Below are 144,179 nucleotides of genomic sequence, written 5' to 3' on the forward strand. Positions count from 1 at the left end.
GTCATCTTTTGTACTTAAGTTTTATTGTATAAGCTTGCTTGTTTGGTTTCCGCTGAAAAATAAACCGGCAAATTTCACCATTTTCCTATCATTAGTATGGAATCCAAAACGCGTTTCTTCGATGCGCTTTACCATCCCACGGCTGTATATATCCCCTTATGGCCCTTACAAAATTAATGCATTTCATTTGACTCTTGTGGATAGTTTCAATTTAAATTTACGATCCATTAGATTTTCCATAATCCCACCAGGACTGGACCTGCATCAGAACATTGGGTTTAAGGAAAGGGGGAAAAAATGGTTTTAATGCTTCAGTCAGGGACATTTGTTGAGAATGTAATGTAAAGGATTTACTCGTGTTATTTTCGCATAAGATTATATTGTATAAATAAATCATTCGTTATAACGCAGGAGTGTTTTTGTTGCTCGAAAGAAATACTTGTTGGAAGTGTTATATCGGTTATTCTCGAAAGTTAAAATTAAGTAATTGAGAATCGAACGCGCATGAAAGCTGCTTCTTCTATCTCACCTTCTCCAGATCTCAACTTACAACTGCGAGAAATAAACATTGAATAATCTGAGCATTCTAAACTTTTAATATTCCAGGCAATAAATAATTTTTCTGCCGTTCCGCTATCCATTCATATTTATGTTTGGCAAATAGAAACTTAAATTCTAACTCCTAGCAAAAATCAGTTGCATCTAAACCTTTGCATATAATTTCGTATTTTGTGCATATTTATTTAAGTAGTTTTATTTAATTATGTTCTCTCTCTAATTAATTCCAAAATTAACAAAACAAAAATGATATAAAAACGAAAAAAATATTCTCCATGGCGCTGAAATCACAAAATTTTCAATTTACCAAAAAGTTACACCGAGCTAAATACATAAATTGCCGATCTTGATAATTCTTGCTTATAGGAACTATTGTAGAACCGGTGGGTGTTGTTGACATTGCAATATATAAATTCGTGATCTACCACAAAACCAAGGGAGTCTTTTTTTTTTACTGTAAAAGTTAACTATAGAAGAGGAAAGGAAACTATAAAATTTCGTAATTTTTCGTTATAAGATGAAGCTAGCAGTTGATTTTAAGAAAACTCCTTGAAAACTACCGTATTGAAACAAATCTCTTTTTTTAAGGAAAATTACACCAAGAGTAAGACGGATCCAAAAGGGGGTCATAATCCCCTTTAACGAGACCGAAGGAATCATAAAATTGCGTTTCTAGAACTTTAAATTAAGAACATCTCCTGGGCAGTGCCTCGACCTGGAAGCTCCTTCCTAATGTACCCAAAGTTTAAAATGCGTTTTATGGATTTCGATTTTGCAAAATTTCCAGAGCAGAGCCACTTACTCGCCCTTTCTCTCTTAACTTGGTCAAATATAACCAAAACAATATTTTTTGGAACTTCGATTTCAAACAGTCACCCACCCATTTTCAGCCTAACGTCGCCAAAGATGGCCTTTTTGGAGGGATAATTTCGACCCCCTTCCCATTTATAAACAGAAGACAACATAAAGTTGCTATTTTAGAGTCTCAATCGATGTAAAAAAAAAAAATTCGGAAAGAACAGCCTAACCTTCTCTTTTTCTTGAACCCCGACCCTTCCTGACGCGATCAAAGATAGCCTAAATTGTGTGTTTAACACCAAAACTTCGAAAATTTTCCCAGGGCGATTCCCAAAATCTCTATCTCATCCTACGTCTCTGAAAATAGCTTAGTTTGGTTTTTTAAAACTTCAAGTTCAGAAGAATGCTAATGAAGGGGCCCCAAATGTCCAACCAATATCCTAATGCCATCACAGGTGTCTCTAAAATTCGTTTCTAGATATTTCTGAGGAAAGCCTGTGAAGCCTTTTTTTCTCAATGCTGAAGAGCCTAAAATGAACATCAGTTTCAAGAAAGTTTTCGGGGGGGGGGGACTACTCTTTGACCACTTTCTCATAATGCTATCAAACAACCCTTAAGTCGCATTTTTAAGATGTCATTTTATAAAATATTCCATGATAGACGGGAGAGCCATCTGACTCCTCAACATTTTTGGGGACATTTGACCACTCCCTAACGCCGTTCAAGATGCCCTACAATTGTGTCTTTGAAACCTCGGTATCGAAAAATTTCCGAAGAGGGCCCACGAACTTTCCCTGTTCTCGTAACATGATCAAAGATAATCTAAAATTGATTTCAATTTTGAAAATATTTCGGGAGGAAAATCTAGTATTTGTTAGGTTTAGTCTCTAAACTTTCCGGACAGCACTCCCAAACCTTCCCCATTCTCTTAACGCATCCAAAGATAGCCTGAAATTGCGTTTTTAACAATTCAATTTCGGAAAATTTCCTTGAAAAACCCCAACCACTTAACGTCACCAAAGAAAGCCCAAAAGTGACTTTCATTTTGAAAAAAAAGAATTCTGGACGGAGCCCCAAATCTTTTTTCTATTAGCTTTACTAAAAGCTGCCTAAGTTACGAGTTTTGAATTAACTTTTGGAAATTTTTGGTGGAGTCATCAAATACATATCATAATCATTTTTTTTTCTTTTGCAAGAAAATAAGGAAATATATTAATTTTATTTCTTTTTAATGAAGTTCTTATTTTCATTTTAAATAATTTTGACTGTTTCTCAACCATAGGGCGGCAAATTGAAGAACCGCCCAAGGCGGCAGAAAGTGTAGCTACGCCACTGACGTGAAGTAAACCGGCCGGAGCAGCGGAATTTTGTTTAAAAACCGGGACTGTCCTGGTCAAACTGAGACGTCTGGCAAGCCTATCTGAGAACAACAGTACAATATCTGATCCCAGGATTAACAGAAAAATTTCTACTGTTGTTTTGAGGCGACGATATTAAAGCAGAGAAGTTTTGATCAATAATTCAGAGAATGGGAATCCGTCTCATCATTTAAATTTTAAACGGCGGGTAAAGATTTTGGGATTGATACCTTATGGCAGTCGACATACTTCAATGTGGGTTTAAGCGGATAAAGATTACGTTCAAATATAATGTTTATGTCGCATTTCTTGTCTAGTAGAATATTACAAGACATGATGCACCAACTAATAATTTTACCATCATTAAGCAGGCTTGGTAGGTCAAACACTAAGACACAACTTTTGCAGTTAACAAAATTGTCTTTTATTACGTATTTAATACTTTTGTAACTATCCACTGCGAGTTGTTTAATCACTAGACCATTAGACTACAAACTAGTATTTCTCCTTGTAGCAGGAAACAACAGATAGTGCAGGACATTCGTCTAAGTGTAAGACAGAACATGGCCCCACTAGATGGCCCTACCGCTTTCGGCTTTGGCAATTTATGACTTTTCTGTGTTGAACCGATGCAAATTATAACCTTCTATGCATCCACCAATTAATGTCAACGTTTCAAAGTTTGTTTATTTCTGATTGAACGTCACCCATTTTGACCGCAAGAGGTGCTGAACGGAACTCCTGTATCCACAAATCAATGGAAACAGGGGTTCCCTGTAGCGCCCTCTTTGTTGCCATGAGTTTCAGCGATTGTCACGGCCTATAAGAATTAAGTGAAGCTATGGACAGACAGATCCTGTCCGGTAGCATAAAGAGGCCAGGTTGGAGTATCTACAATTTTAAAGCAAAAACGATGGGCACGGAGACAGTCATGCCCAGTTAAAAGTCTAAAAGTTGCAAATGCAACCGTACGAGGTGAGTCAGGAATAAGTTGTGGTTCAGAGAAGAATAGATTTCAGGATAGCACTTGCAATGCCATGTCATGGAAAAAGCTCTTGGAAATCCTCGCGAAACTTAAGAGGTCCCTGTTTCGCTAGGTAATCCGTCTTTCGATTTCAACGATACCACAGGAGGAAGGAATCCACTGGAAGATGACTTTCGTATGAAATTTTGCAAGCAAAACTATGCATCTAAGAACACAAGAGTGCTTAACTTCATCATTAGAAGAAATAGCTTGGAGGGCAGATGTAAAGAAATGTTTCCCTTTTCACTTCCTTTTACAAAAAAGGAAGTATTGTATTCGCGAAAAAATTTTCACTCAAAAATCAGCCTTAATTTCAATTTTTCTCACCCCCGAATGAACGTTGATTTTTTTTTTTCGACCCGACCACACGTGGATGTATGCCTAGGAACCTATAGACACCCGAAGTATCCATTTTGACGACCCTCGAGTTAGTTACAACGAGTTTTCTAGTGACGTCCGTAAGTACGTGTGTATGTGTGCATGTATCTCACATAACTCAGCGGTATGTCCTAGAAAGTTGAAATTTGATACGTAGACTCCTAGGGGGGCCTAGTTGTGCACCTTCCCTTTTAGTTGCATTCGGATGTTCCTAAGGGAGTCTTTTGCCCCTTTTTGGGGGGAAATCACCGTTAATTTCGATGTAAACTCAAGTGGTGTTATAATTTGTCAGTCATTTGGCGATATAGCGCCAGTCTTTTGATCGCCAAGTTTTGTTGCCGACTTGGCGATTTTTTTTTTTTTTTTTTTTTTTTTCAAAAATTCATTGAAAAACTTATAAAGCAAACCTTTTTTTAGAAAAAAAAAATGGAGATTAAATGTTAGTCTCTTTCATACAGGGGTGAATTCCTAAATGTTCCATTACTGGAATGCCAATCAGAATTAATTGAACCCCTGAGTCATAAACAATTTGATATGATAGGGGAACTAATTTTTAAAAAAAAAGCAGTACAGGAGCAGCATCCGAGAACCAAATCAGCCTGCTCTGATGATACTCAAATATTTATTGTTGACTGCACAGGATATTGATGGAGTTAATATATTTTCCTGAAATATTTGAAAATTTTATTATAATACTTTCTTTATGAATCAAACAACGTAAAGTAAATGAGCGTTGTTTTAAGAAAAACCTATAAAACCCGTGAGACTGCAGACAAAAATGAATGATTCCTGATAAAAATTTTATATTCAAATAACGTTGTTTAAAGAACGTCTCAAATTTTATTTTCCTAGTTTTTTAACTCCCTGGAAGAAAATGAAAATAAACATGTTTTTATTGCAACGTTTCAGATGCAGTAAAGATTCAACGTAGCTTAAGTCTCAGATTTAAGTTCTGGTTTATTTTCTTATTTTCGGATGATTCACTTTTAGAGTACGTTTAAAAATACATTCAGAAATCCCTTCTCCGAGATCAAAACATTTATTGCAAATAAAATGACGACCCGATTAGATGTTTTCAGAAAAGTAAAACACTGCTTAAGGAAGACTTACGTAAAAGTATATTTCTAGAAGTATATTCAGTTTCGAAGAAATACGATTTTGCATAACAAAGAAGAAAATAAAGTACAATAGTGCAAAGATTACATTAAAATGCTTTTGTTCTATTCCGGAATTACATTTTGCTGATAAGTCATTCAAGGAAAAAAAACATACAAAAAAAAGTTCTGCTATAGCATTTTGTTAAACTCTAAATTGTTTTTTATGTTTTTATTTTTCAAAAGTTCAAACTTTTTTATAGTTCTTAACGCTTACTTAAAAAAAGTCTAAGTGCTATTTTTTACTGAAGTTAAAAACGAATTATTTGATTTTCCTTCATTGAAAAGCAAGATTTTACTAAAAAATCCCGGTAGCAGAAACAGCGCGACGCTGTGACGTTCGCCGCAGATTCTTGAGAAAGTCTGCAGACTATTTCTTGTCGAAAAAGAAAAAATCTGAAATAAGAAATAAAAAAAAACTTTTAGCTCATGAAGATTGGCATCATATTTTCAAGGATATAATGCGCAGGTTGAATGCTTCTATGTATTTGTATTAGCATTGCATTTTTAAGCATTTCTCGGTGTCGATTTAGATTTTACGATTGATCGATTCGACTGTTTATTTGCCGACCATTTTTTGTTTTTTAATCTGTGTCACAGACTGCTGAAAAAGTTTCTGCTACCGGGCTAACGATAAGGAAAAAGTTTGCCAACAAATAACTATTAGCTGAAAATCTACATTTATAGTTATACTGTAAAAGAAAAAAAAATCCGAAACGTTTCTGATTGTTTTTGGGTAACGTTACGGGATTTCAGGAGTTTTACATCGGTTTCCTGTGAAAAACAAAATTTTTGCGAAAAAGTTTGCTGAATCTCAATAAGTTCTATGAATGTCGATATTACACTGTGGTGAAAAATATCTTTATCTACCAGTGTAAAGATATTTATAAGATTTCTTTAGTAGGTATTTTTGATTCAGCTTAGTTACGACCTCTCCGGATTGACTGAGCCCCAATCAAATGCAAAATAGCCTCCAGACATTGTATCTTCGAAGTAATGGCTTGCAATACTGTCTTAGGTTCACCTCTATTTGCTTTATGAGCTTTCGTGGTAAATTAGGAAGGTGCCGAGCTAATACTAGATACATATACAAATTTTTGTTTATGATTCCACGGTCAATCAAGAGCATAATTGACTTTGATTGGGAAGGTTTCTGAATTTTCAGAAAAATTCCAGGTTATGAAGGTTACTAACTTCATGCGGTAAACATTCCTGGTTTTTGCCCGATATGTTACTGACAGAAATTAGGCACAATAGGCGCCTTTTATTTTCCAGGAGCATTTTGTATTTTTTACAGTGCATATGAAAAATTTAGCACGCATGATTTATTTTTCTTTCTTTAATTGTTAAAGCATGAAAATTTGTGAAAAATCGTTTCCTATCATATTTGTTGCAACTAAAAACAGATTTTGAAAATATTATGTTTATACAGCTATAAAACAATATAGGAGAAAGGGGAGCACGGGTGAACAGTTTTTTCCTTTCTTAATTTCACGAAAAATATTATTAGTTTTACAGACGAAATGTGTCCCTGTGATTGAATAGTTTCTTTTTTATGCCTTGGATTTTTTTCAAAATATTTCTTTACTTTATTGATTTTTTTTAATGCCTTCAATTGTTCGCAGGTACTCCAATACAGGGGCGCATGTGAACAAGTCTGGGGCACATATGGACAGGATAGAAAAATGCAGGGCAATTATCATATTTCAGCGAAAAACTATTTAACATGATACGTCGTGTACGTATATACCAATTACGTTAAAAATATTTGTAACCTATGATGTGTCAGTTTAAATTGAACGAAAACGAACGTCAGTTTAATTTGAACGATTGCCAATAAGAAAAAAAATCCGAACTGTATAACCTTACTATCCACGCTTAGAGTTTGGTACCATGTTCTTGATCATGTACTTGGTCGACAATTTAAAAAAAATTATAAGACTAAACAATGCAAAAAATATTTTATTTAAAGTTTATCCTTGTCATATAGTGCGTTTAAGCTTCATACCGAATATGATGATAAATTTTGAAACTATTTTAAACTTCAGTTTTAGCAGGGTTGTTTGGTTTAAACCACGGCTTAAACCAAGTCGTTTAAAAAAAATGTGGTTTATCCAAAATGTGTTTTTTTTTTTTTAACTTCATTGTTTTCCCCCAAATGTTTTTTCTAATGAATTTTACATATTATTGCAAAGAGTAAAATCTAATTGATGCAAGGTAACTAGCAAAGCATTATAGATAAGTTACAGACTTAAAAAATTAAAAAACTTATATTTTTTAAGGTAATGTAAGTTTACTTAACAGTTTTTCTTTTTTTTTTTTTTCCTTTTTTAAATCAATGCGGTTTTCCTATTAGGTACATAAATATACAAGGGAGACCAACTAAGTTTTTCTAAAATTACATGGAGAAAAAATCCAAGTAGCTCTTTTTTTATTTATTCAATTATTATTATTTTTCAGTCTTTTGCATTTCAAAAAAGCCCGAAAAGCATATTTCAACCAAAACTTCCTTCACTACCTAATTTTCTTAATTACTTCAGATTTATTGAGATTATGTACCATTGAAGCGATGCATAGTGAATACAAATTTTAAAGCTAGAATATTTAAATGACAAGAGAAAAAAAAACTCGATCTAATAAGTCCAAGAACACTTAGAGTAGGCATAAAATTCTGCTTATACCTGCATTTTTTTTTTTGCATCTCCGATAGACGATGCAGTCGGAGCAAGAAAAGAAAATATATAAAATTATGAAAACAGAAAATACAGTAGTGGTAAAAAAAAATTGCATCACCCGCGCCGCAAAGGAGAGGAATATCATCCCAACTGCATTCAACACACAATCAAGTGTCCCGTATCCCAGATGATTTGAGGATGTATTTCTAATCAAGGTTAGTAGGCTTCACTTTTTGCAAGGAACAATAAACGCTCAGGTGTATATTGACATTTTGGAGGAGAAATTGCTTCCTACTATCCGGGATCACTTTACTTCAGTTCCAATCATCATTTTCCAGGATGATTCTGCTTCGTGTCATAGGGCAAAACTGGTAAGTAACAATTTAAAAATCTTTATCCAGCCATTTGACTTAAATTGACATGGGGTTAAGTAATTTTTTTTCTCTCTAAACTCACGCGCAGGTTCAGAAATAAAAAATGAGCACGGTTCAGCAGTTTGCCTTGGCCCGGAAACAGCCCTGATCTACGTAAACAATTATCGGATTCCTGCTGTTAAATGATTATTTCATAAGTTTTGCAGAATTTTACATACATTCATCGTTAATCGGTAGACCAAAACTTCTCACCTAATCTCTTTGTTGCGAAAATGCGAGGTTGATGCAATTTTTTTACCAGCACTGTATTCGTGTAACTCAGTGATCTTATTGAAAAAAAAAAATTATGCCAAATTTTCACCTTTGAAAGAACTTTTTCAACCCAATATAATAAAAGAAGTCTCATGTATGAACGGTGGAAGAATCAATAAACATTAATTTTTATGAGTCTTCATTAATAAAATATGCTTACAGAGTATTTTCATACTGAGCCTTTTAATTAATTGTGTCATTTTTTTTTTTTCATTTTATTCCTAAATGCATTAAACCAGGAGAAATAGTGTCTATAACAGAAAACATAATGATTTTCATAAAATTCAACTTGTCCTCTTTCTATAGTTGTTGTTACTGATACATTAGGTAAATAAATTACATGATTTTTTTTTTTTTAATCTTTGAACAAAATACCTTCTATTTTTAAGAATGCATGTTTTAACTTTACTTTAAATTTTTTATTTATCGTAGATAGCTATGACTATGAGGAAATTCATTTACAAGAATTTATTTTTGGGTTTTGTAGTTGTTAATAATGTCTGAACTATCACATTAAATTAATTCTTTGATTATTTATACCAAGGCCCATTTACGTATTTTATTTTTTATGATAGTTAAAGGTTTTCTAACAATATTCTCCTATAGAACTCTATGCGTATGATGAAATGAAATTACAAGGTTTTACTCTTGATTATTTAATTACGAAGAAATTAGGTACAAATATGAATATTAAGCATTCCTTAACAGTTAATTGGTAAAATCTTCATGATTTGCTTAAAATAAAATTGTTCTTCCTACAACTAGTGAAAAAAAAACAAATAAACCCGATATAAACCAAAAAAAACCTGGTTTAAAAAAAATGTTTTTTTTTTGGTTTTTACGAAAAAAGTTTTTTTTACCAACCCTGGTTTTTAGTTAAAGAAAAATATTTTGCTTCTTTTTTTCTAAAAATATTATGTAACACTACATTTTTGGCCAAATGTTTAGTAACAAAATAATTTAAAAAATAATAAAATTAATAAATAATAATTATGTAATAATAATTAACAATAAATTTGCAAACTGATTGTAGCAAAATAATAATAATAAATCTTTACGCCCTTTTTAACACTTATAATAACCTTACACTAGTATTTAGAGAGTACATTGAAACTTAACACATGCCCCTACATTTTATACTCACAAAGTGCCCCGTCATTTATTTTCGAAATAATTTCAAAAAATAAATAATTCTCAATTTAATTAAATTTAAACATTGTCATAAATTTACTTGAATGCTCGTATGATGGTAGATATAATGGTTTGCAGTAATTTGGTTTAGCATATTAGTCTGAAACATGTTTACACGTGAAGAAGAGAGCTTTAAAATTACATACAACACCTACTAAAACAAAGAAGTTGTAAATGCAAAAACATAAACTGGTTCATTGCTCTAAAAGTTTGGATAAGAAGTAGGACTGGTACTGCCACTACTTGAGAATTTTTCGAGATTTTTTGCTTGACATTATCCTAGAAAAACCTACCATCTTCACATGTGCCTCTTGCTCACATGTGCCCCTCTTTCCCATACTTGAACTTAAACGTGTCTTTTAGGACTTAGAGCTGTAAACTAGATAAATTGTGGTGGTTTAGTGCCAGTGCTTTTTCAATGATTTCTCTCTTCGTGTGTTATTTCAGTTTCGTTTTCTATATGTCTACATGAAGTAATTTTGCAGTAAGTCAATACAGTTTTGAAAATTATTTTAAAACATAAGCTCAATCTCAACTGTCTTTACAATGGTAAATATGATGAATACGAGTCATAAATGAAGCAAAGAATTCACACAAAAATATGACTTTGTTCAAGGTTCACAAAAATTCGATTCAATAGTGGACTGTAATGAATGAATTCAGAAGAATTCGCACAAAGAATCTCAAAACACAACTCAAGAAGTTTCACACTCGGACAAGAACAAAGCACCACACTCGCACACAGAACACCACAATCAATTCGAAAATCAATCAAAGTCGAAGTATTTTTAGACTGTTGCCACAACCTTATAAAGTAAATTATGTAAATTAAATTAGGGACAAAAACCATGGAGGAAAAAGTTTTAGCCCCATATAAAGAATGAATTTCACGGACTTCACGGTAATTATATAGAGAAAAAATGATAATCAGCCTTGAAGCCCGTGAAATTTATTCTTTATATGGGGCTAAAACTTTTTCCTCCATGGTTTTTGTCCCTAATTTAATTTACATAATTTACTTTATAAGGTTGTGGCAACAGTCTAAAAATACTTCGACTTTGATTGATTTTCGAATTGAATGATGTATTTTTTTAACGTACTTGTTATGTTGTGGCAGCAATAAGTTTTGGACACGCTCTCTACCCACGTTAAGTAAACACATTTGGATATTCAGCGTCAACAGAAAAAATGCAAAAATATTATTCCGCATTAAATATACAGTTTTGGCTCGTTGAATTACTTTATTCACATTAAGATTTAAAATGTCATAGATAAATTAGTTCCATTGACTGAAATGCAATACTATGTAGCTGAAGTAACCTTAGCTTAAACATAACGTTATTGAAAGGGTTTTACACTTACCACTTAACCATGCGATTGCGTAATAATGAGAGTTTAACTAGCAGCATTTGAGAGAGCATTGTGAAACATGTTTCTGGATGCATTATATAATTTGCCCTTGTGTCCCTGCTTTCGAAATATAAGGTCCTTTTGTCTTCCAAAATTTATGAAAAGTTGCCAAATTTAGCGAGTTCCGGTGTGTAGTGAGAGATATCTTTCACACGCTGTGCAGATGGATGATCCACCGTATGCATGTGAAATAGTCGGAGAGATATTGGTTTCTTCAAATTATCGCCAAGTCTTCAAATTTGGCACTTTTCTTAAAATTTCGGCTGATTTTAAGATTTTATATCTCGTAAACTGAGAGACAAGGGTTAATACTTTTTGTGTCAAAACAATGTCTCCATATGCTCTTTCGATTGCTATCAATTTCAACTTTCTTCATTATTACACTATTCGTCTGATTCCCTGATAAGAAAAAAAGGTTTTACTAGATAAGTCATAATAGTGGCATGATAAAGTTAAGAACATAATTCATTTTTCAAAACAAAAATACCTGCTCTTGATCGAGTTTTAACTTTATAAGCAAACAAAAGACGCCACATTTAGTCGATAGCTTTCATTCCTGCAGACTGACGGGACTGAGAAGTTTGTCTGGGTTGAGTTTGTACATCAAGAAAAGTTTCTTCACTTACCTATAAAAAAATTCATTGTAAAATAGGATGTCTTGTATAAAAAAAACATATAGATTACTTAAATCAGACATAAATAGATCAAAGTGCTGTATACTTTGGAAATATAAAATACTAGGTCTATAGGAATGAACGAGCTGATGCTGCATCACAAGACTTCCTTTTACTTCCAATCTAATGCTATTTTCTCACTGTTGACAGTTTTAATGTGATTCAATAGTTTACTCTCTAAATATCACCAACAGTGGCCAAATAGAAACCAGATTTTTAAAAAAAATCGCCAAATCTGTCGCCAAGTTGGCGACAAAACTTGACGACCAAAAGACTGGCGATATATCGCCAAGTGTCCACCAAATTATAACACCACTTGAGTTTACATCGAAATTAACAAAGATTTCCCCCTAGAAAGGGACAAAAGACCCCTTTAGAAACACCCGAATGCAACCAAGGGGAGGTGCACAACTAGACCCCACTAGGAGTCTACGTACCAAATTTCAACTTTCTAAGACATCCCGTTCTTGAGTTATGCGACATACATCCACCCATCCGCACAAACGTACATACAGACGTCACGAGAAAATTCGTTGTAGTTAATTCTGGAATCGTTACTATGGATATTTCGCGTGTCTATACGTTCTTGGGCGGGCACTTATCCACGTGTGGTCGAGTTGAAAAAAAAACTCAATATTCATTCGGGGGTAAGTAAAATGGAAATTAAGGTCGATTTTTAACTGAAAATTTTTTCGCGCAAACAATACTTCCTTTCTTGTAAAAGGAAATAAAAAACCTCTTATACTGTCTGACCACGGATTGTATGGAAAGACAAACATCCGTTTTACAGCCGGAAATGGACAAATCTATAATTTTTAGCAATGTCAGCTTTTGCAGAAGCAGAGTCTCATTCAAATAAGCGGAATACACGCATCTGATTTTTACTTCCCCCCCCCCCCCATTCAGATAGATTCGTCTAATCTGGACGTCTGGAAATTCCATACAATCCGTGGTTGGACAGTACCAGGATCTTGTAATGAAACAATCTTTGGTAGTGTAATTTTTGTTTTCAATATAATGTAAAATAGAAGATGTTATTCTAGATAAAATGAAAATCTGGAATAAAAAGGGGATAATTTCATTCTTTGTGCTACAGAAAAATCAAGATATTTTATTTAAAAACGAAAACATATCTGCTTTTTCCGGTTGATTTGGCATTATTTTCGTTCAAGAAAATATTATGTGGTGATTGCGACTTAGTGATTACCAGATTTTAAGTTTCATGGATGAGTGAGACCAAAAAAACTGACCTAAAGTGAGTTTACATTTAGTGAGCCCTAAAAAACTTCGCATTTTTAGGTCTTCATTTTCTTTTAAAAACCATTCTGCTATTATTTATTTGAAGAAAAGTATTCTTTGTTTGCTAAAAAAACGTAAAAGATAAATTATAAACATTTTTGTATAATTGTTCAGAATTTTATGTGAAGTGGATGTATAATTTGTCTTAATGGCAAGTAAACAAGAATGTTGGTTTTTCTTTTAAAATATTTTAAGGGCAATACGATTTCATGATATTGAAAGTTGTATTTCTATGGATCTAATATTTTTTATGATTATTATTAAGCTTTGATTAATTATGTATGGAATAAAATTCTTTAATAATTTATATTTTGATTTCGAGTTCTAGTTAACTTAATATTTTGAAAAAAACGAAATTCTGTTTTGTGACATTTTACGCACTTAAAGTATAGTTAAACTACAAAAAATCTTAATGTACATTTTTGACTTCCCTAAAATAACTATTTTTATTTGTTAGCGTGCTTAAAGCAGGAGACGCAGATTCAATTATGAAGTACTCAGCCTTAATAGACAACTCTGCTTTGAGAATCAAAATGAAAAAAAAAACTTTTAGTGCAAGGAAAATTTTACAGGGAAAGATTAAATTAGTCAATGCATTGGAAATTCTTCAATGTTATGAAAGCGTTAGAGTAAATTTACAATATACGCACAGGATCTTTTAGTTTTTTGATTCAAGCTTGTGAAAAAGTCGCTAGGAATATTTTAATGAATTAAATGCGCATCCTATGACTTTTTACCGTGTAGAAACAAGTTAAAATCAAATTAAAAGCAGATTCATTAAAAAAAAGCGTAGCTCAAATTATGTCAGTGCTTACATCTGCATTCTACCAATTGCTCAGGAAACTTTGCAGGGAGATCCAAGATTGCAACCCATTGTAAAATATTTTGTTCAAAAAATACTTCAAATACAAATTATTTAACGTGTTGGTAATATTCCAACGTGTTTAAAAACCTTAAAACTAAAATACTCATCGTCAAAACAGGATACCGTCCAAACGCTGCGAATTTAACATCGAACTCACCTCTATCCCATTATTTAATACTAAGATGGTTGCAAAAATATTATCTCTACTGAATTTTTTTTTTTCCCAACAAGCAGACAGTTTTTTTTTTTTTTTTTTTTCAAATATATATATATATAGACTTTAAGAGCAAATCCTACGCAATCATCGACTTTTAAGATTTTTTTTTAAAGAATTCTTACTCGACATTAGAATTTCAGATTGGAGAGGCTTGTTGCTTCCTTCAAAAACATTCACGGAAAATGCTTTTTTCAAATGCATAGTTTGTATGTCGATGGTGAAATATTCAAATCGTTTTATCCTACGATTGCGAGTCCTATCTAGCAAATAAATTAAGTTTTTATTTTTGCCTTTTATGCAAACATGAGATATTCCACAAGAATTCTGCTGGAAAATAAACATACTACCATCATTCATTTTGGTAGTTCTTCAAAGAATAACATGAATAGACTCCCACGATGATAGAAATCCGTTTTTGTGAGCACTTTATGTTACAATACAATCATAACAATAGTCTATCATGCAGTTTCAATGCTTATGGCTAAATCTTCTGTAGATTGTCCCTAAATTCAAAGAATGTTTCAATTTGAAAGAGGAATTGAACGTAAATATTTCTTTAAAAATCATATGACAATAAATAGTATTCCAAAAAGAAAGAAAAAAAAAAGCAAGCAAACAAAAAGCGATGGAATCGGAAAACTATCAAATATATATATATATATATTTATTTTGAAAATAGAAATGCAAGTTTACAGCAAATTCCAATTTTCTCATTAATATAGTTAGACTTGCAAGTCAACATTTTTCGTTAAAGATTTCAAGGGAAAATTGCAGGTGTGTGTTTTGCACTTCGGAACTCATCCTTCAATGCCAAGAAATAAAATTGATTTTTAAAATCTATTTGTAAATAGCATTCCAATCTATAGGTTGAGGTTCTAAGGATGTTACAAAAGCTCATTTTTAGAGGGGGGGGGGGGCACTTTTAACCTTTGGGAATTGATCCGCATATGTCACTTCGACAGCAGATATGTTAAATGCTGGGGTGGTTATGGCGTCTGTAGAATGTCGCTGTCGCAAGCTGTGTCTAGTTCTCGAGGAAGACAGGGACGCCTGATAGCAGATAATTGCTTGAAACAGTGACGAACCTAGCATGGATAACAAACGGGGCGGTAACTTGTGGTGTCACCCCCCCCTCAATCTATAGGCGCAAAAGAAGAAAAAAAAATATGCAAGCATAAAAACATGATATTCATGCAATTTTCAGAAACAATTACATTTGTGTTCCAACGGAAGTTTAAGTGGGCTAATGTACAAAAAATAATAATAATAAAAATGGGGAGTCTGTGGGTTTACCCCAGGAAAATTTTCAAATTTGTAATCTTAAAACTGCATTTTAGGTGCATATTTCTCATAAACTTGCGATTACATTCAGGGTGTCAAACTTCACCCCCCAGACGGGTGACCCCCGGAGCGAACCACCCCTCCACGTAGTGACGCCACTGCTAGAAGATTGTTAGAAAATCTGTATTTTCATTAACATGCATTCTTATAAACTAATTGCATCAAAAGTAAACAGCTTACGTGGTTTAGTGAGATACATCAATTAATTCACAGCTTATCTTCAACATAATAACTGAACGTTACTGAAGACTATTTATCGTTTTTCTGAAATGCGGCAATGTAATTCTTGCACAAAAAAAAAGGGCTGACGTATCGTTCAGCAGTAATCCTCGTCTTAGGTTGATCCTGATAGCCTTTGAGAGTGCTTTAAAGAGGAAAAACAAGCAGGATTTATAAACTAGAAGTTATTACTGATTTTTATACGTGGTATCCTAGATAGTTACAGCAACAAGTGTTATATCTTTGTTTCCACAGAACACTCAAAAGTCATTGATTCCAAAGCAGAACAAGGAGGTAATGCATGATGAATAATTAAGCAATAATCATAAACGAAGCTATCCTGTTATATTCTATGCAATAGTCCCCAAAGTGGAAATAACAACAGTGCAAAAAGAGGCAAAGCTACACCAATCTGTAGCATTGCAAGCTGAAATGTCTTTAGCTATGTTCCTACTGGCGTTTGATGTCCATCATAAGCTAGTGTTCAATAAATTCATATTTCCGTTTAGTGGATAATGAACTTTCTTAGAAGAGAAAGTGCTAACTTTCTATGTTAAGCATAAAAGGTTGGCGTCTCGACTGCCGATTCGGTTGCTATTTCCTTCATGGTGTACTATACCATTTAAACACTTAGCTGCAAATTTTCTGTAGATTTACTCAAGTTTCGTCAGCACGGAGTTAAAGTTGATGTCATATTCACCATAAGTTGATGCGAAAATGTAAAAATTCTAGGTCAAATATTTGAAACAAATTCAAAAATGCTCTAGTTGAGTGAACATTAAAAGTGCAACAGAGCTTAAAAGTTGACCTTTAACTTGTTGAACAGATGCAGTTGAACGCGGAATGCCCCCCAAACGATATATTTTACTGAAACGGCGGACGTTTCGGAACGACAGAACACAAACTAGGCCCTATTGGGACCTAAAGTTGTTTCAGGGTGTGAAATTCTTGCAATGTACCTGCTGCCGATTCTAAATTTGCGTTCACTATGCTTATGCTATTAAAAATAGCATTTTTCCGGGTCTGAATAAAAAATCCTGCTTGAATACAGATTTTTATTAAAAGATTATTTACATGACATCAGCTTTCTAAATTTAGAATCGGCAGCATGAATTTTGTAATTATTGCTTTAGGAACTAAATCTTCCTTCACAGTACTAGTCAATTTTTTTTTTTTTTTTTTTTTTTTTTGGGAGTATATCCAAATAGTTTTCCTTGTTAAACTTATATATATATATATATAATACACTACAAAATATTAGTTTGTTCGCTATAAAAACATAGGAAGTGTCTGTTAAAATATTATTCATATCAATTGGGGTCAACATTGTAAAAAACTGAAAGAAATCTTCCAAGTCTTTGACAGAAGCCTTCAAAGCAATTTACTTCTCCCCCATTCTGAAGATGAATTCAGAGAAAAAAGAAAAAATATTTTTATGTATCGTAGGCAAAATATTTCAGTTTCTAAAGGTTTATTTCCAAAGAAAAAACATTCTTATTCATATTGGTATCAGGAGGTATTTCAAAGTGTCACGCAGGATAAAGTAGATTGTGCGAGGTAATATTGCGGAAGAAATTCATATGAAATGACGGCCGTAACAATCCGGAATTGTCATAGGATGCTTACGTCCATGATCCATTTTACTGTCAAAATGTCTAAAACGCCTGAAGGAATCATATGCATTGAAATCCTTCCGAGATCCAAATAGCGATTTCAACAAGGAATATCTTATGAACTATTTAAATTTGTATAGGATAATAACTAAATCAAAGTGCTGAATGTCAAAACATATCGTCGTAGAATTTTTTATTGTAGTTATGCAATAACGATTGCAATAAACAAAAAAATTACTAATCACAAAAAGACAAATTTCACCGAAGAGTTAAACATCATTCTTTTAACAACATTCATATTATTTTCTGAAACATAGAATTTAAAGTTGTTCAAAGTTATGAACGATGTATCGTGGAGTAAAAGCTACTAATAAGTAACTACAATTCTTTTTTTCAGTACTGCTTCAATACTCAATTTTTTTTTTTTTTTTTTTTTTTTTTCATGTTCTTGAGGAAATATGAAGACTTGATTTAACTGTTTTAAACTCCCTTTTCCAAATTTTTTTTCATTAGAAACATTTATGCCTTCTTTCGAACAAAAATTTCAACAAATGTGAAACCTTCTAATATTTCCAAATTTGCGGTTACCAAGCTGTAGTTGACAATATAATTTGGGGAGGATTGCCCAAAGCAGGTAGACCTTCGTATGTCTCCCCATGGCGTGTAAGCGACAATGCAGAAGTAAGTCGTGTTTACATGACCCCCCCCCCCCCCCAATTTTAATCAGTCGCAGCGAAGCAGCAGTGAAGCGGCAAGGTGTAACCTGGCTTAAATTCAAAAAAAATTATACATTTTTTTTAATGAAGTTTTGTAACTTATGATTAGTCAGCTTATTTTTTTAAATTTTGAATAGTATTTCAATATTCTGACACTATCCACTTAAAAACTACGATAGTCATTCCGTTTGTTTCTTTTTTAAATTCAAGGTTATAATTATTGAAATAAAAAACGTGACTTCGGGAAAAGCAGGTATAGGATTTAATCATATATTTATTTAAAATTTCTTCACACGAGTGTTGACTTAGATTTTCTATTTTAATAGGATAAGTATAATTTTAAAAAGTTATTTTTTAGGATTGCAATTAATTAGTTTATTAATTTAATCAGCTATTTCTTTATGTTTTATAAACAAATGTGCTGACTTTAAATTGGATTAGTTCAATATATATATATATATATATATATATATATATATATATATATATATATATATATATATATATATATATATATATATATATATATATATATATATATATATATATATATAATGGCAGGTAGCTAGTCAATTACTTCAATCATTTATACCTTCATATTTGCTTGGCAAATGTACCAAATCACAATTAGTTAAGCTTACACGCTTTGGGCTTCCTGGTAAGGCAAAGCGGGTTTTTCAAATGTTTGTAAAGTTTGACAATAAATAAATGTTGGGCTTGAAATAATAATACAAAAATCACTTTTTTTTTAAAGTCCAAGAACCCTGCTAGGAAATAAAACAGAAATTGTTACGATAAAAATCCAAAAACTAAAATTTTCGAACGTTCTTCGAAAACCTACCCGCTTTGGGTCACCCTCCCCTACGCTTGTACCAATTTGTTGTGAGCAATGAAATTTATCGAAAGTTTTGAACGGGAAAAATAATGGGGTCGTTTCCGAAATTTTCAAAAGTATTTTTTTTTCTAAAAGAGCAGGCTTAAAAACATAGGATTTGAACATTTTAAAATAATTTGACAAAGCTTAATATTTTCCAGCAATTAATTTAATCAATGCGCAGATTCAATTTCGTTTTTTACTCTTCTGCCCATGACATCACAAGTGACAAAATGCCATTCACTGATATCATTAGCGCAGAGCGCAGTAATTAATTTGCTTCTTTACTCACATGAACTGACAATGATTTGGTTGATAGCAAGAGTAGAGCGCAATATAAAATTCGCTTCTTAATTATAATTTTATGGAAAGACGGTAGACATCAAGCGTAAGCATTCAGCGCGCCAGTTGAGTACGCGCCAAAGTTCATTGCTTGTGACGTCATAGAGACCACGCCTGATTTGAAAAATTGGACATTCAAAAATATTAATTAAAAATTAAACGTTTTGAAAGTAAAAGATTTTCCTCGCTCCGTGATTGGTTTTTTTTTTTGCTTATTCTATCCACGCTTATTCTATCCACTTCAGTGACTAAAAGTAGTACTTTTGACTAATGGAAACAACCCCACTCGAGGTTCACATGGTTAATACTTGAAAATTATGCAGTGTTACATTTAATTTTACGTATTGCTTTTGCGCCGACTTCAAAAATTAAGTTTAAAAATTGTAACAATGATATTTAAAAAGGTAAAATAAAGTTTTTTTTACATCTTAGTGCAATTTACAACTACAGTAGCCTCTTTTATCCGGACTTACCGGGACCAAAGACAACCCGGTTTATACGCAAAACACATTCTGAAATAAGCAGACTTATCTTTCATTACAACAAGGAACAGTGTTTTTTTAACAAAACTACATAGTATCGTTTCTTGCAATTACATCACCATTTATAGTTCAGTTGCAGTGATGTCGGACTGACGTTCTAAGTACGCCACGTTTTTTCTTAGATTAGAACTAAATTATTGTACGTTCTACGCAGGTGTTGTAAGCTTTACCTAAATAAAAACTAAACACTTGTTCCATTTATAGTTCCGTCCATTCTTGCTTTCATAATCTAAAATTATTATTTTCATTAGTATAACTTTTTGTAACGCTATAAACTTGACCTGGATAAGCTGGAGATCCGGATGAACAAAGGCCGGATAAAGGAGGTTCTTCTGTATGTTTGTATCGTAGTTCAGCTCTATAATTATGCTTCTAAATCCTAAAATATTATTTTTTTTGAGCAATTATGATGGCTAATTGTTTTTACTTGACCGTTTTTGACGTTCCGGTTCCTTTTTCAGATTGTACCGGGGCGTCTGCAGGCGCGCCTCCTCTGATCCTGACCACTGTCCTGCGGAATCCGGTGGCGTGCACGTTCTACACACAAGCGCGCTCATACACATTCTCACACACACACACACACACGCGTGACTTTACACACATACACACTGACACACACACCTTTCTTTACACACATACACTCACGCCTTTGTGCATACACGCAGGTCTACGTACACAAACAAGCCTAGCCTACACATGCACGCACGCACGCACGCACGCCTACACACACGTAACCACCCAGGAAAAGGGGCAGACTTGAAGGGAAAGGAGCCGTTTCTAGAAACAATAACTCCAATGAGTAGGGCCCTGCCGAAACTCGTGATTGCGAAAGACATAATTTGAATTCAAAATTTCAGAATTCAAATTAGTTTTTCTTTTTTTGTGAGGGAGGGGGTGACGCTTTAAACTACCACACCCGCCCGGTGACATCCATGCCAGGAACGCCGATGAAAATTGAACAAAATAAAGGATTAAAAACTAGAAAGTGGCCGGAATTGCTTAGCCTAGACGTATCACACTTTTCAGCTCTTGTAGAAAAGCGATAACTTTTGAATGAATTATTCTATGCCATTCCTCATTACCTTCTGACATAAATTTGACGACTACGACTGTTATATTTCATTTAAAATAAATCACTCAATACTGCACAAAAGAATAAAAAGCTATGTTTAGAACTAAACGCGCCCTCTTTCCGAGCCTACTATATCAACATTGATTTTCTAACTTCAGTATTCAGTAACTTCAGTAAGATCAGTATTTTCTCAGGTAGCAAAATAAGTTAGAGATACATTTCTAACATTTCACACTTAAAACAGCAAAGTATACCTCGCTTTGTTTGTTAAAAAAAAAAAATGACATCGAATTTATACGAAATTCAGCTTTTCAATTTATTAGGATTTAGTTTGCAATAAATTCAGCCGTGAATGGGTCTTCTATTCGAAACACTCTTAATTAAGCTATTTTGTCTGATATTTAAGCACAACTTTTAGGAGAGGCAAATTGGAGGACAAATTTTCAAAAAAATATTTTTTTAAACATTTGATTTCAATTCGAATATGTAAAAAATTGAAAAGCATACAAAACAAGTAACGGCACCTTTTAAACACTACAAAAACTGCTAATAAATTGAACTATTTTATATAAAAAAAATTTTAGTCCTTTGCAAAGGTAAACAAATTATTAAATGCTAACAAAATAAACAAGTTTTATCAAAAATAAAATCGATTGCAGCTCTCTTATTTACTTAAAAAATACATTGGCACATTTTTTTTTTTGTTCTTGTTTTTTCTTCTTTTTTTATTATTATTCTTTTTCTTTCTTTTTTTGAAATTTTCTTTTAGCCTCCAAAACTTGAGAAAGGGAATAAAAATAAATAAATTTTAGGCATGAAAAAATGCACCTAAATAAACATTTTTTATAAAAAAATTAAATCGCTTGCAACTTTTTCTTTCGAGTAAAATGTATAGCTGAAGGAGGTAAAACTATGATCAACCCACTAACATAGGGTATAATCCTGTCCAATGAGGTATCTGCCTTTTCCGCAAATTGTAATGTACATACACGTAACATAAAAATACACTTAGAGGATGCTGAAACTTGCACAATTCTCGCAATACGGTATTACACAATTTCTTTAGAAAATGCATACTGAAATACAAAAGAAACGAATCTTACACAATTTAATCTTCTCGTAGCTATTCAGGCTTGCTAATCGTATTTGGAATAAAAATTTCTATGGCGAAAGTTTTCCGACGTCAACTCTGCCCTACCTCAAGCTTTTATCACTAAAATGTACTTGAAATCGATGTGAACGTGGTACACTTCACTTGTACGTGATAACAAGTTTGAGCAAATTTGCGCATCGTTAAAAACATATTACGTGCTCCTCAAAAGACATGAATGTTTTTTGAGGATTTTATAAACTGTGCAGACGATTACAACATGATCATAAATTTCAGCCCATTTAAAAATAACTTTTTAATAATTTTTGTTGACATGGGAAAACGCAAAAAGGAATGAAAATTACTAAACGAAGAATTACAAGCATAGCATATACTAACACCCTGGCTGCGAAATGCATTTTTTCTACTTTTTTTCCCCCCCCCCCCCAACCCCGTTTTTTTTTTTTTTTTTTTTTTTTTTTTTTTTTTTTTGCGATGTCATTAAAACTCTTGAACCTCTAAAGTATTATGGTGCAAACCACAAATTCACACGACAATTTGTTGGTTTTCTATGAATTTTTTAAATGTGTCAAGGACTTTTCGGACACCCTGTATTATTAACGTAGTTTGTAGCTTCCCTTCCACTCAAGGTTACTTGAATACACAAAGTTGCAAAATGTGAAAAATTGACAAAACTGATTGTACTTGCGTTTCTTTTCTCTAAAAAAGAGTAGAAAACCGATTTTATTATCTTACCTTTCCGGGAAAGCAAGATAATGCTTTTCAACTTTCTTTTACATACGAGCTGATGTGTGCATCACATGACTTCCTTTTACTCCAATTTAATGTCATTTCCCCATTATTGGCAATTTTCATGTGATTTAATTGTTTACTCTCTAAATATCACCAACAGTGGCCAAATTGAAACCAAATTTAAAATTTAAAAAAAAAATTGCCAAATTTGTCACCAAGTTGGCGACAAAACTTGGCGACCAAAAGACTGTCGATAGTGTCCGACAAAGTATAACACTACTTGAGTTTAAATCGAAATTAACAATGATTTCCCCCCAAAAAGGGGTAAAAGACCCCCTTAAGAACATCCGAATGCAACCAAAAGGGAAGTTGCACAACTAGGCCCCACTAGGAGTCTTCGTACCAAATTTCAGCTTTCTAGGACATACCGTTTTTGAGTTATGCGAGATACATACGCACATACGTACGTACATACAGACGTCATGAGAAAATTCGTTGTAATGAACTCCGGGGTCGTCAAAATGGATGTTTCGGGTGTCTGTAGGTTCCTAGGCATATATCCACATGTGGTCGAGTCGTAAAAAAAAAACTCAACATTCATTCGGGGGTGAGAAAAATGGAAATTAAGGCCGATTTTTGAGTGAAAATTTTTTCGCGAATACAATACTTACTTCCTTTTTACTTCCTTTTACAAAAAAAGGAAGTATTGTATTCGCGAAAAAAATTTCACTCAAAAATCGGCCTTAATTTCCATTTTTCTCACCCCCGAATGAATGTTAGGGGGTTTTTTTCGACTCGACCACACGTGGATATATGCCTAGGAACCTACAGACACCCGAAATACCCATTTTGAAGATCACCCGAGTTAATTACAACTAGTTTTCTCGTGGCGTCTGTATGTACGTATGTATGTGTGTATGTATCTCGCATAACTCAAAAACATTATGTCCCAGAAAGTTTAAATTTGGTACATGGACTCCTAGTGGGGTCTAGTTGTGCACCTTCCCTTTTGGTTGCATTCGGATGTTCCTTAGGGGGTCTTTTACCTCTTTTTGGGTGGAAATCATTGTCAATTTTGATGTAAACTCAAGTGTGTTATAATTTGGCAGGCTTCGCGATATATCGACAGTTTTTTGGTCGCCAAGTTTCGTCGCCAACTTGGCGACATTTTATTTACTTATTTATTTTTTAAATCTGGTTTCTATTTGGCCACTGTTGGTTATATTTAGAGAGTAAACTATTGAATCACACTAAAATTGCCAATAATGGGTAAATGAAGTTAAACTGGAGTAAAAGGAAGTCATGTGATGCGCACATCAGCTCGTTTTTTTACGTCAATTATACTAAAAAATTTCAAGTGGCGCAAAGTAAAACAGCATGACTCTAAATAACTCTGAATGACAGTACAAAAATATCAGTGAACTAAATGCGTTACAAGAATCCGTCATTTAAGTTCCTATGCTAGCGAAGGAACTTCTCCCCAAAAGAATTAGAAAATTTAATCACATCTGGATCACTTTATGCTCGCTTGTTTCTTTTAGAGCCAAGGATTCCGAAAAATATCATTAGTCTGATTAATTACTAGTTCCCCAAGAGAAATGGGTGTTTATGTTCTAGTAATTTATGCTTACGCTCTTATCGTTTAGTTAATAGCGTATCACAGGAGAAAATTCCGCACTTTGCACTTCGCTGCTTTAGTTGTCGCACCCTTCGGCAATTCCTTGTTACAAACATTCATTTTCTTTGTAAATTAGTATGACTTTGTGTGTCAACTAATATTAAAGATTCTTTGGAAAAAGAATCTCGAGATTTTAATTATGAGTTTAAAAATTGTGTCATTTTTAATGCCAAAAATATCGTATTAACCGTTTTCTATAATAAAGGATGAAGTATGCATTGTAATAATAACGACATTATAAGGGTTAGAATATATTGTAATGAGTGCTATCAAAAGTGATATTGCTTGAACTGATAGTTTATATGGGTGGTATAAAGGGTTAAGCGGAGGAGATTACCTCAAGATCTTTTTTTTTTTTTCAATATAGAATAGTATTTCGAAGATACTTTTTCATTTGTTTAATTCATTATTTTTAGTTCAAAATCATAAAAGCACAGTTGAGAAAAGGAGAAGCAAAGGGATGTAAGTGGCAAAACTAAACATTTGGAGGGAACCAGTACACATGGTAGGTGAAGCTCTCTTCTGTCTTGGGACAAGAGATAGTGCTAGTAGCCCTGGTAGGTTATTCTGAATCTCACTCAAAGAGCTATCTGAATTTGTCGAAATGTTTTACGAACATATTCTTGAATTTTACAGCGAATCAAGTCAGAAAGACTGAAATAAATCCATTGCCAAGCGTAAAGTTACATTTTTCGTATTCAAAAGCTGTTGCTTCAAAATTTCAATTTTCAGAAGCTCTATCAAAGTCTGGATGACAACTTAATCACTTAAAAACAAAATATGGAGTTAAGACCACAGAGGTAATATTCATCCGGAGTGTATACTTCTTTATCCAGAAGACCTACAATGGGTGTAAACATAAGGAGAAACTGATGGGAAAATAAGAGGGGGTTCTTAATTTGGCATCTTTCTCACCAGGGGGGTTAAAGGGTTGGGAAGTTAAAGTACGTGTTTAACTAAGTTTGCGCGTTTTAGACTATTGCGCTCGATAAGCAGTAGTAGCCTTATAAATTCTTTGGTAGCATAGTGGTCAAAACCGCTTTCATTTGTACAGCCAAAATACAACCCTAGTACGGGCTGAATTAAATTCTAGTTCTGTGGCTGAAACATTACTGTGGCGAGCTTTTGGAAAAAGAGGCTTTATTAAACCAAGCACGCTAGGAAGTCATTAATGAGTGTTAATTTCAATCTGACCAATCCATTGAATGAATATTCCGAAGAATACTAGTTCTTTTCTTGCAAAAAAATTCTATCTCAACAAAGATAAATGGGAAAAAAAAGGGTCGAGTTCAGTGAAATAACGTTCGAGGTAGTCGTAGTAACCGAAAATAGAGATCTAGAGAGAAGAAAGTTGCACAGCAGTTCTTGTAATCACTGGCGTAGAATTGTCCAATGTACTTCAATTCACTTAGAAAACAATGTAACTTCTTTGATAGTGGATTTCTAAGTTTTTCTTCATTGTCAATAAATTACGTTCACAAAATTTGGTGCCTCCTCTAGTTGACTCTTCCAAATATAAGTTAACATTTCCAATCCCTTTTGTTTTTCCATTTCAGAACTTGACTGACACACTGCCTATAACTAAGTTTATCAAAATTAAAACAAGACAGTGCTTTTAAGTACATAGTTTATTGCTGATACAAAACAAAAGGGTTTTGCAAATATATTTATATTGCTGTGCTAGAGACATAATCCGTTGTATTTTCGTCATTTTTACTTCCTTTTACAAAAAAGGAAGTATTATATTCGCGAAAAAATTTTCACTCGAAAATCGACTTTAATTTCCATTTTACTCACCCCTGAATGAATATTGAGTTTCCTTTCAACTCGACCACACGTGGATAAGTGCCTAAAAACGTATAGACACGCGAAATATCCATAATGACGATTCCCGAGTTAATTACAACGAATTTTCCCGTTACGTCAGTATGTGCGGATGTGAGTATGTGCGTATGTATGTCGCATAACTCAAGAACGGTAAGTCCTAGAAAGTTGAAATTTGGTACGTAGACTCCTAGTGGGGTCTAGTTGTGCACCTTCCCTTTTGGTTGCATTCGGGTGTTTCTAAAGGGGTCTTTTGCCCCTTTTTGGGGGCGAAATCATTGTTAATTTTGAGGTAAACTCAAGTGGTGTTATTTGGCGGACACTTGCTGATATATCGCCAGTCTTTTGGTCGCCAAGGTTTGTCGCTAATTTGGCGACAAATTTGGCGGATTTTTTTAATGTTTCAATTTGGCCACTGTTAGTGATATTTAGAGAGTCAACTATTGAATCACATTAAAATTGCCAGTAATGGGGAAAGGACATTAAATTGGAGTAAAAGAAAGTCATGTTATGCACACATCAGCTCGTTTAGAATATGAATTTCAGTTTTGTGAATACCTAGTGGTGGATGAATTTATGTGCAGAATCCTTTCTTCATATCTTCCCTCTCCATATCAGTCATTCGCCATGTATCGACACTTTCTGTTTTCCCGAAGATAAAAATGAGCCGCGTTATTTCAAACGAGTCCGAAAAGAAGGAAATGAAAGGGAGAGATGATCTCATTACTGGAATGTAACTGGTATTTTTCCGATTCATTTCCAGCAATCGATAAGTCCAGAGAGATAAAACGAAACAAATCACATTAGACTCTTATTTATTCAACAAGAACAAGAAATTATGATGACACTTAAAACAACGCTACAAGCACACGTATAAAGTGTATACGTTTCTGTCTGTGGTGTTCTTAAACCGTGGTGGCAATTTGTGGTGCCTCCCCCCCCCCCTTCCTAATGGAAAGAAAAAACTTTTAATGTTTTTGAAGACATGAACTTTATACACTTTTTAGGAACAATTCCTTTCTCGTTCAGTATCAAACGATGAAATTAAAAGGCAAGTAAAAAATATGTGAATGCATTTTATGTGAAATTTTGGCCCTAGACGCATGCGTAACAGCCTTCTCCACGGAATACTGTGCTCTACTTTTGTTGAAATTTGATGAATCAAATTTAATTTTTAATGCATTGGGGGAAATTTTGAGATTTGAAGTATTTATACTTTTTATTAACTCTCAAAGCCGTTTTGGGTGTCGCTACCCGATGGGTGTCACCCGCAGCAAGCTTCACCCCTTTGTGACGCCACTGTGTACTGTAAGAGTTGTGGAATAAAATTATTTAAAATGTTACGAATGTCTTGAATGGCAACGTATCTGCTTTAATTTTGTTGCTAAGTAAAATCAATATGTAATTTAAGTTATTTAAAAAATAAATTCTCGGGAATATTAAAAATTTGAAAATTGAGGATTTGAAGTGACTACTATCAACGTCACGTAAATATTTTCAGTACTCTACAAACTAACGTACTGCGAAATTAGAATTGCGTTTCTGGTGATATAGCAGATCATGATGTTCCAACTTTTTTCGTACGCGCATCTAACATTTTTACTAAAGAATTTTTGAAACACCGTTGCTGAAAACCAAAAGGTGTTCATCTTCAATCGTGGTAGACACTTAAAAGTGCATCAAAGACCTGAGCAATGTCTATTGCCCGTTAGAGTTTCATCAAGATACACACGAATTATGTCTTATCATACTTTCTGGACAGCATCGCAATACTCTCCTAGTGACAGTTAACAAAACAAACATCATCACCTACACGTTTGTTTATTATGATGTAACTAGCTTTTGCCCGCGGCTTCGCGCACGTTGATGTAGTTTTTTTTTTTTCAATTGATTCAAGTTAATGGTCATTACAGGCAGAGGTCAAATAGTTACCAAAACATTGTTTGTCTCTAGTTTCGCCGACATTTCAAATTGCCTGCCCCCTTTAATGTATCAAAAGGTATGATTAAAACTGAAAATTAGGGGGAAAGGGAGTAAATGAAATGTTGGCAAAACTGAGAAGAAACCCAAAAATCACAAAAAATAAATCACGAAAACGTTCAGGAGTTGTAAAGAAGTCAGTTTGGGTAATTCCCAAAAAATCCAATTCGAGTGAGGTCAACTATTCTTAAATAAAGTGAAACAGTTCCCTTATAATCCCGACCTCCATTGATAAATACATAATATCCAGCGCTACACCGGCAATCTAAATAATTGTATAATGTGTAACTTCTTACCGTAGAAATCGTCCCAAAATAGGGTCAACAATGATGCTACCTGAAATGTTTCCAATAAACAGTAAAATTTGGTAATTATTTGAAGTTGCGTGCAAAGACAAAGTAATGGAAGTTTTTGCGCTGTTTATGAATTTGCAAATTAGTTGGCGAATTATTTTACGTGTTAACAAAATTAAAGAAAGAAATATTAAAGAAATGGCGATATTTCGTTACATGGTGAAAACCGAGAAACAGTATTGCGTAGTCTTTAGCTTCAAAAACAGCGACAGTTGAAAAAAATGCCAAATGCCTTAGCTATTGAAATGATTCCACAAAAAAAGTTTGGCTAGATTCCAACTGTTCGATTAAATACCCAGTCAATATAAATAAATAAAAAAAACATTAATTGCCTCAAAGTTGCATTAAAATGGAAAAAAATCAGCCAAATTCATGTATTATTTGCCAATCTTGTGCAAAAATCTTACTTCAAGATTTGACTTGAGAAAAGCCTTGAACAGCCACGAAAAGCAAAGATAGTCAACAATACAACAATAGTCGTTATCGACGGGGAGTTGAGATGATACACTAAATATTGTATTGAGTTAAGGAAAGCCTTCGAACGTGGAACTAAAAAGCTCATAACTCGTTTTTTATTCTACTTAGAAATTTCAAACAGGTGCCATCTTCTGCAGAAAAATCAGAGCTTTCGATGGACATATAATGTTAATATGTGCAAGTATTTTTTCATCCCCATATTAGAGAATTTATACGAAAATTGTGTTTCATTGCCCCCCTACGGGGGTTTTGCCCCTCATAATGGGACGGAAACTACCCTATGTGTTATTTTGATGCATAAGCTATATTATTGTAAAGTTTCATCAAAATCCATTCAGTAGTTTTTGCGTGATAGAGTAACAAACATCCATACAGACAAACTTTCGCATATATAATAGTAGTAAGATGTGTACTAAAAACTACCTCTAGTCATGCACTGTAAAATTACAAATAGTTATCATAATAAGCAATTTCATTTCAGTGGCTCTTAAAAACTTGAGAAACTTAAAATAAGTGAATGAAATTTTCTCGGCATCTTAGCTTATTACTAAATGACCCACCATTTTGTTATTGCATATATTTTTAGCTAAAAAGCAGGACCATCACTTTAATATGTGCCCAGTAATTTAAAATGTTCATCAGTAACTGTATGTCCATGGATTTTTTTTTTTTTTTTTTTTTTTTTTTTTTTTTTGTATCTTGAACACTTTGAACCGTGGGCGCCCATATGCAAAATTTTAAAGGGGGCTCAGACATTTTCCCCAAGGAAACCAATTTCAGTACCGATTAGCGTTATTAAAATTTGACTTTTTAAATAACTTATTCACTAATGATTGGAGAAGAAATATTTTTACATTTTTGCAAAGAAAAATGTATTAAAAGCAACGAAGTTCTAATTTCTAAGGGGGGAGGCTTGAGCCCCTACTTGCCCCCCCCCCCCCACTTCTCCTATGGGCACCCATGCTTTGAACAGGTAATTGTTTTTCGCTATCTTAAACTTTGCTGAGTTTTATTTGTTTATTTTTAACAAAGTGACGATTTTAGTTAGTTTCTTAAAACGGATGGTTAGTGCCAAGTCAGGGGTCTAACATCGTCAAATTATCATATTAAATCTATTAAAACCAACATTAAAAATTTAATGAATTATTTTAAACCATTGCGCTAAAATGCAGTGCGGTGATTCAGATGATTATATTATTGTTATTGAAGTTTTTGTGGCTAAGAAAACTCGCAGAAAAAGCATTAATAATATGTTATTCTTCATGCAAAAAAAAAAAAAAAACTTCTTTCTAAAATTGGTTAAGATAGTAGATATCTTCCATAATTTAAAATACTTTTTTATTCAAAATATTTCAATTTCAAAAAAAAAAAAAAAATAGATCACGTTCATTTCCTTGTTATAATAATATTTTATTTAAACAGGGGGGGGAAACATGGTGATTCAAACTTTCTGTCTAAAAAATTATTTTTACAAGGAAAAATTCAATTTGATATCTTCTTTTTGAATTTAAAAACCTTTACGCAAACTTAAATAGCGTAATTATTTTAGTAAAATGAAAACATATTATCATATTAAATGATAACTACTTTTTAAAGTAATTTTTACATTTCTTATATCTTTTATTGATAATATTAGAATATCTGAACCCGGCTTAAAATTTTTAAAACTTATGAAAGCGAAACATTTGTATCCATGTTAGTGAAGGTAAAAATAGTCATACCTACATGTGCTACTCCTGCAAAACTCTTCAGAGCAAACTTATTCATCAAAGCGGGGGTCACTGCAGAATCCTATTATTAATGCGCTTAGGAGACTCAAGCTGAATTTGTGTAGTATGTATAGATTTAAGGTAGAAGGGTTCGGCTCTAGGCAAAGTAAGGCGGCTAATGAGGAGTTCGACTTTGACCTCGATGGAGGTTAGCACCCCTTAAGCATAGTTCTGAAGGAGAGGGAAAGTCTTCAATAACTCTGGAACCATGATAATTGTTAACAACCGACCACTTTCAGACCTACAGATTCTAGGAGCGCGTACTCTGCTTTTTCTCGTCTGGTATTTAGTACAGTCAAATTAGAGATTAAAATCACAAAGAAGTCAGAACTACATCACAAAGCGTGACGCAGTTCTGATTCTTTAATATGCTGTTTCGGTCAGTTATGGTAATGAAAATCTAAGTTTGCAGTTTTCAAAACCTGTGCTCGCTGCGTAATTCGCGAAAAATTGCAAAATTCGCTGACGTTTTTTAGTTTTCCTTTAAAACTCCTAAACTATCCAACTTTTGATACTAAATGTAAATTCCTGTTTTAAAGCACAGTAAATTTTGAACAGTTTAAGCTCATGTAGCGTTCTGTACGGACCAACAGTTTAGAAGATATCGTACTTCAAAAATTGGCCATTATTGGCGAAAAATAAAAAAATTATGCTTCGATCACATTCCACGCCAAAAGTGGACACAAATTCCTACTTAATTGAAAAACTGGGTATACTGTTACGGTACCTTTAATTGGTTTTCATTTAAGCCAAAACCAAAGTCTGTAGATTCAATAGTTCTTTTACAATCGCAAAGAAACAAATGATAGGGAAATTCGATTTTTGAAGAAATGAGAGAAAACGCTTTTCAAGACAATATGGAAGATCCTATTCTTCAAAAAGGGGGAAAGAATGATATAATAAATCTATAATGTGTTCTTAAATAAGTTATGTGTGCTGGCAAAACAGGGCGGTTATACAAAAATTTAATTCGCCAATAGTTGACAGTCCTATACAGGTAACGCAAACATTCCTTCCCCTAATTATCTATGCCTTTCACATTGATGAATTTTCTTCCGTATTTCGTTTTTCGACTGGAAAGCTATCTACCGAGTTTGATTTAAATGGATAATATTTTTGAACAAAAGAATTTCAGTACAAAACACTTCCCATTAGAATAAGAGAGATGTGGACAAAAGAAAACGAGCTGATGTGTGCCTCGGATGACTTCCTTTTGCTCCAATTTAATGTCATTTTCACATTATTGGTAATTTCAATGTGATTCAATAGTTTACTCTCCAAATTTCACCAACAGTGGTCAAATTGAAACAGATAAAAAAAACCGCCAAATTTGTCGCCAAATTGGCGACAAACCTTGGCGACCAAAAGACTGGCGATCTATCGCCAAGTGTCCGCCAAATTGTAACACCACTTGAGTGTACATCGAAATTAACAATGATTTCCCCCCAAAAAGGGGCAAAAGACCCCTTTAAAAACACCCGAATGCAACCAAAAGGAGAGGTGCACAACTACACCCCACTAGGAGTCTACGTACCAGATTTCAACTTTCTAGGACATACTGTTCTTGAGTTATGCGACATACATACGTACATACAGACGACACGAGAAAACTCGTTGTAACTAACTCGGGAATTGTCAAAACGGATATTTCGCGTGTCTATACGTTCTTAGGAACTTATCCACATGTGGTCGAGTCGAAAGATAAACTCAACATTCAATCCGGGGGTGAGCAAAATGGAAATTAAGGTCGATTTTTGAATGAAATTTTTTTCGCGAATACAATACTTCCTTTTTTGTAAAAGAAAATAAAAACAGAATGATTTCAAAAGGGTGAAACTATTAACATGTTAATTTTATCATTAAAACATATCTTAAAAATAAATTACACTTAATGTCTTGATTGTATGGTGTTTTTGATGGGTACGATCGTACTCCGGAACTGGAAAAAAAGAAGGATAGGTCGATTTATTTTTTCATTTATTATTTTTCTTTTTTTCATTTTTGTCGATTAGAATGGCAAAGATGTTGTGGGCAGTCTTTTCAAATGGCAGATTGCACAAACCTCAGCAGATAAGATCAGTTCTGCAACAACAGCATACTCCCATATATCCCTTCTTGCACTAAAATGAGAAAAATCTGAAAAGGACGAGTGATGCTGGATCGTTTAACGTGATGACGAACCAATCTCAAAAATTTATGTTGGTCTTTGATCAACTCCGCTCTGAGGCATCATTCTCCTCTGCCAATCATTTGTTTACTTGTCGGTACCTGCGATACGAATGGAATGAAGCTACTCTTTTGGTTGAAGACTAACAAAGACGGTTCACAGTTGCATTACATGCTGCTTTGAGGAACTGGTGGAACTGAATACTGTCGCAGAATATCGGAGGATGCCTCATTTCCATTCAGAGCAATTAGCTCCATCTCTACAGTTTCGGCGAGAGCTTCGAGACTCACTTCAGAAAGGAAATTTATGAGGCCTGGTCAACCTTATACCAGTTCGTTTGAAAAACACCGCGCGGTTTTGCTTTTCTTAGCCAGACATGGGAGGTTGTTTTATCACATCCACTAACTGCGTGGAAAAAAAAGTACGAATTTAAGAGTTATTCCATTTTTCCTCGGTTGAAAAAGAAAAGTATAAAACTGAATACAAATTAACTGGACTTTGACACTTTTCGGGAAGGAAATATTTTGAATGTTTGAGACAAAGAAAAAAAAGATCCACATGCTCTTCGTCATCGATTACGATCTGTTGTGATGTATTTTTTTTCGATAGCGGTTCTGATAATGTTTCAATCAATGTCTTTAGTTGTATTTACCTTCAATGCCTTCAAGTCCAAACCTAGGGATTTATTCGTCATTGAGGTGTCGTTTATTACACGATTTGGAGAAGCGTTTCCTCGGGAGCGACGACAGTAAAAACGTCCCTGAGTTATTCCAGTTCTCCAATAAAGTTAAACATGAACATAATTCGTTAAAATCGCCGAAAAAGCACACAACTGAATTGTTTAGTATGTTACTACTATGGATTAGTTCTTCCAGGCTCTCCTTTAGTTTCATTAGAACCAGTTCATTCATTACACATGTATGCTCACAAACTAGGCGACAATTTATTGGTTCGCAAAACCGTGAAGTTTCTACCAGTGTAAATAAAAGTCCTTTGAATTCATTCCGTTTTTCACATCTCTTGTAAATAATGGTGAGCATTTTTTGTGTAGAAATCGAGACATGCTAAGCGAAAAAGTGGAAGCATTTTGGTTAATGTTTCTATTTCTAGGTGCATCCATTTTGCATACTTTCTGCTTGAATGATTTTTCAATAACTATAAACATTCGACAGTATTGCGTTTAAAATGTACTCGGGGTACATTTTTCCTTCTAGGTTTCACGCTGAAGCTTTACGTTTGATATGATGAACCTGGACAGTTTCATTTGCTGTTGCAAAAAAAAAGGTGAACTTTCATTTTCATTTATTCTTTGTTTCTCTGCTCGTCCGTCTTAGGATAATTAAATCAAATAACAAATTCGTCTGATACCAAAATTTTTCTCCATTCGAAACAAAACTTTGTAGGTAACTTTCGATTTGAAAAATGAAACATGGCTGAAAATTTGTCAATGTTAAAGGCGTAGCTTACCTTTAACATTGCTTGCGTTTCTTGCATAGGGTTGTCAGTTATTGACCTATTTAAGTTTTCTATAACCATTGTGTTTTGCCAGCACACATACTTATATAAACACGCATTAGAGTCTTATTATATCATTCTTTGCCACCTTTTTTTAGAATAGGATCTTCCATATTGTCTTGAAAAGTGTTTTGTCTCATTTCGTCAAAAATCTAATTTTCCGATTATTTGTTTGTTTTGCGATTGTAAAAGAACTATTTAATCTATAGACATAGTTTTTGGCTTAAATGAAAGTCAATCGAATGTACTGCACCAGTATATCCAGTTTTGTTCAATTAGAATGGAATTCATGTCCATATTTGGCGTGGAATGTGATCAAAGCATACTTTTTTTGTTTTTCGCAAAAAAATGGCGAATTTTTGAAGTACGATATCTCCTAAACTATTGGTCTTACAGAACGTCACTTGAGCTGAAATTGTTTAAAATTTAATGTGTTTTAAAACGGGTATCCCATTTAACATCAAAAGTTGGATACTTTAGGAGTAATAAAGGAAAAACTAAAGAAAGTCCACAAATTTCGCAGTTTTTCGTGAATTACGCAGTGCGTACAGGCTTTTGAAAGCTGCAAACTTAGATTTACGCTACCCTAACCGACACAAACAACATATTAAAAAATCAGAACTACATCGTGCTTTGTGATTTTAGCCCTTTTTTTTTTCGTATATGACTGGACTAATTCGGCAGCGTCGAATTCCGAACCTGTGTCCAGCGACCGCCGCTTATAAACAACCTATACTCAGATAGGGCCAGCTAACGCAAATGCGTCAGCCATGCTTTTTTCACCCATCCAACGCATGTCATCAAATTTCGCTCTTCAGAAATTCTGAATGCTCATTTGAATGTTTTTTTATCAATTTCCTCTTCGAATAATCTCTAGAAGATGTTGTTCTTTCTATTTTGTTTGCTGTTTCCTATTTCTGATGATTTGGGTTGCCCTTGTTTTTTCATCGGTAGATCACGAAATCTGGCGCAAAACTCGTTTAACTTGTATGTCTAGATTTTGCGAAAATTGGTTCAGCAGATTTTGTATGAATCGTTGAGACATTCATGTCTATATGATCAAGAGGTAATTTAATCCAGAGTAGATGCACATCTACAACTATTTTCTGAAATTGAATTAATCAATCACCTAGCCAACAAATATTTGTACAATTAAGGACATAACCTACATTTATTATTAAATTTTAAAGTAATCTTGAATACAATACGAAACATAAGAGTCTGAATTCAGATGCATTTCATTTGCGATGATTTTTTAAACAATTACAGTAAAAGTTTTACATTAATTAATTTCGCTTTTCTTTTTCAACTGTTAAGATTCTGATGGAGAAATAACGCGAGAAAAATGTAATTTATTTAATTATTTGCGTTCTATAAATTCTTTTAAAATGTTTTAACTTGGACACATATGTCTCACCGCTCTTAAACCACTTACAGGGTTGAAGACCATTTAATATGACATTCATACCTCTTATCACATATAATTAAACTCATAAAACAGATTTCATCTTGACAAGATTAATGCACAAAATTTTTCTTTTATCACCCTCTTTTAATATGCGTAAATTATCCATGCATATCATACGCCTAATGTTATTACTTAACTCCAATATCTATTATTTTCCCCTTTAGTTACCTTGTTAAGGCAACAAGATTAAAAGCATAATTAATAATTTTACACCGAAATTTATTCGTGTGACTGCGTACAGCTACGATACCCCTGCTTTAAGAAGTACCGCAAGGGCAATCATTAGTTTTGTTAATTATGTGCTGTGAATATGAACGCCACTGTTTGCAAAGGGAGGAAAATGTCTGGATTTTGCAAGTGCGCGAGCTTCTAAAACATTAACTTTCATTTGCAAGAGTAATTAATTCTTTCCTCGTTTTAGAGCAACAATGATTTAAAGGATGTTTTCTAACAAATTGTTGCATTTAATGGAATTGAATTGCTTGCCTAAGGATTTATTTCATTTTGTGATTACATTTTAGCGCAAGTAAGGTGAAAGGTTCATGTATTGACATGCTTTTTTTTTTTCCAAGCGAGCAGAGAATAAGCAGGATAAAACAGATTTAAGCATATGTTATTATTAAATGAGGCATAAAGAGAAGCAAAGGGATGCAAGTGGCAAAATTAAAAATTTGGAGATAACCAGTACATGACTACCTGCGATCGGACTGCTACGGGTGAACCACTTTTGGGGCAAGGTATACTATTATTAGCCATGGTAGGTTCTGTTATACAGCATAATTCAGAAAAAAAAATCAATGAAAGCCTACCTAGGAACTTAACGTTTAACGCGTATTACTCGAAAATTGAACTCCTTACTTCATCAAATGTCCCTCTTTTTCTCCTTTTTTTGTTCTATAAAATTGCTTTCTTTATTGTAAAAAATCAAATAAATACGTATATGAATAAACAAATGGAATAAAATATTTGACGATTTTCTTCCAGATTTATGATTTTATTTTTGTTTGAGCAAGAATATCGAAAATATATTGACGTTTCTCAGCCTTCGTTTTCTCATTGAATGGTGAAATTTGAAAAAAGAAAAAAGATCATGGAACCGCGCTTTTAGTATTTTGTTTTAATGTAAACTATACTGATTTTTAAAAACTACAGAAATATGTTTGTTAACATTTAAAAAAGTAAAAGCGTTTCCAGAGACTTAATTACTTGCTATTGCGCTAATGCATAGAATCAAAGTATTTTCAATTGACTTTGTTTCTATTACTTCTTACTTACACTTCACTTAGTTTAGGTAGGTTTACTTCACTTGGCTTCAACCAAACAGTTTATAACTTTCTTCAATGTGAAGTCAACGGGGAATAGAATTTCTGGTTTTGGAAATTAACTTTTTCTTACTTCTCAATAAAAATAACTGCTTTTTTTGCGGAATTTCTGCAATTCTTTTGCTCAGTATTTCTGTATAATTTTAAGTGTCGTTGGGCTATCCCATTAAAATTGTTCCTTTAAGTTTCCCCAGTAAGGCAATATCATATACTGGGTGTTCCGTTTTAACCTGCAAGACCTTTATTTTCGCAACCGTTAGTCCTAGATTTATACTTCCAATTGCAAAAATGTTCAAAATCAGTTGCAGAGTTAAGGTATTGCAAGTTTGAAGCAAAAATAAAAGTGAGTCAACAAATACAAAATTTAACTTTTTTATATGGGCCCTAGGTCCTGTAACGTATATTTAGGGAAATAATATCCATTTAAAAATAATTCCAACACAAAAAGAGTGACATTAGTACGACCAATATTCACCGATACATAAAGCGCAGCGTTTTGTGACTTAAAATACTTTATGTCCTTAAATACTTTACAAATTAAGGTGTTTCACCACTTTGGAAAAAAATAAACAAAGAATTATTTGTTCGAATTAGATTATTCTCTCAAAATGATTAGTAGGCAGACCGACTGACAGAGAAATAGACAGTCAGACACTCATTTCACCATCTCCAAATCCTATTTTGATTTTTTTTTAAATTTTTTATTTATTATTTTTTTTAATGTTCATTTATTTTCCTAACTTGATTTGAGCATACTTTTATGAGTAATTAATATTTCCACAATATTTTTTAATTTTACTGTTGTTCATTTATAAGAAAAATGAATACAATGTTGTAAATGCATAAATTTTACAATTTTTTGCAACTACAAAGCTGTTTTCCTTTATTTTTATTTTCACCTCAAAGGGGCTTATTTATTTCCTGTTATTCAATTAGTCAATTTTCCCGTCAAGGTAAAAAATAAATAACATAAAATTAGTTTAAAATGATAATGATATTAGTTGAATTTATATTTAAGTTAAATTTCTTTATCCTTATTTTGTAATATCTGAAATGAATTCAGTCAAAATTCCCCTGAAAATAAATTGGCTGCGATGTAGTTCGAAATTGCAGCATATCTAAACAGTGCAGATTTCTAAATTTGTAGTCGAAGCGAAAGTTGCATTCAGTGGATATCTTTCAAAGAGTTCACATTCCATTAACAAATATTCAATAGTTGCTGCGAGTATCAATGGATTGACATGCGATCCACTTGGCTGAAGTACAACTGAATTTAAAGATTCAGTTGGGTGCTTTCAGCAATTTCTAGCTCGAAAGAAAACTACGAAAGGAGCTACATTTATCTCTTTTCCTAACTTTATATGAAAGCAGTTCACTTACAACAAAGTTTATTATGTGTTCAATGGTGAACTATGTGCCTAAAACTGTTCAAATGAAAATGAAATGTTCAAATTATTTTTGTTTACTGCTCTATATGTAAAAATGCCCAGAGCTCACCGGAGTTCCTTGCGAACTTGCGACGTCTAAAAATATTCGTATTCGAGAAATTTTGCCGAACAATTCGTCAATTTTAGCAACCACATTCCATTTCGCTTTTCTTTTGTTTCTTAATGTATTGAGTTTTGCATATATTATAGTAGCAATCGTTTTTAAATTATAGTTTTTGCTATTGAACACTTCATTACCTGTTTATCAATGTTTTCTTTTTTTTAATCAACCATGAGGAAATTTGTAATATTTTACTTTTTTTAATTACTTATTTTAATGATGCTTAATTTTCATTCTCTTAAAACGTAGGAGTATGTGCTTGATCATACCTTATCATTCGGTAAAGTTTAGATTTTAATTCGGCACATTGTAAGTCGCCGCCCTTCCAAAAAATTTAGTTCGGGGTGCCCTGTGTCTGTTTGTAAAAATGATTAGCTGATTCAGTGTTCCAATTTTACCTGTTCCAATTTTATAGGTATAAAAACTTAGGGCGATATTTGGCGCTTTCGTGTGTTTCAAGTAATGTCACTGCAATGAATTGCAAACGATTAGTCCATTAATTGCTTGATCAACTAACTAGTCCAAATTACTTCTAATTTGGAAGCCACACTAATAGTTCAGGCATGGAAATCAGTCAATTGATGTGCATTCGGTAAAACATTCTCTTAAATTGGCCGTCGGTCATCGACTCTATTTGGGCTTGTCTACTCTTTTTCGATCATTTTTTATTTAGAGCAAAAGTGAAGGTACGAAAAAGAGTCAGTTGGGAAGCACGCCATAAAATCTTAGAAAAACACTTTTAAAATACTTCTAACACATTTGACAATAACTTTTTTCTATTAGTATTGAATCTATATGAATATGTCTTGCATTTAATATGAATCTGAACTGTAATATTTCTCAATCAAAACTTCGAACTTAATCGTTTTTTACATATAAGTTAGGACATTATAAGACATTATGTCTCGAGAACGGTTTGCAAAGGGCAAATGATTTTTGCGTTAAAAAAATTAATTAATTAATTTAAAAACAGTTTCTCTTCAGTCATACTAATCAATCTGTTTTTCTTTCTTTCTTTTTTTTTTGGTTCATGCATAACAATGTGCTTAAATATCCACAGCACTCTTTGAACAATCACTAAGGGTAATTTATAGCAGTATGCAGTAATATTTACAGGACTGTCCGTAACAGCACTTTGCGATTTTTACAGCAAAAAGGTTCTGACAGCCACGGTGCCAGTAACTTTTCCTGTAAAATACATGAGAGATGATACATTTTTTTCTTTACCGTAAAGCCTAGTATGAGTGCACGAAAACTGGAAATGATGGCTCAATCCCATGTGTTCTGTCAGATTACACCCCCCCCCCCCCCCAAAAAAATAGCTTTTGAGAGAAAAGTCCGATTTTAACAAGCTTTTTTTTTCCCCCTCAGAAAGACCTCTGTCACATTTCCTCATTTCCCTATTTCATTTATTGGTTTGAACAATTTTTCATTCAATTTGAGCAGTTCAAAAAATTTAATATTAGCATAATGGAAGAAGTTTAAAATATATATTACGGTGTACTTGAGGGTAAGGGACCCTGTGGCGAACATTCAGAGAGTACATATCCCAACTTTGCTCCCGAGCCTTAAGGTCCTTTTAGCTAAGCGTTTAAGGCACTGGGTTAGCATCACAAAGAGCCGTGGATAAAACCTAGCCACGGAGGCAATATTCACTCCACGTCAAAATCCATGTGTCATGACCCAATGTTGATTTTTTCTTAGAATCGGGGTCTAAGCACGATATTAATCAACTTTTTGTTCTATTTTCAGAGGTATAAAGCACCAATTCTGATCCCTAATAGCAAACATAATAGACAATGGAAACACAATTCTTTCTGGCACCTTCCACATGGTGATTTTGAGGTAAAAGAACATAAAACACAGTCCCTGGAAACGTTTCTTGACATAGAGTGTACTCCCGACTATCTGCGAGCGGCTTAATGTAGGGATCCATGGCCCTTTCGCACTTCAAAAAAAAGAAAAAGAAAAGAAAAAAAAAACTCGGCGTCGACTAACTAAATGTAGATAAATGCGCACACTTTAACTTAACAAATGCTAAATTTAGTTTTTAACCCTGCTATTGCTTTCTTTCCCCTCCCTTCCAATGACATAAAATCTTTTAAAGTTACTGAAACCTCGTTTTTAGATCGATGCTGCTTAGTCATTTTTAGAAATATCCTACTTACTAATTTTTAAATTTACTCTACTTACGTGCGCAAACGAGAGATCAGAGCTGTGTTGAAAAAAATTCTCCCCCCCCCCCTTCGAGTGTTTGGCATAACCTAGATACATCTCTTGCAGTTAATCTGCTTTCAACATTTGCTCGCGTATGTATGTAATCTGTTTGCAATAATGAGCGGTACTTTTATAGTTTTTGCATACACTGTTAGTTTTAGTCATAGTTTAAATGTATGCAGCTGTTATTAATCTTTTTGAGCACTCTTTGCATAACACTAAAATCGCTTTGATCTAATTTCTGGATTATCCGCGGTTACCGTAACCCTATTCGGCGGATAATCAGGAGTTTAATGTAGTGCCTTTCACCTCCCAGGTAGATATAGATCGTGATCTAAAACCCACATTCGTTTTAGACACGCTAACATAAACAAGCGGGGTTTATGGTAACAAACTGTTTGACCACACTAGTACTGATTGAAGTGAAAAACTAACGTAAATAAAGCACAAATTTAAAAAAAATGCAGCATATAGCTATCTCAAAGCAACAATGGAGCCACTTCATCAGTGCAAAAAGCTCACCAACGCAACCGAAAGTCGCGAGAGAACTGACAACAACGACGTGGACACCGGTGTTTATACCAAAGAGGGTCAACCAATAGGATATCAGGACACAGGACAACAAACCACCAATCAACAAACGACATGTCAACCCGTGCTCAGAGCAAGGGAGAGACAACCAGTCAGAAGCCAGGAGACAAAAAGAGTGAGAGACAACTAAGACACCGAAAAGGCAAATATTGCTATTGCTTCCAAATATCATGAAAAAATGGATTACTGGAAAATCATTGACAAGAGGATGACAATTTTTCCAAATATAGTAAGTTTCTGAGAAATCGAGATCATAAATAGAAGAACATTTACAAATACTCTTTGCAGATGAAAAATCAAAACAGTGACCAGAAGTCCAACAATGCTGAGCAATGGAAGAACAAGCAAGTTTTTTATATTTAACATACTTTTCTTGCTCTTTCAGGCGGTGCTTGAGAGCACGTTTAGTCTGTCCTACGTAACCAAGTCCACACTTGCAAAAGATGCTATAAATAGCCCAGTTGCTATGGCAATCAATAGGGTCCTTCAAGTTTGTAAATTTTATCTTATTTACTAGAGAAAAAGCTATATCAAAACCAAACTTCTTCAAAATCTTTGCAACTTGATGACTAACTTTAGGATAATAAGGCAAAACAATAGTATAGGAAGCATTGGAAGCAGAAATCTTGTCAGAATGAGATGACTTAGTTAACTTTTTATAAATTGAATCAATAATGCTGGGAGAATAACCACGATCGAAAGCCACTGCTTTAAGATAAGAAAGTTCAACATTGAAAAATTGGAGGAAGAACATATGTTCAAAGCACGAAACACAAAAACCTTGAATGAGGCCAACTTTTGGTATGGAGGATGAGAAGAACATTTGTGAGGAGGTAGTGTAACAGCAAAAACGGGTAGTGTAATCATTACTTTTAGTAATAAAGACGTCCAAAAAAGAAGAACTATCAGTTTCCATTTCAATAGTGCATTGGATGCATGGATCAATAGAATTTAGAGTAGAAAGTAAAAGTTCATTTTCAACATGGTTTTGGCCATACAAAACAAAGCAATCATCAATGTAACGAACATAGAACGGAAATTCTTCGCTGGATTCTTCGCTAACTCGCACTCTTTTTGTCTTCTGGCTTCTGATTGGTTGTCTCTCCCCCTTGCTCTGAGTCCGGGGTTGACATGCTGTTCGTTGATTGGTAGGTTGCTGTCTTGTGTCCTGAATTCCTATTGGTTTGCCCTCTTTGGTATAAATACCGGTGTCCACTTTATTGTTGTTAGTTCTCTCGCGACTTTCGGTTGTGTTGGTGAACTTCTTGCACTGATGAAAAGGCTCCATTGTAGTCTTGAAATAGCTATATGCAGTATTTTCTCCAAAATTTGTGTTTTATTTATGTTGGTTTTTGACTTCAATCATATTGCAGCACAAAATTTCACACTAGTATTGATTTTCGAAGCCGAAACAGAGATTGGGCTACGTAAGTAAGCCATTCTGCGTTTCCCACATGCTTCAAAACAAATGTATAGATATAATTTTTTGAAGATTATACTGTAAAACAAATTCTGGGGAGGGAAGGCAATGCGTTGTATCTGCAGAAATTAAGTTCGAGATATTTGAAACAAAAAAAAAACGCGTTTTTGACTCCATACTAACAATAGGAAAATGCTCGAATTTACGTGTTTCCTGTATTTTTTCAGCAGAAAACAAAAAAGCAAGCTAGTGTATTAAAGTTAAAGTACAATACAATAGATGACAAAGATGCAAAATGAAAATTTTTCAGATTCTGCTCTTTACCTTCCCACGTCAGAGTTGTTTTCCAAAGTTTAGTGATCTCACATTTACAAACATGGATTTTAAAAGATAAAAATAATTTAATGTATTTAGAATAGCAAATATTTAGAGAGCAAAAGCAAAATAAAAAATTACTCAGAAGCAAATCACGATAAAACTCAAAGATAACAAGACACTAGTGAACGATGTAAACTGTTATGTATTTTCAATTTATGAATGTAATGCAGGAATTAAGAAAACGTTCGCCTTGTAAATAAAAAAATAAGATTTTTAATATTACAGCTATTGTTTTGGAATATATAAATTTGAATATTTTTATTGTTTGCAAAAATTTTAAAGTTACAGAATTTTTAATACTACTGGGTTTATTTAAAGAACGAAATAAAAAATACATCAGAAATAAATGACGATGCGAGCTCAAAGATGGCAACAAATTAAAGAATATTATAAACTGTAAAGTATATTCGATTTATAAATGTATTGTAAGGATATGGAAGATGTTCGATTTATAAGTTAAAAAATGGTCTTTTTAATGCTACAACTAATGTTTTAGAATTTTGAAATAATTCATGCTTAGCTCTCATACATCTTTTGAAGGCGCAAACAAAGTCTGAAATATTCGAACGATTTTTTTTTTACATAGAACTATTTTAAGTCATTACACAAATGGTTCGTTCAATTCTTTCAGAAGGAATAAATACCTTTTGATAAATTCCTTACCAAAAACTTTTAATCTAAAGCTAACCGAGACTAGCAACTCATGAAGAAGGAAATTAATTTCTTCCGGGGTAAAAGCAAAAATTTTACAAAAAAAAAAAAAAAGATTTGCTTCATGAGACTTTATTTAGTTCATGACATTTACTAGGAATAAATGCTTGTATAATTTCCAGAAGTAAAGAAATTTGATTAAAATTCCAAATGCAACTAATTTAATCGAGAACGAAATTGCTTTTAAGTTTTAAATTCCAATTTCGTGCTTTTTTATGAATGAAACCGAAAGTGACTTGAAATAAGTGACTTAAAATTAGCTTCATGTGTAAATTTGAGAAAAAAAAGCAAAGTTTTTGAGGGAAAAAACATCTGTAATAACTGAAAATTACCCTACTTTCTCTTAAATGTAATGGGTTGTTTGGCACTTTTGCAGTCATGAAATTCATGATAGTATGCATTATTTGCGTAAATTTGGCCATTAATTGACAGAAAGCCAAAAATAAACTTCTATGACAGCGCTGTTACATTACGTTTGCGTACGATAAAATAAGATATACACACATATCCATTTTCTGAAATGAGAATTGTTTAAGTATTTCAACATTCAAAACCTTTTAAATTTATTTAAACTGTTCTTAGTTTTATGTTTTTAAATCACTTTAAAGGAATTACCTTTGCTATTTTTTTTAAAGTGCTTACTACTTTTAATATAAGTTTTTTTCCCCTTCCATCTTTATCGTGTCTCAAGTTTCACTAGTTATTGGCTCCCATATTTAATAAATTGAATATTTTTTCAACGTATTTAAAGTGTATACTGAGTAATACGTTTGAAGTCAAATGCTATAAAAAAAATTGATTGATTATAACAGTAATACTACTTCATACGAGAATAACATAATTTCTTCAATAATGTTTTCCAAAGCAAACTAGTATTAATTTTAAAACAACCAGGATAAATGAATTAAACCATGCTATAGTTACTTTAAAGTAAAATAACTTCCTTACAAAATACCTTGTGAGTGTGTGCGTGTTTTTACCTTTATGAGCACATTATCTTGCTTTGTTTAGTGTTTGGATAGAAATATTAAAAATACTGTTTTCTAACTGAATGAGCGATTTTTCTAAATTATAATAATAATTATTTTATTTTATTTTTTCATTTTTTATTATCTTGTTCAAGATACGAAAACAAACCGTAAGTAATTTTTTTTAATTTTTTTATAAGAGACAGTGTGCGCATTAGGGTCAAAAACTTCAAAGCAAATACACTTATCTTCTACTTAAATTTGAGAAAAGTGGATATTATTTCTGCAGGTATGTAAAAAAAACCTATCCTATGGGATGGATGTGGAAAAGTATTTGTGCGAAACTCTCATTCATAACTTAAAATTTATCTTTTTTTAACGTACTATTTTAAAATAGCTGATTAGTTGGTGCATTAATCAACAGCTGTGTCCGGAACTTAAGTAATACATAGATGTTCGCAAGCTCGGTAGGCAGTAATATATTTTTAGTGAATTTATGGTTTTTTGTTACGTTTTAACTCAAATATCAAGTTTCAATTTAGATTTTTTTTCGTGACTTTATGACTCAATGAATTAAAATTGATATATATTTTCACTCGTTAAAGAAAAATGAGAGCGTTGTTTTAAGCTGAAATGATTTTTAAAACTTAGTTTTATTTTTCTTACAGAAAAAAACTAAAAGTTTTGACGCGATCATTAAGATTTTATAGTCTTAATTTATTAATTAATGAAAACTTTATAAAAATGTGCTGAACATTATCAGAGCTTTTCGCAAGCTTCATTGAATTCCGGCTTTTGTCTAGTTTTAATTGTGTGATGCTTTGCGTCGGGTTTTTTAAGAATTTAGGTGGCCTCAGTCCTTTTTTTTTTTTGGGGGGGGGGTCATTCTTGAGTGCTCATATAGGTGCGGAAATCGCTCTAGTGGGAAACAGATATCTCTGCAAAGAGAAAAGGTTTATTTCAACTCCGAAAGAAGTGTCTGTATTAAAAGGACAGTGGACAAACATTCTTTCTGCTAAAAAGAAATTAAACTGCAAACCACTGTAAATGAAGCCAAAACTGTCAGAAAAACCAGGCAGTTAGTGCCTTTGTGCTTTTCTCCCGATCCTAGCTATCCAACCTGATGCATACTTTGGCCGACTTTAGTTTTTGAATGAATACGTTAACAAGTTAAGCATTAAACTCAACAAACCGTAAAAGCATTTTATTTAACGATATTTTAATTTAAATCCGTCTGCTAAATTGTGACTTAACTGTAATGCAGTTATACAATTCAGAACTTTCCACAGCGAAGCACTTAATGGTTTAAAATTTAAATGTATCAGTAACAATGCAATTTTAATTCATTTCCTTTTCAGATCAATTCGTCTAATCTGCACTCTTGCACTTAAAAAAAATTAAAATTTTGTCCAAGATAAATGACAGCAATGTCGATAAAAAAAAATCGATATTTTTAATTAACTTTAGTTATCGAACCAGGAGAAACTATTTCAATGAAATTCTTTCCAATCGAATTTTTTATTATTTTTTTACTTACTCTAAAGTACGTAACTTTATTTTATGCTATATGTAGTTTCTATTGTTTTGCACCCCAAGTAATGTTGTTGTACCAAGTAATGTACTCCTGTTTGTAATTCTATGGCTTTTAAATTTTTAAATGTTTTACGATATGGTTAAACAGTAACTATAAATACCTGGAACTTCTATTAAAATAGATACTAAATGCAGTAAAACCCCTCCTAACGGACAACTCTCCAATGCAGACATTATTTAATTAACTGTTTCTAAGGCAAAAAAAATATTAAACCCCTGTCCTGCGGACAAAAAAAATGTCATGTTAGTGTCTGCATAAGAGGTGTTGTACTTTATTATCTTGCACTAATTTACGTGGTTTTTCTTTAATAGAAAAATTTGTTTTAACATTTTTAGTGTTATTGTTGTCGAGTACATACAAATATGTAGCTCACATGATTAAATATTAAATAGAGATGAAGCCAATAAACAGTGAGTGTTATAATATAAATGTGTGGATGAAATTTGGCTGTGAAATAAGCATAAAGTTTACTTGAAGACGAATTCCTTGCTGTTAAAACCTTTGAGGCAGTAAGAAGCAAAGGCATGAAAGTGGACGTTTTAAAGTTTTGAGAAACACGCGTTTAAAGTTCTTATCCTAGCTAAGCTTTCATTGAAAATTCGTTTCTAAATCACGCAGTATAGCAGAACCTATCACGGCTGCAGAAGGGAGATTCTTCTATCATTCGTACTGGTTATCAGCAAATTTTCAGTTTTTTCAGGTACAGTAAAACCTGAAAAGTTGACCACCCTTGTAAGTTGACCGCTATTTTCAGGCACAGAATTAGATCTATATCATATAATTCAACCTCTCTAAGTTGACCACCTGCTTAAGTTGACCACTAAAGTAGTGCACCGCAAGTGGTCAACTTACACAGGTTTCACTGTACATCCATTTGTTTCTCACTGCCTCATATGATTATTCATTAAAAGTCCAACCGATTAAATATGTTCATGAAGTTATTCGACACTGAACAACAGTATATCTACAATAAATGGGTAAAATTGTTCAATGAACTGAACGACATGTCAGTGGTATGGTGTGAAAGCCTCTATGGCAATTTCACGGTAACAATTGAATTTTTAGTAACACAATGGCCAAACTATGAGTAAAACAGCTTTAAGAGCTTTTCAAATAATATTCAAAATTTAAAACATGAATTATGTTATCCTCAGTTAAACCATTTCGATTAAAGTAAAATGACAGTGAAAGATTGGTCTTTTAAAAACATTTTATGAAATTGAAATCCTTTTTCCATAGCAATAAATTAACGGGTTTTTCATTATTATTGTGAGTATATTCCATTCCAACTTCACAATAATCCATCTGTTAAGATTAAATGCGCAATTCAGAAAGAAACTTTAAAGCTAAGTCGCATTGGTGTTGAGAACAAAAGCTGAAAAAGAACAGTTTGAAAATGAAAAGACACTTATTCGACGGTAAAAGAAATTTCCTAACGAAAGAATTCTCCTTCTTGTTAATTATTCAAATTCAAACAGAAACCTGACACCAGATTAATTTTTTTCGCAGTGCAGTACAGTTCTGAAAGATGAATTTACTTTTAAAAAAGAGTGAAACAAAGCAATAAATAGTAATTAACCATCTTATTGAAACGAAAATATGGAGATGAAAGAATGAAAAGAAATACGAAGAAGAGAGATGGATTAAAAAAGAATGTGATGACACCTAAAGTGCGAAGCAAACTGTATATTTTTTGTTTATAATCTTTCCTAGCACGTATTGAATAATACGAATTATATTCACGTTTTACTAATTAAAAATTTTAATCTGAAAGTAAAATTAGGAAGCAAGTTGTTAAATTCAATATTTTGATGTGGCATTATAATCTAAAAGTTTGATACAGAAGCATAATTTCTTGAATGAAAAGATATTTGATGATTTTCCATTATAGGTACGTCACTTGTCTTGGTGATTTGTTTATATACTTATCTTAGTGGAAAATGAAACTTACATATGCGTCGGTATGTTCCTTTTTTTTTTTTTTTGCAATTCTACATTTTAATGGAACTATCAATTTTTATTATTAATTGAATATATTTGTCAACGAGGCTTGACATTTTAAATTTGTTGGTATAAATTTAATAAGCTATTTGAAGAAAGAACTTTTGAAACCCAAATTTTGAATGCATCTTTTCTCATACATCTTTTTGAAGTTATAATTTAACAAAAAATATTGTATTCAAGTGAAAGGATAAATTTAATTGACAAAGAATTTATGCATAAAAAAACGAAGTCTTACTAAAGCTCGGATAAGGGTTTTACTGTATCGTTATGGAATCATTTTCGTTGTTTTGGTCCTGGTACAGTTTCAAAATATCAAATTATGAATGTGCCTTGGTAAAGCATTCTAATACGCTACATATTGTGTCACCATTAGAACTATAGTACTACTGTGTGAGTTCATTTTCACAAAATGCACTCAAACTCAAGCAAGAAATATAAAATTTCCATTTTTTTTAAATTTAAGTCTTGCATATATAATATTTTTGCATATGTCTAAAGAGAGATACATAAGTTAAAGAAAAGAGAGTATGTTTGTACATACGTATTGCACATTTTTATGTATACATTATCAGCATAGTCCATATATTAAGCACTTGAACTGTCAATCAAGTATAAACTACTCATTCATGTCCAAATATGTTTAAGTTATCAAATATATATATATATATATATATATATATATATATATATATATATATATATATATATATATATATATATATATATATATATATATATATATATATATATATATATATATATATATATAGTACAATAGACGTAGTTTAAGAAGGTTCAATGTTTTCACGCTTTTTATTTCTGTTTTAGTGTATGCGTTACTCAATTTCAAATAAGTATCCATTTTACAAACCAAATACACAAAACGATATAGATAACACGCGTAGTATTTAAATGGAATGTTCAATTGGCTAAGAAATTTTGTTTTTAATTCCATCCCTTTTCGGTTTACAGGGGTCTAAAAACGTCTTTTTTGTCATTTTTCTGATTTTTGAGGGACTGTAAACCCCGGTGGGGTAAACAAACACCCATAGAGGTTAATCAAATACACAGTAACAGATATATTTTTTATTACCGTGATTCCAGTGATAATTTTTTGCCATATTTCATTCTGTGTTTTCGTCCTCTACGTAAGTTATCCCCTTTTGAAATGAGTAAAAATTTTACATTTGACCTTGAACTTGTTGCCATTATTTTAATTATTAAGTTACAGCTACGTAACTCAGTATTTATGTAAGACTATTCTTATGTACTTCAACATCAGTGTGCAAAATTAAATGCCATAAATGTAATTCAAATAGATTTTGGCCAAAATGCGAAGGTTTAAAAGTCTCATTTTCGACTACGAAAACGACTTTTAATGACCTGTAATAAACCAAAGGTTAAGATTAGAGGGAAAATAAAAGTGGTTTTAAACATCTTTCATATGCAGCTTTTAGGGATATAAGTTTCAAAAAAAAAAGATAAAAATAGTCGAGCGCAGCCATTTATCGAGTTGTATGGATTGACCCGGTGGTCAACTTTGCATGTTTTACTGTATGAGTCTTTCTTCAAAAAGTAACTCTTCTGTCATACGCATTTTACCGTAAAAACTTTAAGGAACAATTAATTTAACAATGCTTTTTAATTTCATCAAAAATATATCTATTTAAACGTGCCAACAAGTTTTGAATAATAATTTTTATTTTTATATATTTTTGGTTCACACCATGTGAATTCTCATCTCCGTGGCATGTCACACAACTGGTATGACTGTTTATAATATTTAGTAACTTGTTTAATTCAAATTATGTACTTATTTAATATTTATTCCTTTCACAAGTGTCTCAAATACTAAGTGTTTAAGTATATTTAATTATCTAGGGTTGTGTTTTAGTTCGTTTTAGTAGGATATGAAGTCATGTCACACAAATTTTCACCTCCGTTACCTAAGCACAAAACGCCATTTCTCATAACACGTGGAAGTATGGCATCATATTTTATTTTCCATAATACAAGGAATCCTTCTTGTTTATTTTTAGCTATAAAGAAGTGGTGATATTTTCGTCGAAAAACAAGAAGATAGATTTTGTTTGAAAAAACTAAGTGTGGTTGTTGTGAGCTCTCAACTCCGTTGAACTTGAATTTTAGGGATGTAACATTAATGTAAAAAAAAGTGAACATGTTTTTATGTGTTTAGCATGTGCATATTGTATCAACGAAGAAAATAAAATATTTCCCTCAAAAATATATCCGTTAGGCCTGCATTAATGGAAAATTCCTCACCTCCGTGACAGACCTTATTAATGTCATTATTTCTGAGGTGAAAGTAAATGAAGGGGGAATACATCAACATTAGGCAGTCTACCAAAATAAAAAAATGCCGGTACATTCTCAAATTTACTGAATACTATTTTATCACACATTTGAACTCATAGAACTACTAAAAATTAAGCCGTACTTTAATTAAAAGAGCTTAGTATTAGGTTTCCACTAATAATTAAAATGGCTGCTTGTTTGCACAAATTACTACTTTGATATTAAATTGATCTCGATTTTCAAAAAATAAAAGTTTTTTCTTTTTTTTTTATTTCCGAGAGCAAGGCATTTATTTATTTATTCATTTATTTTTAATTTAAAATAGTTGGAACTTAGATGGGCCATTTTTTATGGTTACTTCTTGTAGGTAACACTTTCATGTAAGAATGAAAAAAAAAGAAACGAAAAGGTTACGAAATTGAAACGTATTTACGTTCAAAAAATACTGTTTCTGCAGAATGACCTATATATATATATGTATATTTAGAGAGAGGGATAAAGAGAAACGGTACGAAACACTATTCATTACCCGACTGCACGTGCGCGACGTAAAGGAGAGTAATGTGCTTATAAGTTTACATATGTATGCATGTTTGTTCCTATTTCGCGCTATAGAAGCTAAACGCCTTGGCCAGTTTTGGTAATTCTTACATCAATTTATTTGTCTTAACCTTGGGAGTGTCACTAAACACTTGACAGTAATCAAAATCCACCATATCAACAACCAGTTGCCATTTTGTCGTTCAAATTTTACGGGGATAACCCGGGTTCCTTGATTCAGGAAGGAATGGGCCTCGACTGTTGATCTTTCTATTCTGCTTTTGAATTTATGATTTGTCTTACCTGTGTACGATTATAAAACTATTTCAATATTGTAATTATTCAGTCGTACTTAATAACATTCTAAACTACTGGCTTATACATTTTTCTTTTTAGTTTTTTGGTTTTTACGCAATCGGGCTTTTTTGTTTTAATTTAATATTTTTTTACTCTTATAAATCAAGAAAGTTCTGTCCACTTTTAATCATCTTCATTCCTCCACTTTTTTATCTTTTTCTTAAAAAGAAAAATCTAAATGCTTAAGTTCTTTTTTTTTTCTCACACTAAGTACCTTTGATCAAGTTCGTAGGAAGGAAATTATATAAAATCCTTTCTGCACATTAGCTACATATTTTTTGAATATTTCCTTTTTGAATTTCTTTTCGTTTAATATTCTGATCCTGCTATCCGTTCCTCTAAGGTAATTTAATATTTAAATACTTCGTATACTCTGTAATAGTAAAGCTACGTTTCAAAATTTTTAACTAAAACGGAAAAATAAGTCTTTTTCTTTTCATGCGTCTAAATTTGCATAATTAACGAGTGAAGAAATTTTTTGCTTAAAAGATTTATTTCATAGCTAAATTAGTATAATTTCATTTTATAACGGCTTCTTTCATTTACCAAGAGCAGTCTCAATCTCTACATAGTATAAAATGGAGTCTCCAAAAAGCGTCTGTGTGTTTGAAATTTCAAAACTCGAGAACTACCCGGTAGATTTCGCTGAAAATTTCACAGTTTGTTCCTTTAAGTCCTGAGAAGGTTTGCAGACCGGTTCAAAAAAAAAAAAATTCGATGAACAGTTCTTTTTTTATTCCAATTTAGCCCCAATTTTCACACAAATTCCGGAATATGGGGGTGAAAACTTACTTGCACATATTAATATTATATATCGTTGGAAAAAGTAGAATTTTTCGCGTTCTACGTAATTTGTTTCAACGCTCTAACCTAATTACGGCGGGAGTTATTTTCGTTTTTAGCTCGAATTTCTTCTGGCTTAGTTGAAATTTAGGCACTACTTTCTTCATTAAATCCATCAATAAAAAGTGAAAGAATTGTCCCACAGTTTTCTTTTTGACACCTTTGGAAAGAGGTGCTTTTTTTACTCCAGATCTAACTCGACCTAAATTCGAAAGTTTAGCCCTTTATCTCCATTAGAAAAAAAAGTTACAAGCGAATTAAAGGACTTCCTCTTAAACACTTCTTAATAATATTTCGTACAAAAATTCTTGTTGCTGTATGAACTTTTAGTTAAACTATATGTGAAAAATTAATTATTATAAAAAAAAAATAAAAACTAACCTGGAAACGCTTGTTTGAAAAATCTTGATTGAACTCGCAAAAAAAAAAAAAAAATCAGATTTTTTTTTTTTTTTTTTCGTTTGACTAAATGCTATGACTTAGAAAAAAATCCACCAATCCCGAATATGTGCAAAACCAATCACTGTGATGAAATTTAACATGATCCGTGCAAAAAAGTTTGAAAACTTTATCCATATTTTAGTTTTAGGGAGGTGACCCACTGACCCCAGTGACCCACATACTCCAACCAACCCCACTTAAAAAAAAACTTTTCCTTTGATTTATTGTTCTTTTTAAGCTGAATGCAATGTCGTAATCAAATTCCCAAAATCTTTTTAAAGAGTTTTCTATTTTTTTTTTTTTTTAATATAACTGATTGACATGTAAAATGCTTTAATGTCAGTCAGTTGCTACAAAAAAAAGAAAGAAAACTCCAAAGCCAGCTTAAAAAGAACAATAACCCAGGAGAAATATTTTTTAAAATAATGTATGTTTTTCGGGGAATGGGACAAAACCCTTGTCGTTTAGCTTTGGAAACGTCAGTGAGATACTTGTGGAATCGTCCTTCAGTTTTTTTGTTCCGGTTTATGTGTAAAACGTAGAATAAGGTATTGGATTAAGAGGAAAAGTTTGCAGATGTCTGATGCAAATTATAAAATAACTAGCAGTACCCACACGGCGATGCCCGTGCTAAGGATTAAAGTCCGTTGAATAAAAAAATTCACCTCCCCTCCCCCACCCCCTTCTGATGTGAAATTATCATTTTTCTTCTACTAAAATGAGTACACACCTTTTCAAAAATCTATTAAAGTCCCTTTGGATTTTAAAACTATTCGCCAAAACACATAAAAAATTTACAGTAGCTTTAATACTCAAAATAATCCTTCAACTGTATAGTTCATCGCTTAACGCGTCAAGCAATGGCGCTACCGTAACTCTGCCTCTTAGCGAGTGAAGCGGTTTTTTTCTGCAATTTAAAATGTTTCGCCAAATTTACAATGCTATAGTAAAAAAGTTATAAAGAACAATCACAACTGAATAATACGACAAATCAAATTATTTACTTAGACTTGGTTAATAACTATCTTCAACTGTAAGAACAAAAACAAACGTTGAAGAAGTAAGGAAAACAAAACCCAATAGAAAAATTCCTACAAAATTAAATTTGTACCTGAATATCAAAAGAAAAAAAAACTCATTCAAAAATCAGTTCGCTGACCACAACAGTTTCACAATAGCGCCACGCTTCTGAACCTGAGCGGTTTCTGAGCCTTACCCTGCCATCTATTAAGAATTCATAGAACTAAACAATTAATTAAACACTTAATTTGCAATTATTTCGATCAATCTATTTTTAAAAAAAAATATCCTATAGCCATCCTTAATGAATGGTCTATTCAACACAAAACGATTTTTTCAATTTGAACCAGTAGTTCCTGAGGTTAGCGCGTTCAAACAAACAAACAATCAAACTCTACAGCTTTATATTATTAGTATAAATTTTAAAACAAGTTACAAGTTGATTACTGTCACTAGAGAGAGGAAAGGTCCGAAAATTTTTGGAAATTTAGAGGGTATTTTTTTTCCAAAATACTGATTTTTACTCGGGAAAAATTGAAAATTTTAATTTTAATATTTCTGCCCTCAAATAATGTATACTGAAACTTACAATATTGACATTCAAGAGCTTTTTTGGCTTAAAAAGTTTTTTATGTTCATTATCCCAGAGGAAAACCCTAAACTTGATAGTTCATGCTGTAAAAATATTTAAAATTTCTGTACACGAAAGTACTATTTTCTGCTTTTCTCACTAAAACTATAATGTATGCACAGGACCGAATTTGTACTGTATCAACATTATTGACTAGTAGAAAAGTTTTTCTAGAAATTTTAATAAAGTAGACCGGGAAACGTTTACGCGGATTTTTTTCAATGAATTTCCTAATTTTTATGTTTTAACTTAGGAAATTTTAGACATGGCGATTTTATGAAGCAGTTAATGGAGTCAAAATTGCTATATTCAGTTGTTGCTCAGTTTGTGTTTTTGACCGTTAAAAAAAATATTTTTGAATCCAAGTCGGTTGCGTAAACTTGTCCCGGACACGCGGCACATTTACGCATATTCATTTTGACACCTAACGTGGTTCTGTTAGTGTTTCGAACATAACGTCTTACCGTCGTTAAAAACAAAGCAAATTTATTACAGACTGAATAGTGTATAAAGTAAAAGCTGAATGGGCACGAAAACAGCACTACATGATTGTACCCTATAAGATATGAATCTGTAACTCAATTAAAAAATAAATGGTGATTTTCAAAACTAAAGAGCCTGAAAACACTAAAAAGGTTTGAGACAGTTCGGAGCGAAAAAAAGCGTCAGGGCACGTTCGGAAGTAAGACACGGTAAGAACGTGCGTAAAGGTGTCAGACGTCAACGCGTAAACTTTCCCCGTCGCTAAGTTTAGATTTATTTTTAACGTGAAAAAAAAAATTAATATTTAAGTCCATACAAGTACAATTCTAAAAAAGGATTAAATTCTGCTATTTTTTTATGTATTTGTTCTTTCTGAACTAAGTAGGGTCACCCGGGGTAAAATGGGTATAAAAAACAGCATTTTTCATTTCAGTGACCCATAGCAGAAATATCATGGAATATAATTGTGTTTTTGTTGAATATTCTATACATTGTGTAACTTAGGTCTAATTTGGGCATAGTTTGTGTTAACTTTTTGCTTTAAATTTAGTGCAAAGGGGTATACCTATTTTACCCCTGTGTATACCCATTTTACCCCGTGCCTCGGGGTATAATGGATATACACCGGGGTAAAATGGGTATATGCTGTTTAAAGTTGAACTACACTAACTAATGGAGAAATTTTTTTTTTAATTGAGTATAATTGCATTGGAGGATAAAAACTTTAATCAAAACAACCACAAAAAATGTTTACAGAACCAAATTTATGAACAAAAGGCGCATTGGCAAAGACTTGCGGTTTGGCTGAGGTAGTATTTTTACAACTTTGTGATGTTTGCACAACATCAATGTCATCTATCTTGGGGAGCACATAGGATAATTTGGCAGATGATTTTGTAGCAAACTTCTCAGTATATTCACCTTCAGCTGACATTTCAGTGATTAAACCTATGAATTCCACAAATTTAACAGCGGCCCTGTCGCCAATTGCTGGAATTAACAACTAGGAGAACCACTAGTTTTCACTTCTACTTCATTAGTTATTTTATCAATATTATTGTTAATGTTTTTTTTTAATTTATTTATTTTATGTGTATTTATTTATTTTTTCTGCTTTTCTTTGTCTCTTGCCTGTTTGTGTACAATCTTGCAGCCACCTGCTCTGTAATTACAACATGTCCCACCTTTGTTTAGACTCTTTTTTTTTTTTGTAATTTTTTCATTTCCTTACCAGTGCTAAAAAATTGCTGTGAACCAAGAAGTATAGAAGGAGGATTTAGTTATTCAGTACAACTTTGCTATGAGGCATAAGGATTCTGTTGTGATTGTATGTGAGGTTGTACTTAGTCTATGTTCTGGGAACGGGGTTGGTGGTTTTAAAAGGAAATTAAAAAGGCAGCATATTAGCTATCAATACTTATTATGTTTTATAATGTGTACCAATGAACCATATACATAATAAACTTACAGTAAATTACTAACCTACAGTAATCATGAACTATATCGATACTAATCAAAAAACATAATATCTTTAAGTACTAATTGGCATAAGTTATAGTAATTAAAATACAACAAATAAATGAAGAGTAATTATTTATAAAACTTTTTAAAAACATACTTTCAGTTTAAAAGATGAATAACGTCTAACATTTGTCTTGCAAAGATAATTAAGTTTTTTAATCTTCATGCATTCAATGTCTTTAACTCGAAAATGTTGGCTATACCCATTTTACCCCGTGCAACTAAAAGTACTACAAAATTTTTGTAAATATTAAAATTTACTTATTTTTTGAGTTTTCTGTTGGAAAAATTCTTTTTCTATCAAATCCAAATAAAAAACTTTCAAAACTCTTCCTGTAAATTTTTCTAGAAAGAAGTTTATCACTCGCTATAAATGCATTGCTTTGTGTTCTGAAAAATAAAATTGTTGCTAAGCCTGGTAAATGAGTTGCTAGATTTTTTTTCCTCAAGTCAAAATGTTGCCTGATATGTAAACATTTTCATCATATATTTTTATTTTCAAAAAATGTTGTCCAGTAGAATAAAATCAAGAAAAATGCAACTATACCCATTTTACCCCGGCTACCCATTTTACCCCGGGTCCCGCTATTACTTATTCACAATAAACTTCAAAACGTTCAACACAAAACTTACTCAACTTGGTAAAAAAAACAGATTACTATTTCTGCATGCTACACCGAAGCTCGACTCATGCTAAAAACTTATGCGAACATGTGCTAGTGAGCAGCATCACTGTGTTATGACTGTTGGCTCTCCATTTATAATTCGTTTTGAAAAAAGGGCACTGCGTAAACGTGCTCCGGTCTACCCTACGTTTCTAATTTAATGGGAGTGTATACATGTTCAGACACACATATGTTCATAAATGTGTGTAGCTCTAAAGTGAAAGAAAAGCAAACTTTCTGTTTGAAAATTGACAATTTAAATTTACAAAACAAAAAGAGTACCAATTTCTGCTAAAGAAAATTTATTGACCTATTTTGAAAAATCACAATTTAATCAAAATTAACGGTTGAACGATGAGTGGAAAAATTCGAATTTCTGGTGCTTGAACACAGAAAGCTAAGTGCTCATTTTTTAAATAGGTTTCAAATTTTTGCTTATATTTCTGCTAAAGAAAAAGAATATTATGAATTGCATGGTTTTAAATACTTATCATTTTTAAATTTTTTCTAAGAAAATATAACGACTAAACTTCATTTTAATTTGTAAAACATTTTTTCTATTTTCCTTGTCGGTCAACATTGAATTTGGTTACTAATCGCGTGAATGAAGGCTTAGCCGTATTTAAAATCTACTTTAAGTTCTAATCAAATTCTATCAGACGCAGAAAAAATTACTCTTCATTTCGGTATTAAATTTTCAAATTTTTAAATATATTTTCAGTGCAAAATCCCATGCCCTTCCGAAAAACTTTTTAGAGGATTTTAATTAATATCTTCGGTAATTAATATCATCCGCAATCTAGCTAAAAATACTCTCGATCAACTCTCCTTTCAAAAAAAAAAAAAAAAAAAGTTTCAAATTCGGTTTATCCGTTTAGGCGCTAGACTGCCACAGAACAGATACACAGACACACGTCAAACTTATAACCCTTTAACTTTTGTGTGTCGGGGGTTAAAAAGAATTAAACATATTGAAGAAAAAAGGGGGGAGAGACATTCTAAGCTTTTTAAGACTCTGTAAAAGAAAATTCCTTAAAAATAAAAAGCCTGAATTTGAAGGAATCCCCCAAAAGCTCAAAATTCCGATTTTGCTCAAGAGAGCCAAATAATCGAATCTAGAACCCTGTGTAATGGAGATAGATTCAGAAAGCACTCGGCAAAGTTAGAACGAAGGGAAGAAAACAAGTTTCAGAACTGAGTTCATGGCAGATTAAAGCTCGGAGTACACAAACCTCTATAAGACGTTAAATAGCTAAGGTCTCTCTTCGAATGTGCACATGATGTTTGCTTTTGTAGTACGTGATGTTGCTTTGTTTACGGTACCAAGAGCAGATTGTCTCAAACTGTGATTTTCAAAATAATTTTTAGGGCTCTGAAAAAGTGTCGGGATTTATTTTTAATTTAAAAGTAAAAGGCAAAATAATTTTGTTATGCTAGAGGCAGGTGGGGGAAAGTGAACCCATGAGCAAAGTGGGGCTATATTGAAATATGCAATATTTTGCCTTTTTTACTCAAGATATTTAGTTAATTCTGTTTAGTAGATATCAAATGAGATCGTAGAAAATGTTTCTGTTTTAGTTTTAAAAACTGGTGACTAGGTAAATAATAGAAAAATCCTTGTTTTCCTTGTTACAGGGTTCAAATAGTGAATATTTTGTTTGTCAAGATGAGAATGGATATTACTCCATCTTTGTGAAAGTTGATCTTGAATTTACAGATCTCTTCGCAGTACGTTTAACAGTTAAAACAGTGCTCTCAACAGTCCTTTCCTGCGACTTGTGGAAACAAATCTGAATGTAGTTTCAATATTGTATTGTTCCAATATAAATTTCAAGTTTGTAAGCAAATGGTTCTGCTTGAATTGGCTTGTCATATCACAGATGTGTCATACCAAAATAATTTTCACATGCTGAGGAATTTTTAAGTGTAGTTTTCATGATTTTCATCACATAAAATAGAAGAAAAAAAATCACAAAACATTTTTTATTAAATTTAAATAAAAGTTTATTTTTTAAGCAAAAGCTTTTATAATTTTTGTTCAAATATTACTTATATATGTTTTAAATGTGATTATTAACTTTAAACAATGGTTTGTTTTCTACTAGCATTCTTAAATATTAATTTGTATTAGCTTATAGATAAATGTCCTTCCGTTACCATATTAAATTAAATATCTATTAAAATTTTAACTATGCCTCCTTGACAAGGGACAAAATTCTGCTTTGCATAAAAAAACATTAGTTTCTATTCCCCATAGTTTCTTGGTGACCTAATTGAGATGTAGTATTTCGGTAACGGAAGGACATTAAATTGTCACATCAGAAATGAACCTATTTCATGGTTGAAATAAAAGAAATTTGAAATTACTTACCGAAAAGTTCAACTAGACACTCAAAAGATAAAAGTTAACCCAAATATTATTTGCTGAAAGTAAGTTTATTCAAATTACAGTATATAACAAAACAGATTTTTTGCTCTGTAAAAACATAAAGAGAAAAACTTGATTTTGCACTTGATTTTCTGAAAGGCATCAAACTATTTGGGAAAAACAGGTTAAGATGATTTAAGAAATTCATTTATTTCTGAACAGAATGGTATACGGCAAGTGGCAGAAGATTAATTTTTAAAATTCAAGTGTCATGTCTTCTTTTTCCTGGAATTCACCCACTCTTAAAATAAGAGTTTGAGAAACAGGTCTTCTTCGGAGTCACTATGTTTCCACTTTCAGATTGTCTTCCGGTAATTATTTTTCCCCCGAGCTTAAATTCTTGCAGTGAGTACAACATTGTATGGCGTACAAATATTAACTTTTCCAAAATATGTATGTAGTAGTACTTAGTTTGTAGTAATTGAAACTATTTATTGAAATATAAAAAAAATCTCTCATTTATGCGTTGTTTTAGCTAAGTACTTCGGGCTTATGTATAAACCTGTTAGACCGTAACGGTATTTAATATTGTAGTTCAAAAAGTTAGATTTAAGAAGTCCCAATAAAATCATCAAGATGTTTTCATGGAAAGTAAGCGGATATTTTTCTTCAAAATGCTGTGCACATTTTCAATAACCCGTCCAAAAGATCACCGCTTTGTTAATACTAGTTACTTTTACTAGTTTGAACATAGAATTTTATAGTAGAAAATATGGTTATGGATTTAATATAAATTCGGAATAACTATAAATTATCCCTAAGGGCCGAAATTTAAAGAGAATTGAAACCACAATAACTGTATCATAACCATAATATGAACAGGTATTTTCTAAAATATTCAATTCTGATTAGGGATTGCAATACCGGACCAAAAATTCAATACCAGTATTCGGTATTTTTAAAACGTGATACCGGAATACCGGTATTTGAAATTTCTCATAAAATGCTTGAAAACACATTATTTTGTTGCCACATTTCGTAATTTTATACAAACATTGCATAATTTATGAAAACATATTGTGAACAAATATAAAATGAAGGAACAAATATCATAATAAAAAATCAATGATAGTAAAAAACATAATTCATCTATTGTATAGTTTCTAAGCCTGGAACTCATTTTAGTGCTCAACTTTCCTACAGTTGAAAATATTCTTCCTAATTTCATGCATGCTAGTGGTACTGTTAACAATGCGCGATACACCTCCTCTAAATTGTCTTCATCTTCAAATAATTCGGTCTTTTGCGTGCTATTTTAGGATAAATCCTTTCGTGTGTGTTTTTTTTTTTTTTTTTTTTTTTTTGTATTGTGTACATTATTATGAGTGTTATTATATTTTTTGAATTTATAGCTAATTGTAATTTCTTTCCGAGAGTCGATACTTTTCCAATATTAACATCATTCTCTCTTGGGCAGGAGAGGCTTATGTTTGCTTTTTTATTAGCCTTTGATTTGAAATTTAAGGTTCAAACTTGAATAAATTTGATCTTCTTACACTCTCTTATTCGTTTTCGCATTCTTTTAAAAATTCTTTTTAATTATAATGATCTGAAAATATGTTTCAATTGATTATGATTTACCTCTAAGAAAATTTTCAAGGCACTATATAATTTCTAAATATTATTTTGCCAAGCAAAAAGCCAAATAGCGAGATCGACAACGAACCAAGATACTGGTGACAACAAATTAACATTTATTATGGAAACAAGAATAAGTTTTAAACAAAATTTAGTACAGTTGTAACAAATGTATTCTTTAAAAAAATCATAAAGTATTCCTGCAATTGATAGTTGGAATAAATTGTTCATAGGACAAATGCATTTAAAATTACACCAGAAATTAACTTTCACAAAAGGGAAAGTGAGTGATCAGGAAAAAGAAAAAGAAGAAAAACCTGGTGCACTAAAGCGCACGAAAATGCGTTTCATCTCCCCATCTTGTAATGACAATATCATTTTAAAAACTTTCCACTGCTTTTGTTTAATGATATTTTGTTAGTTCTTGTTTTTGAAGCTAAATTTTTACATCAATAGATTGACTTTGAATTTACAGGGTGTTCTGTTTTAACCTGCAAGGGCTTTATTTTCGCAAGCGTTAGTCCTAGATGTATGCTTCCAATTGCAAAAATGGTTCACAATCAGATGCAGGATTAAGATATTGAAAGTTTAAAACAAAAATAACGAGCTGATGTGTGCATCACATGACTTCCTTTTACTCCATTTTAAAGTCATTTCCCCATTACTGGCAATTTTAATGTGGTTCAATTGTTTACTCTCTAAATATCACCAACACTGACCATATTGAAACCAAACGTAAAAAATAAAATAAAAATCGCAAAATTTATCGCCAAGTTGGCGACAAAACTTGGCGACCAAAAGACTTTCGATATATCGCCAAGTGTGCGACAAATTTTAACACCACTTGAGTTTACATCGAAATTAATAATGATTTCCCCCTTAAAAGGAGCAAAAGACCCAGGGAAGGAAAAAAGGGAAGGTACAAAACTAGGAGGCCTAGTCTCTGCCCAATACGTAAAAATTTAACGCATGCAACGCCCACCCGTGACGTCACTTTTACGTACGCAACAAAATTCGCTAGTCTCTGCCCTTTCTTACCGGACGCAAAAGGCAGCTGCCAAAACGCGAACGTACGGTAAATTAACGCCATGATTTTTCTGGCGTAAACCTTTCGTACGTACGTTTAAGAGTCAAAACAAAGATGGCTGCTGTATTCGCCGCGCAATGAGTTTTATGAAACTTGCTGAACTATTGGAACTTATGGAAAGAAAAGTATTGAAGAATCATCACACGCGTTGGATATTTTTGATGCAAGGTTTGTCAAACTTTATAAATAGATCAAAAGTTAAGTGATTAACGCCACAGAAGTGAAACATTGCTTTCCCTCCTGTATATAGGGTTACCAGCTAATTTGCGAGTACGTTCTTCGTCACTGTTCTACAAACACAACATCATTTTTAATTCTTAGCGTTCATTTATATTTATTGATAAGAGTGAAGTAAAAGATCTTGCACCATGGCCCTGCGAAATTTGCTGTTGATTTTGTTTGTACAGATTAATTATTTTCCGACAGGTAAGTGGGTCATTCCATTTTAAACCAAGCAATAAAATAAACAAAATTCTCAAGCTGATCGTTTCAGATTTTCAAGAAACTTTGCGAAATCCTACTACTCTCTGACACCTCAAATGTATATAAACTTAAAAAAAAAAATCTATCTTACACAATTGATCAGTAACTAAGGTCTGAGTTTTTAAACACTATTTTCCCGGCAGTGTTTTGAAATGTTATACCTAACTCAAGTTCTATGGGAGCTTCAGAGTTGCATAATAGCTCATTTTAAAGAAAACTGCATATGCCTTACTTTGATGTGTAACACCACAAATATTTCAGATAAAAATATTTTTTCACAATTTTAAATTTTGACATTGTGTCTCAAAAATTCAGGGTTTTTTTTTTTTTTTTTTTTTTTTTGTAATGTATTATAATGAATGCATCCCAAATGTTCAGAGTGGGCTCAGAACAGTTGCAACAAATATTGTAGGATAATTTTTACAAAAAATTGGCTTAAAAAAATACTGACTAGTGTTATGCCGGATGTCCGAGGGAAGATAAAGATGTGTATCCTTATCTGTTTTTTCCAGATCTTAAACAAATCTTTTATATTCTTAAATTTCAACACGTATTTGAATTCTAAATATAGATAGGCATGAAACACTCTTAAATTCTATGTAAGTTAAGTGTTTTCATTTTGTTAAATAAGGTATCATTTCAGAAATTAAAAAAGTTAATTTTTAAACCCCGACTCTATTAGGAAAGAGATAATAAGTTTGACATGTATATTTGTGTGTGTTTGTGGAATCGTAGCTCCCAAACAGATGAAACGATTTTGTTCATTCTTTTTTACGCTCAAAAGGTGACTTGACCTTTGTGTTCTTAGCTTGGTCTCATCTTTGTAACACTAATTACCCAGGGGTGTCCACCTCTTCCCCAAATACAACAGAGAAAAATACCCTTGAAAACAACCCTCCTAAAATTTTCAATGCCGTAGTCTGACCTTCCCTTGGTGAACACCTATGAATTAATGAAGGTATTAATTAAAAACCAACATAGTGTTTTTCGCAGTTTGAACAGTGAGATCATATATATGTGCGTTTAAATATTGGGACTAGTTGAAAGAATGAAATTTTCTGCGTTGAATATTTGTTAGGAATTTCCAAGTAGGAGTTATAATCTTGTTTACACAATAAAAGAAAATTTTGAGTTCAATGTTAAACCTTTATGCTTGCGAGTAATAGCAATTTCTTAGTTGCTCCACGATTTAAAATTTATCTACTTTCAGTTTCTGGCGTGTACTGACCCACAAGTAGTTCTCAGAGACTCAAGAGATTTAACAATGTTATTTTCTTTGAAATCGGAGAATAAAATATTGTTCACATCAGTGGGGTGGCCGTTTGGAGGGGTTTTACTGTTACATTTAAGATGTCAGAGAGTAGGGCTTCTGAAACTTTCATGAAATTTGAGACGGTCAGGTTGAGAATTTTATTTATTTATAGGTTTGATATATGATCCATTTGCGTGTCGAATAATATTAATTTGTACAAATAAAATAAACAACAATGTTTCTACGGCCAAGCTGCAAGATCTTTTACTTCACTCGCATCAGTAAATATAAATGAATACCAGGAATTAAAAATGATGTTGTGTTTGCCGAATGATGAGGTAAATTAGTTGGTAATCCCATAATGATGAATGAGCAAATGAGCTGGTAATATTGCTGACGGAAAGCAATGTTTCATTGCTGTGAGGTTAATCTGAACATTTTGGTCAGAAAAAAAGTTTGACAAACTTTGCATCTAAACTATTCAACACATTGTATAAGACTCCTGAAATACTTGTCTTTTGATGCATTCCAATATTTCTGCTTCTTTTTGTTGAACACTCAAAGCAGCAAATTCATCACTCAGCAGCCATCAAGACTTTGCACATAATAGCTGTAAGCTCAGGTACACATGTATACTTCCGTAGGACCCCCTTAAGCTACAGTAGGGTCTCATTTCACAATTTTCCATGGGTGGGGGGGGGTCTAAAGATTTGTGCGCAATAGATTATATATAGGAAGAAAACAAACTGCGTACACACAATAATGCCAAATTTGATTGTTTCTAAAATTCAGAGGGTTCCCTTACCACCCAATTGATGGATCTGGAATTCCTGTTCTTCACTATACATATCATCATTCCCATAATACACATCACAAAATTTTACACAGTTGCGGAACCAATAAATGCACATTTACATCAATGTTCATTGTTGTTTCTTCAATATGCACTTTATTTGTATACCTTCGGCTGATTTCAAACAAATTTCTTTATTTAAGCTGTCATTTTATTATAAAAAGGAATATTAAAACATATTCTGTACAAACTGCAGTATAGTTGTAATGGAATGTTAGAGGCTCTGCCCCCTGCTCGTTTGGCTCGCCAACCCCCGGTTGCCACCTGTGGGCGCTCAAAGCCACTTGCAGCAGGTGACTATTAATGATTTTAGGAGTGTCGAGGCATCCCAGAATATCCTCAGGAATGGAAGCCCCTAAAGGTTTAGAGGGGTGTTAAAGAGTGGAAATGACTTCCCCTATTTGCCCTGTATCCAGTGGTACAGGTAGACACGGCCAATCCGGAGAAGATAGACACAGAAATAAATAGTTTAGACTAGGGGGCCCGACTCCCCTGCTCGCTTTGCACGCCAACCCGTTTGCCATCCGCCTCAAAGATTTTATGCTTTTTAGGGTATCATGACATCCTTGGATATCCTCAAGACATAATCAGTACTGGATATCTGGCCCCTCAAGGTTCAGAGGGGTGAGACAGGGTGCAATAAATACAGAGATTAACAACCCGTATCCAAAGGTGGGGTGTGTTGGCCGGATTCGTAAGGTGTCAGACTCTTAACTCAGGGGTGCCCACCTGGAAGGGGTCATGGTACAGACTGCGCCAATAGAATTTCTAAGGGAAGGGGGGGGGGAGAAAATTGAGAGGTATTTTTTGGGGGGTGCTTTTGCTCTTGGGGGAGGACCCCTGCTTACCCGAAGGGTCCAAGGTCCGATGCCAGCCGGTCAAAGATCTTCCATGTTTGTTAATGGTGACTGGGGCAAGTTAAATATGTCGCAGTCAAAGTCCTTCAAAGAATTAATACCTCTGGGAGTGCTAGACCAGAGATTACTCGTCTTCTGACCTCTGGATCAAAAAACAGCTGTCTTCAGGTCCCCATCCAACAGTTTAGAACAAAAATGGTAGGTACGGGGAATCCTAGAGTGTGATGTATTCAACAGTACCAGTATTGACTTGGCAGACATTTCCAGTTCAGAGGAGATGCGGTTAGGGACAGGCAGTCACAGAAATTAATATTATCGACTATTAGATAATCTGTTATGCAAATTGTTCTGAATGATGTTTTAATTTTCAACGCCCAATCCAAAAAAAAGTGGACATGATGATGAAAATTCAAATTTCATTCGATATGGTTGAAATTTTGCATACACACTGTTAAAAGTATACTATTTCATATTTTATTGAAAAAAAATTTCATTTATGTCATTAACATTCTTATTTTAATTACTAAAGTGGAACTATATCAGTGCGAACTAGACTGCACCAAAACTGCTTATGTTGCATGGTCTATTACAGCTGAACAAATAATTCTAGAAATCTATAAAGTTTCACACATAATCTGACATTCATTAGCAACAGTTTTTTCCTGAAGAGAAATGTCTACTAATCTTCACTACAAAAGGTAAGCATATTTAATTATTCTTAATTATTGTGTCACACCCGCAACAAAAAAATGCATTTATATTTCCACAGAAAAATTTATTTGCCTAAAAGTTTTGAAACTTTGTATTCTAAAATAGTTTACTAAAGTACTTTGAATAACAAACAGAAAAAAAATTAATTAATGTTTTAATTGGGGTTATTAAGCGTTGCGGGTGTGACGTGTTCCTGTTGCGGGTGTGACATTTAGTTAAAGTCACACCCGCAACATCTTTTTAAATTAAACACAAATGTAATTCTGGAATGCATGTAGATGACAGCACTAATGTTTTAACCTTTGACCTAACCTTTGACCTTTGACTTATTTGTCTAGACCCCAGTTAATTCAAAATTAGTATCTTTAGAGCATGTGCAGTTGATTTATTTAGTTTGGTATTCTATATTATTGGTTCTCCTAAGAAACATTTTTGTATTTCTTGATTTATAATTAAGGCAACTATTCAATAAGGTAAGATTTTTTTTTTAAATAAAACTTTAAAAAACCAAAACAATATTTTATCTTTTTTAATATGTATAAAAATGTATAATTTTGCTTTCAGCATTTGACTTTTTCCCCCTTTACTTTTTAAAACAAATAATGTAATATTAGGGACAGATTATTTTTTACTTCAAATTCAAAATAAATATAAAGAAATAATAAAAATAGTAATGAAACTTTTATTAAAATATTTGTTAAAAAAACTTTGTATAAAATTCTGTTAGTTAAAGTTTTAAATGAATCAAAACCTAATGTTTTTAATTTCATTTGGGGTTAAAAAATTCAAAGAACTTCAAAAAAAAACATGTTCAACAATATATTTAGGGACTTTATATTTATTCACTTTACACATTTTTTTTTGCAGAAGAATGAACAGCACTGAAAGATTCCGAAATCATCGTAAAAAGATGAAAGAAAACTCGGCTAAATACTCGGAATATTCTCTAAAAGAAAGGGAAAGAAACAAAGAAAGAATAGAAATTACGAAGAAACTACTTTAAAAAATTACATCTGTGGCCATGAAAAAAAAGAAAATGTAGAGGCAAAACCAGAATGAGAGGCAGAGAAAGTGTAGAGAGAGAAAGAAATTTTTGACAAAAGGGGCCACACCATCTCCAGCTGTAGAAGCAGAGTCGATGGCAATTTTTTGATGAGCTCAAACCTTTGGTAATGCAATCCATAGACAGGTACATAATGTCATACAACCATAAAGACTACAACATTAAAATTGCATGGTCATACTTTGCAAGGACTCATAGATAAGGAGCTGTGGATGGTGTTGGTGCAGTAACAAAAAAAAATGGTGTCACTTGCCGTTCTACAGCGTAGAGCAACAGTCAATTCTGCATCGGATTTTGCCATTTGAGCAGAAAAGGCTCTTAAAAAAATCAGAGTACTTTATTCTGCAAAGAGCGACATCACAAAAGATGTTGCAAAAATGCTTCACGCACGCTGCTGCCTTGTACAAAGCTATACCAAACTTACAATCGGTACACCATGCTGTACCGATCAATATGGGTACAATTCAAGTGGCAGGCACTAACTGCAGAAAGTGCACTGAAGAAGTTTCATTGCTGCCTCAGTCGGAAACGATCTCCCTTGGTAATATAAATGCTATTGGAGATTCTAGTTTTGTTTTCTACCTCAAAAAAAAAAAAAAAAAAAATTGGTCAAATCAAGCAAATAGATGGAGAAGACATACAAGTAGAATACTTGGAAAAAAAACCTTCAGAACATGTATACATCTGGCCCAATCAGTCAGACATATCATGGGAGAAACAGAACATTGTAATAAGAAAACTAACACCCCCTGAAATCATCAATTCTAGATTGGAAATGAGATTTATGTAAAAAAAATTTCTTAAGTTATTTGCAATTTCTCTTATTTATTACTGTGCTAATCATAAAATGTCTGATTGATAACTATTTGTGTATGTTGTTATTTTATTGGCCACACAAGTCACACCCGCAACGGGGTGTCACACCCGCAACGGCAACTTTGAATATTTTTTACAGTGAAACTAATTGAGTGAGTATCTAAATTTTTGTATAGAATAATTAGTTAAGTATTACTGTCTAACATAAAAAAAAAACCAGTTCGATCAGTTGATATAATTCACAGAGTTTTGAATGTTTTGATCGCAAGGTGAAAATGCATGTCCTTTTTATGTCACACCCGCAACGGGTAGAAATTAATTTTTTTAAAAATAAATAAAATATCAATCAACTTGCAAATTGGCATCAATGTACCTGCAAGCGATCTTTACTGAAAAATATAAAAATTGAAACCTATACTCTAAAATATTTTTGCTGATGACTAATTTAGTTAGTGTAAATGTCACACCCGCAACTTTGGATTGGGCGTCAAACTACAAATAGAAAGAAATTCACGAAAAAACATTTTAGCAATTATTTTTCTTTTCGTAATTGCATATGTAAAGCCTAATAAATACAAATTAAATTTCATTCATTGGATATTTAAAGAGAGATGGGTTTCTAAACTCCTTGGGCCTGGGCTCAGTTAGCCCCCGCTCCAGATCTACTTACCTGCAGCGCGGGGTGGCTTACTATACTAAATGAGCCCCCAGCTTTCAGTGGCTTAGAACTCCAGTAGCCAGTTAGGGGCTCTTCTAATTTTTTGCCAGGGGGGCCTAAAATTTATAGATCAGAGCCAGACAAGGGTGTCACCATCTCAACATGGAAGGGGAGGGCAGGCCCAGGAAAGTCCCAATGCAAAGTCGTTGTGACCTCCCAAAATTTTCCTTATTCGATAAATTTTTTTGCCGCTTCAGCAAAATTAGGAGTTTTATTAGGTAAAATTATCCTCATTCAGCGACAATATTTGTGGCATTCCATTCGGCAAATAATTGAAGACTTTTTTTCCTCCCAAAGATTAAAGTTCAGTGTCCTCCTGGGCAGGGCCATAATTTGGACAGTTTGGGGACTGGTCTTTTAGCCCCCCCCCTCCCCCCAAGATTTTGGAAGCAATGCAATTCTAAAATGATAGCAGTATTAACTCAACACCAGTAATTTTTCTTTTTTAATGTACTTGGAAGAAGATGTATACACTTTCAAACTCCCACTGACAAATGCCCCCCCCCCCCGGTGAATATGTCCATGGTGCCAGAAATGCCTGTTTTTTATTTGAGAGTTGACACAAAAGTACTTTGAGCCAAATTCTTAAAAAATATTATAGTGTTAAAGCTATTTTGATAATTTACAAAACAATTCAAAATAATGTTTCAAAGAATGATATTTCGCTACATTAGGAATATTTTGTAATTTCATTATCATATTGACAGATCAATGAAGAAATATCAAAAATGAATTTAATTAGAACCTTCCATTGCCTTGTTTTCTTTGCTAGTTGATATTTTAAATTTTAGGAATTTGTTACTGAATGCTCCAAAAAAAAAAAAAAAAAAATGGTAAAAACTCCAACATAAATGCTTTTTTTTATTATCATTATGATTCTTAGGTCAAAAGGTTCTTCTTTTGTGCCCCTTTTTTTCTGATTTGGGTACCCGAGTGGTGTAAGTAATAACAAGAAATTTTTTTCCCATCTTTCTATGATTGAGAGCAGACGTCGGAAGGAGAATCAAAACAAAACAACTGAGGCTAGCCTCGTCTCCTGAGCGTTCTCATGTCAACTATTATAATTTTCCATTGGCTTACAGGGACAGGAAGAAAGGCGTGGTTTAATGCTTACCGTACGTTCGTTATCCCAGCGAGTATTAACGAACTTCCGGTATTTTTGGGCAGAGACTACCGCAGTTACCGTACGTACGGTGAGTGCGTAAGTTGCTAGCGTCCGATACGATGTGCTCGTACGATGACGTTACGATTAACGTATGCTATTTACGTATGGGCAGAGACTAGACCTCTAGGTCCCACTAGGAGTCTACGTACCAAATTTCAACTTTCTAGGGCATACCGTTTTTGAGTTATGCGAGATACATACACACGTACACCCATACACACATACGCACATACATACGTACATACAGACGTCACGAGAAAATTCGTTGTAATTAACTCGGGGGTCGTCAAAATGGATGTTTCGAGTGTCTGTAGGTTCCTAGGCATATATCCACGTGTGGTCGGGTCGGAAAAAAAACTCAACATTCATTCGGGGGTGAGAAAAATGGAAATTAAGGCCGATTTTTGTGTGAAAATTTTTTCGCGAATACAATACTTCCTTTTTTTGTAAAAGGAAGTAAAAATGAGTCAAAAAATACAAAACTGAACTTTTTATACGGGCCCTAAATCCTCTAACATACATTCAGGGAAATAATCTCCATTGAAAAATAATTCCAACACAAAAAGTTTGTCATTAATACGACCATTATTCACCGAGATATGAAACACAGCGTTTTGTGACTTACACCACTTTACATTCGTCGTCAATAATACATTTCGAGGGAAAATATAGCAGTTAACAAAAAAAGCACTTTTAAAGCTATATGTGTGCATAGAGTGGTTTTTCAAATTAAAGTTATTTAGTAAGCTTTTGTGTGTCATGACATAACATTTGCATTTATTTTTGAATAGCAATGAAAAATATAAACACTTTTTTTTTTACTCCGACAACCTGTCATTCTTCTGAAAAAGGGCGATAAGTTCCAATCTCATATTCCATACGGTCCCTTGAAATGAACTCGAATATCTCTTTGAGTTTTGGTCGCACAAATGTCAAACTTTTTGTGTTGGAATTATTTTTCAATGGAGATTATTTCCCTAAATATAAGTTAGGGAACCTAAAACCCGTATAAAAAGTTAAATTTTGTATTGTTTGACTCATTTTTGTTTCCACTTCAAACTTTCAATATCTTAATTCTGCGTCTGATTTTGAACATTTTTGCAATTGGAAGTATGCATATAGGACTAACGATTGCGAAAATAGTGGTTTTGAAGGTTAAAACGGAACGCCCTGTAGGATCATGGAAAAAGAATGATACATTTAAAAGATAAGTAGGTATTTAATAAGTTAAATTGAAAATTCTTTTACTAAAACTATTTATTATCTTCAGCTAATACCGAAAATACCGGTATTTTATCTCGGCAAATACCGTTATTACAAAATTGCAAAATTGTTCAAAATACCGGTGTTCGGTATACCGATATTGCAGTCTTTAATTCTGATGACATACAAGAGGGTGGCCCAAAGCGGGTAGGCCTTCGTATGCCTCCACCCCCCCCCCCCATGGAGTCTAAGCGGCGATGCATACGTATGTGTTGTTTACATGAACACTCCCGAGTTTTAATCAGTCCCAGCAAAGCAGCAGTGAAGCGGCATGGAGCAACCAGGCTTAAAATTAAAAAAATAATAATACATTTTGTAACTTGGGATTAGTCGAAGACCAATTTACTTTTTGGATTGTCGATAATATTGCGTTGCTATGACATTTTCCACCTACAAACTACTATAGTCATTTCGTTTATTTCTTTGTTAATTTAAGGTTATAATTATTGAAAAAAAAAACATTCCTTCTGGCAAAGCAGGTATAGAATTTAATCATACATTTATTTATAATTTTTCGACTCGTATGCTGACTTAGATTTTTTATTTCAATACAATAAGTATAATTTTAAAAAGTTATTTTTGAATGGCAATTAATTAGTCTATTAATCCAATCAGTTATTTATTTATGTTTTATAAACAAATGTGCTGACTTTAAATTGGATAAAAACAACTTTTTTACACTTTTTTTTATAATGGCAGGTAGCTGGTCAATTATTTTAATCATTTATAACATCATATTTGATTGGAAAATGTACCAAACCACAATTAGTTAAGCTTACCCGCTTTGGGCTCCCTGGTATGGCAAACAGATTTTTCAAATGTTTGTAAAGTTTGATAATAAATAAATGTTGGGTTTTAAATAATACAATAATCACTTTTCATTTTGAAGTTCAAGAACCCTGCTAGGAAATAAAACCGAAATTGTAGCAATAAAAATCCAAAAACTACAATTTTCCAGCGTTCTTTGAAAACCTACCCACTTTGGGCCACCCTCCCCCGTATTGAATGCACGTATTTTTATGGAACCGAAGTACCAAAACCGAGTTTAAAAGTTGCAAAAAAAAAAAAAAAATATGTATTCCTATGTGTGCATCAACTGAAGGACTGAGTCTTGCTTTCCTTATTTATGCGAACCATTTTTTAGCATGTTGTAAGGGGAGGAAAAGATAAATAACCATTATTCAACATTCAAATCAAGTAAAACTTCTCTGGCATCACTATGTAATATTGCTTCTAAAACGAGCTCAATTTATTTCAAGCTCAAACTTTGGATATGCACGAACGTACATCTCCAGATTAAATTGCTCATAAAAATAGAGGATTCAATTTTTGTTCGTTCAAAAAATACTTCATAACTCATAATATATTTCAACTATATGAAGCATTTCATAATAGTTCAGTTAATTTATCCCAATCCTGTGAAGAAAAAAATTGTCGTGGGCAGTTAAAAGACAATAACTGCGACTTATTCATTTTTCATTTTTTGTCATATATTGCACGTTAGCTTTATTACCCAAAACTGCTTATTCAATTTCCGCTAAAAACAAAAGCACGAAAAAAATGTCAAATTCCAAGTTTCTTCAAATTTCTCAAAAACTCATTTATACTGCCGTTTAAGTGCCCACGGCTGCATAAGCAAAACATTGAAAAAGGCTTTGAAAGGGTATCTTCTCAGTTTAATTTTGAAACAACGTCAGATACATATTGCACCAAAATTATCAGATTTAAGAATTAATCCTGAGGCTGACTTAAAATTTCAGAAAATGACGATACAATACGAATACAATTACAAGTATACGATGTCCAATTTCATGATAAAACAGCAAAAACTTGTTTTTCCGGAAAAAAATTTAAAACTTGGTTCGTATATATCCTTTGAGGGTGCTGAATCTATTGGTGATTGTGTAGTTATTCCTAGGTTTCTTGTTTTCGAGATATACGCGATTGTAATGTAACATATACTAGTATATTTCAACGTCTTAAGTCTCGGTAGTTAGCTATGCAATGTTTATAAGACTTTCCGGTATTAAATAGCATATTTGTTTTTAATTCCTATATTAAATTCGTGTTTAGGTTTACGAAATTGTTCCAATTTAGTTCAAATAATTAAAAAGATGCCTAAAAGTTTTTCGGCTTCTGTCCGATACAATGAAACTTACGTCTTTGAAATGTGTCATAAAAAGCTTTATTTCAACCTCGTAATATCTCTAAATCAGGACAGTTGCGAAAAATTACACTACAACTTAACTAGATTCAGTGCTCTCGATATAAACAAGAATTATGTTTCAATTTCTTTCTGGGAAAACAGGCTCATGGCGTGACTTTGTAAGGGTTTTTTTTTTTTTTTTACTTTGAAGCTAATGCTCATTCTGTCAGAAAACTTCATAAACAGCATTTCTTAGAACCTAGAGTATACTATTTCTGATAAACTGATATACTTTGTGTTTCTAGGGTAAATCTTATTCAAAAACGAAAAAGGATTGCCAATTTTTCACACAATTATGGTTGAAAGTTACAGTTTGTCATATTTCAAGACAAATGTGTCCATCATATGCGAACGTTGACTTCCCAATTAAAAGGATTTATTCATAACCCTGGGAAATGAAATTAAAGAGAGTGGGAAAGGAAATTAGTTCAAAGCCTAATAAAAAAGTCGAAACCATAAAGCTGGGAAATGAAATTAAAAGGCGGAAAAGGAAATAGCTGCAATGCTCAAAAAAATAACTTCCTATTTGTTGTTGCTTCTTATACCCCTCGGGAATCTGAGCCGGAGTTGAATATACAAGGTGTTTCAAAAAGAGTGACCCGATTTGAAATGCGTATATTATGAAAACTGTTGAAAATAGACACTTCAGATTAAATATATATTACATGAATAATAATAAAGTTTTATTGCATTCAAAATTAAAGGTGCTCAATATGCCCATCATAGGATGCACGGCATAATTCTACACGGTAGTCAAATTCGTCTCAAACTTTTGCAAGCATGTCTGCATCGACTACTTTCACTGCTTACACAAACAACCCGTGTCTTTGAATTGTTTATACCATTTTTAATGCCATTCAGGGCAGGAGGTTCAACACCAGATTATTCTCGACGAAAATCACGCTGAGCAGTTGTTACGGACAGGCACTTCGTGAAGCGTAGAACACAATACGATTTTTGGCGTGTAGCCGCCATTTTCACAAAAACTAAGATGGCGGCGAAGAAAGAGCGTTACCGCTACCTGTCGGCAACTCCATGAAACTAGTGATTTTTCTCTCTCTAACGATACCTTTATTTAATCAAACTGATTAAAATTTGAACAGTAATAATTTTTTGAAATCGGGTCATTCTTTTTGTAGTATTCGGTTTTAAGACTAAATTGCAAGGGTTCCTATTAAACGCGTACCTCACAAAGGTGGTATTCCTGTTTAGCTCAGATAATATACGATAGATAGAAGCACCATCTACCAACATTTCAATAGTTTTAAAACCAGCCAAATGGCCCCTAGTTCGGCCCACTCTGAGTCATTGATTTTTAATGGAGCCTTGGATGACTTTATGACCACTACAGATTTAAAAGTGCACTAATAACTTAGCCCGCATAGATTATTTTCAACCGGTCAGTATCGAGCTCGCTATCGTTCGACCACTAGCCTGGTGCCTACGCGATCAGGCAACCTTTGCCCAACTCCTAATTTTTCTGTTTTTGTTTAAGATTTAAAATCAGTAGGGTCTGGGGGGGGGTAAAGTGGTCATAAAATCGTAGGTTTTCAACTTAGGTGGATAATGAAAACAATAAATTCTTTAAGAGCCATTGTCTGTAAGGATCAGGCAGGTTGTGATTGTTGACATTTTTAATTTTCTTTATTTTTGCAAATGTTGTTCCTTATCATGAATGTAATGTTTGTGCAAAATATGAGCTTTGTCTGCCTTACCGTTTTTGGGAAATTAAATTTTTTAATTTAGGGGGCGTGGCACATTTTTGCGTGTTTTTCAGATTTGCAGATTTTAAAGTTCTTGTTGCTTTAAGCGCCTCTATAATGACATGAATTTTTAAATTCTATACTATTATATGGTCTTCTTAGATACTATTACAACTGTCAAATCGGTGTCACTACGAGGGCGATGGCCACGAACTCCGTTTAAAAATGACCGAAAATGAATTTTTTTCTATATTCAAGGCCAATTTTCTCAAAGCGCCTTCATGATGACACCAACATTTTTAGATCATTTTCTAGCCACACTTACGTACATCAAAAATATGTATCAAAATCGGTGTCACCATAAGGGCACCAGAAGATATTGGAACTTTTATTCGATAAATTTCACAAAAACACAAATATTTAAAATCTAACTACAACTGTCGCCCTCATAGCAGAGATCTGATACTAAATTAGGTTGATAACCAACATGTTTGTCTAACATTTGCACAAAAAAAATCGGTGTCACTCCTATTATTTTTGGAAATATAATCGTTCGAAGTTAGTACGTTATGGCGTTTTTTTATATTTATTTATTTAATCTTTTCACCCCCAGATAGTTTTTTTGAACATATTTATTTTTATTTTAATACAAAAATGTGTATCTTTTAACATAAATAGCTTTGGGCAGTAAGAGCGTCTTTTTCTTAAATAGAAAATGCCCGTTTTGATATAGGTACAGGCAGATGTATTGTGCATAATATGTCTAGATTATCATACCAATACTCATCTTGTTTTTTCGGCCAAACAAATCTATTTATTCCAATTGTTCTTGACATACATTTGACAACAACTTGCAAATGGATTTTATACGAAAGATGTATAGAGAGAAGGTCTTACAAACATCTTATATAAATGCTTCAAATTTTCAACTAATAAATACCCCTGCATTGCCAAAAGTTCAATTAAATGAAATTGGATGGTCCCTATCTTTACGAGCTCAGTTCAAGTTCACTTTAAAGTAGAAGGAGTATTTATAAGAACAATTTACGATTGGTGAAAATACTGGGAAAAAACAACATCCCTGTAAAGTTGCACACCAGATGAGAAATGCAGTTCGTAAAGGGGAAAAAACTGTTCGTTGCTTCAGAGTATTGTACTATGAAACAAATCCTATCCTTTTTTTCGATGGAAGAAACAAAAAACGAATGCATTCTCAATACATCAAATGAGAATATTGAAGAAAGCGAACATTCAGAATCTGAAACTGAATTCGAGGATAACGTAGACCAAAACGAAGAAAACATTAAGAATCAAGTCAAACCAATTTCAGAAAGACAGTCATCTCTTATTGAAAACTGCTAATTTTGTAGCACTAAAGCATGGGGAAACATGGTACTCCAGAAAAAGAGTAGAAGTTGACCATTTGCAAGTTTGTGTCAAATGCATGTCAAGAACAATTGGAATAAATAAATTTGTTTGGCCGGAAAAAACAAGACCAGTATTGGTATAATAGTCTAGATATGTTATGCGCAATAGATCCACCTGGTACCTATATCAAAACGGGCATTTTCTATTCAAGAAAAAGACTCTCTTGCTGCCCAAAGCTGTTTATGTTATAAGGTACACTTCTTTGTATTAAATTAAAAATAAATATGTACAAAAAAAATCTGGGTATGAAAATATTAAATAAATAAATATAAAAAAAACGTCGTAACGTACTAACTTGGAACGATTATGTTTCCAAAAATAATAGGAGTGACACCGATTTTTTTTTTTTTTTTTTTTTTTTTGTGCAAATGTTAGACAAACATGTTGGTTATCAACCTAATGTAGTATCAGATATCTGCTGTGAGGGCGACAGTTGTAATTAGATTCTAAATATTTGTGTTTTTGTGAATTTTATTGAATAAAAGTTCCAATATCTGCTGGCGCCCTTATAGTGACACCGATTTTGATACATATTTTTGATGTACGTAAGTGTGGCTAGAAAATGATCTAAAAATGTTGGTGTCATCATGAAGGCGCTTTGAGAAAATTGGCCTTGAATATAGAAAAAAATTCATTTTCGGTCATTTTTAAACGGAGTTTGTGGGCGTCGCCCTCGTAGTGTCACCGATTTGACAGCTTTAATCTATCTAACAAGACCATATAGTAATATGGAATTAAAAAATCCATGTCATTATAAGGTCGCTTCAAGCAACAAGCACATTAAAATCTGCAAATTTGAAAAACCGGCAAAAATGTGCCACGCCCCCTAAACAAAAAAAATTGTTTTCTCAAAAATGGTGAGTCAGACAAAGCTCAAATTTCGGATTTACATTACATTTATGATAAGGAACAACATATGTGAAAATAAAAAAATTTAAAAATGTCAACAATCACAAATGCTTTAAACTGCCTGATTCTTACAGACAATGGCTCTTAAACACTTCAACTTTTTTTGTTGTTATTTTACATTGCATTATTAAAGAACACGGTACATTGCATTTCAGGAAAAAAATATTGAATTTAAGTAGTTTTATAACACTTTCATTTCCCTTTGTATTTATGACCACTTTACCCCATGGGATGGGGGAAAGTGGTCATAGCATGGGGTAAAGTGGTCATAATTTAAAAAAACTGCAAAACCGTTACAAATAACCCTAATTTTTGTATATTTCGGTTATTTTTCTAGTTACAAGTATATGTACGAGTCTATACGGGTATACACGAGTCTACTATACGTGTCGTGTAGACATGAGTAAACATGTTCATATATGAATAGATACATGTATACATCAGATGCATGCACATGCCTACTCAAGTATATACGTGTATACTCACGCATGTATACGTGATTACCTATAGGAGTGTATACGTGTCTACACGAGTATATACGTGTATCACGTGTATATGCGAGTAAAGCGTAGAAAAGAACATCATAAGCGTGTTTTGCGCTTGTATCTCGAGTATATGCGTGCATACCTGAGTATATACGTGTACAGTCGACGTATATACGCATATATAAGTGTACACACATACTTATACGAGTATACACGAGTTAATTCGTGGGTATATCCAGTGCGTGTTTGTACGTGTCTACTCACGTAAATATATATGAAAGCACGAGTATATTCGTATGTTTACGTGTAAACACGATTATATACCTGATAGACGTATATACGTGCATTTACGTGTATACACCAGTACATGTATCTACGTATATCCACGAGTATATCCGCTAATATACATGTATATTTACAGAATGAATCCAAGATTTTTTGCAAAATCTAAGTGGTGTGAAAGGGGAGGATAAGAAGCAAAGAATCATAAGAAACTTATGGTCGCTGACGCGCTACATGCACAAAAGGTCAGAAACTGACGTTAGCAAAACAGGTCACAAATTTGTTACACAAAGATGATTTTACCCGACATTTTAGTTTTTAAGACATATTTAGAGCAGTTGTTAAAAATTACGGCCTGTAGTAGTTCTAATACACGCATCGCAACGAAGGTGCAGCGACTGGTGAAAGTCTCGTAATTGCAACAGAGTGATTGCGATGCATGTATTACAGCTGCCGGCCGCAAATTTCATCAATAACTTTAAAATTTTCTTAAAACCTAAAATGTTGTGTAAAACTGTCTTTGTGCAATAAATTTGTGACATGTTTTGCATCCATCAGTTTCTGGCTTTGCGTGCATGTAGCGCGTCAGTCTTGAGTTTGATTCTGGATGTTTCTTATGATTCTTGCTTCTTATCCTCCCGTCTAACACCTTTTAATAATTTGACCAAGAGTTTAGACTCACTCTCTATACATGTATATCATATGCTTGTATGCAAGTGTCTAGTCGAGTACGTACGCGTATATACGTGTCTCCCTGAGTACATAATTGTTCGTATATATACGAGCATATAAGCGGGAATATACGTGTGTAGTCGAATGTATATCTGTATAGATAAAAAATACTTGCAGGTACCCAAATACGTGTTTATTGGTGCATTTATGTGAATACGTATATATATATATACGTGCTTACACGAGTATATGCGTATACATACGCATATACTCGTATATTTAACCCTCTTTATTGTAAAAACAATACATATGAAGTGAAATTAAGATTTAATTTATATCTGCCTTATACTTAAAGATTTAGTGACTTTAGAAGAACAATATTCGTTAAGCCTAATATTATGACCACTTTACCCCATCTTACTTAAATTGTTCTAACAAATAATTCAAAATAGATTCAGCTAACTGCTAATGAGTAAGAGTTCTTGAGACATGTAGGAAGCTTCCTGTACAGTCAAACTGTTCATAATTCTAACAAACAAAATTTCCTAAGGAAGTTAAAAAAGGTGTTTAGATTTTAAAAATTTTCATATTTACACAAAATATTTTTTTTTTACCAAATAAAATTTTGCCAGTTGTAAAATTTTGTATTCAAAATATAGTTTATAAATGCACTACCCTAAAATAAAATTTTCACATTTATTCGAAAATTAATTTCCAAGCTATAGCCATTTATTTGAATTATGACCACTTTACCCCATTGACCACTTTCCCCCACCAGACCCTATTCAGTAACTACATAGAATTTAAAATTTGTTCATCTATCTTTTCAATGAAGAAAAATATGAATATTACGGATTTCTTTCCTTTACTAAGCTTTACTATTATTATGACTTAGAGGATCTTGTATCGCAAGGTTACGTGCACGCCATTTTTATTGCAATTGTGGTGTAAAATTTGTTGATCTACCTTTTCAATGAAGAAAAATATAGATATTAAGGACAGCTTTCTTTTATTCAGCTTTACTGTTATTATGACACAGATCTTTCATCAGCACTGAGAAACACATATCTTGTATCACAAGGTTACATGCACACCGTTTTTATTCCAATTTGGGGCGAACTATATTTTCCTAATTCATCATAGTATAGCCTGCTCAAAGTTATCCCTTTTTCAGCATTAATGGGCTCTACCATCACTTTCGATCTCTTTTCATAGCCGATTTTATATAATTAGCTACATAAAGAGTGCGGCCAATCCCTTTAACTTACTTAAATATATTACGCAAAGTTAAGTCTTTGTTCCTGTTACCAAAGTAAAATTGCTCTTCGATGTCTTTCGGAAGGTTCTAAACGCAAAAGTCTTGTCTTTTTGCTATGCATCTGCTGCTCAAAGATGTAGATTAAATGAAACCCTGATTGCTTTGCATTCTACAACAGTTATGAATTCTTTGGAAGTGTCTTTGTAGAAGTTAATGCGGAATAATAATTAGTTTCATAAAGTATGTTGGCTAAATGATAACTATTTCTTCATAAATATGTAGTAACACTCAGAAGGAAATGGTTATTGGTGTGGCTAAATTTTAGGTGTACAATATGAATTTTCGAGTAATGGTCTAGTTTTGTCATATTAGTATAAAAATAATTTATGCTAATACAATATCAAAACGCTAGCAGGAAAGAGATGGAAATTGCTTTATCCTGGTATATTTTTACTTTCTTTTGTATCCAAAGGGGGATTACCCTTGATGGGGTATATTATGATAGTTAACACTGGAGAGTGGTCGGGCATTGTTAATAAAAGATTTGAATTAGGTTTATCCAATTTAGGTCAAACAGGGTATCATGCGTATGCACTTTATTTTCCGTGTATGTAAAGTTTTAGTTGTGTTTCGAAGTTAAATTTTACTTTGATTTAAACCATCTCTTTGGTAAATTAAGAAAATGTTACGACCGGGCTTCTCGAACGAAATTTCTATCAAACAATAAATTACTTTTAAATAAAAAAAAAGCCTTCAAAAAGCACCTAGGAACTAAAAAGCAAAAAATAACTGATTACTTTTACATGCTATTTCCTACCCAAACCTAGAAATGAAATTTATTTTCCAATTCCAGTACAAAATCAACTGAACACTCAATCATAAAACAAAAACTGATTTAAATTACTATACGATGCATTATTTTAAAAACCTAACTAATTATATACAATCTCTTAATTTTAATAACCTTTTGAAGACAGGGCCTTCTATGAACTACTGTTACCTAACGTAACTGACAACCCTCCGAATCCTGAATTAAACACTAATTAAACTAAACGCGAAATTAGTCTTTAAAACTGAAGATACTCAGTTACGTTAGGTAGTAGTTTATAGAAGGCCCCGACTTCAAAAAATTTATATACGATCTCTTAAGTTTTAATAAACTTATAAACTTAAAATCAATAAGGCCCTGTCGTCAAAAGGTTATTAAAATTAAGAGATTGTATATAATTAGTTAGGTATTCAAATAATTCATCGTATAGTAATTAAAATCAGTTTTTATTTTATGATTGAGTGTTCAGTTGATTTTGTACTGGAATTGGAATATAAATTTCATTTCTAGGTTTGGGTAGGAAATAGCATGTAAGTGTAATCAGTTATTTTTTGCTTTTTAGTTCCTAGATGTTTTTTGAAGGCAATTTTTTTTTATTTAAAAATGTTTTTTTTCTCTTGCATTTTAGTGGTGTAAACATAAAAATATTACGTAGGAGTATGTGTGTACAAGTATGTGGTACATGACGTTGAGGCTTTTCTTCGTACTTTCGAGTAAGAAAGCGTCGATTACATGAGTCTGAAAACAGCTATGATGAGCACGATAGAGAAAGAAATAGACCACAGCGTTTCGGAGACTTCCGACGACTGTGAAGAAAGGCTTTTTCAAATGCGCGACTATGTACAAAAAAAAAAAAAAATCTTCATCATTAGTTCGATTTTATCAAAGTTTACTTTGCGAAAGCAAATGCACGAGTCACTAAAAAACAACAGAAATCGCTTTAAGTTATTTAAAATCATAAAATTGTAAATTTTAAAACTATGACATTGTAAATTGTAATTTATATTTCACAACAATACGTATCACACAACCCTCAATAAAGCTGTCATAGATTTATAAGTAAATAACTTTGCGAAAGGACGAGTATACGTAGCTATCAGCATAGTCAAGATTTAAAAGAATATCTTTATCCGATTTAGAATCCTCTAAACTTGTAACTAAACCTCACGATGAACGAGCATGAGCAGAAATGCAACAATTGACACTCATTTCTGATGAAAAGTAGACTGGATTCAGTATTAAGTTAGAACCATTTAAATGTTTCTGTTTTCCCAAAATACAAATAAATTGTAAGTCGTAAAATTGTATTATTGTAATTTATGTTTCACAACAATACGTGTCATGTAACTCGTGCTAAAGTTGCATGTTTCTTCACATGGCCCCATTATAGATCAAGGTAAAAAATTCCACTAAAATGAATTTTATGTTTGCTTCAGCGAATCCTTGATTCAAAATTTTCATTATAATTACACTTAATAATAATGTTTTTCAGTACTTTCTTTAACTATAGGTAAATAAAGTTCATACCTTTGTTTTATGGCATTTTTTTAACAATAGGTTTTATATTTAGTCGCTAGTGAGCGAAATTACATGAAATTTATTGTTTTTCACCCACAGACTTTCTCTAAAGAACAAATAGGGTAAATCAAAGATTTGGAGCCTAAGTTAGATCTCCCTCTATCCACCAAACAAAAAAATCATAAAAACCGGTTCACTAAGTGAGACGATATACAAAGTTAATAAAATATCAATGTGAGTATGATATTTGAAGCCACAACTGTTGAAGATACAAAAAGAAAAGAGTTCCCTCAATTTCATCAAACCCAGACTTGATAACCATTAGACCGCCGGGGAAGTATACCGTTTCAAACAAAAAAAAAAAAAGAATTTCCCTAATCGGTACAGGATACAGGTGTCTTCGAGTATTTACAGAACATTGCACAACGATAAAACAAATCCGGCGAGTTCAGAACCGCCTCTTCTTTTTGAAGCCTGCTAATTAGTATAACCCTAATTACAAATTAAACTGGCGGCATCGTGAAATAATAAATCCAGAATACTGGTCGAACTTCAGAAATCAGACACCAGTTACAACATATTATTGAAGAATATAATTTAAATCATCGGGAGAGAGGTGTTCTCTATTCAATTCTCCTTCAATTGAACCCTAAATATGTTTAAAAACTGAAATATTTTTTTTAATTACATTTCAGTGATATAAAAAAATTATTTATTGGTAAAAAAATATTAATGTAATTGATTCAACTATTAAAGTAGCAAAATATATATAATTTTCTACAACTTTGTTACGTAGTGATACATTAGTAACACCTATAATTAAAAATTAAACAGGCGGCGTTGCGAAAATTAATCATCCATATGCCGTGAGAGTTATCGTTCAAGACGAAAGCAAAACCTTAGCTGTGCAAATGCAGCGGTCACGGTAAATACACGTGATCTGCGACGTATTCCGCCCGCTGACGTTAGCTGGATTACGTATCCACAACGTATGACATTCTTGAATTTCTCCGGGACCCCTTATCAGATCCAGATCAGTTTACCATGGGACCATCTCACTAGCGTAGCCAGATATCTTCTGAAGAGGGTTTTTTGATTAAATATACCTTCTGGAGGGCTTTTCTGGTGAAAAAATGCCTTCTGAGGGGGATTTTTTGATTAAAAATATTTTATGAAACGGTTTTTTTGATCAAAACAGCCATTTCATGTGCATAAACTAATGTATTAGAATTTGCATTTATGTTAAAACCAATGGCTCTGGGGGGGGGTTACACCCCCTCCCCCCCTTCGCTGTGCCAGACACTTTCAAACTAAAAAAGAATTTTGCAAATCGATCCTGTAGTCTTTTCTCCCATAGCATTCAGGGCATGCTCTAAGTTCGAGAAATTCATTACTTTATAATGCACTATAAAGCCATATGGATGTGAATGTATTTTCAAGGATTCTGGTGAGTTGCTGCGACTTGGGAGATTCCTTTTGGTTTCATATATCCTCGTTTGTGAATTTCGAATAGCACTCAGAACATGCTCCAAGGTCGAAAATTTTATCGGAACTTTTTTTTCTCGAAATTTTATTATATAGCTATATGGCTGTGCACGGCGTTTTCTGCTGTTCTGGTGAATTGCCGAGACTTGGGCGCCATGGAATTTAATTTCATCATGGTGCCAAGGAATATTATAATTTGGTGCCATGGGAATATTTTTGACTTCTATGGATCATATTATTATTTGTTGCTATTAAGTAATCAAACACTACACAATGACAGATGAATAAGACTCCCAATAAGTGATTTGAAGTTGCTAAGAGGAAATTCGTCCTTAAGTGTTATACATTTTAATGTGCATAGCATACATTTATTTACTTAGCATTTATAAAGCACAAGAAGTCTTAAGTTATACTTTATTAATACTGTAAAAGCGGGTGAGAATGGTTTGGAGGGTAAGAATGATAGAAACTCCAGTTTTGACGTAATAAGCGTTCGTGGTGCACTCTGGGCGAGCCCAGTTTCAATAGGAACTATTGTGCCACCTTTCTCTGGTAATGAGAGAAATGTTATCACTCAAAACTGCCCGCCAGACGAATAACCTGGTGATTCTGAATTTATTTGTGGTGAGCGACTGGTGCTACGTGCTTGTACGTAGCTCTTAAATTTACGTTAGTGGACTTTTTGTGCAGAAGGAATCACACTTTAGTATGTATCTTTCGCTTTCGGGTCATTCCATGTCAAGTGATCCAAAATTTGGGAAATTTTTTCCCTCACCCTTTTGTATTTCTTTGAAATTTGGCTCATCGATTGTACCCTTTGAGGTAATCAAAAGTCCAAATTTTTAGATTTTTATCTCTATTATTTTTTTATTTATGACACTTTGATTTTTTGAAAGAATCCGCTTTTTTTCATGAATGCTTGAACATAAAATGGACGATAACTCAGCACCAAATATAGATAGAAAGTTTTGGTAAAAAGCATTTTAAAGTACATTAGTTGCTGTTTAATGAGATATGTAACATGACTAATTTCAAAAAAAATTTAGTTTTTAAAAAATAAAATTTAAATTTTAAATTTATATTTCTCAGAAAAGGTATAATGATTTTTTTTAAAAAAATTCTCAAAAATTTGTGTGTATTTTATCTTCATTTGTGCAAAGTTTCAAGTTGGGATCTCAATGAGATCATATTTTTATGAATTTTTAAATAAAATTTGACTTATGAAATAATGACATTTTTCAGATTCTAACTAGTTAAAAATGGGGTTCTCTCACTGGGGATGGTCTAGTAAGTAGTAATTGATCATAACTATGCTTGAAATGAGCTGACATGAATTTGTAAATTTTCAAGCCCCCCCCCCCCCTTTCGCGCACCACCACTTTTTTTTTTTTTTTTTTTTCAAAACTATTTTCAAAATGTAAAAAATAAATAAATGAATAAAAAACCAAAATGAATAGTAAAATTATTAAAAATTGGTAAATGTTCTTCTTTAAAGTAAGAAAAAGACCCCCCCCCCCGGGTCACCACTTTTATTATTTTTTTTCAAAACTATTTCCAAAAAATATATTTTCAAAATTTATGTAAAAAATAAATAAATGAATAAAATATAAATGAATAAAATAAAACAAAATGTATAGAAAACATATTAAAAGCTGTTAAATGTTCTTCTTTAAGGCAAGACAAAGTACATTACCCCCTCCTCCCCCCCCCCCACTCACTCACACATACGATTAACACTATACTAGTATCACGCTTCACCTGATGCTTTTTTTTCAGACCAAGTGTTTCTTTTTCAATCCGAACTTCACAAAGTGTACTTGATTATTTCACCATCTGATAAGGAAAGTTATGATTCATTTCGTTCCTTACCCCTGCACCAACTTTCAATCTTGGATGGAGGAAAGAAATAGTTTGTCCCAAGATCACAGCAAAATAGGAGTGTTTCCCCCCGTGTTGTTTCATTCTTTTTACACTAAACTAAAAATAAATCTAAGTATCAGGTCATATGTCTGTCCGCATAAAACTAACTGTCTTTCTGCAACATTTCGAGTGCAGCTGTTTTTTCTTTTCTTTAATGCTAGTTTTCTTTTAATTTCACTTGTAAACGAGAGCAATGCAGCGAGATCTATTTATACATATATTAAAAGCAGTTATAGATCAAACAAATTTTGCTAATTTGAGCATAACCTTCCATGTTGTTATGTTTCATTTCAGATTGCCCCCCCCCCTCCCCCTATCGTCCCACTTTCCGAAAGAAAAAAAGCTGCAAATGAGTGGTTCTCTTCAGTTTTTATGACTTTTAGTTTTATGACCCCCCCCCCCCCATTTATAAGCTTTAGTCACTGCTGATGTTTAGCCGCGTGCGTCCCAGTTTATTATGGTTATAACTCTTACGTGGCGGCTTTTTTTTTTAAAATACAGATTTGAAAAAAAAAAAAAGATGAAAAGTGGTTGTGTGGCGGAGGGGGGGGGTACTAATCTACAAAGTCATGTCAGTTCATTTCAAGCATAGTCATGATCAATTACTACTTACTAGACCATCCCCAGTAAGATAACCCCATATTTAACTAGTTAGAATCTGAAAAATGTCATTATTTCATAAGTCAAATTTTATTTAAAAATTCATAAAAATATGATCTCATTGAGATCCCAACTTGAAACTTTGCACAAATAAAGATAAAATACACACAAATTTTTGAGAATTTTTTTAAAAAAATTCATTATACCTTTTCTGAGAAATATAAATTTAAAATTTAAATTTTATTTTTTAAAAACTAAAATTTTTTGAAATGAGTCATGTTACATATCCCATTAAACAGCAACTAATGTACTTTAAAATGCTTTTTACCAAATCTTTCTATCTATATTTGGTGCTGAGTTATCGTCCATTTTATGTTCAAGCATCCATGAAAAAAAACGGGTTTTTCGAAAAATCAAAGTGTCATAAATAAAAAAATAATAAAGATAAAAATCTAAATATTTGGACTTTTGATTACCTCAAAGGGTACAATCGATGAGCCAAATTTCAAAGAAATACAAAAAGGTGAGGGAAAAAACTTTGGATCACTTGACATGGAATGACCCTTTCATATTACATAAAATAAAGTTACCTCCCAGTTTCATTCAAGAATAAAAAAATGTTTGATGTTGCTACAGAAGATTTTTTCCTTTTCGTAGGAGAGAGTTAAGTGGAGCTTCCAGTGGGATCATACACACATTTGTTTATTTCAGTTACGTTTCTGTCCTTCAAAAATAAATAGAAATAACATTAATAACATAAAATAAACTGCCAGGCAGGCGATATGAAAAGTGTAGAGAGGAAGGGGGGGGGGGCAGCGGGGGAAAAATATTTTTCGCATTCCAATTTAAGTCTTGGAATTAAATTATTTTTATTGGTGTCATGTGAATATAAGCTGTGAGAATTATTCTTCAATATTTCATTCAGGTATAAGCCACTTTCTAAGCTATTTGGTTTTTACTCTGTACACTTTCATACTGTAGTTCTATAATAATGTTTGCAGCAAATTACGTTTATTTATTGTTCATAAATGTATTCATCCTAGTTTCTTGTTGTATGTATGCTTTAAAAAAATATTTTGAAAAATATTTTTTTCCGCCGATTAATCGGCAAAATTTGGCCGATTTTTAAAAATTGACAAAGTGGCCGATAATGGCCGATTAATCGGTACTGCTGATTAATTGATGCATCCATACTTCAAAACAGTTATAATACAATAATACTTTTTGAAATTTTATGTAAGATTACTTTAAAATGTTCATAGTATAGTTATAACACCTGTAGGCGGATGACAAATTACTTTTTACGCAACAAAATAAATTATTGTGTGTGTGTTCAAACTTAAAAGAAAGTATTTCATAAGCATTTTCTTATATTTTTGAAAATCAATAAGGGAATATTTTGTGTGACTTGACATGAAATATTCCTCAGTTTTTTACCATTTCTATTGATTTATTGAGATTCTCTCAAAGGCAGTCGATTTTTTTTCTGGAATGTGCCGTCTGGGATAAAATATTAGGATTTCTGGAACGAATTTTTTTTTTCAATAAACCGAGACAAAACTTTAAAATAATGGAAGTTACAGAGAATGTCCCTAAAGGGGAAGAAAATAAATATAAATAAACAAAACGTTAACCAAGAAAAGACTCATCTTCCTCTATCACGCTACGTGAAAAGTTATACATCACGCAATGCGTCAATAATAAACTGAGAGATGTTGTTTACCGTTTCACAGAAAATCGCAATAATTCAACATTGAGTAATAAACCCTCTATACATTCTCTGAAACTTCATTTCTGTTTAGTTTCTTAAAATGCGTCTAAACCTGCTAGTTTTCCTTAGCTGCAGCGTCTAAGTTTCTTCAGTGTAAATATTTTAATAACAGAATTTTTCAAAAATATATTAAGCACGTTTCATAATGCACTCAAAAGAACAAAATAACTTTTCTGGGTCAGAAAGGACAATTTAAGTATTCCTGTAGTTTTCAAAAATTCCAAGAAAATGACACCACAAACTAAGAAAAGTACGGCTCAAGTCATAAAGATAATTTCTTATCATTTACCTAGCTTTCAATCATAACTGTGAGTGTTGAAACCTGCATATTTTTCTTATTAGGAAAGTTTGGTTTGAAATGAAGCCATCATTCAAAATCTTCATTATGATTACTATTAATATTTCTTTTGTAAGGCTACGAATATTTGAAACGATGGGTTTTATATTTAATCATGTAATGGGGAAAATACATGAAATTTGCTGTTTAAACGAAAAAATTATTTTATAGGGGTTTAAACATTATTTAATGAGACTTCGCTAAGCCTTCTCGAACGTGAGTAGCAATTAAATGTGCAAAAGTCTACGTGTCCTCTACGTCACTTGCTTCGAGTGTCTTCTGTTGCATTCGTTGCTCTGAAATTTTAAAAACCTGCTGCTTTTGCATTGAAATGCTATAATCATAAGCTATCTTCCGAAGACAGCGAAATAGAATCGTCAGATTTCACGTCACGAAGGTGGATTCAAGTACCTTCCGCTGGTAAACGGATAATACTCAGATCTATTCAGATACAGCAGCTGATGGAGGCCAAAAGAACCTAAATGTAGCGACTACTTTGGGACGGAGAGAGTATTTTGTTTCGTCACACAAGCATTCGCCATTTTTCTTCCCTTTCTTCTCAAAATTAAGACCACATTACAACACAAACCAGACAATGAAGTGCTACATAATGCATTTTCTTCTCTTATCTTTAACTCACGGTTGAACCTTCGGCTTTTTACATTCACCAGAAATGTTGCGCCACCAAGTATTGTTTTCAGTAAAAGCAGCTTTGCAATTTTCGCAATCAAAATACTTTAAGCGGGAGGATCAATGAACTTTTCACATACAAAGAATGACTTTTGAAGTTGTAAGAGTCAATAACTCATTATTTGGGCTCAAGCAAATAATAATGGAATGCTTTATATCATTTTCATTCTCATAAATCACATTAGTGTTTAAGAGTAATCAGAGAAAGTCATTGATACAGAAGAAAATCGAATAGTCTCCTGCATCGGAGCTTGATTTTCCCTTTTCGTTGGCATGAATTCAATAAAAGGGAAGTTTCTTTTGTTTCTTTTCTTTTCCAGTTTTTATTGATCCGGAAACGGAAATCTGAAGATGCTGAATACTTTGACGATGGAAGGTTAAGTTGTGAAACATTTAGGAAAAGACTATGGTATTCAATCCCTTATGAAACAAGGTATTAGAAGGGGTAAAAGGGGGGTTTGAGCGCATCAGAACAATTTTATTAGTTTTATTATACTTTCTCTGCCCTGGGTGGGTGAGACATGCTTTTTAGTAGTTTTCAAAAAAAAAAATGAATAATAGTGATCAAAAAGAGTATTGTGACTAAAGTTAACAAATTTCAATATTGGACTTAAGTAGGCAAATATTAATGTATAATGGACTTTTGAAACTGTTCAAATAATGCCGGCTTTCGAGGCTTTTCCTGGTTTTAAAGTCATTACTTTAAAAGCGCTGTAAGAGCTTTCCTTATTGGCCTTTTCAAAACTTCCTGTAGTATGTGGATCGTTAGACAAGCGTTTATAGCCATTTCCAAAAGCAACAAACAAATAATAGTAATTGTTAAGTGTTTTTTGCAATGAAGTCAGCAAGTTACCGTGGATTTATGGATTAAAAAAAGAGGATCTGCTTTGTAAAACACGATCTGCTTTCTTTGACTTAGTATTTTTGTCTAAGCGCTGAAGCCAGTCATAAAATATATCTCATTTATCCATCCAATCTTAGAAAAGCTATAAACTGTTCCTATTGGACCTCCATGTTGAAGCTAAGGGAGTGGTTCAAAAGTCAGAAATATAAACTTAGGAGTACGAACTGTTGTGGAATCAAATTGCTGTTTAAATAAACATCATTATTTATTTTATTTTTTATTTTTTGGAATGCATACTTCACATTAAGTGTTATTTCAAACATAAGGGCACAAAACCCCAAATTTAAAAATTGGTGCTAGTATTATTGAAGTATATCTTGAAAACTGTTACTACGCAGATGGTAGAATTACCTCAAGGATTACGCAGAATTGTCTGGAGAGGACAAACATTTCTTTATGTTGCCATGCTATTTAAAACGCGTTTGATTCGAGTATCTTTGCCATGAATACGCAAAACCAATCGAAACACGTCAATGATGAACTGCAACTAAAGAAATAAAAGGTGAAATTTTTGTAGTTACATTTTATTCTAACGAGAAGATTGTTATAAGAAACGAGCGGCTAAAGTATAATCTCACAAACAGATGAATTAAACAAGCATAACGCTGTCTTCTGCTTCACAATAAGGTTTCAAGCATCCTTGCAGATAGTAGAATTGTACATAGACCAAAGGAAGCATGGGAAGACGGAAAAGCAGGATCGCTGAATTACCCTCATGCGTAGAATTCAACCACTTTCCCCAAACGCCTAAATAAGTACGAAGTGACGCTTTCTGAGTTTCGTGGAATTGTAATAAAATTTCTTACAAATGACATACAAACCTGTTCTGACCATGTTTGAATGTTGACAAGTTTTTTCTTTGATTGGTTATATTTCTTTGATCGTGCGATAATTTTTGGTGTATTTAATTGTATATTTGGGTTTTTTTGCGGGTTTTCTCGGCGTTGTTTATTACATTCAGGACATGAGATTGTTGGGGGGATGAAATAAAAAAGAATAATTAACTAATAAAGTTTTAAAAAGCATAGCGGGTGTTCTAATTTCAGCAAAAAAGTTTTTGCCAAAAAAGAAAGAGTTCGCAATGGGGGTGTCTGTGTTTATATCAAATCTGTTCCCAATATTTAATCAACGATGTTACAATTCAGATAAAAAAACTTTTATATAAATTCAAGTGTGATTTTATTCAACATGAACTGATAATTAAAACAGCATCTCTGATACAAAAACAACTCTTTCTCGGTCGTTTTTTGTCTCTCGATTTTTTTATAAATTATTTCCATTTATTGCCGTTTCGGTAGAACGGGTCGTTTTTATTCATATTTTAATCTCAGTATGCTAATGAAAACTCTTCGGGAAGCGCAGTTAGCAGAAAATGAAATAACAATTTAATGTCAAGTGAATGAGACTTCCTGAGAAATGAACCCATCCGCGGCTCATCTCTTAATAACTTTGAGTTTGCGTTTGATTGTGTGCTTTGGCGTCATTTCCTTCTGGCTATTTGAGGATTTCATTAAATGATCGATTGAAGCCTTAGAAATTTGATGAGTAAACTCGTCAGCTGGAACTTCCGAGTAAAGGGCGTCGTTGTATTCCAAAAATACCCCTTCTTCCTTAATAGAGAATTTTTTTTCTCTTTACTTTCTTGTAAGAAGTGAAGGAAGTACTGTATTCGCGTAAAAAACTCACTTAAATTTATGTTTTAATCACCCCTCAATCAGTTTATACTTGTTTTTATCTTTCGTAATGTATTAACGTATGATCATTTGAAATATGGTCCATTTTGAGCATTTCTCGAGCTCATTTTTACGCCAACTAGAGGAATCACCCGATTTTTGCTGGGTGATTCTCAACTGTTTTACAAATTAAGAAGGCCGTGGTGGGCCTGATCGATAGGGAATCGGGACACGTAAATCGAGGGCTTCGGTTTCGACGCCAGCCGTTCGGAGGCCCTCCGTGGACGCTGATGAGGACTGGGGCACGTTAAATATGTCCTGATCTTCCAAGTGAATCAAACCCTCTGGTGGTGCTGAATCAGTAGTTGTGCGGCTTCTAGTTTGATTAAATTATCGAAAGGTAAAAACATGGTGCTTCCATGTATCATTTGCTGTCCGAGCTAAATCGGACTTCCACCGAAGTGGTGTTCTGTAAACGGTAGCCGTACCTCTTTGCATTAAATCGGGTAGCTTTGTTTACTCGGCCTTGCATAGTCGAGTGGTTTAAGCAACAACAACAAATTAAGAGGAGTGGTTGTACCCATCCAGACGATCATTAATTACTCGGGGACATAGGGTCACATTCTACTCTGAGAAGCCGAAAGGAAGATAGTAGAAACGGATCTTGCAAGATAAAGCAATCAAATAATCGTTTTTGCCTTCATTTTTGGCCTTTTTTTTCGGAAGGAACATGAAATGTTTAGTGTATACAGACGCCTGTGAACTCAGTTGAAGATATCGTGGCAAGAACTGTTGCTGACACGGACAAATTCAACAGGAATTCAGGAATCTTCAAGAGATTTCGACAGTCGTTCCTTCACCGGTATCAACTGTGCAATTACAAGCGTAGTCGGCATTCTGAAGACTCGCTGTGAGTTTTTTCCTAAACAACAAATGTTGTTTAGGAAAAATATAAACTTTATCGATACTCACCATAGGTTAATATAAACTTTATCGATACTCACCAATGAAACTACTACCTTGAAAAATATATTCTGATTTTTTTTCCAAAAGAACTATCTAAAATTTGGGGGGCCAGCCTTTTGAGAGAACTAAATTATAGCAGTCAGCAAGAAGCACTACGGGAGAATTATTAACATGCCCCAAGCAAACACTTTTAGCTCCATTGTCTAAATCCAACTACAAGGTGTAATAGGAAAAAATCAATCAAGAACAATGAACGGATGCAAACGCGTCATGTAAAGAAAGGGCCAGAGCAGATAATTCACCCTAATATGAAGCTTCGATTTCATTAAAACACGTTGTAAACTAATATTTGCAGTTTGTAGACAAGCATGCAGTTTTTGGCAGCACCTTTCTCCAATTTCTCTCACAAATGTGCAAGCGTCACTGGTTCGTGCTACGTGAGGGCCCTTGGTGGCAAGACTATTGGTCTATCTCCATTTTTCTACATTGTTATTTGTTTACTACAGTTTCCGGCGTAACAACCTACCCCTGTCACAACCAGACCCAGTCTCTCCTATCATAAATATTTTGAGAGATTTATCTTTTTCCCCTTGCCCTCTCGGGGAAATTATTCTAAATGGTTTTTGTAATTTATGTTTCATAATTTTAGATTACAATACTTTAGTGTTTTTTCGTCCGTGGTGGTCAACGGATGCAACAAACTATCGAAATATGACTAGAAGCATTAACAGACTAGATGCATTGTGGGTCAAATTTACCTTCAATGACTGTAATAGGAATATATAAATAACGCATGATGAACTGTTTTTGCAGCCAAAGCTTTAATTTTTACAAAGAGTCAAATCTTCGGTTTACCCTACTTTTTGGCGACATTTAGAATTTTCTACCTTCTTAAATATATCAAAAGGTAGGGTTGAAACTGAAAAACAAAGGGGGGGGGGAGGAAATTTCGTGTCGACAAAATGTCGGAGACACCAAATCTTTGGTTATTCAGAAGACAGAGCATAAGTGTGCTTCATATTCTTCCAATGTAATTTCAACAGCACATCATTAGCGACGATTTCAATGAAGAAATCTCATAAATTAACTCCGCAATGAACAATGACATAATTAAAATGGTTTCAAGCGAATGTTCTCCCCTAAACCTTTCAAGTGGAATACATTGAATTTACTAAATTTCTCGTCAATTACCAACAAAAACCTCAAGTGGTTTGTCAGAAATGTTTCGCCTTTTGAGACAGAAGAGCTTAGTAAAATATCGATCTCTAATGGCGAAAATTCCTATAGGAAAATTTGTCGCAATTCTCTGTGGGAAATGTGCCAAAGCTATGTAGTCCAGTGCGATTGTTCTAATTAGTTGAATCTATCAAAGTGTTGACAGTTCTAGACTAGAAAAAGGCTAAATAAATAGAAAAGATGAAAAATACTTGAGGAAAAATTTAGAACTCCCTTGTTTGATAGGCATTAAAGAAAAGATAGTTATGCGAGATTAATGTAACAAGAATCGACAATGTACCTATAACAAGCCACTGCTTTAACTGCTGAAAAACAAGCTTCTGGACCCGAAAGGAAACAAATGCAACACTGCCCTGAGAAGAGAAACAGCAGTACCTGAAAAATTTTCAGTATTACTTTTTTTTTTTTTTTGAATTTTTGTCATCTATTTTACTTTAGCTTTACTGAACAAGCTTTCTTTCTCTCGAATGGGGCTACATTACGCTGTTTGACCTTTTGCGGACCTAGTGCGCGCGATTTCAGAATATGTCATCTAATCTTTCATGCGCCACCATTAACATGCAGATGTCAATGGCACACGTTCTGACACCTAACTCCTACCAGATGGAGGCACTTGGGCTCTCTTCGATGTGAAACTGCTCTTGGAATTTACTTTTGCCTAGAGCATTCAAGGCCAAACCAATACTCAAGGTATCTTTTACATGCCGCATAACCATACGGCATGGACACTGACGATTTTCTTCATCTTGAAAATCCACCGACTGGCCACCGCGAGTCAGCATCCGGAACCACTGCACAGAAGACCAACGCGTTAACGCCATTGCTCGCGTTGCTCCCCTCCCCCGACAGCAAGGGCCCACCCCACCCCAAAATCGCGAAGATCTCCCCCCCCCCCCCCCCTTAAAAGCCCTCCCAAAATTTTTACGTTTTCCATCGTTGTCCTTCTTGATCATTTAAATACATTTAAAAGGCAGCTACTTTTTTGGAATAAGTTTACATATTTGCATGACCCAGTTTCAGAGGGCTTATTTCTGGTACGACGGAAATTAAGTATGGCCGTTACTGGAGCATAGAGAAAGTAGGTTTTCTTTTAATTTAGGTATACTTTTGACAATTTTATGCATTAATTATTCTGTATGAAGGCTCATATAATGTTACGAGATTTCTTAAAAACTATTATTGTAACTGAGTGGCCCCTTACTCGTAAATTTAGCTTTTGTAGAAAATTAATAAGTTAACCCAACAACGTTCAGATATTATCTAATGCAAATAAACGTGAGTTTAAAAAAAAAAATGCCCAACACTTTAAAATCTCCGAACCCTGTTCATTAACCTTTTATTTTTCCCCCCTCATTTCCTACTATTCCTTGTGCTTTTACAGTGTGTGTTTTTGCGGTTAACAAACATTTAACTCATTTCAAAGAACTAAGATTATATATTCGTTGTCTTTTTTAATCCCAAACAATTACTACAGAGATCAATAATCTATAAAAACACTAATCAAACGTTAACGTTTACTTTCTTTCTAGATGCGCTATAAAAATGTAGCACGATAATAGAGTTTTAATACAGGGAGAAGGATCCTTGTAAATGCATGCAAATTTGAGAAATTTGAAATGTGAAGTTAAGTAAGCTGTTTAAAAAGTGCTTATTTTATAAACTAAACATGTTTTCTATAATTGAGTGAATGTAGTCATACTGAAGTGAAATGTCCCAGAATGCTGGCAATGTTGCATATTTCGATCAAATTTCATCTTAAAAAGAAAAAACAACTTAATAATAATTTTTTCCCCATAAATGTAATGATCAAGAATTACCCCAAGGTAATTCTAATTTAAATGCCTGTTCACAGTCAGTTGCATTCACTGATAAACATCGCAAAAACTACTAAATAATTTTTTAATTTAAAACACTTGGTTATAAAACTGTTTCAGGCAAAAAAAAAATATTCATATACATGTTGAAATATTTCCAATCATTTCGATGTGTGTTCACAACCGAATCGCGAGATGAAAACTTTGCTTAGAGCAAAAAGTTTGCAGTAAATGTAAAAACTGCCTATATCTTACCACAAAATGTTATCTATTCTAAAGCGAATGGATTTTTCAATTTCAAAATAAAGCCAGTTTTGTAAAAAAAATATCACAAATGGAAATTGAAATCCATTTCTATTTACCTACTCTGTTTGAATATCAAATGAGCATATTTTTAGTTTGGAATTTTAAGCAGAATCTTCATTTATCTTGTTTTTCCCTCCTGATAAAAACGATCAATCTTTATCTGCAGTTTTGAGCAACACAGTAAATAATACTGCTTTTTCTCGAGGACTGTTTGTATTTCAATCTTTAACTTTCAATATTGTGTTCGCAAAAAACGAAAAACGAAATGGAAATGACGAATAATGTGCTTCTTGTTTTCTTTTCAAAACAGGAAACTTTCAATTGTAAGCTCTTGAAAAAAAACCTTGATAAAGTAAATATTTATGGAATACTTTTTGATTAAACTAACTCCGACGTTTGCAAAAACTGCTATTTGTGCTACTAAAATTCAATGTGTATTTAATAACATAGGAGCTTGAGCCGACGGGGTTGTTTCCTTTAGTCAAAAGTAGTACTTTTTGTCACTGAAATTGATAGAATAAGCAAAAAAATAACATGGACCCAAAAAATACTTTCATTTTCCCAACAGTTATTTTTTAATTAATTATTTAAAATGTCCGATTTTTCAAACAAGGCGTGGTCTTGATGACGTCACAAATGACGTTCTTTGGCGCTTCTTTCTACCGTGTTTCCACGCTATGATAATCAAGAAGCGAATTAAAATTGCGCTCTACGCTTGCTATCAACCATATCGTTGCCAATACACGTGAGAAAAGATGCGAATTAAATATTTTGGTCCTTGAATGGCAACACTGAATGGCTTTTCATCATTTGTGATGTCATCGGCAGAAGCGTAAACAATGAAAGCGCACCGATTAAAGTTTTTTTTTTAATTAAACTTAGTCAAATTATTTAAAAAATGTTCAGATCCTATGTTTTCGAGTTTGCTCTTTCAGAAAAAAATACTTTTAAAATTTTGGGAATGACCTCATTGTATCACATAGCCGCTTGAGCCAAAGGTTTGTATAATATGGGGTGTTTCAAATTGAATATATTTTTTAAGCATTCAATAAAACACAAAATTTACATTGGTTTCGAAATTTTTATTGATAACTAACTCCTTTGAACTGTTTATCTCGAAAATAAAAATTATGTCAAGTGACGCGTGTTCAACAATAAGGCTTAAATATTAAGAAAAATATATATATAAATAATACTGTAAAATTTCTCGTCAAAATAATGATTCTTAAATTTTGGTAACGGCAAATCTTAAAGTACCAAATAAATTATACGCAACCGTCTATAATTACAACTAAAATCCTTGATTATCATCTGATGGTAGCAAAAAAAAAGATAAAAGAAAAATAATCAAAAGGAGAAATTTTTAAGAATTTTACTAGTTCACAGTCGAGAAAAAAAATGGCAACAGTTCAAAAATGGTTCTATTTAAGCTAATTTACACTCAGCTCGTTGGCAAGCGATAAATTTAAGATTTGTTATGGATGTGTCAAGGCTTAAAAATGCTTATAACTTTTTTCGCGGTGATTTTACAGCAATGGTTATTTCGAAATTCGAAGATGGTAAAGCAACTTTTTCTTTTGGGGGGGGGGGGGTATTTCTCACGGGCTTTCAAATGAGCCTTGAATCAAGGAAATCGAATGATTATTTCGGGTAGAAAGTGACATTTAATGCCGTTTTTGGATCCCAAAATTAAAATTCGAACTGTTCGGTTATTTTTTGGCGTTCAAAAACCAACCTATGCCCCTTTTTGGGTGCCCAAGTACCTCCCTGCCAAATTTGGTCCAAATCCAACAAAAACTGTGGATTTGTATAGGGAACATACATACACATATATTCTTTGTTTTATTTATTATAAATAAAACAAAGAATATATGTGTATGTATTTAGACTAGCTGCGTCGCCCGGCTTTGCACGGTGTACCTCGAAAATAAGTTATTTCAAGTGGTGCTGTTCAACAATCAGGCTCCAATTTCAGAAAAAAAAATACTGTAAAATTTCCCTTAAAAATAATCATTCTTAAAGAAAGAAAACGACAAAATGAAAAATTCCCGAATAAATTTAACGCAACCATCCATAAATACAACTAAAATCCTTGATTATATTCTGCTGGCAGTACAAAAAAAAAGAAAGAAAGAAGAGAAATCGCCAAATAATAATCAAAAGGGTAAATTTTTACCTCAAAACAAAAACAAATTTTATTTAGTCACAACCGAGGGGGAAAAAAGTGTCAACCTTCTGAACTCTAATTTGAAATGAGATCGCTAAAGCGATCGTTTTCCGATATGAAAATAGAGTTCCATTAGGCTTAAAAGTGATTTTTAATTTTTCCCCGTTGGTTTAACAGTCTTTTTTTTTTTTTTTTGAAATTTGAAGGAAGTGAAAGAACTCTATGTGTAATTATTACGGGCTTTCGAATGGCGTTAAATTTGATCTGATCGGATAATTATTTCGGGTAGAAAGATCTATTTAATGCCCTTTTCCGGCCCTAAAAAAAATCGAACGGTTCGGTACTTTTTCGGCTTTTGAAAACCATCCTACGTTCCTTTTCGGATGCCCAAGTACCTCTCTGCCAAATTTTGTCGAGGCTCGCCGTAAACTGCGGATTTGTATAGGAACATACATACACACATGATAGTTTATGGTTTTGTTGAACAGCGCAGGAAAATTTAATTTTTTTCTATGGAAACCTCTGAAAGAGTTTCTGTCCTGGATGACCATGCGCGCGTTTTTGAACCTGAAGGCCATATCACACGTAACGAAATTCGCTCAACCTACCCGTTCAACTTCAAGCTTTCATTCAACTTTCTCTTGGAGAAGTTGAACAGGGTTTCCAGGCTCTCAAACGAAGGGTTGATCCTAAACGTGGCTTCTGTCTACCACTTTAGGCGACTTAGCACAATGTACTCTGAGCGATGTTTTTTGGATTTAATGGGGTTTTTTTTCTCAATTTATTTCAAAACTGTAAATAAATTTCAGTTTTGAAAGTTGCAATCATTCGAAATTATGAAAAAGTGATTTATAAACATGTTAATTTTACTAGCTCAATACAGCGATAACAGCCCTTTTACCTAATAACAATGAGTAAAAGCAGGCCTGGATCTGTAAGTTTTGATCCCCCCTCCCCCGATAAGAATTGAATAAAAACATGGAAGCTTTTCTTCACTATTTTTTTTTAATTCAATATTATTATTTGTTTATGTTTTAAACGGCTATTTTAATTATCAGACAAAGGTTTTTTTTTTTTGACTTATTTTGTTTTTGAGGAAGTTTGAAATTCTTAACTCCTGATTTTTTTCCTCTCATTTTACGTATAAGTTCATTACAAAATCAATGGACCATAAGAAACTTTTTACAATAAAAAATTTTGTTTTATCCATCTTTCTGGGTCTAATAGCAAGTTTTTTTTTTTTTTTTTTTTTTTTTGCAAAGGTTGGTAACTCTTATGTAACTATTACGTTTTTTACACTTTGATTAGTCTTGCTGCTTTTCATAATATATTTAAAGGTTTTTTTTTAATAATTTTATTTGAAACGGACATTTTCGTGGCTCATATTAAGGTAATTCTATGTATTTATTTCACATTTGCTGATTTTCCCAAATAAAATCTTTTAATTATTCTGATACTTTACAGAAATTCCCAAATGTGTTTGCGACGTTGAAGGTTTAAGTGTATTCGTTTATCTAAAAAGTTTTCCAATTTCTTGGGTCGTTGCCCTGACTCCCCAACTGCGGGCATGTAGATCTGGACCTGAGTAAGAGTCGATATTTATAAATAACTTGTCTAATTATGTAAAAGCTGTGATTTTTAAACCAGTAAACTTGTCTACCACTTTAAAATATGTGACAAAATTTAATAACAGCAGTTATAAATCAAGTAAATGGACATTTCTGAGTTATTACTTTTAAACACTTATCTGCCCAAAACCTGACTAAAAAAGTTGTATTTAGTATGAAATTGCTACAACAAATGATTCTCAGTTTAAAGTGTTTTGATTTCATACACTAGAGGAAACTTTTCGACTCTTTTGGATTAAAAAAAAATATATGTTTAGTAAAAAATCCCAAACAGAATGTTGATTCAACAATGCTTGTCAATGCTTGTCTGTAGAATGAGAGAGATGAATAAAAGAGCTACTATTAGTATAGGATAACAAGTAATGGAAATAGCAGTATATTGAATAGTAACAATAATAATGACTATTTATTCCTTAATTTTTTTTAAAGCTGAAAGTGAAAGGCAATGCATACATTTGTCTAGTTTAATTTTCAAACTTTAATAAAACTTGGATCTTTAGTCAACATTTACATTTATTCCCACTCTAAATCTTTTCTCCTCAAACCATGCAGTGATAAAATACTAATTTCAAATCCTTTTGCACACCATGTCTATTTCTAAGTTTGGAATGGATCAATTCAAAACTGGTGAATATCCTCTCTATTGATGCTGAACAGGGGTATATTGTTTTGTCTAAAACTTTCCCATCATACTTTTGCTGGGACATCCTGAATTGAGAGATAACCGCTACAAAAGCTATTAGAGTTGGTATTTAAGTTTTTGACACTTATGTCTTTGGTTGTATCAAGCAACTATTAGTTCCTCTATAAACAGAGAATATTTATATTAGAGAAAAAATTAATAACATAAAAAAAGTAAATATCACCATTCAAAATATTTAGATACTATTATACTTAACTATTGAGTTCTGATCAACTTAGTTTCATTTTTACTCAAAAGAAAAGAGACATTGCATAAATCCTTTCCCAGAAAGCCTTTTTGATTGATAAAATTAATTGTATCTAATTGTTACAAATGAATTAAGTTATTAAAAAGTTTAAAACAAAACTACTTTGAAAACAAGCTGTATCTGTTATCCACAACTACTTTTACAGTGTAACAAATTTACAAGAAAATTTATCAATTAATTTTAATCAAACTTATTAATTGAACTATTAATTTTAATGATATAATGTGAAATAATTTTTCAGCATCAGGAAACCATATGTGTTTATAAAAACTATCAATGTCAGTATTGGAGTTTTTAACAGGTCATTTCAAAAACAGGTTTTTTTTTTTTGGCAAAAACCCAACCTCGTCTAAGTATTATTATTTTGCTATTGAATGTACACCAAGTTTAGTTGTTAAAATAGAAATCTTTTTAGCAATGCACAAAAAGTGGAATAACAAAATTTTCTACTTTTATATATACATGCTACTGTTTTTATATGAAACCTATGTACATGACCCATTCTATTTTATCTTTCCAACACATGCACATAAAATTTATTACTTTTAAAAAAAATCAAAACTTAAATTTTTAAATAGTGAAGAGTATAAAGTACTTATTGCATAGTTTACAAGTTACATAGAACGCAAGAATACCAACTTTTCTACTGATTTAGGCAGGTTTGTACTACTTTTCATAGTTTGAAAAATTGGACTTAAAATGGTTCTATTGATTTAATTGAGTCATGCAGGTACATTCAATTAAGTAAGAAATTGTGAGTTGTTTTACTTTTGTTCTCTGAGAAGAACAATGCTTCATAGATGTTTTTACAAAGCATACTGAAGGAACATTATCTTTTATAATATATACCAAGAAAGAAAAAAAAATTACAAAATAGTTCATTTTTTTCTAGTATTCTTTAGAGAAACTGACACATAAAATTTATACATAAACTTTATTTACAATAAATTCCATACACACACACACACTCATATGTATTAATACATAATTTCAATTACATTTCAAAGTTCAACAATAATTAACTTCGCCCTGGAACAAACAGTTTTTGACTGCAACCTCTATAACTGCATCTGTAAACAATAACTTGAAATTCTTTCTCACATAATCTAAAATTAAGAAAACAAATTAGACAAGTATATATAACATGAATATTATACAGGAAGGAGGACAGGCAAAGTACCCCCTAGCTTTTATGAAATGTAAAATCAATGTATTTCCGTAAAGTATAGGCATGGTGTGTGTGCTGTTTTTAAACAATAAACATGTTATACCAGACAGCCCGATTATCATATCCAGAGACTACAGTTTCGTTTTTATTGGAACTCATCAGTCCAGAAGAGCGAATAACCGAGCTGGAGGCAGATGTCATCTCAGCGATAACATCTGCCTCCAGCCTCTGAATGTGATAACCGGGTGTCTGGTATTTTATATGCAGAAGAAAACTTAAGTAAAAGATGATAAATTGTAGCAAAAAAAAAAAAAAAAATGTGTTGTTATTAATAACAATTGATTTATGATGTGTATATACTTAAATGTTTAGGACAAAGGAGCTAAACATTTATTTCATTTATTCATTTGCTTATTTTTTGTGCATAATTCTATTGCATGAATTTAATTTGCTAAAGAAGATGAACTTTTGTTTCTATTAAATGTTTGGAAAGTGAAGCTTATCTATGAATTAATATTTAACTTTGTGTATGTGTAATGCAATATTTGGCCAATTTTGATGCACTATAACTCTGACACCAGTTGAATCTCAGTCACCAAATTGTAATCATAGGTTCATATAATAAAACGGTGCTACCTGCTACCTGTATCAATTTCATTGTTTTTCACTCGGTCCCACTTGAAATAATTTGCTTTAAACTTTGCGAAAATGCAATATTTGGCCAACTTTAATGCTCTATAACTCTAGTACCAGTTGAGTCTCAGTCATCAAATTGTAATCATATTTTCATGTCATAAAAAAGGTGTTACCTGTATCAATTTCATAATTTTTCACTAGTCCCTTTTGAGATATTTTACTTTAAACTTAGTCAAAATTCGATTTTTTCCATTTTTGAAAAAGTTTGCAAAAATAAAAAAAGGACAAAGTTCTTAAGTTTAAAATTCCTACAACAAGTAGTCCTATATTATATCTACAGAAGAAAAAAAATATAGCTGAGACTCTCCTCCTTTTACTAATTTTGTTGCACTAAAACTCGTATTTTATGCTAATTTTCAGTTTGTAATTGTTATTTTTTTTTCTTCACCTTTCTCACCATTTAAATAATATTTTGCAAGCAAATCGTATCTGGGGCATCCTTCTGGTGATGGATTTTGTTTTGTCCTGATAACTGTAAAATTGACCGAGTTAGATGCATTTACGTAAAACTTGTTTTTGGTCCAAAAACGGCAACTAAGCAAACTTAAAGTAGTGGGTTAAAAAAAAGTATGAGCTTAAAAAATTTTCTTTTAACACTTTTGAACTCACCTAGTAGTGAGAATTAACTAGTAAAAAAATTAGGAAAATCAAAAATGTCGAGCAACACGGCCTGGGTGATTTCTACGGATTGACCCATTACCGTTGCTCTTGCTTCAGATTGTTTATAAACATTCATTGATTTGGCAAGATTGCACACTACGAGATTGGCGAATTTGGCAAGGAAATTCTTACGACGACTTTGAACTAGAAATTAACCTTTTAACACAATAATAAGGTGGAGATTTATAAAATATTACGTTTTATATTTGTTTTTGACGAAAATATAGTACTAATAACTCACCTGAAGTTATTCTAGCAGTTTATTCCATTCCTTGCACACGCTGTTGATGTTGTTACAGGCGGCCATGTTGTATTTTGACGTAACAGGTCAGAGGATTGCTTCCTCCTGATTGGCTGAAAGTTGAGGTTGATCCAACTTTTTTGCCGAGAAGATAAAAAGTTGAATGGAATACGTTCAACCTCGGAAAGCATAGCACACGGGGATTTTCCGGTCGGAATTCGCTCTCGCGGTTGAGTCGAACCGAAGTTGATCGTCAGGTTGAACGAATTTCGCTACGTGTGATATGGCCTTGAGGAAGAGGTCGGTTTTTACTTTCCTATATATCTGGATCCGGATTATAAGGTCAGTTGGGGTAAGTGCGGTTTTGGGGCAAGTGCGGCTTAGGTTAATAATTAAGAAACTGGGAATATCTGCAAGGCTGCTGCTATCTGGGTAGCTTGGTAAACTTTATTACTTTGCACTGCGTGCGTTAGATCGCGCTATTTGAATGGTAACTCTACTCTCTCCCTCGTTTCCTAACTTTTCTCATTCCCACTACAGTGCCATGTTGTTATGGTTCGAGAAATCATCGTTTCTTCTGTTGTTGTTCTCACTTTTTCGTGCTTCCAAAACGTAAGTACAACTATTTGATGTCTACTTTTCGTATTTTTAAAGCTGAGATTTATTATTTTTTACTTTAAAATCAATTTTAGGACTGCACTTGCCCCAGAAAATTAAACGACTGGAAAAGTGCGGCCCGAAAAAAAGGGGCAAGTGCAGCCTCGCATTTTTTGGGTGTGCACTTTCCCATTAATCTGGCAATGTTCTTTTATGACAGATATAATTTGCTTGCAACGATTTAATGAAGCAATGTAATTAATTTTTAATCCCTGCATCTTTGTCAAAAAAGATGACTAAATATTTTGTAGGACAAATTACTAATATAAATGATGATAATTACCCTGAAATTAAATTTTTAAAGTTAAAAACGGCTGGAAATTATAACACTGTGTTTAGTTATCCTTCAAGAGACGATGTTAGCGAGATTAAAGACGACGACATTGTATCAATCCTTCCAAATCCCCCTTCAGATCGTAGAGGAAATTTGATATTCCAAGTAACGTTTTCAGAATATAGTATAAATTAAATTGTTAATTACTATAATAAGTGTACTTATACAAAAAAATATGTTCAAGTTCGCCAAAGACATGTTTTCTTTTGTCAGTTGTATAGTTACTTTTTTATTATTAAGTTAATATTTTATAAGTTCGTTGATATTCAAGTTTTAAAGATTATTTCTTGATATGCAAGTTTTGTTTTTGTTTTTTTAAAAGCTTATTAGCATAATCAAAGTTATCTTTCATGTTCCTTATTTAATTTAAAATAAAAAATTCATAATTTTTTTAAATAATCCATTGTTTCTTGAACGTTCTTCATTTTACATTGATAGGTTTCGTTAGGAAAAATGTAATAACTTTCCAATGAATAGGTGAAAATAAAAATAAAAAATTCGTTTTTAATCAGGAAAAAATACTCTATTGATTGCACTTGCCCCTTATTTTCTGAAACGGTTTTTTAAAAAAATTCAGATAGGTGATGCTCTTGCCCCACTTTTATTGAGAAAGTGCAGCCCTAGAGCACAATAATTTAAAAACATTTTTCAATTTTTTTATCTGCAATGATTTTAACAGGCTCATGTCTTGAGAAACACACTAAAACAGGTAACATACGAAATAAAAATTAAAAAATTTGCATCATGTCTTGTAATGTTTAGGCCTTAATCAAGTCGTACTGTACAATTTAAGGGCTGCACTTCCCCCAACTCACCTTACATATATAAGATATATATACACACACACATACGTATATTATTTGTTTTTTTTTTTTCTAGGTTATAATGAGGTGGATAGGAAATAATGAGGTGGCCCATAGTTGTACCCATTAGGGGTACAACTATGGGCCACCTCATTTCCTCTTCCTCTTCTTAGAAGAAGGGGGAAAAATTCCCCTTCCTATTCTTTCCAACTTAGATTTTTTTCAAACATTTCATTCAAAAGACGAGATATATAGCTACCATTCCAAAAGTCTTCAAATTTCTAAATCAAAGATGTACACGGAATTTTCTTTGAAAACATCGAAAAGTGGCCCATAGTTGGACCATCTTACGGTAAGTGAGCTGCCACAGAACATTCGCGAGACTAATCATGACATTATTATGCTACATTGTACTTTTCTAGGGCTATCGAATCACAGTATAAAATGACGGTACCGAACAAAATTTTTCATTTTAAATTCGTCAACTACATATTTTAGGCTTTCTGGAGCAATAAACAACATTTTGACACTATTACACTACGTTGAACGATATATAAAATAAAAAAAAAATGCTGTGAAATAATATTGTTCTATATTTTTAAGAGACTCTCCTGCAATAAATTTTTTGTCAGTTATGCTTTCTGATGACGCTAAATTTGCGATCTAGCGAATTTTTGCTACCCTACATAGAAAAATGCAGGGTGGTTTTATTGGCCTACATAGCCTTATTTGGCGCACCCACCTTATGCCGTGTAACTAAATATAGAAATATTTTATACGTTGTACAGAAGTGACGAGATTCGGAACTATGCCAAAAATCTTCAAGACAGAAAGTTTCATGAGATGAGGATTTTGCGTATTTCCAAAAGATTTCTCCAAAAGATCACAGAAAGACTTCAATCTGTGAACTAACACGATTTGCATTTCATTGATTTTAACTACTTCGAGATTTACAGCAGATTTATTTAGATTTTGCTAAGCCTTCTTTTGATCTCCTTTGAAAATTTTCAACTAAAGTTTCATTTGCACACTATTCTTTCCGATGTGCATTGTAGAAATATCCACTTCCAAATAATTGTCATCTTCTAACTCGTTGAATAGTTGTTGGAGAAACGTTAAGCGATCATAGTTTAAAAGCAAGAAAATCGTTGTTCTCTGGCAAAAGAAAAGTTACATTAAGAGTTTTGCTCCGTGCAGTTTTGAATTTATATATATATATATATATATATATATATATATATATATATATATATATATATATATATATATATATATATATATATATATATATATATATATATATATATATGTAGATATAGCTATAGATAGATAGATAGATAGATAGATTTTTTCATGTGAATTAGTAAAGCTTACCTGGATATTTTCTTTTTGCTAAATGAACAAATTATTAAATGTAATCTAGATCGTTACTAAGGGAGATAAAGAAGAAAATGTTTTAATGGGGTCATTTCCAAAAGTTTAAAAGTATTTTTTTCCTGAAAGAGCATGATTAAAAACATAGAATCTGACAATTTTTTAAATAATTTGCTTAAGTTTAATATTTTTTAAAAAATTACTTAAATCGGGGAGCTTTCATTCTTTATGCTTCTGCCGATGACATCACAAATGATGAAATGCCATTCAGTGTTGCCATTTTCACAGAACAATACATTTAATTCGCATCTTTACTCACGTGTTTTGGCAATGATATGGTTGATAGCAAGCGTAGAGCGCAATTTTAATTCGCTTCTTGATTATCACAACGTGGAATCGCGGTAGAAACATGCGCCAAAGAGCATCATTTGTGACGTAATCAAGACCACGCCTTGTTTGAAAAATCGGACAGTTTAAAAAATTAATTAAAAAATAATTGTTGGGAAAATAAAAGTATTTTCTGGGTCCGTGTGTTTTTTTTTTTTTTTTTTTTTGTGCTCGTTCTGTCAATTTCAGTGACAAAAAGGACTACTTTTGACTGAAGGAAACAGTCCCATTTCCTCATACAATAGTTTTAAATTCAGTGAATTAGGAGTAGAGAGCTCATTTCATAATCTTACCGAAAAATAATTGCTAATTTTACATCGTTTGAAAGCTCTTAAGTTCCTGCTTGGAAGCTATTTTTGAGCAATCACGATTGCTAATTGTTTTTTTTTTTTTTTTTGTTTTTTTGACTGTCCTTGGCGTTGTGATTCCTTTTTCAGCTTGGACCGAGAGCCTCTGTTGTACAACCGCCCACCGGCCTCTACAGGCGCGGCTCCTCTGGTCCTGAGCACTGTCCCCCGGAATCCGCTTCTCCTGTTCGATGGAGTGCATGTCCTACATACACACGCACGTTTACATACATACACAGAAGCCTACACATGCACGAACGCGCGCCTACACACATACAAGCCTATACTTGCATGAACGCGCGCCTACACACACACACAAGCCTACACATGCACGAACGCGCACCTACACACTCACAAACATACACACAACTATACACACGTAACCGCCCAGGAGGAGGGGCAGGTTTGGGTGACAGAAGCAATAACTCCAATGAGTAGGGTCCTCTCGCAACTCGTGATTGCGAAAAACATAATTTGAATTCAAAATTTCAGAATTCAAATTAATTATTATTATTTTTTTAGATTGCTCTTAATTGTTTTACGTTGTTTTATTGCTCAATTTGTCCTCCCTGCATTGTAATATTTTATGCATAAGATAAATGATAAACATCTTGTGATGTAGGGGAGTATATATAAGAGGAGGAGTTTTCAAATAGAGAAGTTATTTTTTAGAAATTTTATTGTTCTGCTTTCAAGTTGCAGTGTTTTTATTAAAATAACTTCGTTTTGTATCTCATTGGCTCAACGTTATCCTAACTAGAAAGGTAACTTTACGAAATTGAGTTAGAAAATTTAATTTTAGCAGAGTGCATCCAAACCAGAAAGATAATTAACAAATCTTTCACATGTTGCATAATGACACAGCATGGTTGTTCTGATTGAAAACCCTACGAGTTGGACCGAGTTTGAACCACGAACTTAGTCACTAGGAGTCAACGTCAAGTTACAACGAGCGAACCAACAACTACTATGCCGCCTGTAGGAGGACTAGCAAAAAGCTAGTGTATATTACAAGTTTATTGGTAATTAAACGCGTTTCTGCTTTGCAAGGATTGTTTATTGAGAAATAGAGGATTGCTCAAATTCGCTAATCCAGTCGCATCAAAACATTTGCGGAAACTTCTTTTATTCCTGTCTCATCTTTATATGACTGCCATTAAAAGGAGATATATATTAACAAGAAGTTCCGTCCAGAACGAAACGAGCCTACCTTCCCCTATGCCAACATCAACTTTCTTGTATCTAACCAATATTCGCTTGCAAATTGTGTCAAACATACTCTTTTAACATTTTAAGCTGATTTCTAGAAACAAAATATGCCTTACTCATTTGATGAAATAGATGCGTAAAAAATAAATAAACTGACAAATGAAGTAGTAGCACCTTTTAAACGATGCCGCCACTGTATTTTTTTCCATAAAAAAAACTTTAATTGCTTTAAGAAAACTAAAAGCTTATTAAAATAAATACATTTTCTGCGCAAGATGAAATTTGTTCACAGATTCTAGGTTAATTAGAACTGTAGGGTTGTGATCTTCTTACCACAGAGTTTGGCTCGTCGCTAAAGCAACGTTTAATTTTCCTGCTCATTAATTGCCATTGATTTTTTTTTTTTTTTTTTTTTTTGCAGACGATTAATATTACCAAATGATTTAAATTGTATCTATCACTAGTCTGTCACTAATGCATTTTTAACTAAACCATGACTAACAAGGACTATCAAATCACACTCGTCAAGTATATTTCAGTTAAAGAACATGAACCACATCCAACATAACATAACGATAAACATTTTGAAAACCGAATTCCAGGACTAATTAGTCCTCTAGTAAAAGTACTGCACCAAATAATGTTTCACTGTAACAGCTTAAGATCATCTCATGACTTGGTTGACACAACAGTCCACCTATTTCATAATATCCCGAATTGCGTTCATTTCGGCAAACAATACCGCTTCCCTGTTACAAAAGACCCAAGAACTAAGACGCGCAGGATTAATGAAAGCCCTAATTTCGCGAACGACTAGAGAGACAGATGGGCTCTGGAAAGCAAGTTTCTGAAAGCTTTTACCTCCCATGAAGTACATGTGAAGAAAAATAAATGTCCTGCCAGTTGTGAAACTAATTGACGATCTGTGCGAGCGAGAATCTCTGGTTATCATCCAGGATGTAACAGAAGACGGATGCCGGGAAGATTTGTTTTGGCATTAATGTCAACGGTATTTGCAGAAAGTAGTTTTTCGTTTCGCTTTTTCTTCAACAGAATCACTGATTAATGAATTTAATTTAGTCGTTTTTAACTTTAATAAAAATACTGTTTTTCTTCTCAATGTTGATTTTAAAATGTTAACTTGAATGCGAAATCTTCAACAATCATTCAATCAAAAGTTTTTTTTTTTTAAATTTGTAATCAACCAAAGCAGTATTGGAGTCTAATTTATTCATTTTTTTTTAACTCGATCTTTAATTTTCCAGCATTTTTTTTTTTTAATTTCAACTCTTTTTTCGTTTCCTTTTGCTTTGTTCAATTTACCTCAGCAATTCTCAACCTGTGGGGCGCGGCCCCTTAGGGAGCGTGATAATTACATAGAGAAAGGGGAATGTGTTTCAGAGAATTCAAAGTCGTATTGAGGTAAAATAAAACTGTTTAACGAAAGCCGTGTGAGTAGGAATCCATATTTTAGTTTTTAAAAAAATGCATTGTTTTTAGCTAAGATCATAGAGTTTTTTGAGTTAAGATACTTAAAATTCATTCTTAGTTCTGAGGTTTTATGAGAGAGTGTTAAAAATTAAGCTTGTAAACTGGATTGTGAAATCAAGAAGTTTAAAGACATTGCTTTAACTTCATATACAATCACCAGACCCTTCATCACCTAATTATACCTATTTTACCTACATTTTCACTGTCTATCTCTATTATATCCACCTATAATTTGTAGATAACATACAAGGCAATGAGAAGCAATGGGATGTAAATTAGACGTTTTAAAGTTTTGAACAAAACGCGTTTAAAATTCAGATCCTAGTTAAGTTTCGATTGAATGACTTTCTAATTCATGCTGTATAGCAGCACTCACCGAGGCTACTAGTATTATCTCTTGCCCTAAAATAAAGTAGAGTTTCCTCTGCAAATTTGTACAGGTTATCTCCAAATTTTTAATTTTGATTCTCATTGCCAATGGTTCTGAAAAATAAATTGAAAAATGGGTGACTGCGTAGAAAAAACATAAATACATATTAAAAAATTAAATTTAAATGTATCATGTAAAGTTTTTCTGGGGCGGGGATTCGCAAAGATAGTTCGTGGTGGCTTACACTTTAAAAACCTCTGGCTCATAGCACTGTTGTTTAAACTTCTTCAGTCGAAAGTATCTTTAAGAAATTAACTAACAAAAGTTTCAAAGGCACAGATTCATGCACGTATTATTCTGCACTTTAGGCAGAGCTCTAAATCCTTATTTTCACCTCTCTCTTCAGGAAGGAATTTGGTGTAAAGACGATCTTTTGCATGCAACCCTGGAGCAACTTAAAGAACGACCCACTTCGTGGTATTTCATCCATTATATCGTCGAATTTTAATCATTCCGGCATAAAATACTGCTGCATCACAAGACAATTAACTAGAAGTAAGAGAATTACTTAACGTTTTAAATCTATAAATTAAATCAAAAACAAGTGAAATAGTGAAGTTTTAGAAATATTTTTCTACATACATCTGTAATAAAATAAGAAATTAGCTCTTCAAACTCGGTATGTTAGTTTGAAATTTAGATAAAAAAAAAGAATTTAAAAATTCATTCTTCTAAATTAGAATGCGAATAAGTCAAAGTAAATCGATAATATGATTTTTTTTTCCTTGCTGCAATTGAAAGAGCTCAGAATTTTTTTTTTTTTTTTGGCTTCTCATGGAAAACACTCAACTAATGGCTTTACTTATGGTGGTTATAAAAAAAGTGCGGAAAAAACACCTAATTCCAGCAATTCCCTTTTGCAGTGGTGTCACTACGGTGGGGCGGGGAGGGCGGTCAACCCGGATGTCACCCGTCTGGGGCGGGAGACACCCAAATGGAATTTCAAGTTTTTGAAAAATATGGAGCTAAAATGCATTTTTAAGACTACATGTTTAAAATAATATTGGGTGAGGTCCAAGGGGGGGACCTTGGTCCTCCTCCCCCCCCCCCCCCTACTTTGTCTTTTGTACATTAGCCCACTTAAAATTTCGTTGTAACACAAATGCAGTTGTCTTTGAAAATTGCATGAATTTCATGTTTACATTTTTTTTTCCTTTTGCGTTTGTATGGCGGGGGTGACACCACAAATTACCGCCCCGGCTAGGTACACCACTGCCTTTCAGAAATATTAAGTCCAAAACGCGTTTTTTTTTTTCTTTTTACCCGAATATCTCAAAAACTCATTTCTGCTGATACTGTTGTTTTCCAGCCCCCGACAGTATAAGTTTGACGTTTCTGTACTTGTGTATCTGCTATGGCACCGTCGTACCATTTTCCACCCCCGACAGTATACGATTGACGTGTCTGTATTTGTGTATATGTCTGTGGCATCGTAGTTCGTAAGCGGGTGGACCAGTTTTAATAATGCTAAGAGTGTTCTCAGCTATATATCACCTTCGTATGACTTTTACTTACGAAATATATTGGATAAAAACCGCAAAAAAAAATAGCTTTCGCAATTGAGGTAATGAAAACATACTCGCACATTTGAATTATCAATATCAACGGAAAAAACAAAATTTTCTGCTTATGATGGGATTAGTTTCCAACTTCCAAGTTATGTAGAACTCGAAAGATAACCTTTTTTTAGCAGATTTTAAATACAATGAAAGCTTTTTATTCCTGCGATTGGTAACGATTTCATTGTTATCTGACAAGGAGGAAAATCTCAATTTTCAAAAGTTTTTATCTGTTGCCATTTCTATTTTTAACAAGAAAATACTTTTTAGTTATTATATAGGAAGGGACTGTACGAAAAAAGCGTACAAATGAAAAAACGTATAATAGGTATAGGTTAATGTGTATTAGACTCTTCCGGAACCAATTCTAAAAATGTATAATTGATATAAATGTATAAAAGAAACGTATAAACGGTGCTTCTCTGTATTTTAAATAAAGTGAACAGAAAATTTTAGGACATGTGATAATCATTCCTTCTGCATTTTTTCCCATGTTACCTAGAAAAATTTAAATTTACTTAATCTTTGTATGTGTTGTGATCTGCGATATTCACTCAATCTTAATATGAGGTCGACAATCAGGGTCGGGTTTTGTTTAAGTTTTAAATTTAAAATTAGTTTTTACTGCTACCTTTCTTTGTGGAAATAATTTTATCATGAGAATACAAGTGAATTGTTTAAATGAAAGTGGATCTAGACGAAAAAAACTTTGCTTTTGTGTGATCATGCAAACGTGGGTTATGCTCGTGTACACAATGATGCATCAGACAATTCCAAATTAATTTTTAAAGATATGAAGCAGTTAAAGAAAATCAGCAAATACGACAGTTTTTCCAAAAAATAAAATCTTTCAAACGCAATGATAATGAAAGCTTTCAAATACAATAATCATGTCGGGCAACCCGTAGAAAGCTATTTCATTGAAATAAATAGAATATTTATTTAGAATACGTTTAATGGGTCTGAGCGATTGAGATTTTTGAGTTGTAAAACTATAATGCTATTCTTCAGAATAGTTATTCGAATTTTATCGTGTAAGTACATGAAGTTAAAGCAGTATAAGTATTCGTGAATTAGTATACTCTGTCAATGTTTACTAATGGAAATTGTTAGAATACAGATGGAAATCTAAACATAAAAAAATCACACGAGACCAAGTGAAATACTTCAAATATTGCCCAACATAATCTGCAGATGTTGAAAGGATATTTTCTTCTTTGTAAATGATATTAACTGGTCAAAAGTATTTCTAATTTTGGAAAACCTTGAAGAAAGCAATTATATTTATGGAAATAAAAGTAACTAATGTGCGTACCATTCCCTGTGTGGACAGTTGCTTGAATATATATTTATTGCCTTAATAATAAAATATAAAAATAGAACGGTCGAACTTATTTTTATTCAGATGTGACAACTTTTAAATTATTTAATAAAATAAAAATTATCTTTTTATGCATGCTTTTTATTTTTAGTACGTATTTTACGTATTTTAAGAGCACATTTGTCTGCTTTATTTCATGGTTTTAGATTATATTAAATAGGCTGTAAATTATTTATAAGCCGTGTGCATAAAAAAGTTTAAATATCTTGGAAACAAAAACTCACATTTTTAATTGAAAACAGTTCAATATTTCAAATATAGCAATTTTCAGCTCCAAAGAAGTACTAAAAGAGTTTCAAGAGTTAAATGAAGAGGTACTGAAGCATTTGATGCAAAACATATCGTGGGAGACATTAACGTCTTATTCTCTCTTAGTAACAATTATTTTTGCCACTTTTCTTGGAAATTTATGGACATTAATGCTAATTTTTCATTAGCCTGTCTTTCGTTATAGACAAATGGTTGACACTCTTCTTTCAAAAAGGTTTAAGCTAAATAAGTTCATTAACCAATTACCGTTTCTTTAGACTTGATAAAAACACAGCTTCATATACAAATGAAGTAATAAGTGACTTGTTCCATTGCAATCACATTTAATTAAATTATGATAAAAGGATTTTTTCCAAATCTTTTAAGGCAGTCGTTAAAAAGACGGTAATTAAAGAACTCTTAGCAATAGTGTAAACAATTTTATCTCTGGTTTTTCTATCTTCATTAAAGTACACCTAAGTGATAGTGCAGGAGAATTAGTTAAAATATTTCAAAGCAAAAATAACTATAAGGACTAATTTGTTTCAGAAGTAACAAATCGCACTAATGAAAGAATATCTAAAAAGTTTTTAGGATTTCTTACGCACCAATTTTCCCAATGTTTTCCATTGATAAATAGGTTTTTCGTTGTATCGAAATAAATCTCTTCAATTTCATTGTAATTTTCATTTATTCGTTTCATATTTAAAAAAAATAAACAGAAATTTGAAAAAAAAAAAACTGAAAGCAGAAAACAATTTAAAGAAAAATCTATCGTATCAAACAAAATTGTATGTATTAAGGGTTCACGGAGTTCAATTTATCATGTCTTATTTAAGTTTTTTTTTTTCCAAGTGCAATAAAACTATTCTTTCGTGATATGTAATTGTAATCAAACTTTAAGGTACATCCTGATTCCAGTTTGACAACTAAAACCGGGATGAATCATTTTGTTCTATGTAACAAAAATAGTTTGATGAAGAAATAATTCACAACCAATGACCTTAACTAAATTAATACAGCGTGTTACAGAAATCTCCCTGGAGTTTGAAAAAGTTATGAAAAGAAAAATATTACGAATACAGCAAAGAACTTTATACTAGATGATAGAGAATCATTGCAAACTATGTAAGTTTGCTTAAGTGCACCTACTGTCTGACCACGGATTGTATGGAAAGACAAACATCCGTTTTACAGCCGGAAATGGACGAATCTATTATTTTTTTACCGATGTCAGCTTTTGCAGAAGCAGAGTCACTTCCAAATAAGCTGAATACGCGCATCAAATTTTTACTTTTCCCCCTTATTCACATTGATTCGTCTTATCTGAAAGTTTGAAAATTCCATGAAATCCGTGGTTGGGCAAAAGGGCTTAATTTTAAACAAAAGACAGGATGGAGCCCTATACTGCCGTGCTAAGCACGGCAGTATAGGGCTAAAGTCGTACCTGCATCTTTTATTAAAATTGCGTTATTATCGCCGGGTGCTTCGTAGCAACAAATTTTACCTAAATGCATTTTTATGGTCACTTGTGAATGAAAATTATTTTCTAAAATGTTATAAATAAGTGGCGTCCAAATTAAATACATGGAGGGTGAAAACTTTAAAAAGCAGCTTCTCAATTTGAGCTCAGCTACAGATATCACTTTTGTACTTAGCACGGCAATATAGTCCTCAAAACTTATTTTACCAGTAACTAGCCTGAAATTTGTCGAGAATGTTAAAACTCTCAAGAAATAGAAAAGAAGTTATCTGCTCTGCCCTCGTGAGTTCCCATGCAGATGAAGGTCAAGTGCCCCTTTGCTGATGCGGAAGACATCACCTCTGAAGTCAAATGCTTGTCAACATGTCACAATCAATCGTAGCAAATATAACAGGGGATCTTTCCTGTAATTCGGTTGAATCCGATGTGGAGGGTCAAGAACACATAATCTTTTAAGAATGCCCATAAAAAAAAATGCACTTTGAATTGTTAAAAGAGCATGATGGCGATTGGCGAAAAGTATTGTCATTATCCGACGCTGGTCGCGAGCTATCACATTGCTCAGTTAAAGCTTGTAATTTGCAACTGTACCGCTTGAATACGCCACCTTGTGGCGATTTAAGAAATTAGCCAAAGAGGTAGAACACTTAAATTTGGCACAGGAAGTAAATGTCTCAATGAACAGTTTATATGGGTCATTCTCCAGAAAACGAAACTTTTGAACGCAAATATTTTTCAATTTCGAAACCTTTTATTTTCTTTTTTTTTTTCACTCTTAAATGAAAGTGTTACCTCCTAGAAGTAACCATAAACAATGGCCCAGCTAAGTTCCAATTATTTTACTCATAAATAAATAAAAATAAAATAATGGCTTGATCACGAAAGTAAAAAAAGATAATAAAACTTTCAATGTTTAAAAATCGAGGCCAATTCAAAAGCAAAGTATGAAAACAATGCAAAAATTTTAATGATTAGTGGGAATCTAATATTAAACTCTTCTAATTAAAGTACGGCTTAGTTAGCAGTTATTTTTTCTATTCCAATGTGAGTTAAAATTAGTATTTAGTGAATTTGCGAGTATACTGGCAATTAATAATTTTAGTAGAATGCCTGAGATTGATGTATTTTCCCTCCATCAGTTATTTTCACCTCAGAAATAATGACATTGATAAAGTCAGTCACGGAGGTGAGATTCATGGAGGTGAAGAATTTTCCATTAATATGGGCCTAATGGATACATTTTTCAGGAAAATATTTTGCTTCTTCGTTGTTACAATCTGCACATGTTAAGCATATAAAAACATGTTCCCTTCTTTTTTTTACATTAATTTACATCCCTGAAATTCAAGTTCACGGAAGTGAGAAGTCACAATAACCAAAAGCAAAATACATCTTCTTGTGTTTCGACAAAAATCTCACAATTTCAACTATGGCTGAAAATAAGCAAGGGGGCTCCCTTGTATCATGGAAGATAACTTTTGATGTCATTACTGCCACGTGTTAATGAGAGATGGCATTTTGTGTATAGGTAACGTAGGTGAGAATTTATAGTGTGACATGACTCCTACTAATACTAAAACACAATTTAAAAAAAATAAATATGCTTAAACAATTGGTATTTGAGACACTTGTGAAAGGAATAATAAATAAATAAGTACATACTTTTAATTAAACAAGTTATTAAGCAACATAAACAGTCACACCAGGTGTGTGACATGTTACGAGGTGAGAATTCACATGCCGTGAACCAAACATATACTAAAATAAAAAGCATTATTAAAAATTGTTGGCAGGTTTAAATAGATATATTTTTTGATAAAATTAAAAAGCATTGTTAAATGAATTGTTCCTAAAAGTTTTTTCTGGTAAAAGGCCTGTGACAGGAAAGTTACACGTTTTGAAGAATGACTCATATCCAACGTTAATGGGTTGATCTTAGTTTTACCTCTTTCAGTCGCAATCAGCCGCTGCAGCGATTATTGAAATTGAAAATGATGTTTTATTAAGTAGTAGAAATTTTGCTGCAGCATTCATTATATATATATATATATATATATATATATATATATATATATATATATATATATATATATATATATATATATATATATATATATATATATATATATTAACTGGGTTTTGTAAATCATAACTGAGAACTATTCGGGTTACATCCTAGATATTTTCTCTGTTCCTACAATGTTCTCTCCATCTCTTCTAAAGTACGAAATTTTCTTTGGGAAAACTGTACCCAACATTGAAACTAATGCCACATTATCGTTGCACATTAACTTTATGACCATATCAATTGGTACCTACTGTTTGTAAACTTATTAGTTTATGAAACTATTGATGGTTTAGCGATATTACTAGTAGGGTACTTCATTTTCTAAAGGCTCCGTTGCCACAAGGTATGATCTCAAGATTAATCTCAGAACTAGAAACCTATTGTACATTTAAGAAGGTCAAAGACACAAAAATCGTCAAATTTTGCAATTATTTTTTAATTATTTTAAAAACTACTCCGTTTCTTTCTACTTAATAGGACGTTTGAATCTTGTTTCTATCTTAATCAGAACGAAAGTTATAATTATTTTTGTGGCATGCATTTAATTAATATTGCATTTAACTTGAAAACTTTGAACGCGTTTTTCTCCATGATGCAATTTTTCCAGATTTCTTGCATTCAAACTCTTATAACTCAGGAATTGATAAAGTAATGAAATTTGGATCATATCATTTTCAAACAGCTTACTTTAATTTTTATTCGCCGAATGAAAAAAAAAATTACTGCCGAAATTATGATTTTTTTTTAAAAAAGTATCTTTGAAGATTTCGAAATTTTTCTTCAAAAAATTTATTTTTTATTGAATTATTATTTTTAAAATCGCCGAATAAAAATTAAAGCTTAGATATTTGTCCATAATTTTTTTTTAATTTGAAAATTGACCAAGAATGTTTTGAGTTATAGCAATTTAAAGCAACCCCATTGAAAAAAAAATTATAAAAATTTTTTTTTAGTATTTATGTTATGATTTTGCTTATTAAATAGATGGTGAATCAGTGCAAAAAACTTCAAAACTCTAAAGTATTAAATAAAAAAAAAATTTCAAAATGTGTCCCGGACCCCATTAAGTACAGCGCACTACAAATTCTTGAAAATATGATCCTTCTGCATCATACACACAGCGCAGCCAGCGCGTCTTCCATTTTTCGTAACCCTTCAGGAAGTCCTCGAGCAACACCCTGTCAAGGGCTCTCGTCGAAGCCTGCTGGACTGTTTTTTTTTTTTTTTTTTTTTTTTTTTTTTTTTTTTTTTTTTTTTTTTTTTTTTTGTCGATGGAGTCAAATCGCTTCATTTTCAGCCTGTCTTGATTAGAGGAAGATGAAAACGTCACTTGGAACCAAGTCGGGGCTATAGGGTGGCTGTGCCAGTGTTATCACGTTAAACTTGACCAAAACTTCGTCGTCGGCGAGCGACGTGTGAGTGGGCGAATTGTCGTGGAGGAGAATCCAACCGCGCTTGATCGCCAGGCGCACGCGGCAGACTCGATCCCTCAAGCGGTGGAGCACTCCAGCGTGAAAATCTTTTCTCGTATCTCCCACGTTTCGACCGAGGTCAATGACACACACTCACGCAACAAGCGATGTGCACTCTCCAGTGTTCCGAGCCCCCCACTACTTTCCAGCAGCACCATTCCGCGCGCGCTCTGAATCACACCTTGTATATCCGTAGATTAAGTGATATCTTTAGGCGAAAGAAAGACAAAGCTGATTTACTTACAAGTTCCTGATTACTACTGCTTTTTCTTGAAAAATTGACTCACGAAAGGTAGTTGTTGAGCCGATAGGGTGCTATAGGTGTTAGGCGCTGGCCTCTTATACCCGAAGGTGTAGGTTTCAACCTGGCTCCAGTTGGTAGATTTTGTTATGATGCACAAAATCGACAGCGTCTATGTCGTACGATTATACGGTGTGTAAGAGATCAAGTAGTTTGGCTTTAAATACTAATGACAAAATAAAATTCCTAGTGCAGTTTGAAATCACAAGAGCCTAGATGCCTCCATCTGGGGGAAAACTGGACACCCAAATTCTCATGGTAATGACATCCGACGATAATGATGCCAAATAGAAGAATGGATGTCCGTATTTATGGAATGCACTGGGTAAGTCTGCAAATAGTAAGTAATCAGTGCGCAGCCCCATTAGAAATAGCAACGAAAGGAAGTTGAATTGAAAAGTAAATCCATCCAGTTTTCTTCTCGCTTGTTACTGCAGCTGCAGTCACAAGAACAGAAAGTTGTAGAACGAAAAAATAATCATTGGCGTGTTTCAATAAAATCTGCCCCCCCCCCCTTTTGTGTGTGTGTGTGTGTGTGCAACATTTGTCTGCAATACCAAACGATTCTTCTTATCGATTTTGTTTTTTAATAGCTGCATAAATAACATTTTACTTTTCCGATTATTGGCAGTCCAGCTTTTACGCCACGTGCATCGAAAATCAGAACAGAAACTGATATTTTAGACAATTTGGGAAAATGAATGTACCAATGGAAAGATAGTCATTTATCGAGAATATAATATAATCCCATTCTAGACTTAAATGAAAACCGATACGATATGGATTTTGAAATATTCTACGCCGGTTCTGGCAATCGAAAGTATCATTTCAGTACAAATGGTGTTATGTCCACTTGTGTTTTGTAGTTTATCCGGCTACTAAAAACACGACATTGCATGGTAACCTTAGATCCAAAAGGGGTTTTTATTTTATCAAAATTTGTTTAAAACTATGTGCTTGATAAGCTACAATGAAAAACGTATTTTTCAATCTAATTCAGGTAATAATTAAATCAAATTAGTGATGACAAAAAAATTCGTTTTCTCTGCTCCGGATTTCGGTTATTAAAATAAATTTTTGCTTTAAATAATTAATGAAATAAAAAAGTTTAAAGTACTATGTTTTTAAAACGAACTAAAAAGTATAAAATAATTTCTATAAGCTTCGTGTAGATTTAAAGCCCCATGCAGATTCAAAATTTCTTATTGATTGGCTAGAAAATTTGTGATTATGAGTTTTTAATAGCTATCAAAATACTTGTGAACTTTAAAAACATGGGGTGCATGTGCAATACATAACTATAAGTGTAAAGAAAGATTGTCAATGAAAAAACTTACATCTCAGTTTATACTATCAGCAGAGAGATAAAATTGTTAGTTAAATTATAAATGCATCAATTGTCTGTTGCATGCGCCCCGTATTTTTCGTTTTAAAGCTTTTATTCAAAAGGTATAACTTTTTATTTTAGAAAAAAAAATGTTCAAAACTAAATACTTGGTACAGTACGATGAAAAACGTATTTTTCAATCTAATTCAGGTAATGCATTCAGATTAGTGATGATAAATAAATTTTGTTCTCTCTTCTCCAGATTTTTGTCATTTTAATACATTTTCTTTGAAACAAAAAATTATTATATAAAAGGGTTTTGACAAAAATTAAAAGTAATTAAGAATCTCAATCTCCAAGAAAAAGATTCATCATCATCATCATAGCTGGCTCCCCAGCCCCTTGTAGGCCTTCGTCTTCTTTAGAAGATTTAGCCTAGCTGCCCTCCGGACTGACAAAAGAGTTCAACCAAAAAAGAAAAATAGTTTTGCCTGCATTGGACTGAACCGGACACCGCTATTCAGAGAAATAGATCACCGAACTATGTGGCAATGTGGCTAAAAAAAATTTGCTGGAAATAATGAAAATGTACGCTGTATGGGATTGGTTATACCGTTGAACATCGTGTAACAATTTCTCATGTAAGACATTTGGTTTGCATGATTTAATTCAGAAAACTGGTTGCTCTGTAAAATTCGTATCAATTTTACCATTTGAGCTAGGAATAAATTTTGTACAAAATTTACAGCAAAACGTCTTCTACTTCGCTTGTTTTTAAGTTTATTAATGCACAATTGGTTTTGAATTTAGAAAATAACCATGGGAATCATTTCTGTGAGAATTTCTTCTCATGCATTTATACAATTCGACAACGATGAGCTCTAATGTCACTCCCGCTAATTATTTTAGCTTAGTGACATAAGCAAATAGACAGACCGAATGACCTCACACAAAATTCGCCTGGAGTTTCGCTTCTTCGAAATGAGTAAAATATTTTCGAATTCAGAGTTTTACATTTTGCATCTTTGAAACTTTTACACTACTTTGATTGCACTTGTAATTGCACGGCGAAATGAAGTTTTTCGATATGTATGAAGTAGGGATAGGTTAGCTTTCAAAGTTAAATTCTCAGCTCGATGATGCAAGTCAAAAGTAAAGATGATGGAATCAAACTGAAAGGAACTCAACGCGCAAATGTTTTTACCAGGACTGCAGAGTCGTACTCCGTTTCTTAGAATTTTAGGGCCTCCGACTCTGACGCCTGCACCCCAAAAATCAATCCAACACTAACTCTGACTGCACCGCCTTGGTAGAAATAGACACGGATTGAAAATGACAGACTCCGACTCTTGAAATTTTATACCCTTCGACTCCCGACTCCGACTTATTTACCCTTAAACCAGTCCGGTTCCGAATAAGCAGCAATGGTCTTTACAATGAAGTAATCAGTATTGGTATGATTTGCCTTTTTTTTCATTCTAAAGTTTTAATTCATTATTTTTATTTGTAGCAACGTGAAATATAAAAGGAAATTCGGAGTACTTTATTTTTTTATCAGAAAGAGAGAACTAACTATGCAGACAATTTTATTTTTGTCGAAAATTATTTATTTAAGAAGACATTTTATTATTCATTTATTTACGTATATTTTTAATTAGATGGAGAAAGGCATATTTTGTATTTTAGAATCAGCTTAAAATGTTAAAATGGTATGTTGGACTTCGTTTGCAGTCTAAACTAAGAGAATATATGTTAGATGCTAGAAAGGCAATGTTGGTATACAGGAAAATAGGCTTATTCTGTTCTACGCGTAACTTCTTGTGATTATTTTCTCTAAAAGCATTTCACAACTCTAATGTATCATTACAAACATTGTGGAAATATTTTATTACGTACAGTGTTTCATTTCAATTGTATTTAATAATTATTAAACTGGGTGACTCTCCTCATTTATTATACAGGGTTAGCATAAACGAATATCCTGGTTTTAAACATTTATAATTCATGAACTATTATACACTTATCACTACAAATAACGCATAAAAATTAAGATAAATTGTGAAAGTTTCTTTTAACGTACGCGTAACAACTTAAAGGTGCACGTTCCGCACTAGCGCAGCCTGAAATTCCTTCCGGAAGGGGTCTTTTGATCACAACAGTCCTTACACTTGTATTAATTACTGTATTAGGATTGGAAATACTAAAACCCAAGACCTCTGGGGGGGGTGTTTTTACCCCAAAACTCAGCTGTGCCACTGACGTTCCGTAACGCCGGATTGGCCTGCAGGTGATGATGATTTATCCTTTATGCGTTGGCCGACCAGATCCCAAAACCTAACCCCATGCTTTTTTTTTTTTGAGCAATCACGATTGCTTATTGTTCTCACTTCACTGTTTTGATGTCCTATGATTTTATTCCCCCCCCCCCACCTCTCTCTGCAGCACCACCGTCGGCTGGCATCACGATGCTGCTCCTCTAGCGAAAACCGTTTCCAGGTTGCGTCACTTACTTGCATACACTTACACATACACCTACACACACAAACACATACACACACGCATACATACAGACACACAAACACATGCACACACCTACACATACGCACAACTACTCACACGTACACGTATCCCCCCCCACACAAACACACATGCACATACACCCCACACACACAAACAAACATACCCCCACCCACCCCCACACAAAACACACACACACAAACACACACGCCTATATACACACGCACACTCGTGATTGCGAAAAACATAATTTTGAATTCAAGATGTCAAAGTTTTTTTTTTTTTTTTAATGCGGTTTTGTCAAACGCAGTGTTTAAAGACCACCATTGCCTACAACATTGCAAGAACAGAAAGATTGCATATGTGTAGCATTACGAAAATTTGGCAGTTAAACACTTCAAAATATATGTTATAGATGTGTATCTCGTTACGAAAGGTGCACAAATCGAACGTTTGTGAGTGAAAAAAAAAACTTTCACAATTTATCTTTATTTTTATGTATCATTTATAGTGCTAAGTGTAATACGTTATAAAATATAATTTTTTCAAACCGAGATATTTTTTTATGCTAACCCTGTGTTAAGTTGTAAGAAATTAAACAGCAAACATCACAAAGTTCACTTTTGAAATGATTTAGTAACTTTTGAAAGTAAAAAAACTTTTTTTTTTGAAAAATTGAGTTTTTTAATAATTTAAATAAAATAATAATATCTTTAATGATCTTATTAGATTATTCCCGCGTGAGATATTACGCATTTTAATTTAGTAAAGATATAAGAGATCGAACAGCACATAACGTATCAGGCTTCTAATGAAATACGTAAAACTCAGTCCTAGTACAACTTTCGCTCAAACGTCGGAAAACGAGATCAGCCGGAAAAAAGCGCAAAGAAAAAAGGTAACAAAAGACAAATATTTGTATCAAAAAACATTAATCATTTCTAAGTTCCTGTTGAAACTTATTATGTATGCAAATATTATCGATAGATAGTGTAAAGTAACGTAAAGTAACAACGTCACAAAGCACAAATTTACGTTACTTTACTGTTCAGCACAAATGTATTTATTTATCTTAATAGATAGTGCGTAAAGCTACTCGTAAGTGTATAAAACATCAAGAACGAGGCGTAAAGAGTCTTAAAAGGTTTTTTTTTTTCTGAACATTTTGAAACTTAAAGAAATTGCTAATGCAAAAAAGAAAGAATGAAGGAATGAAAAGTGTTTCGGGGCGATTTTTTTTGTTCATTGATGAGAAGATAATAACAAGAAATTGATTTTAAAAATGTCCGCTTGAAAACAAAACTAGCAACGAAAATGATCTTCAAAATTTCATAATAGATGGAAGAACTTAAAGGATTTTTTTTAACTTACATTTGCGTAAAGTTGTTATAAGTCATGACGTAAATACAAGAGCTAATCGCATTAGAACGGTAACTTAAACCGTCAAACGCAAATAAAAATGTTATCAAATATAATCTATTTTATGAGTTAAAAAATAAAATTATTGAAACCAAAATTATGACAGCAAATAACTTTAAACAAAGTTTCAAATCATCATTGATATTTAAAAAAAAAAACTACTAATTGTGCATAAAAGTTTTCCTTTACATAATTCAATTTTTGTAATGTTTGAAGAAAACTGCTTAAATTAGGAATGTAGTGACGATTTTTATATTTAATTTCTTCAAAAGCGAGAAGCCATTCATTTGCAGCAATCTATTTTAGAAAAAGAATTTCCTTTTTCAATGTCAAGTTCTGCTTGTCCTTATAGTTTGGAAATCTGCCAGAAAATAACATTAAAATATTTCTAATGAGTATATCGTCTCCTCAGAGCAACAGTAAGATATTTAATCCCAGAAATAACACTAAGATATCTTACTGTTGCTCTGAGGCGACGATATGAGGCAGTGAGAAGCAAAGGGATGTAAGTGACAAAATCAAATATTTCGAGAAACCAGTACAAATGGTAGGTGAATCTCTCCTCTGTCTTGGAGCAAGAGATGGTACTAGTAGCCCTGGTAGGTGCTGTTAAACAGTTAGAAAAACTTTTTAATAAAAGCCTACCTAGAACCTTATTTTATAAACTCATTTTACTCAGAACTTGAAAACGTCCACTTACATCCCTTTGTTTCTCACTGTCTCTTATGTTCTTGTGTCTAAAATCAGCTATTTTTAAACAAGATTTATAATTATATTTAAGTTCAATGCAAGTTAAATCGAAATGTTGCAAAAGAACGTTTCTAGATGTGTCGCACATTGTTAAGACTTATACATAAATTTCCTCTACGAAATTATAAACGCGCGAAATTATAAAGAATACGCTAATACATTTTTGACACTACAAATAACTTTTAATGACACAAACATCTTTTGAAATGAATTCTTGCAAACAAAGATTAAATGAAACGGTTTCGGTGTATATTTATAATTTCTTCAAATCACCATCGATTGCAATGCATTCCTTTTATTATTCACACTATTCCTTTCCGAAATTTATAATTCATAAGAAACAAATGAAATGGCATTGCATTAGCTCTTATTTTTTTTCTCAGAATAGAAAGGGAAAGAAACTCGTATTAATAAAAGACTGCATCGAAAGTGATTTTAGTAACTTCTCTACGCAAGCTGCAGCTCATAATTTGCTCCGCTATAACTTATAAAATGCATCGAGTATTAGGGACAGTCTTCAAGATTATTTTTAACCGACTTCAAAAAGGAGGCGGTTATCAGTTCATACCGTATGTATGTTTCTTTTTTTTTTGTTTGTTTGTTTGTTTGTTTGTTTGTCCACTCATAGCGTCTCACCTAGTGAACCAGTGGCGCCGACTCCATGGGGCCTGAGGGGGCCCGAGCCCCCTCAAAAGTATTTTTGAGGGGGCAGAGCCCCCCCAATAAATCAAGAAAAGTATTAGTTATATTATGTTTTCTAAACTCATAAATTTATCTTTTATTTTCCTTGTTTGAAAATAGTTTACCTTGTAAAATACATTCAGTAATGAGTTAAAACAAATAATTATTACGGTAGTAAGCAGGTTAACTGAAAAGGAGTAGTGTGAATAATGATGGTGTTATAGTGCTGCAAGCACACTTAAAATTTGTCCCAGTGCGCGAACTTACGGGTCAAATCCGTTGCCGGTGGGCAGCGCTGCGGCGAGCTCATCTAAGTGTTGCTGATCTGGAAAAATTATATGAGGATTTGATTTGTATATTAAATGGGAGGCGTGATAGTTTTGAGTACTTTTGGGAATTGTGTTTAAAAGAAAAACCTTCACAAAATGATGATCCTTCGCTTCCTCGGAATCGACGTATACCGAAGTATGAAAACAACGAAGCCAGCTCACCGCATGCTTTCAAAATCCCAAAGGCACTTTACATTGAGGTTTGTGAAATGGTGCAATCTTGCATTATTGGGCGGTTTACATCAACTTGTCTCGCACAGATCATTGCAGTTGAACAAGAGTGCTTGCTTTTATTAAACAGAGGTGAAACAAATTTTGAAAAATCAATTGAGTTTTCAAAAATAACCTAGACATTGAGAGAGTGCGTTTACACTTGAATATGTTAGCCGGTATAACTAATGAAAAAACTGGTCTTAAAAAAACATGCATAAATTAAATTACCTTTTTACGAAAATACTGTGCGTATTTGTATTTATTTTTTCCTTTTTTCAAAGCCAAAAAATATGTGTCAGGCTTGTCGAATTTTTTGGGTTCTAATGTTGATTATATGACTTTAAAATGCTTTAAAAAAACTTTAAAACTCACTATTTTTCATCTCAAATTTAGAAAATTTCCCCCGGTTACCCCCCCCCTTCCCCCCATTTTTTAAAAAGTCTGCGTCTCTGGGAATGCCTAAACATTCAAGTCTAGTGTCCTTCCTACCTTATAATATCAATGCTTAGCTACGGCACTGCACGGCTCCCCATAAAATAGAACAAAAAAATCTCTTACTAAAACAAGTGATATGCTTTAAAAGTTGAACCAGAAAATTTGTAAACCAATTTTTAGATTCTTTTACTTCGAAAACGCCGTGTCACATACTGTTTATTTGTTAAAATTATACACACTAGAAAATATGGCATTTTCAAGGCACAAAAATCTGACCTTTATTTGGAGTGGGGGACCTCCGAGGGATTACATAACACCCTAAACCCCCGGTGATGTCCAGCCCCCCCAATAATTTTTGCAAGTCGGCGCCCCTGTAGTGAACCGATTTTGATGATTATTTTTTTAATAGATAGGGGATGGCTCAACTTAGGTCCCATTACTTTGTTTGACCATATTTGTTCTTTAGAAAAAAGTTATGGGCAAAAAACAGTAAATTTTATACAATTTCCCTATTAAATGATTAAAATGATATTGTAGCGAAGTTCGAACTTTTCATCCGTGGATAACGGTGGCTCAGTGGTAGAATTCTCGCCTCCCACACGAGCGACCCGGGTTCAAATCCCGACTAGGACAAAGTGAATTTTACTAAAATTTCGTTTCTACTGTTTCCCATATTTTCTCGAATGTTCTATTAATTTCTGTATCTTTCCAAATCTGGAAAGTTCCAGCACTTTCTCAAGTTGTATATAAGGAGATGTAACGTTCATTCGTGGTTCTGAATAAAGATCTCGAGTTGAGCCAAACGAGTATTCGCTTCATTTGGCTTTCACATTGTCTTCGCTATCTTCATGTACGCGACAATATGAAACTCATTGTTATAAAAGGTTGGTGCCATATAACAGTAACATCAATAGTAGTGATAATTTTGAATGAAGGCTTCTCTGAAGCAAGCATCAAATTTCTTCAAGGGATATTTCGATAATGGGGAATCTGGCGCTATCGTCACATTTTTTGGCGTAAATAATTTTATTTTAGTAACCCTGCTGATTTATAGTAACCCTATGTGAACTATCAAAATCTTCCTTTCTTCAGTGCTATTGCTCGATAGTAGGAGTAAACCTAACCTGGAAGCGAGGTGATGCAGTGATTAGGATCTGCTTAGCCTTCACAATGCTACCATTAGGTTTGCCTCGACTACTCTGTAGTATTTTTATCGTTATCATCTATGCCAATAACAGATGATCGGGGCTAAGTAAGAAAATACAGAGTTGCATCATGAGTAACTTAGATGCTGTGGAATGTAAATTAGTTAGGAAAAACGCAATACTTAAATGGTTATAATTAAATTAACTACGTATGATTTCCAGAGAGGAACAAAGATAAGTTTTTAGTGCCAATCGCTTAAAGTTTAACGCGTGTCAATAGTTTTTTTTTTTTTTTTTAGTGTGGAGCATTTTTAAGAAAAAAAATGTGAAGTTTCGTGATGGTAACTTCTTACTATTTCTGAAATACCTACATTTACACTAAAAAGAATGAAATAAAAAAATTTTGAAAAAAAAAATAGAACCGACTTCAAAATTGCTCTAAAAAGTAAAAAATAATTTTATTCTTTAAACACCATCGATAATGCTTTTAAACATAATTTTTGAAGTTGGCGCAAAAACGATAGATAAAATCATTCACAGCCATAACTCAAATACAACTATAAATTTAACCAGGCCCAGTTTCTTCACTATCACAGACATTATGCATTGATGACAGCATATTTGAATGACGATATAAATGTTTCGTTTGTAACTTTGGATGCTTTTCTGAAAAAGAATATGAACGAAGCATGGTTACACTGGATTTTACGTTTTGTTTTTGCGCCAACTTCAAAAATTATGTTTAAAAGCATTATCTATGGTGTTTAAAGAATAAAATTATTTTTCACTTTTTAGAGCAATTTTGAAGTCGTTCTATTTTTTTTTTTTTTTTTTCAAAATTTTTTTATTGAAAATTTTATTAAAACTATTAACTTTATTTGATGGATATTTCTTTTTACTTATTTACCAATCAAGATTGCGTATTTATTTCTCTTTGTTGTTATTTTGAGTATTGTCTTTGGTCGAAGAATTTCTTGCACCAAAAATATTAAAATGAATTCATTTTCGACCCCCTCTTTAAAAAACTCCTGTGTGCGCCACTGCTTTAGTGTTACTTTGCATGACGTTTAAGTCACTTCTTGATTTCTATTTTTCTAACTTATTCTATACCACAGTGGTGTGCCAAGGCGTTGGCAGGTGTGGCTCTCACCAGGGGCGCAACAGCAAGAGGGGCGGTATTTGACCAAATTGATTTCGGTAAAATGTTATTATTTAAGTAATGATGTTTTTACCCGACTGCGCATGCGCGACGCAAAGTAGGGTAATGTGTTTATCAGTCTATGTATGTATGTCTGTTCCTATGTGGCGTTCTACAGGCTAAACGCCTTGGCCAATTTGAGTAATTTTTACGTCAATCGATTTGTCTTAACCTAGGGAGTGTCACTAAACACATGACAGTAATCAAAAGCACCATTTCAAAAACCAGTTGCCATTTTGTCAGTTTGGGATCGGCGCACGCTGACAAATGCAGGTAGTTTTCACTGCCTGATTTTTTTTGTTTACTAAGTCTACTTGGGGTCACAGTGACCGAGTGGTCTAAGCGATTGCTTCTCCTCCTTGAGGAGGTGGGTCAAGACACCTTTGCTCCGGATGTACTTTCCCCTCTTTCTGATGTAAATTCTTTCATGTGTTCTTTATATGTATTCTGTACTGCAATAAAAAATATATTATGCGTAACGAAGGCAAGACACTCGATTGTAGTCCTCATCAAAATAAACCCGTGTAATAAGCACCAAAAGAAAGAGAGTCTACTAATTCAATTTTCATCTCTGACATGTTGCATTTGTTTTTGCCTTGATTCAAGGGACTGCGTTTTGCGACGTGTATTTTCTTGAGAGGCTTTTTTAGTTTTGCGAGAAAGATTTGACTGACGACGTTTCGCGTCATCATGAGTTATACAGGCTGTTTATATAGCTGTGCTGTGGTTGACTTAAGTTCGCGCATTTTTGCCGAAGGTCAAGCACATGTAGCTTTAAGTCGAGTTAGGCCCTAGAGGGACTAATTATCAGTAATTTAGACCACCGCAAGTTACTTAATAAACCTTACGATGCAAACAAACTCTCCCGATGAAATGACGAGGTTGCGAACTGAACCGTCTTATAATCGCAATAACTAAGTCAATGAAAATTAACTAAAAAGTCTAAAATAAAAAATTATTAAATAAAAACAAAAAACCCGACTGCGTAAAAACCAAAAGAACTAAAAAGAAAAATGTATAAGCCCAGTAGTTTAGAATGCTATTAAGTACTACTGAATAACTGTACCATTGAAATAGTTTTATATTCGAACACAGATAAAACATATCATAAATTCAAAATCAGAATAGAAGGATCAAGAGTCGGGGCACATTCAAATTTTACGGGGTTCCTTGATTCAGAAAGGAATGGGCCCCGACTGTTGATCCTTCTATTCTGTTTTTGAATTTATGATATGTTTTATCTGTGTTCGAATATAAAACTATTTCAATGGTGCAGTTATTCAGTAATACTTAATAGCATTCTAAACTACTATGCTTATACATTTTTCTTTTTAGTTTTTTTGGTTTTTACGCAGTCGGGTTTGTTGTTTTTATTTAATAACTTTTTTATTGTGAAAAGAATTTATAAGAATACAGCAGGAAAATAAAAAGGAAACAATCCCTAATGCTCAAAAAAGAATTTTGCATGTATACTGCCTTCTGTAAACTTAATTCCTCTACAGTGAAGAAAAAAAATGTTTTGAAACCATATTCAAATAAAATATGTACAATATTGTGTCTGTTGCAGTTGTTTCAATGGGGAGAAAACTCCTTTCACAAAAATATTACAAAGTTTCACAAAAGTTTTACTTTTTATACTTTTAATTTTCTAATTATTATAGAATCTTTGAATTTGTTTTCTTTCTTTACCAAAGGTCATCAAGACCTGCACTTTTAAAGCTGCACTCTAAAGCACCTTCAAAATTTTTCTGCTGAAGCGTGTGTCCCCCCCCCTACCACCATCTTGCCAACGTCATGGATCGCCTTAAATTTTGACTTCAATTTTGAAAAATTTCCGCGAGAGAACCCCGGAAAGCACCTTTCCTAACATCATCGAAGGTATGTTAAAATTACTTTTCTGGAACTCCAATTTCGTTCAGCTCGATTGGGGGGGAGCTTGAATCTCTCCTCCCCCTAATACCTAATGTTGCCTAAAACTGCGTTTCTGAGCTACAATTTTGAAAAGTTTCCGGGATCAAACCCTCCGTAGCCTTCTTTCCTAAAATTATGAAAGATAATCTACAATTTTGTTTATGGAGTTTCAACTTAGAAAATTTGCCGAAGGTACCAAATATCGTCTAAAACTTCGTTTTCAAAAATACAATTTCAAAAGTTTTCCGGGGAACAAACCATCGGACTCCTTATTTCCGAGTAAATATTTAGCTTATGATTAGGTTCATATCGCTAATACTTAGATCTAGATCTATAGTTGGGGCAAACCTAACCTGGCAGCGTCGAAATGCTGTGATAATGATCTGCGTGGCTTCACAATGCTGCAAAGGTCAGCTTTGTCCCAACTATAGTAGTGACCTCCGCCTACCTGCTAAACCAGAGGCTGAAAACATTATCTCTCGATACTTATAATGCGTTTAAAAAAAATCTAGGGTCTCTGAGCCCCCTTCCCCCCCCCCCCCCCCCCCAATATATACTCACTAGTTTTTGTCCTTGCGACGACTCTGACTGAAATAAATCCCCCAGTAAAGTTTTACTTTTTGTATTTTTAACTTTCTATTTATTATAGAATCTTTGCATTTGTTTTCTTTTTTTCGTAAATGCGGAAATTATATTTATTGTGCACATATTCTTCTGGTACTTTTTAACAAAAATTTCAAAATTAATACCTTTCTAAAAAAGAAAAACAAAGCGTTTGAAATAGAACTGAAAAATGTACCCTGTTTGCAGTTCAAGACAGGATACCTTTTTGTTCCATAATGACTTTTTCTGTTCCATAATGAATTGCTAATGTTGTTAATTTGATTGAATGGAGTAGTGCGAGGGGCACCATCCTCAAAGTTTTCCAGGGGCGCTAGAACCCGTAGGTACGCTACTGCTATACCATAACGACTAAATCATTAATTACTGTAATCAAACAACGTTTCTAGAAAACTAGTCATGATACGACTCTTCTTGAAGAATTAAAAACCAATTATGTCTGGAAATATAAAGGATAGCATAATAATTTTCTTTTTACGTAAGTAGTTTGAATGAAAAGCTTGAATATTCTACTTCATGAAGTCTGAAATCAAATTAAACTGAATTTCTATTTTTTCAAATCAAATAATTTGCCTAATGCTTTACTTGATCATTCTCATTAACATCAAAAGAAGCGAACATCCGCTTTCAATTGATATGTTTTTCTTTTTAGTTTTTTATAATTAGTTTTAAGAGAAGATTGAGAAAGATTAAAGATTCTAATTACTTTATATCATCTATTTGAACGCTTACACAAAGCATACTACTTCTATAAAGCAAATTACTGATTTTCATGACTTTCACAATTTGCAAAATATTGCACATTTAGGATTATTTTAACTTGTTTTTCTTTCTAAGCTACCATTTTTGATAGCATTATTAGTTAGTATTTTATATATTTATGTTAGCAATTTTGTTGTTGCTGTTAATTTTGATCCTCATTTTTAACACACTTTCTTTCAATTGATTGAATAAAATACAAGTACATTCGAAGAGTTGAAATCAAAAAGGCTCACAACAATACTTAGAAACTTCCTTTTGAAATTGAATAATTTTCCTTTATCAACTACAGACTAAAAAGAGATTTTAGTCTGTAGTTGATAAGAGATTAAAAAAAAGAGATAAAAAGAGATTTTAGTCTATAGTTAGGGTAAAACTAACCTGGCAGCATTGTGAAGGATACACAAATTCAAATTGCAGCAGTACGGCACTGCATGGTTAGGTTTGCCCCATTTATAAGTATGTAAAGAAATTTCGAGTTTATAGATTGCAAAGCAGTCAGGAAAGCTAAATTAAATAAGTGATGAGACATCATAACATGAACCTCTTAGCATGGGATTAAAAACTCTAATTTATATTACTATATCACACAATACTTTTAATAAATAATCGCAACTAAATCGTTGTTTTCAATTTGGAACATATTAAAACCAGTTAAAAATAAATAAGTTGCATCATTTAAGTTTCATTTTGCATTCATCTTAAGTAAGAATAAATATAAATGTAGAATAATCTGGTTAGTACAGAATTAAATCAACAACTCATGTCTTTATGTGATGACTGTAGTTATTAATGTTACTAGAATATCCACAAGAATAGCGCAGAAAGTTTAACTTTCATATTAACTTTACAGTTATTCCCAAAGCTGTCCTTTTCACTTATGCAACGGCATTTTAATTTAATTAAAACTCCCATTAAATGTGTCAAGTTTGTACCAAAGTCAGTTCATTCGCAACAAGGTCTGAAGTGCTTTAAATCTTTTTTTTTTTTTTTTTACAATACAACGAAACTCGGAATGTTACTTTGATTTCAACATTAGTCAGTAAGTTATAGTGGAAGACTAACACAATTTTAATAAATAGCCTTTGAAAGAATTATTTTTGAGTGTCACGTTAATTATGAGCAAACATTAAACGCTAAAGAAATGAATTAGAAATCGTATTTTATATTTACGACAAAATGTGCTAAAACAAAGAACTTCAAAAACGTTCCTTGAGTAAATTTATAAATGTAAAATGACATTGTGTGTGTATGTGTGTGCGCGATCTTCATTTTAAATATGTGCCTTATTTACTATGGATTTTTTCATGTATAAATATTATAATACAATTCTATTGGGTGCAAAAAACTGGCTAATCAATTATCAATAATGCTGATCAGCGTTAGATTTTCAAAAATATCTCAAGTTTAAACACAACACAATTTGCATAAATGTATTGAAACGTTTTTACATGCAAAACTATTTATTAAAATCGACAATGGGACAACTATTTATTCAGCTCGACAATCATGGCCACGAAGTCGGAGTTAATATGACCGACTCCAACTCCCGAAATTTTCAAACCTCTGACTCCGACTTGTGGAATTTTAAAGACTCCAACATCAACTCTTTTACCTTAAAATCAGTTAGCCTCCGATTCCGAGCCCAGATAAAAACAAAAATTAACTCGAGGATTTGAAAAAAAAAAGTTTTACTTGAAAAAACAAATAAAAACTTTTTGAAAATCTACATAAATAAAAATCTTTAGCAGCTCAGATTTAGCAATGAACCAGTGTTTGTAAATAACAAAGTACAAAGAACGTAATAACCATTCAATATAAGAACTTGAAGGTTTCCCCAAAAGATTTCAGTTTTTCTCCAGTAAAGGCTTACATAAAAGCTCTCTCTTTTATTCGCTTAATCTATATTACCATTCTCTCTAGTCATTTAATGAATAATTTATGTTTACACTACTCACTACATCGGGATCCTCTTTCGATACAAAATTCAAATAAATATTTAGATTGTTCGTCTTTTGTGACGGCAGAGACAATACGTTTCGAATTAAAAAGAAAGTTAATTTCGTTTTAGAGCCTAATTGTAACCGTATCCTTTCTCCTTTACGAAAGCAAAAGCATCCTTAATTACCTAAATAGACGATAAAATGTTTTTTTTTTCTAACTTTGTTTCATTGCGTATTCTTGGCGAAAGTTCGTCCTAAACTTTTTCCTTGATTCTCTACCATTGATTTCCCATTAACGATACAGAGATTCACTTTATTTCTTAAATTCTACTGCATGAATGATTTTTTGTGTTTGCTCTAATCTGTGCAGTTAATGTGACTATTCTATTAGAATGTTAGCAAAGCAATAAAATTATAAAGGGTCAGTTATTTTTGACACATTTTGTTATCACATTTAAGAAATTTCTTGTATGAAAAGATAAAAATCCACTTATTAATAATGTTACACTACAAGAAAAAAAAACAACGCGAAAAGAAATTAGATAAAAATCATTTTCTTATCGTTCTCACACAAGCAGTTTGGTCGGACAAATTACAAATGAATGGCGTATATAATTTACTGTAAAGCGTTCATTATCCGAAAGTCGTTACACCGAAGTTGGTTGACTAAAATTTTATTCATTTATGTATGTACTAGCGGTATCCACACGGCTTTACACGGTGTAGAAAATAAAGTCATTTGGTTCGCCTGTATATTTACAGATAATTTTTGTTATGCGTCGAGTAATATTTTTTTCTTTTTTTTTTTTAATATCTATACGTATTTTCGACAGATTTAAAAATTTACCATATGTGACTAAAGCTTGACCACGGAGAGATGGCGGATGTCCTTGAACGTCATTTGTATCATTTGTAATAGGTAGAATCAGCCAGAAAGAGACGAGTAGTTTTAGGCGCGTTCTCGCTGATCTCATAACTGTTGCAAAATATTAACGACCTATTACAAATGATAAAAACGATGTTTTCGCTTCGAGGTCATCTGCCATCTCTCCGTGGTCAAGCTTTACTAACCCTCTATTACGTCAATAACTGTTCTTCGAGAAAACTGTAAAAGGAAACAAACACGTGGTTGCATGTCCTCATGTACTTGTCGCTGAATTTGGCACATTACTTAGGCTTCATATTTTCTCGAGAAATCTTGAGGTTCTCGTCGAAATGCTCGCCCATCTATGACATCACTTCCGTTACATTACTTAAATGATTTTACTACCACTGTAAGTTGAAATAGTACCGTATTATTGGGTCAAAAGTAGAAAACTTTATTTGTGATTAACAAAACGACTGTTTTGTTCATTGTATTAAAATTCTCTAGAACAGTTCGTTTGTATAAAGACATGTAATATTTGCTAAGGTCAGTTGGGGTAAGTGCGGTCTTGGGGCAAGTGCTGCTTAGGTTAATAATCAGACACCGGGAATATCAGCAAGGCTGCTGCCATCTGGGTAGCTTGCTAAACGTCATTACTTTGCACTGCGTGCGTTAGATCGCGCTACTTGAATGGTAACTCTATTCCCTCTCTCGTTTCCTAACTTTTCTCATTCCCACTACAGTGCCACGTTGTTATGGTTCGAGAAATCATCGTTTCTTCTGTTGTTGTTCTCACTTTTTTGTGCTTCCAAAACGTAAGTACAACTATTTCATGTCTACTTTTCGTATTTTTAAAGCTGAGATTCATTAATTTTTACTTTAAAATCAATTAATTTTAGGGCTGCACTTGCCCCAGAAAATTATACGACTGGGAAAGTGCGGCCCGAAAAAAAGGGGCAAGTGCAGCCTCGCATTTTTTGGGGCTGCACTTTCTCATTAATCTGGCAATGTACTTTTATGACAGATATAATTTGCTTGCAACGATTTAATGAAGCAATGAAATTAATTTTTAAACCCTGCATCATTGTCTAACTAACAATAAGTGTCACTAGTCTATATTGTTCCAATTTCTCAAAACATTTTAGCAAAAATGGTGCGGAATTACAAAAGAATAACGTCGAAAGCTGGCTCCTGCCGTCGAGAAGAACTTTCTGCTGCTTTAGAAACAATACGTTTAGGTACCCTAACCTGTAAAAGCGCGAGCCGGCATTTCAAAATATCGCGGGCAACATTGCAGGATTATCTGGAAGGTGGGCGTGGAGTGAAGTTCAAAACGATGGGCTGGCCACCTGCAATATCTATTGCAATAGAACACATGATTGCCGACAATCTGAGGCACTGACGTTAGCGAGATCCAAGACGACGACATTGTATCAATCCTTCCAAATCCCTCTTCAGATCGTAGAGGAAATTTGATATTCCAAGTAACGTTTTCAGAATATAATATAAATTAAATTGTTAATTGCTATACTAAGTGTACTTATACAAAAAAAATATGTTCAAGTTCGCCAAAGACATGTTACCTCTTGTCAGTTGTATAGTTACGTTTTGTATTATTAAGTTAATATTTTATAAGTTCGTTGATATTCAGGTTTTAAAGATTATTCCTTGATATGCAAGTTTTGTTTCTGTTTTTTTAAGCTTATTAGCATAATAAAAGATATCTTTCATGTTCCTTAATTTAATTTAAAATAAAAACTTCATAATTTTGTTTAATAATCCATTGTTCCTTGAACGTTCTTCTTTTACATTGACAGGTTTCGTTAGGAAAAAAGTAATTACTTCCCAATGAATAGGTGAAAATTAAAATAAAAAAATCGTTTTTAATTAGGAAAAAATACTCTATTGATTGCACTTGCCCATTATTTTCTCAAACGATTTTTAAAAAAAATTCATATAGGTGATGCTCTTGCCCCACTTTTTTGATTTTAAGTGCGACCCTAGAGCACAATAGTTTTTTAAAATTTTCATTTTTTTACCTGCAATGATTTTAACAGGCTCATGTCTTGGGAAACACACTAAAACAAGTAACATACGAAATAAAAATTAAAAAACTTGTATCAAGTCTTGTAATGTCTAGGCTTTAATAAAGTCGAACTGTACAATTTAAGAGCTGCACTTCACCCAACTCACCTTATCAATACATTCAATTAAAAATAAAACAAACACCAAACCGTAAGCTGTATAAACTTTCAACGAAAGAAAAAGAAAACATTTCTTCGTAGAATTAGCTTATATTGAAAATGTTATCATTGTTTGAAAAAAACTGAATGAGTAGTAGTAAACTGATATCAGACAACTAAACAGTGCTCCGATTTAGCTATGATTCAGCTATTATTCATTAAAAGTATAAAAGTAAGGAAACAGAAAAAAAGGAATTTTGTTGCTTAAAGAATCCAGCAGAAGATTTAGAATTTTTTTTTTAAGTTAAAAAGCAAAACAATACATAGTTTCGAAACTTAACATTTTTGAAATAACGTTGCAATAGCACTTATGGGTCATTCTTCAAAAAGGTAACTTTTCTGTCACACGCCTCTTACAGTAAAACATTAAAGAACAATTCATTCAACAATGTTTTTTATTTTTATTAAAACTATATTTGTTAAAACCTGCAAACAATTTTTTAATAATAATGTTTATTTTAATATATTTTTGGTTCACAGCGTGAGAATTCTCACCTTCGTGGCATGTCACATACGTGGTGTGACTGTTTATGTTGCTTGATAACTTGTTTAATTAAAAGTATACACTATTTATTTATTATTTCTTTCTCGAGTGTCTCAAATACTAATTGTTTAAGTATAATTAACTTTTTAATATTGTGTTTTAGTTCGTTTTAGTAGGATAAGGAATTAAGTAACACAAATTCTCACCTCCATTGCCCAAGCACAAAATCCCATTTCTCGTTAACAGATGGCAGTAATGACATCACATTTTATTTCCGTCTTTAAAGGAAGCTCCCTTGTTTATTTTCAGCCATAAAGAAGTTGTTTTATTTTATTTATTTATTTTATTTATTTATTTTTATTTTATTTATTTATTTATTTATTTATTTATTTATTTATTTATTTTTTTTTTTTTTTGAAAAACAAAAAGAAATATTTTGTTTTAAGAACCAAGTGTGGTTATTGTGATTTCTCACCTCCATGAACTTAAATTTCGGGAATGAAAATTAATGTAAAAAAAAAAGTGTACTTGTTTCCATGTGCTTAACATGTGCAGATTTTAGCAACGAAAAAAAAATTCTTTTCCTGAAAAATGTATTTATTAGGATTATGTTAATGGAAAATTCCTCACCTCCGTGACAGACTTTATCAATGTCATTATACTTCTGAGGTGAGGATAAATGATGAAGAGGAAATACATCAACCAAAATTGCAAATTGCCAATATACTCTCAAATTTACTAATTTGGAAATATATTAATAATATACTACTCTTCAACACAAATTTGAATTAAAAGGATAACTGAAATGAAACCTTACTTTAATTGAGGGAACTTAATATTAGATTCACACTAATCATTACAATAACTCATTGTTTGCATAATTAACAAAATTACCTCCTTGATATTAAATTGGTCTCTACTTTCAAACACAAAAAGTTTTTTCTTTTTTTCCCGTGAACCAATGTATTTAACTTTTTTATATCTATGAGTAAAATAATTGTAATTTAGCTGCGCCATTGTTTATGGTTACTTCTAGTAGGTAACACTTTCATGTTAGAATTAAAATAAAAAGAAAACAAAAGGTTTTGAAATTGAAAAATATTTTCGTTCAAAAGTTACACATTCTGGAGAATAACCTTTATTAGGTATCGATATTTCAATAATTTACTGAAAATACTTCCATAAAATCTGAGAAAATAAAAGAAGACGACTCTTATTCAACAGTAAAAATATTTCAATTTAATGTAATAAGTAAATAAGACAAAAGGGTTTGAATTTCATTCATCTTGGATTTTTGATATTATTCTCGAGCTCAGTCGTTTAGAATCGCTTGGCTTGCTTAATGTAAGCCTTGGATTCCGGTTATTTAAAAACAATTCTTACAGCTCTCGAAATGCAGGTGGAAACTTTGAACAAATTTCACCTTATGCAGAAAACTCCAAGCTTTCAAATGACCTAAAACATAAAATATTTCTCTCCCATATTGTGAAATTTATGTAAAATATGAACTAAAACATTGGGGAATAGCAAACGAACAAAATTGGAAATTCTTGGAAATCGCTTCGTGGTGCATATCCTTCTGCAGGTAATTTTGTGCCGAATTTTATGAAAATCGATCGAACGGTCTATGCCTTATGCGCGTCACAGACATACATGCAGACATCCAAACATTCTGCTTTATTATTAGAATATATTTATATTATCCTTTATTTATTGTTTCATTTTGTTTTTTACCAACATTATCACTTCAAGTTTACCAGAAACAGCCATATTTCTACTGCAGACGCAAATTAGTCATGTATTTCTCTCACTCGTATTTCTCTTTTTTCCTCGAACCCACCCGTAAGTTTTTAAAACACTAAATAATTCTGTGTTTTTTTAAACGCCCTTAAATTCAAATGTAAAAGCAAAGTATTGATTTATTAAGTAATTATTTTTTGATTACGTACTATGATTAAAATTAAAGAACAAAAAATATAATGACAGGGGATCAAGATTATACTGTCTCCTGTCAGTCATTTTTCAATATTTCTATAATCGGAAATGTTCGATTTTCCGAAGAAAGTCCGCTCCCGATAACTTCAGTTGACTGTAAACTGAATGTTGCACGCTTTTTCTGCAATTTCATTCCCGGTATCAATTGGAATTATTTTTAGAATAATTTCTGCAAATAGAACTTACCTCATGCGGCTTCCTCCACTGCTTGAATATTCCTACTCATCGAAAGTACTCCACTGTATTTTTACATTTGAAAGCTTTTACTGGGTGTCTTTACATCTAGAAGCTCACACCTTTGAATTAGAAAAGGGGTTCCTTGAAACCCCGAAACACGTGTATTCTGAAATCTGTGTATTTGTGCTAAACAACGTTGGATATTTCCTGTTATTCCTCGGCACAAAGGTATTTATTTATTGCTTAAGCTGAGTCTGGTTTCTTTTTAATTTCATTTTCTTTGTGCGTTAAATTTACTGCTTGGATTTCCAAGCTGCATTTATCATTAAAGCAACAATATATCCTTTAAAAAGTCTTTTCATGAACTGGGCTAGAAAGAAACTTACAACTATCGTTTAATGTAGAGCATTTGTAAAAACGTAAATGAAAGAAGTTTTTGAAAATTCTTGGAAAATGTTTAGCCTTAAGGAATAACAGCAGTTTCTAACGAATTAAAATTTCATAAGTTTGAGTCCTGAAGCTAAAAGAAGCTTTCTCGTTTTCTTATCATAATGAATAAGTTTTGTGGAACAAATTTAAAAGTTTCAAACTTTTCTTCTACTGAATTAGAGCTCTGAAAAGTGAAAAAGAAGCAGTGAGGAAAACTCCATCAAACCACAATGTAGAAAATTGTTTCTCTTTGCTTGAGACGAAGTTCGCTGTTAAGCATTCAAATTACGGATGCTTTTATTATTTATTTATTTTATTTTATTTTAATAATTTTTATTATTTTTTATTTATTTATTTATTTTTATTTTATTTATTTATTTAGTTATTTATTTATTTATTTATTTATTTATTTTTTGTTTATTTATTAGAAATGATAAAACGTGGTATGATCCCATGTACTGAAATATGAAGAAAATTAGTTTTAAAAAAGCTCATTAAGGATGTTGTAGTCTTTTCAACTGTTAAAATTATTTTTAAAAGCGTCAAGTGTAAAACTAGTATTCAACAATATTTTCTAAAACTCATTGAAATCAAAATGTTGGAACAAATTACACTGTAAAAAAACGTCAGTAACTACTAGAAAGTATGTAGGAAACTGAGATTCCGTGAACTTTTCTAGTAGCGATATGCTTCTTCACTTATTTTCAAATGATGCATATAGTTTGAAAGCGGAAATGCTTATCTTTCAAATGAAAGAAGCCGCAACAAACTATCGTGCACTGTTCCGGAGAGAAAGCAAAGTTTGAAAAAAAAAATTGAAAATGGCATGTGTGAGAAATGACGATCAGGTCGCGATTTTTAGCGGGCTGCATCTCAGGTCAGAAATTTTTGGGGGAAAAACAAAAATATGTTTCAGACTTACTTTTTTCTTTATTTTAAAATCAAAATTTTTTAAGACTTCGAGGGTCATTTTCTTCCCCTTTTTTGCTTGAATTGTCGAGATTTTCGAGAAAGGTAAGTGAGCCAAATAAGGTCGACCTAAGGTTCAGAGGCTAATAGCTTATTTATGATTCAATTGATTCCAATTTTTGTATTCATCAGATGACTCATAACAAATGAAAAAAATCATTCCGTATGAAAATTTAAGTTTATATTTTGTTTCGCAGCCGTTTAACAAAAAATGGCGAATCGGCATTGTTGGGAACACGAATACACATTAATTATTGCTCCTCGCTTCTCTTTTAAGTGTTTGCCTTTTGAACGCAATTTTTTAATGCCTTTTAAGCACTTTAATTTATTTAAAAGAAGTATTTTTTTTTAATGTTGTAGTATCTAAAAATATTTGAAATTTATGAAATTTGTCTTTCTTCTAAGGAACACTGCGTCCTAATAAGGACAATTCTGAAAAACGCCAAAAAGTATTGTCAAAAGTATTATAGAACTTTGAAAGATTTTGTATTGTCAATATAAAAACATATTAGACCACATTTGATAAACTCGAAATCATTATCAAAAATTCCATATCGACTTCACTAGAAAGGAGAAAGATAATTCATCCCATTTGGAGCACTGATAAGCAGGTATTTTGTGTTTGGAAACTCATGAACGCAGTTCGTGCACAGGTATGCAGCATACACAGCAAAGGATTATATCCTTCACTCAATCCTCTTGTATACTAATAAAGGACACCGGAGTCCTAACGAGGCCATCCTTGATCTTATTAGGCTACAAGTCTACTCTTCTAGGATTATCAACTCATAGGACAAAATGTCGTTGACAGCAAAATTTTTCAATTAGTCAACTGCATAAATTAGGCTTTTGAGAACAATAATTGTTCAAGAACATTAAGTTGTTAATCATTAACAACTTTTGTTATGCCAGTAAATTACAGTGAATCATGAAGAAATAAAATTTACTGTAAAATAAAATCAAGCAAATTTTACCACTTTTTTATAATAACTGTTGCTACACTTTTTCCTGTTGATAACAAACAGCTTGCTGATAACGCTTTACCATCAGTTAAGTTTTCCTGTGATGATAAAATCAAGATTTATTGAATTTTCGCTATCCTACATAAAATGTGAGGTGGCCTTATTGGTCTGCATGGCCTTATTTAATGCACCCACCTTTGTACTGCATCCCCCCCCCCCAGGGAAGTAAATAACTAAGTTTACCTTTACTTTGATCTTCAATCGATTTTGTTACTAGCTTTTATAAAACATCATTATGTAATGTAAAGAGAGCTATGTGTGAAGAATTAGAAGAAAGTGAAACCTCATAAATTATACACATTTTATGATAGTACACCTTTGATTTTTTTTTTTTTTTAATGAATCAAAGCGCTTAAAGGTGTGTAAAAAAAGGCGTAAAAAGTGAAAACTTAAAAAGGAGTGGGGAGCAATAATTGATGACACCTTTAACAGATAATCAACTGAAGCATGCCCATTAAGATTTTGAATGTGAAGTTAACTGAAAATAAAAAAGCAAAAAACAGTGTGGTAAATGGATTCTTCTTCTTAAATTAAATGAGACAGAACAAAAAGGTTTCTATCTATCAATCTTCTTGAAAGGAACAATTTTTCTTCCTTAGTTGCAAAATAGTTTTGTTCACCCAGTTCACTTTTTTTTAAATAGAAACCGATACCTGTAAAGCATCGTTAATAGCGAGTACACGGGGGGGAGGAAGGGGGCAAACGATGTCTAAGTTATATCTTTCGGTCTTAATTAAATGTAGGCGCTGTAACTAATTAGTTTTATTAAACACATT

Source organism: Uloborus diversus, chromosome 1, assembly GCF_026930045.1.
Source record: "Uloborus diversus isolate 005 chromosome 1, Udiv.v.3.1, whole genome shotgun sequence".
Lineage (NCBI taxonomy): Eukaryota > Metazoa > Arthropoda > Arachnida > Araneae > Uloboridae > Uloborus > Uloborus diversus.